This window comes from Rousettus aegyptiacus, unplaced genomic scaffold (genome assembly GCF_014176215.1).
Source record: "Rousettus aegyptiacus isolate mRouAeg1 unplaced genomic scaffold, mRouAeg1.p scaffold_m13_p_3, whole genome shotgun sequence".
Taxonomy (NCBI): domain Eukaryota; kingdom Metazoa; phylum Chordata; class Mammalia; order Chiroptera; family Pteropodidae; genus Rousettus; species Rousettus aegyptiacus.
In genome coordinates this window covers 34,216,182-34,360,360 of record NW_023416306.1, presented here as the reverse complement: position 1 = coordinate 34,360,360, position 144,179 = coordinate 34,216,182, and the positions used below count along the sequence as shown (strand labels likewise).

General features: G+C 40.3%; 1 protein-coding gene across 1 annotated transcript; it reads right to left on the bottom strand.

Moving 5' to 3' along the window:
- Positions 1 to 44,190: 44,190 nt before the first annotated feature.
- Positions 44,191 to 92,289, bottom strand: SLC28A3 (solute carrier family 28 member 3). The gene is made up of 18 exons (XM_016130510.2): positions 92,162 to 92,289; positions 73,456 to 73,548; positions 69,755 to 69,837; positions 66,375 to 66,466; positions 65,222 to 65,411; positions 64,006 to 64,150; positions 62,658 to 62,771; positions 61,958 to 62,035; positions 59,775 to 59,855; positions 58,541 to 58,621; positions 56,342 to 56,467; positions 54,638 to 54,768; positions 53,319 to 53,487; positions 52,725 to 52,922; positions 48,528 to 48,609; positions 47,716 to 47,814; positions 47,394 to 47,514; positions 44,191 to 46,533 (listed from the first exon to the last, which is right to left on the bottom strand). The coding sequence occupies exons 1-18, from the start codon at positions 92,219 to 92,221 to the stop codon at positions 46,407 to 46,409; spliced, it is 2,070 nt and encodes a 689-aa protein (XP_015985996.1). The 5' UTR covers positions 92,222 to 92,289; the 3' UTR covers positions 44,191 to 46,406.
- Positions 92,290 to 144,179: the final 51,890 nt, after the last annotated feature.

The window sequence follows — 144,179 nt, the reverse complement described above, 5'->3', positions numbered from 1 at the left end:
CCAAGATATTTTATTGCAACAAATGTTAGGAGTAAAACTCGTAACAAAGGTTGTAAACGCCAGTCCAGTGGCAGGCACACATATCATGTGAAGAGAGAGAGTTAGGGTTCTTGATGAACATGACTCCACCTTGGATCCAAGCTGTCACTGACATCATCTGAGCTCTTGCTGAACCTTGATGCCAGGGGCCAAGGCAATCAGAAATGTTTAAGACAGAATGAATTTCCATCATGTGGTTTTCTTAGCTCATGGGTGGCGAGTTTGACAAAGTGAGAAAATAAAATCATATTGTAGCTTCTAAAGATAAGTTGAAAGATATAAAAGAAAACTTATCTAAAACTAAGTTTATTTCCCAATGGAGATATTACTAGAGAGACTGAAACTTGGAGCCACAAAGCCTAGCCACACTGTGCAGTATCATGCACACCCTTATTCCTTGACTTTACATGTCTTTCTCCTTCCAGGAGACTTTCATCTCCATCACTTTCTTTGAGACATGGCCTCCTTTAGAAAATCTTCTCTTGACTTCCACTACTTGCAAGTTAACAGCCTAGCATAGTTTCGTGGATGTGGCAGAAGAAAAGAGACACTTGGGTCAGAGACAAAAGATGTTATTACTCAATAGTAGTAGCCATAATGTCAGCTTTTGTTCCCTAAGCCCCAATTCTACAAAGAGATTTAAAGAAGTCACCAGTTGATTACATTACAGGAGAGTAAGCCTGAATATTAATGAGAAGTAAATATGTCTTCCCTTTGCTCCAGAGGGAGATAATAACTCTTATCTTCCAAAAGCAATTCATTATACAAACATCCTTGAAACAATAGTTAGGAACAAAAAAAGTTGTGCCTCTGCTCAAAGATGTGCAAAAATATGAGAGACTCATGGTGAATTGTCTCCATCATAGATCCACCTGAGAGGACTGTTATAATTAAGTCAATGAGCAGTGTAGTGGTTAAAATCACAGACTACATGAGTTTAGATCTTATGAGCTAAGATTTGAATTGCATTAGCTATGTGATCTGGGTAAGTTATATATTCTGTGCCTCAGTTTCATCATTTGTAAAATGGGGACAGTAGTACCTCTTGGGTGCTTGTGAAGATTAAAATGTTAATTTCTGCAAAGTACTTTGAACAGTACCTAGAACATAGAAAATATGATGTGATTATAAAATAAAATAAGAAATAGAGATTAGAGATTAGTCAGTACATTCCCTGGTGGCCTGTGGTCAGGACCCATGTCCTTTGTGACATTCTGATCAAACTGAATGAAGTGCCTCAGCTGGGAAATGAAGTATGGGGTTCATATTAACTTGGAAAATTTGAGTGCATTTCCCTGAGGTGACAGGTATAATGAACATAATCATCATGGGAGATGCAATTTTTAAATATGTTTATGTGTCTTGAATGTTGTTTTCTGTGTGCTAAGAGATAGGTCTATCTTACAGACAAAGCTTCTCCTCTTTCCAATTAAATGTGACTTTTTGCCTCTAAACTCCTTGGCACTTTGTACTTTTCTTGTATCCTCTAGGGCAGTGTGTGTGTGTGTGTGTGTGTGTGTGTGTGTGTGTGTGTGTAAACTCTAGAAGCTTCCAAAGGGTAGGGGCCGTGCTCTGTTAAGATTGGTTTGGTGGCATTGACACGACGAATGCTAACATGGTAGATGGCACAGGCGAGGGCTTGGCCACTGTTGAAGGGTCACCCAACTGGAGAATAGTCATCCAATCTTTATAACGGTCTCTTGCCTGACCTGCAGGGCTATGATTTCCCAAAAGCCAAAACCATGCTGCTCAGCTAGTGGTAGCTCTCGGTATGGATGCACCCAAGGTGAGGAAGAGACAGCATGGGGGGACTTTTTGAAGACCAAACCGAGCAGGCTGACAGAATCTGATTAGTTTATTTGGACCCTACCTCCCCTGCTAATGTGATGTGTTTGGCAAGTCAGGGGGACAGAGTCAGTCTGTCTATGTGACCTCACACTTCAATTGAGAAATAGAAGTGACTCTCACAGTGTTCTCTGGTGAGCAGAGGGTTCTGTTCCTGAGAAAGTCAAACTTGTTATCAGCACCAAGTTTACGTTTCAGGATGCTTGCAGGTAGCAGCCATCAGCTCTGAAGGCACAATTTCCATAGAGGTCTGTCTGTTTGTCTCTGTGGCATCATAAAATGGCCATGGTCAGGACAAAAAATACAAAGGATATTTCTCCAGCCTGTTACTTATTTAAGGCAGGACTGAACAAGAATATTTCCCAGTAAATGGAGAAGCGCATCTACTTTGGGTTCCTTGTGTAATTCCAAGTGCTAGCTGAAGGGTTAAGAGGCCCAGATGTGCATGTGCCTTGAATCAGCGAGAAAGGTGATGAGTAAAGCAAGGCTCTCTGGGAGCTGCCACTTTAATCCCAGGCCTCTGAATGGCCTGCGAATTAGAAAATGTTGGTGTGAAGTCCAGGTGGCAGTTGACCCTGTGATCTCAGGCAGATGTTTTCAGCCCTGTTTTTTAGGTCTCCGTTCAGAAATGGAGAAAATATTGGAATATCATAAACCATGATGGCGACTGGCCCTGAAAGAGCTTGAGGAGGCTTCTGCAGAAAGCAAGGTCAGGAGTGAGGGTTGAGGAAGTTGATGGGCATGGAGGGGCCGTGGACCTGTGGGGAAAGGAAGCCGCAGCTATGGTGATGGAAAGCTGCAGAGCATGCAATAGATTTTCTAGGCAAGAGCCCTTCACAGAGGAGATGAGAGAAGATGTTCGGGCCCCAGGTGAGGAGACGCTGTGGTGGGAAAGATGGAAGGTACAGCAAAGGATTGGGGAAGACAAAGAGCTGGAAAGGTTTTCTCGAGGCTGAAGCTTTCTCTAAGGCTTAGTGAACATTCTTTTAGGACTCTGGAAGGATGAAAGGAGGAGGAACAAATGGAGGGCCACTTTTTATACATTTTATATGCAATTTCTTATTAAAGAAAGAATAGCGAGAAAATCAGAAGTCCTCTGATAGAAACCTGATAATCACACACACCTTTCACAAATCTGATCTGTGATGAAAATTACCAGGTTTGGGAATGTTAAGAGTAGTGCTGTGGGCATAAATATTTTTGACTTCCATCCGGATAAGTATTTCTCTTGTTGGTAAACCCTCTGTACCCTGTCCACCATGAAAGCTAAACCAGAGGTTGGAAGAGGGAAATAGGATGTGGTGTAAAGGATGTAGCACCCAGTAATGGAGGGAATTAGCTCTATGGTGAATAGGAAGAATCAAGGAAAAGAACAGGCCTTAGTCATAAGGGTCAGGGCTCCCACCAGGCTTGTGAAGTAGGATGAGGGGATGAGGTAGGGGGAAGGTAGACGCTCCTGAAAGATTTGGGGGTGTCTACTTGCGCCCTGCTAAGGAGACACTGCAGAGGCACATGTCCCTGCTGTGGAGCGGTAAGTGGTACAGAGAGGTCAGGAGGGCAGGGAAGCATTCTGGTCGTGAAAGGAAAACATGGAAAGGTAAGTTCCTTCCATGAATCCTGAGCATGGACAGGGTGAACTAACATGGTAGCAGTGGTCTCTAGGAAGTGGCCAGTAGTGGTCAGATCTGGAACATGTCTTAGAGGTAGAGATGGTAGAGATGTCTTTAGAAATAGGAGGGTAGGGACAAGAGGATTTGCTACTGTGAGGTGTGAGAGGAAGAGAGGAGTCAATGATGATGGCACAGCTTTCGGCCTTGATCAACCATGGCGATTCACTGGGACTAGTAAGATTTGGGGAAAGGATCTAGAGTTTGGTTTAAGAATAGAATTAGATATCCCGATGGAAACATCATATAGGCAGTTGGATAAAGGAATCTGGAATTCAGAGAAAAAGTGGGTGACGAAAATACAAAATTGGGAGTCACTAGCATGTAGATGGTATATAAACCCAGGAATTGGATGATATCACTTGGGCTTGGGTATAGGGAGAGAAGAAAAGTGTTTGAGGTCTGAGTCCCAGGGCCCTCCACCATTAGAGGTCAGGAAGAGGAGGAGGATCCAGTAAAAGAGAGCAGCCCCCCTGATGTTTTCTTAAACAGAAGTCAGCAGAAGCCCCCTTTTTACTGCTGGTATTTGTAATCAGGGCTAATGTCTACTGCATAGATTAAACCAACTTTAGCCTTTTTGGATCTGAGAATTCGAAGAGACACTAGCCATCACGTGGTCCTATGTTTCCCACGCTGTCGGTCATGTCGGTTGGGGATGGTCAGGAAGTCAGTGTATTGTATCCTCACTATTTAAAAAAAAGTGAACTGGAATAGAAGACTCAAGTGCACCAAATGGGACTAATTCTAATCCTTGGTCTGTGACACCACGTATTGGCATCGATATATAAATAGCACTCCTTTATTTTATCTATCATTTAATATTTTAATCTAAAAAATAACATGAAAGTCACTCACAACTAAGAACTAGTAAGAATGTTCCCAATAATCTTAACTGCTCCCAGGTAACTATGCTCTTAATTTTGTGTTTATCTTGCCCCTTTTTTCCTTTTTTTGTTCTGTCTTCTCTCTCTTTCTATGCAGAATAAATGTATTATTTAGATCTGCTTTTTAAAACTTTTTATTTTGGAAAATTTCAAATATATAAAAAAGTAGAGAAGATAGTATAATAAACCCCACGTACCCATCTCTCAGCTTCAACAATAATCAATTCATAGCCAATCTTGTTTAATCTCTACTCCTGTTACCCCATTTTGAAGCAAATTCCAGATAGCATATCATTTATTTATAAATATTTCAGCATAAGACTTAAAAAACACAAAAACATCATACTAAAAATAATAAGTTTTAAAATATAATTAAATATCCCATCATTTCCATTGCTCCAATTGTCTCAAGAATGATCACATTTATGAAAAAAATTAAAAATTTGAACTCTGACCTACTAATTAAAGACATCAAGAAATTATTGTTATTGCATCTTTGATTTAATATTATGGTTGGTTTTTTGGTTACTTTTTAAAAATTTTTTATTTTTGAAGTATAATATTGGTATATATACATCTATTCAGCATATGTTATATGTCTATACTGAAATATTTATGGTTGAGATGATATGATGTCTGGAATATGCTCTGAAATAATATAGGAGTGATGGTGAGTGGGCGGTATTTAGATGAGATTAGTTGTGAAGTGATTATTACTGATGCTGAGTGGTATATTAAACTTCTATGTAAACTTTTGTATATGTTTGAAATTTTCCATAGGAAAAAACAAGTTAATGCGAAGAATACAATAGTGAAATAAACATTCAGGTGCACAACTCTTTATGCACATATGAGAGTTTCTTCAGGGTATAAACTTGGAAGAGCAGCTTCCCCTCTACTGGACAGTGCCATGTTGCTCCCCAGAGTCAACGGCGGCCTTTGACAGAGACCAGGCCGCAACTCAGATTGCCTCATTTTGAAGACAATGAGTCCCATCTCTCTGTTGGTCTTTTTCGCACCTTCGTGGTTCTCTGTGTTGGCCTTTTTTGTACCTTTGTGGTGTGACTCTGTCAGGAGTGAGGAGGAGGAATGTGTTGATCAGTGTCCTTACTCCTGAGGGTGACAGAAGTGCGATAGGATGCAGCTGGATCAGATTAGCAATTTCTGGAACGTGAATACTTGCCTAAGTCCGCCTACTGTTCGTTTTCCTACCTTTCAGCCTTTGTTTTGGGTGTAAGACTCACCCAGTTTACAAAAATCTACATACATCCATTGTTTTTTTTTTTTTTTACAAAAGATATACACATTTATAATAGAAATTTAAGACATTGCAAATTAATAAAAGGGAGAAAATAGAAGTCAGCCTAAATTGCCATAACTGTCAGTATTTGTTGTTTACTCTTTGTCTTTTTTCCCTGTTAGTCCTGTACATTCCATTGAAATGTGCTTTCTTCATTTAAGATCTTTCTTCGTATGACTAAACATTCTTTTACAATGTAGTTTTTGATGGTGGCTTAATATTTTGTTGTCTGGAAATGACTTAATTCGTTTAAATAATTCCCAATTTTTCGACACTTAGACTGTTTCTAATATTTCCTTATTTTTTTCTACTTTTACTCATTTTTCTATCATGTCCATTTTTAAGGAGCAGTCAGCACTTTGACTTGTCTCCAAATAGAACCAGCCCACTGTGAATTATCAGACGTGAACCTTTCATGGGGAAACACACACCACACACTACACAGTGGAGACTTGGGATTATTATTCATTTGATATTTGCGTTTTCTATCCTCCATTCTTCTTTCCGGATAGCAACCTCTTCTCTCTTCTTTTTCCTCCTTGGATGCAGTTTCCAAATATCCCTCATGAAGTCCTGAGTTCAGAGTTATTTATCTCTGCACATTTTCTCAGCAAGTCAAAAAGTTCTGCAGTCAGCAGAACTAACTATCCAGACAGCAATTCATGGAGCATCTATTTTCACTGAAATATGTCCCTTGAACGTTTCACCAACTGATTTATCAAAATGTTATACAATCTATAACTAGTTCCTTGAGATAAAATTTAGGAGTGGAATGGCTATATCTGAGAGCATAAAAAATGTTAAGAGTTTGATGACTGTTAGGAATAAGATGTGTTGATTTGTTTTCTGCCAGTGCTCCTGAGCAAATGTATGTTTGACTGCAGTGATTAACAAGCTGAGATTTGTAGTTTCATTTCATGGGTTCATCTGTCACTCTGTTTCCCATCAACTTTCTCACTAGCAGCACATCAGAGTTCAGTCGGGAGAACAGAAGCACTGTGAGTGGTGTGGATAAAGAGATTTGTTATAGGGATTAAGCTTTATACAATTGAAGAGCTAAGGGAGTCAAGTTCTGGAAGGAGATTAGTTGGAGGATCAGAGAAAAAATTTCCACCAGAGACCACAGAGGGGAGCTATCTAGAGATTGGCCTGAGGTTGTTGTAGGTCAGTTGAGGGGAAAAAAAGCTGGTTGAGAAGCAGAGGAAAATAGACAAGTGAAGTGTATAAAGACAAATTGTATCTATGTTTCACTGTATCCAACTCCAGTGATGGTGGTGACCTGTAGTAGTTGGTGCTTTTAGCTGTGGAGCTGTCCATGTGCGTGGTCCAGAACTAGGAGGTGAAGGTGGTGATCCCATGGGAGCTAAAGGAACTGAATATCTTGTTGCTGCCCCAGGCTAACAAGATGAGCCAGTAGATCAGCAATGTGTGTGGCCTGCACCAGCCACTGAGACCTGTACTGAACTTCCTAGCATAATGACTCTCTTTTAATTTGTGGCTTCCAAATCTCATGCGAATTTCTCTTGTGTATGATCTTAGCTTGGAACCGTATGAAGACAGAGCTTTTGGGAAGCATAGTTCCAGCTTAGCTAAATTGACACAGAGTAAAACCATCACAAGTAGTGCCTGAAGTACTCGGTGCTGGGATAGAAAGGTGAATCCTAGTGAATCTGGTAAGTATTTATTATTGTCCAGGGAAGTTTAGAGATGGGCTGGCATAAGGGGTAGCAAATTTAAAACATTTTGCTGATGGGTTTTTCTGTAAGATGAACATTTTCCAGAAGTGAAAACAATATCTGCATTGACAACAAAATCCTGCAGAGAAATTTTACACTTTTGAGTCCAGCAAAGGAATTACTGAACCAAATAGTCTCAGATCTGTTGACAGAGGTTTTGAAGAGTCGGGCATAGAAAGACCATATGTTTGTATCATTTCCCTGAAACAGACTTAGCAAGTACCCTGAGTTTGTATAATGGATATGAAAATATTTCCTATCAATAACCAGGAGGCACTGATAATGGAGTTGATGCTAATCTGTTGTATCAGGAAGAATTTATACAGTTACAGAACTTGAACTTGTCTATAGCAGCTAGTCCCCTTCACCACCTAGAGAACTTGCATTTTATTGCTGTCATAGGATATTTATCATACATTCCAAACATAGGCAACAAAAAGTCTGCTTTGTAATGTTAAATAATTAAAAATTGTAGTCAATCACAAAACATTTCTGCTTTGGAAGTTATTTCCAGGGGTAAACATAAAAATTTACTAAATTATCCTATTCTATGGCATGTGTTTATTTATTTTTTTTCAGTTTTGTTTGACAATGGTGGCAGCATGAAAGGCAGAGTGATAGGAGGGAGTGAGGACAACACAGAACCAGAATAGTACAGATGATGGAATCTAAATGACTTCATCTTTGTGTCCTTGTTCTTATTGCACAGTTTAGCTCCCACTAACTTACTGATACTTCTCGTATTGGTAAAGATAGATATTCCTGCCTATACCACTGCCCAACTCTTTGATGTTTTTCCAAGTGCCGTTTTGGTCAATAGTGCTGAGTTTTATCATGGGAGTCCATGAGGAAAATCCCCCAGAGAGGTCAGACATTATTGGTACAGCTCTGGAAATATCTTTTTTATTCTCATGGTAAGAGATGACACTGGCAGATTATCACCACTGCTATTATGTGAGGCGTACTGGCCAGAGTTCTGCAGAAAATGACCCTAAGATAAGATTCAAGGATGCCTTCCAAAACCACACCACCAAACTGAGCCACAAAGGGAGCTGCTTGCTGCTTCCAAAATGGAAAGCTCTGATTCTGGAAGCTGCCCTATAGCTGTAGCCTACTTCTTCAGCTTTTCCAACAATTCTATTAGCCCTCTACATCCTTAACAATCCCTTTGTGTTTAAACTAATTACAGTGGATGCTCCTGTCTACAATAAGGGCCATGACTAATACAGCAATTGGCACTAGAATTTAGATAGAGGAGCTTTTTCATCCATCCATCCATCCATCCATCCATCCATCCATCCATCCATTTATTCAATCAGTAGTAACTATGTAACAGTTGGGTTTTTCAACCTTAAGAATTAACTGGTCATAACTCTATTTCCTTTCCTCTCTGCTTTCAAACAAGTTAGTCCTAGTCTGAATTTGTTACTGAATTTGTTGTTGAGTCTTCCTGAAAGGTACAAAAAGCAGCCAATACTTGCCAACATGCTCGCTCGCTCTCTCTCTCTCTCTTTTTTCTCTCTTTTTATTTATTTTTATTACTATTATTTTTTTAACTAAAGCTACAACCCTGGTTGGCACCTTTCACTAAACTCCCAAGAGCAGAGAGAAAGTGAGCATCCGGGGTTATCTGCATCTGTCTCTTGTCTAGGCCAGAACTTTTTAGACAATTAAATCTTTTCTCCTTTGGGCAAAAAACGGTGTCTGAATATTGTTTGGTATTGACTGATAGGGAATAAAATTGCATGACCTGTCTCCAGAGCCAGCTTCACGGTTAGAAGGGCCTGGAACACATATAATTCAGGTACTTTCTTGAAAAAAAGTAGTACAAAATTACAAATACAAAATTAGTTATGAATGATAAAGCTTAGCATTAGAAATCACAGCAAACTACAAGTTTCAAAAACCAGACATTTCAGAAACTTTATAAAGTGCAATAAACAATGTAATAGACTATTAACAATGTATCTGACAAATTTCTAGAGTACCGTTTTCCCCTATGTTTTTGGCTAGATAAAAACAGACAAACAAAAACCAAACAAAAAAACAAACAAACAAACATAAAAGACATGTAGCAAAATAAGGGACACAAAAGTCACCAAATTCATCAAAACAAAGCAACCGCGGGTCACAAGCTTGCTCCACTGTCGGTACGAACCGCGTTTTCCTTTACAGCACCATCCATCTTTCCGTCTCTTGTTCCCTGTGTTAGAGGGTCCTGATTCTCCTGGTCACTTTTTCCTTTTCTATATTAATTTTCATCCACATTAGCTATTGTGATTCTTCTCTCCCTATTATTATAATTTTGGCCATCGAAGATTTTAGTTACTGTTATCTTCTAATAGCAAGAGATTTTTTTGACTCTTTCAAACTCTAATTCATTTTCATTTTTTGACTTTCATTATTGGCTTTGACAGGATATTTCCTTCTCATCATATTTATCTTCATGTGATCAGTAATTCTGAACACAATATATAAAATTATCCAAAAGTTAGTTCTATATGAGCACTTCAGATGCATTTTGAAATTGCCACCAAGTTGAATTTTGTTATATAGTCATGTAATCACATTACACTTAAATGCATCTATTAATCTATCGATGAATGTGTATTGTTTTGTCACTTGAGTACTGTTTTTTTCCAAGCTATTCCTAACCATCGATGGTACTTTTATGTGCCTTCTCATCAGACACTGTCAGGCTTTGTTAGAATAGGATGCATCTAGTGTGCCAAGATGTAATCTGTAATAAAATACGGAAACTTACACAACAACCTTACTACTGTTTGTACCCTATACACATAGGAATTCTGATAATCCCATTTTGCATAGTTTCCAGCAAACATGAAAAATGTTGCATGTAGGTGTGTTATTACATTAGCTGCACTGAGTAGTATTCCTAATAAGAAGAATTGTGTCCAGGGGTTCTTTGCTTATAATATTACATAATGATTGGAATTTTCCAAAGACTGACTTCTGGCTGCCTGCATTTCAGTCCTTGTTTTCAGCCATTATCCCTATCCTTGCAGTGGCAAGTACTGTGGGGCCCTTTTATTTCCTGATATTGCCTCTGGCCTAGGGTCTTCATGTCACGATGTTTGGTGTTGGCACAGTAGGCAGCAGGAAACCATCTCTACAGAGGGATGGTTAAACTACACACAGATGTAACTGCGAAATGTGTAAATATGTCCCAAGCTAAATCCAAGCTGCACGTACCACAAACTGGAGTACATTGGGATCCCAAATACCCGTGGCCACTCCTAAACCACTTTACATGAAAGAAAGTGTGATGGAGGAAAAGTCAGAATGAAAAGAGACCGTAGAATTATGAATTGATGTTAAAAAGTTCATTTCTTCAAACTTTACAAAACACATGATTATGTGAACCCACCGGTAGAGCTCTTGCCAGGGCCTTGGAAGGGCCTGGGTGCTGAGGGCCCCTAGAGCTTAAGTTTCCTTGGCTTCTTGGTAAACATTTTCTGCCAGTTTCCGTCTTTAGTGTTCTGGAATTTCAGTCCTGTTGGATTTAAAAGAATTAAGGGTTTGGTACAGCTTATCTCAGAGAAAGGAAGTACTTGCAAGTTTGTCAGACCCTAACCTAAAATGGGGGGCTGACACTTTCTGAGGTTCATTATTCCCATCAATGAATGTGATCATTCTTTCCAACTTCAAACCTCTATCTTCTTACCGTTGATCTGGCCTCATTTCCAACACAAGAGGAAAGAATGTCGAGACTGTTAAGGGTCTGAGATTTTATTCTACTTGAAAGTTAACAAGTCAGCCTGCCACAGTTTTGTGAATAGTGAAGACACAAGACTCCTGGACCAGAGACAAAGGACATCATTACTAACAGCACAGAAAACAGCATGAGCAGAATATTGTCTACAAGTCCCATGGAGGTGACACAGATGAACTCATACGGATGTTTGCGCATGCAGTGTTTGCATTGTAGGAGAGGAGTTCTGAGTTTAGGGAACACAAATCTTTCATAATGGGCAGTAAGCATGCCTCCCCTTTGCTCCAGAGGAAGGCACTATCTCTATTTTCCAAGACTGTTCACTAGACAATCATCTTTGAAAAGATATTTCAGAACAAAAGTTGACCAATGTCTTGATCACAAGATGTGCAGAACAATTAGAGGCCAATGGAGAATCACTTTCCTACACAGTCAAAAGCCCTTTGTTAGAGAGGGGCAGAGCCTAAGTGGTTCTATATAAAACAATTATTTCCTTGTTGGCTGAAATTAGTCAACTGATTGCCTAAGGAAGATCTACAATGGAGGCATGAAAGATGCCCTTTCTTAATATTATTGTAGATGTTGGAAATATGATGCCCGGATATTTAGTGTTCTTTTAATCCTATATGATCCTGCTGTCTCCGAAGTGATTGGTTCTTTTTTACCTTTGGGTTGGTGAAGTCCATAAGCCGATTACATGCTTCATGAAGTAGAACTAAATTTTACTTGTTTTTGTCTTGTGTTTTTTAAAAAGAGTGCTGGGATCAAGTCTCAATTCTGCCACTGACTTGCGAAATGACTCTGAATAAATCATTTAATTTTCATCATCTAGAGGAAACTGGCTTAAATGATTGCTAAGCCTCCTTCTAAATCTTAAATTTTTTGATACCTTTGCTCATGGATTTGCATTTACTGTGTTTTCCTTGTATTTTGATTTTATCACCATCAACAATAAGAATCAAAATACTTTCCTATTTAAAGACCCCCAATGGCTGCTTAAAATGAAATGACGAACGAGATGTATTTTCTGTCCCTAGGGGATACCTGAATGTTCTGGTTATCTATTGCTGTATAACAAACTGCCCTAAAACTTTGTGGTTTAAAACAATTATTTTGCTCATACCTCTGTAATTTGAGCAGGTCTCAGCTGGGATAGCTCCCCGCTGTTCCATGTGGCACCAGCTGGGCATGATCAACTGGGGCTGGAGGGCTTATTTCGAAGGTGGCTCACTCACATATGACCAGCAGGTTATTGCTGGCTGCTGTTTGAGGGTTCATTCTCTCTCCACCAGGGTCTCTCTGCAGGCAACTTGGGCATTCTCACAATGTGGTAGATTCCAAGAGTGAACATCCAGAGAGAACTGCAGGAGGGCTGTGTGGCCTGTTATAATGTTGCTTCAGAAGTCTCCTGGACCAGAGACAAAGGACATCATTACTCACAGAATGTCATTTTTGTCCAAGTGACAGCCCATCCAGTTTTACCTGAGAAGGGAACACAGGCTCAATGCCAGTGGAAGGAGTATTACAATTGCATTCTATTGGAAAATGAAAATCTATGGAAATAACAAAAAGATCAGCAGCTGCCATAGTTTCATGGAGAAGGAGGGAATGACTAGGTGGAGCGCAGGGGATTTTTAGGGTAGTGAAACTTCTGTGTGATACTGTACTAGCGGATACATGTCATTGCGAATTTGTCAAAACCCACAGAAGTATACAACACAAAGAGTGAACCCTAATGTAAACCATTGACTTAAGTTAATAATGGAGTAACTGTAACAAATGTACATGTTAATGCAAGATGTTAGCGATAGGGGAACCTGTGTGTGTGATAGGAGAGGGGAGGGAAGAGAAAGAGGGAATACGGGAAACAGCTATACTTTCTGTGCAATTTTTCTATGAATCTAAAACTGCTCTAGAAAATAAAGTCTATATTTAAAAAAAATCACACCGTAAGCATTGTAAGAAGAGTAAGCAGAATGGGAGATATCGTTGTGGCCACCTTTAGAAAACTCGATCTGGCTCACTGAGGGTACTCTATCTGCAAGGCCATATATTTTCTGGACAAAAGAAGCCCCAGAATTTGTCCTCGTGCTGCTGCCCAAGGACTGAAGGAAAAATGGCTGTGCTCCACAGGGTCGAGGTTTTCCCACTTTCCAACTTCTATCTAAAGACCAAAGCTGCAGCCCTCAGAGGTGGTGAATAAGTGCATACTCAGAGTTCTCTTTCTGGAATAGTTTTCATAGGAATTCAGAAAACTGGATATTTATCCAGGGATTTCTATGGGACAGCTGTAGCTGAAGAAAGAGTACTACCTCTGAAATCTGAGTCCTGGACTGGGACTCCAGCTCCATCACTGCTAGTTGGGTGACCTTGAGGAAATTCCTTGAAATCTTTGGATCTCAGTTTCTCCAACTATAAAATGTAGATGATTTTAATAATACTAGGAAATAATGATGCAGCACTTGCTATGTACCAGATACTGTTTTCGGCACTTTAAGTTTACTTAATCATTTAGTAATATGTTATCTATGATGGTTGTTGAGTGGATTAACCCTAAGCTGACTTCCTTACTGCTCCTCCTTTTTTGTATGTTGAAACAAAAATTTCCACTTCCAGCAGCTATTGCCCAGCAGATACCGAAATGGAGCCCCGTGTGTCATCACAGCTGGTTCTGACCAGCGGAAGCTGGTAAATGACTGTGAGGCTTCATTGGCCTGGGGGACACCAGACCCTTACTGGAGCTAAGCAAAGACTTCCTGACCAAGGAACAATGGGGCTGTTTTAACCAACAGCGTACAGACATATGGACTCCATCAGCCCTCTGGAGAGTTCTCAATCCTTAATTAGCATAACTACCATGAAACCTCCTTTATTACACTGACTTTCCCTCCTCTGTGAGTTCCTCAGTTAATTTACTAAGAAGATGTTTCCTTGCTTAGAAACCATCCCAACCCCAACTGGTAGTCTTTGTTTTATTCTTTGACCTGTAGGAAGTCAATTAATAGGTGCGTTTTTATTAAATTTAAGTGCTATTTACATATGGGTTTCCCTCTTGGGTGGGTAAGGTGAGGGATGATGTCTGTAGGTGCAGACAGTTGCCTGCTCTGTGCCTCAGCATGCTGTGACCACCCTCCCTGTGCAGAAGAAGCAGAGCTGTGCAGTTGACCACCAGATGGGCAACCAGTTTGCTTGGAACTTGTACAATTTGGGGGTGCCTATTTAAGGAAAAGGATAAAAAATATTTTTAGCAAATTTTTATTTCCAAACAACAAATATTAATTTAAAGTGAGAAAACAGAACTCAACAAATTACAAATTTAAAACAAGTGAGAAATTATAGTTTCCTAATTGGAAGGCATATGAGGGACTACTTTTTATAGTATGAGCCTCTAAAGGAGCTTGGGTGAGTGCAGAGTCCCGAAGCTTAAGCTTTATTAGCTTCGTGATAAATCTCACTCTGATGACAATATATGGACCTTTCAACCCCCCTTCCCAGAAGCTCAATGCTCCCACTTTCTTTCGGCTTCCAGGAAGGAAGATAAAGTTTTGCAAACTGGGAGTGGGGAATCGCTTCTATACGTAGACGGGTCATTGGTTAGATACCTGGGCCTTCCTTTGTGAATTGGTCCCATCCTTGGAAATTAATGAACTTCTCTGAGTTTTGCTTTCTTTATAAAATGTAACCAGAGAACTGGTAGACTTGCCACCTGTAACTCTGTAAGAGGGATCAAGTGATGTGAGTGAAGCAGTTTTATGTTCATCTCGTAGACCCAAGTCTGTGAAAACTCATGTGATTGTTGGTGTTGAGTAGGCTCTACCCTAAGGAAACGTGATCTACAATTCTCTCTGAAAAGTAAAGTAACTAACAGGTAATTTAAGATATGAAAATGTACACTATGTGCCTACAGACAAGTAATTATAGGTGGCCTAAAAATGATAGTAAATAGTATTTCTTCATGGTGGATAGGAGCCTTTTTGATGGCTATTTTCCGGATGCTTACAGAAGTGTACCTTGACAGTTAGTTTTGCATCTCTCTCGTCTGCATTCCCATTGGCTAGCATTTTAATGGGCACATAGTAGGCTCCATAAATGTTTGATGAATAAACACATGCATTACAGAAGAATCCTATTTTATACAAGTGGTATCTAAAAATTGTACTTACGGCACATCTACACCGACCTTATTTTCTGTTCTCCTTCCTCCCTTCCTTAAATATAAACAATTTTTTCCTATTCTAGGTCCTGTTCCTGGGGACCATCAAATGCCTCCTCACTGGCAATTATGCCCCTTTATTAAAGAAAATCAAACAAAGGCTTGGTATTTCCAGGACTGGAAAAGCAGGCTGGCCTCCATGTAGGGTTGGATTTCAAGGCCTAAAAATGAAGGAGCTCAAGTCCTGAAAGGTGCTGAGCCTGCCTTCTTAGGTGGCAGGACTTGGAACTGTTCTGGAGTGTGCTGGGTCTGGATGCCGGTTAGAAGAAGCTTCACGAGCCCACCTGTTCAGAAAGCCCATTCCTTGCAGAACCATGAGGGTGGCCAAATGGCAGACCACTTGCTCTCTGCAAGGAGCAAGGACAGTGAGGAAACTAGATGCCCAGAGATTCTCCACCACCTCTGAGTTCTGTAAGCCCCTGATGAATGGAGGGAAGGGACGTGTTATTATAAAAGGGACAGACATTGTACTTTCCACCAGGTCAGGAGGGTAGGTGCCTGAGAGGGACTGCATTTGAGTTAGGCAATAAAAGACACGTGATGCCGTTCACACCCCACCCTCATGGAGCACAGAGTTGACAAGTGAGCACTTTCTACTGAGGAAAGAGTGAAGCTAGGGAATATATACTACAGAATTATTGTAACCAAGGTTTTTAAATCATTAACATTATGAAGGCTGAGGCATGAGGAAATACTCCATTCTTGTTCTAACTAGACTGAGAACTTAAACTTTATTGAACTTTCCAGCTCTATGTCAATGCCTGGTTATACATCTGGACCTCTAGGTAACCCTCTAACTATCCCCTGAAGGACTCACATATCCAAGCCACCTAATTACTCCCTGAAGGATTCACATATACATCTACCGGACATACATTACCCAGACCACCTGCTATCCGTCATCTTGATTGCCAGACATATGACTGATAAAGATCCTGGACCCATCCTAGGGCTAAGAATGCAGGACTGATTATTCTCAAGAATGTACATTTTATTATAAAAACTTTTAAAGTATCTGTCTTCTTTGGAACACTTTTGGATTTTTGCCTAGCTGTGTTTCCAGTTTGCAGACATCAAGACCCTTGAATAAATCTCTATCATTTATTTCTAGAAAAAGCCTCCAGACTCTGAGTTTGTCCAACACTACTTAATCAGGAGAGACTAGTTGGAAGCTGCCTTGTAGTTTGGCAAACTACAGCTTAGAGAGGTGGTGGAGGAGCCCAGTTGGTGGAGAGTTGGGTCATCAGGCCTGAGCATCACACTCTTTGGGGGTGCAAAGGGCAATAAGGATGAAGGTAGAGTGTGGGAAGAGAGTGAAGCCCTTGGGAAGACATTTGAATTTCATCTACACTGGGAGGACTCAGGGGAAGGTGCTGATCAATACCTGTCAGAAAGTGGTTGTTGTGGAAGACAATTTCAGGAGCTGAGTATGGCCCCCAGGAAGCACCAGTTTATTCCAGGGTCTGTTATTATAACATATGCCAGAAAACATCTGTTGTTGTTTTATGCCATGGGAGTTGGTACTGCTTAATTCCGGCACTTCCAGGGACTTTAGGGGTTCTTTAGAGCCTGCACTCATCCTGGGATCCTATGGGTTATCACTGAAGACCTCTTGGGAAAATTTTTGTCTGAAGGTACTAAAGGATCTTCCAGCTCAGTCAACCATTTTTTTCAGACCTTTATACCAAGGTACTCTAGGATTAGTATTGTACCAGAATTTCTTGGACATTTTAAGCCCCATTCTTCTATTCCAGGTACTCTCATGGCCTCGGAAAACACCCCAGCTTCCAGGGCCATTCTCAAAATCTCCACTACACTTGGGCTGAGAGACTGTGTGGTGATTTGGGGAACAAATCAGAATGACCCAGAAGTCTGCATTCTACTTTTTTAAAATTAAATTTATTGGGCGACATTGGTTAATAAAATTATGTGGGTTTCAAGTGTACAGTTTAATAATACATCATCCTGTTGTATTGTGTGTTCACCACCCAAAGTCAGATCTTCCATCACCATTAGTTTGACCCCCTTGCATCCTGTTTTCGAAGAGGAATTTTTTGTACCCCTTTGAGGGTACTCCTCGATGCTGGGAATTCTATAACAGACAGACATCTCTTCTCTTTGTTTTGAGAACAGAAGATTTCTTGCCTTTGTGTATGCTGTGGGATGTCCCGCAATCAGGCTGGCTTTGTCACAGCACTTTGCAGCTGCGATTCATGTGACATTTTACTTCAAGAAATGACATTTCTTTAAGACCCTGCTATAAATTGAGATGAGATGATAATGTGTTTTTAGAGTACTTAAAGAGAGTGAGAGACTCAAGTGAGGTCATGAGTGTTAAATGTTACATGGAGCTGTTGACAGGCTGCATTAAGATTTTTTGGCATTTAAGTAAATTACGAGTGAGGGAAGAGGGTTCCATCAAGTCACCTTCTGACACAAAACTCCCTGCAGTCCTGTGATAATAGCCATGCATAGGGACTAGAAAAGGAGAAGGATGCATTTGTGGGGCTTCTTGGTTGCTTTTCTTAGATTCATGCATGGGGAGCAGTTGTGAAAGAAAGGGAGTTTTGCCGTCACTTCACTCTCTTTTCTTTCCTTTCCTTCTTGGAATTGTACTGCGGATAGGAGGCAGCCCAGTGTTTCTTTCCACTTTATGTTACAACATTTACCATCACACTGAGCAGTCTCTAGGAAATGAAGGATTTCCATTCCTTAGCCCATGTCCTGTCATTTTGAATAACACTGTTGAGAGTCCCATATGACAAAACACGTGAAAGAAATTCATTTGGAATGTGTTATGTTGGGTTTGAGTCGCTTAGAAAAACTAAATATTCCTGTATGATACAGGAACATTTATTTTCCTTTCTGTTCCTCTTTTTAAAAGAAATTAACTTTCCCTTTTTTCAATTCTTTCCTTTCTAATTAAATTTTTGTTTTTATCAAAATCGTATCTGAATCTAGTTTTAAAACTCAAATACATTACCAAAGTTCTAAAAAAGCATCTCTCTCTCTTAAACATTTTTTTCTAATTAGAAAAGAGGTGTATTTTAACTGAAGAAAATTTAGGAAAATACAAAAAAGGACTAAAGGAAAAAATTTAAGCTTACCATGCCTTGCAACACCCAAACGATAATTTTGCCTCTAATTCTAAACACAGGAAACATCAAAGCCATAGGCTACATGTATATGGCCAAATAATTGGTTTGCATGACATACTTATATTAAATAAAAGATTTTTAATGACTGTATATATTTTAAACTTTTTAAATATCTTGTCATAAAATATGTTGTGTATATGTGCAAAAAGGACTAAAAAATTGATCATATTTTGTTATGTTAAAAAATAAAAAAATTAAATATCTCATCATATTCCATGGCATATCATATATGCAAAAATCATTAAGATGTCAAATTTCTGGAAATCCAGAAAGGTCAGGATACATATATCAGGGCCTTTTGCCATACTTTTTATTCATCATTTTTTTCTTTGTATATACTTGAAAAATACTAATAAAATTTGATTATAGATGATTATTTTAAAAGTTTAAAATTAATTAATATATAAATTAAAAAATTAGGTGATAGTAAAATTTTATATCCCTTTTCACCCCTGTATCCCACTTCCCAAAGGCAAGTACTTAAAAATATTTTTAACAGTTTCTTTTAAATTTTGCTGCCATTTAAAGAATATGCTTATACTGCCATTTTTTGATATATTAATTTTAGACATTTTCCCTGTCTCCCTGTTTGGCTAATGAGGATTTAGATTTCTTATACTGTGTCACTTGCATGCCCTTCAGCACACACATTTTACCCCTTCTTATTTTAGTTTGTATCAAAATTTTTTAAAAATAAAATCAATAATCAGTGTTTACATTATTACGTCTTAGCTACAGAGCCAAATAGTGTGGTATGATTAGATCCCACCAGATCTGTCACACATTGATCAATTTCATTTTCCAGATTGTCAAAAATAACAGATAATGTATCAAGCGGTTCCTCTCCCTTGCAGACTTCCTTCTTGAACCCGCCATTCTTCACCTCCAAACTGGACTATCTGTGCTTGCTATCATCTGGTGAGTGGACATCTTGGACCTATACTTTGCAACATCCTCAGTTTTTCTGTTCCATTTTCTTGATTGAAGCCCCTTTTTTTTTTCCTGGATCCTTTGTCTTACTTCTTAGTTTCATTCCTTCTTTCTCCATTATTGACTAGCTGTGAGATTTTGCGTAAATTACCGAACTTCTCTGAGCCCAGTTTCCTCCTTGGAAAAATGGGAATAATAGTACCCACCTCACAAGAGTGTGGTGAGGAGGAAACCAATTAATATATGTAAAGTACTTCCAAGTGCCTGGTGCAGAAAGTGCCGTATAGGTATCCCCTAATATTTTGTTAGGATACATCCTCCGTTAACATTTTTAAAAAGGATGCATGGGAACTAAGTTTTTGAGAACCTATCTAAAATACCACCTCCTTCATTTTCCTTGATTTATCATGGAAAGAGTTCTAGGTTGAGGATAATTTTTATTTAGAATCTTGAAAGCATTGTTGTATCTTTGATCTTCAAGATGATGCTATTCTGAGGGCCAGGAGTCTGAGGGCCAGGCTTTCTACAGGAGTCATTTATTTTTTTTCTCTTAATGTTTGGTTTTGAAATTTAATTTTCATGATTTTTTTTCATTCATTATGTAGAGAATTTTCAGTCTAAAATGTATTACCATTATTGCCATGATTATTCATATCCTCCACTTTTTCCATTCTCTTTTTAGAACTTCTGTTTGTTGGATATTGGACTTGCTGAGTTGATTCTCTAGAACACTTATCTTTCCCCTCTGACTGACCATGTTTTTGTCTTTCTTTTTGATTCTCTCTGAGTTATTTTTCTGACTCCGTCTTCTAACATTTCTGATGAGTTTTATTTTTTGTTTTGGTCTTATCAGCAGCTGGGTGTTGCAAAAAACAGTCACAGAGTGGCCTGAGGCATCACTTCCCCCTTAGACTACTTATGTACTTATGGCTTGCTTGTTTATGATCTAAATAATCTGTGCAAGCTTTGCCTAGTTTCATTTCTTCTGTCACCATTTTTTTGTTTTGTTTTTGCCTTTAAGCTGCAATTACATGAATACTGAGACTCATGTTTGTTTTACATAATAATTGTGCAGAATTAATTTAAATGCTAAGATCTAGAAGAATTTGCCCCTTGAGGGAGGCCCATTGAAAGAAAATATGTTAAGATATGTGTAGGAGGGTGTGAATACCTGTGGAGAAACTGTCCTGTTCCTTCCAGGTTTATTTATAATTACTGAGGAGTCAGCCCTAGCTGAGTAGGAGATGTGCTCGGCATCCAGCAGCTACACAGGCTTTCCGAGGTGGGTTTCAGAATAACTTATGTTTCCGCCCCTTTCATTTACAAAAATGGCTAAAGAGGGGGGATGACAAGGGGCAGCAGGATTATTGGGATAGTAATATCCCTCTTCTAACCCTCCAGGGGAAAGGAGAGGGTAGTTGACATGTTCCCCTCAGAAGAAGAGGAGCAAAAATTGCTCCTGGGGTTTGTGAGTGACTCTGGAACCTGGGCAAAGGGTCCCAGTTGCTCCTGGGATTGCTGAGGGCTCAAGAAGCAAATATTCGTAAAGAACTGTGGGATTGGAGGTGGTGGGTAGAGCCCTCAGTTCACCCACCCAGTACCCAGGAGAGCATAGCAGAGCAGGTGGGGGGTTCCATTGCAGAGGATGAGGAGGTTAGGTGAGGCACTCGGTCATGCGGGAAGATGTGTCCCGCTAAAGGGATATAATGCCTACCACTGGCGGGTATGTAGAGGGGTGAGGAGAAGCAGTGCTGCCATGCCCTGAACCCCATGAGTGGGCACTGCCTAGTGGCCCTTGTTGCTTAAACAAGAGCACAGTGCACAGAAGTCTTCATTGTGGGACCAACCAGCCAATAGACAGCACCAGTGTTCCACGGCCACCTCTACACAGAGAGGTAACAATGGCCAGCAAAAAGAGGACTGTACCCTCCAGATGTGCACGCATACCGTTAGAAGCAGCACTGGAACAGAGAGAGGCATGAGAAGGTGGGTCTGGCATTCCCTTCTCCACCTCGAGCACCTTCAAACAAACCCATGCCCTGAGACTTTGAACTGACCACTAATAATTATACTTCCTGAATTTCACTGAGTGTTAGATTGTTTAAACTGGAGGTGATGTTATCAATACTTGATACTGAGTTTAACTGATTATTGAGCTATGTCCAGCCTTCTTCATGTGGAATGGAGAGCCCGACAAAAAGCAGTAAAGCCAGCTTCATGCTCATTCTTCCTGAAGTGAGACTGTTCAACCAAACCTGTTGTGCAGAGGAGAGAACACCTGAAGGAAAATTCGGCAAGCTGTCAACAGTGGCTGTCTATAGGGTTTCCGCGTGCAGAATAATGGGAGACATAAATTTTCTACATTGTGGGTGATTATGATGATTTATTTTTACAATTAGGGTGCCATTATTATAATTATAAAGATAACAACAACAAAGTATAATCTAAAAACCGAGAAGCCGATTAGCTTACTGCCGGTCAATTTGATGTGGCCTATGGAGGTGGGCGTGCTGGTCAGCCATGCTTGTTGATGGAGCCATTGCTCGTCAGGACGACTGGGAAAGGACAGTGGGACAAGACACGTGGGCCAATGCCAGCCCGTTATCACCATTAGCAGACAGATGGGAGGCTCCACTTGACTGAAGATGAGTGAGCAGCTTTATCTTCACGTATCACACATGAGTATGGCAAAAATTTAATGGATTGTTCAAACAAGACATTTTGAGAATGCGTGGGAACACCAGTAACAATTCTGCTGGGACATCAGCGTAAGCCAGGACTTCCCTGGCAAACAGGGCACGTGGTAACCCAAGCACAGGACACTCACACGATCTCGAGCGTATACCACGTGATGGTGTTCTGGCAGAGGAGCTCACCTCAGGGCTGGACCTCCATGATCCAGATAGGGTCAGGGCGCCCAAAAATGATCCATATTAGTGAATTTTGGTGATTAGAAAGGCCCTGGACCTAGACCAGTGCTTTCTGATTGACATGCAAGGCAAACCACTTATGTAATTTAACATTTTTCTAGTAGGCACATTAAAAAAGTAAAAAAGAAACTGGTGGAATTCTTCTTGATAATTGTATTACATCCAACATATTTATGTGGTAAGCAGAATAATGACCTCCAAAGATGTCCTAATTTTTACGACCTGTGGCATGTTATCCTACATGACAAAAGGGACGTTACAGATGTGATTAAATTAAAGGCCTAGAGATAATTCTGGATTATTCTGGACTATCTGGGCCCTATCTAATCACATTGCTACAGAAAGCTTTTTGGCTGTGATCAGTGGGAGATATGGCTGCAGAAGAATGGCCAGACTGATGGAATGTTGCTGGCTTTGAAGATTGAGGAACGGGCTACGAGGCAAGGAATGCAGGTGGCCTCTGGTGGCTGGAAGAGCAAGGAAATAGATTCTCCCCTAGAGCCTCCAGAAAGACATGCGGTCCTGCGGACGCCTTGATGTCAGTTCAGCGAGATTCATTTTGGACTTTCTGACCTCCAGGACTGTAAGATAATAAATATGTGTTGTTTTAAGCCACTAAATTAGTAATAATTTGTTACACTAGCAATAAGAAGCCAATAAAATCCAACACATTCTCATTTCAATATTTAATCATATAAAAATTAACAAGGTATTTTACATTCTTTATTTCATGCTGAGTCTTCAAAGTCTCACATGTATTTTACACTTAAAGCACAGCTCGGATCTCAGTGCGGGCTAGCCCCATTTCAGGTGTTCAGTAGCCACACATGGCAAGTGGCTACCATACCAAAAAGCAGAGTTCTGGACTCTTTGTTCCAGGATTCTGAAATCTGAGGTCCCCAGGTTGATTTATCTCAGCTTAAAGCATCTGCAGAGCATCCCTCTAGGGCAGCCCTATTTCTAGCTCTCTATTTCCAGCCAGTGGCAGTTTGCAAATGTGTGAGTTCGTGTGGGTTGCCTCCATGAGCATTTAGGCTGTGCCTGTGGGCGGTGGGGGCAGAGCTAGAAGCCTTAGCAGATATCCCAGATGCCCAGGAGTGTAGGGGGGAAGGAACAGTTTTTGTAGGTCCTAATTGTCCTCCCAGGAACCAGCCTGCAAACTGATCTGCCAAAGATCCCTCATTGCTGACCCCAGTCCTGCCAGCCTTGGCCAGCAGTTTTTTCCAGGTCTCCACAGAGGCCGGTGTTGACTTGTAGAGGGTCCACATTCCATTTTTCTCAATTAATTAAAAAAAAATTCTAGCTTTATTGCGATATAATTGACATATAACTTGTGTAAGTTTAAGGCATGCAATGATTTGACAGACGTATATATTGTGGAATATGTATCATAATGAGGTTAGTTAGCACATTCTTCCTCTCACACAATTACTATTTTGTTGTTATTGTTGTTATGGTGAGAACATTAAAGCTTTACTATCACAGCAACTTTGAAGCATAAAATACAATATTGTTAACTACATCCCATATTCTGGTTCGATCTGCTTTCACTTGCATCTGCACTGGAGTGGACCGAGGATCTCTGTGGTGACAGTTCCTGAATGGGACAGAAAGGGGAAAACAACACAATGATGTTTCACTCAGGCAGGGCAGGAAACATCTTTACTGTATCTTCACTGGATTCGATTTTCACTGAGGAGTTGCGTTTTCTGCCAGCTTTTCATTTAGGTCGTGGGGAAACATCAGAGCGTAGTTGAAACTCTGGCAGCCAGAGATGGTTGCTAGGAAGCTAGAATTGAGGATATGTCATTGCACATTCATACAAAGGGGGACATGAACCCTCAGATGGCTCTTCATGGCCTCTACTAAAACCTGATCCACAATTATCAGGTCACACAAGGTAAGTGCCAGCCTGGCTGTAGGACTCGGAAGTTAATACATTTAATTTGTTGGCATATTCTTTCTGCCAGGAGCAAATTTAGTGGAGAGCAGTAGGTGCTGTATTTCTAACTCCTTGGAGAATGGCCCTTTATAATAGTTGACGTGCAAAAGTTCAGATGGGACATATTGCACTTCGCACTGCTGTCATAAAGCAAACAGAAAAAACCCTTCTCCCTTCCCCCTTCTGTGAAAAAACTACACATTAGTCTCACCTCTGATTAGATCTGATTAGATCTGGAGGAATGACCCATCGCCTGGGCAAGTGATCCTTATACTCACCTGCTTCTCCTGGGTCCCTGCTTCTGATTGTAATTCATTTTTCTCTGACACATGTTGTTTTGTATTTCTGATTAGACTAAGGTGAAAAATAGGGCGGCAGCTAATTTATTGATACAATTTGCTCATGTAATCTATGCTGTTGGAGATTCTGAAGTGCATTCGGAGGCATTATCCTTCTAATTATGGATTTTCACAAGCTCCTTTGATGTGTAGATGAACAGTCAGCCTCTGAACGGGGGCGGGGGAGGGGGGTAGGCTGGGGGTGGGAACCTCTATCTAAGGGGTTATAGTGTGGTGGAGGTGAAACTATTATGCCTGCAGAAAGACTGGTACATTTAAACAGTTGTGATCTAGCTTTTTCCTGAGCAGATATCAGGGAAGCTACAAAACGCTTGCAAGTCTACAAAGTGCTCTACACATAAATAAAACCTATTCATTAAATCGGGTATAGGAAATTTGTCCAGGGAAAGTCTAGTCTTAATAATACTGTGTTCTTATTTTTCAGCCTGCCAGCAGAGTATAGCTCAGGCTCCCCTAAATTTTGCCTCTGTGTGTGTGAGCACAACTGGAGAGGTAGTAAGTAGTGTTCTCAAGAGGAGAAAAATGTGAGAGCATGGAGCTTTCTCATGCTACATTTTTTCTCATCTTTCCATCTCAAGGCACATCTACAGACTCTGTGGTGGTAAAATCAACAGATAAAAGCTCTTTTCTAACATTAGTGGGTTGCTGCAAGGCAAGTTGTGAGCTTACACTGGACTCCTTATTCTAAGGAATAATGTCTGAGGCATTTTCCTGGACGGCGGAGTTGAGGGATCCTTACAGAGAAAAGCTCAGTGGACTTTCTTCCCACCTTCCTGGGCAAATACACAGGGCCACCATGTCACCTCATGCTTGCGATAGCTTAAGGCTACTTGCAATTCTGCTCACGGTCCATCCCTTTGCCAGGTGTACCCCTAAGTGCATACTTGGGACTATGGCATTGTACTTGGCATTCAAAGCCCTCCAGGAATGGCTGCAACTCTCTTCTATAAACTCATTTGGTTCTATGCCCCCTGTGTTGCAAGCCGATTAAATGACTCCCTTTCCCCAACTCAGCCCCATGCTCCCCAGCCCTGTGTCATTGTTCATATCTGCCATGTTTCAGGATGCCTCTCTTTTCTACCTCCATGTGCCCACATACCACACACTCTTTCAGGTTGAATGCATATATCACCTCTCCACAAAGTCATGCCCCATTTCCTTTCACCTCAATCTTACCTCCTCTAAACAATGTTCCTTCCTCTCTCATGACAAATCTCTTCTTCTCTTTCAGTAATTATTGACGTTCATGTCTCATATCTCCAGCTAGACTGTAAGTTTCTTGAGGGTAGGAGTCCATGTGAAATTCATCTGCCCCTTGAGTGACATCCTTCACAGAACAGGTCACTATTTGTTGAATAAATGAATGAACACAGCATTAATCAGAAGCCATTGAGATGAACACTCTTGGAGGTCACTCATTTGTCAAAGTGAGTTCAGGGATCCTTTACTTGGGGTAGAGACAAGAGGTTGTTGAAAATGTGGATTCATGGATCCTACTAAGATCTATCCAGTCAGAAATAGATATTAGTAGAGTCTGGGGGAGGCGAGGCCTGGGAATCTGTGTTTTAAATAAAATCTCTGAGAAGTCTGATGTTTGAGAGCCTTTAGGGACTTATAAGATATGTCAACCCAGATGGAGTTAGGTCCCCTAGGATAAGGATCTAGAGTGTGATGGCTGGGGGGCTGAGCAATTCTAGTCCACTGATGTGTCTGAGAGGGCATTTGAATCAGCACTGAAGCTGGGAAAGGCAAGCTGTGGTGAATTTTGGTTATGATTTGTAGGGAGCCTGTCCTCTAATGCAGAGAATCCTGCTAAGTCAGGGAGAAGAATATATCCTGGGCAGACAGTTTAATGTGTGTGTGCCCATCAGCCGAAGTGCTGTCAAGGATTGGCTCCATCTCAGAAGGAGAACCGTGGCAGAAAATTCAAAAGGTCACTGGTTTAATGAACAGATTTGAGTGTTTACTTATTAGTAAAGAAAATTTATCTTAAGCTAGTGAAGCAACTGCAGAAAATCATCCAGTCTTTAGACCTCAAGGTAGGAAAGAACCTCAACTGGGATGCAAAAGAAAACACATAGCGTCCAAGTGAATATTTTAAATGCTTATAAAACTTTAACGGAAAATGGATTTCTGTAGACGTTAGTTACTATGGCCAGTGGGTAACTACGAAAATAATCTATTCTTCCCTACTGCTTTTTCCAGGTGATTTTAACTGAGCATAAAACCCATCAAGAAAAAGAAAAAGAAAAAGGAGCATCCCTAGCTACATAGGGAGAAAAGCAGATAAAAAGAAAGGCACTTCACCCTTTACATTAAAAGCTTTTTCCCAAGGAAAAGTAGGGTGGTGGTCACGGGTGTCAAAAAAGGTAAAGAGGCACAAGTACTTTAAAAACGATGTGTTACTGGGCTGCTGCTAATATTTAGAGAGACGGAATTATATGAGTTGAGTTGGAGAGAAAATGGCTGAAGATTCTATTTTCAGCTTTTCAACAGGCCAGAGGCAGCTAATGAGGGTTGTCGGCAGGGTGGCAGGCAAGACACCAGCTGCACTGGTTGTACAAGCTTCTTGTGCTAAAAGCAGTTACTAGAGGAGCCTTTCCTGAGTTGAAGCAGTAGGTAGAGCAGCCTGTAGGATCCATTTTCCTAAATACTGTGCTCTTCTTTTTTCTTTACATTTTCAACTTGGTGTCCATTAGGAGGAAATTTACCTGGTTGGACCGGTTAGCCAGAGTTACTGAGTTTCTATTTGGCCTAAGGCTGTGTATCTACCAGCCATGGAAAGAACTCCCTTTTAGCTTCCAGCACTGAGGAGTCTACTGCAGTCCGATGTCCACCGAGCGGTTCCAGGAGTCTTCTCAGTCTTTTTTTCTATATGGTAGAAAGATGGAATGGCTTATTGGAGCTGCCCTAAGAGTGTCACTTTAACTAGACTCTAAATCTGTCCATGTGTGCTCCAGGCCAAATCTTGGCTCTGTGTGTGCGTGCGTGCGTGCGTGCGTGCGTGCGTGTATGTGTGTGCATGCTACTCTGGGCATGTGGTATTTCTCTCTTTCTCACAACCTGGGCCAATTTGCCTTATCCAGGTTAATTGCACATCTTTGTTATCAGTCTGGAAATGAGGCCATCCTGGCAGTCTCAGACAGAGAGCCACCTTGGCTCTGAGTTATTGCACAAATATTTTGCTCAGGGGCACAGAAGCAAACATTTTCAGAAGCATCTTTTTTTCTGAGCTTTTCCAGTTGTACTTGCTTATAGAATTGACAAGTTCTGTTTTTTCCCCCCTGCTGTGTTAAATATTGTGCCACTCTTATCTTGAAAAAAGCAAGCAATACGACATGTACCATACATGGCTAACAAGAACACTAGATCACCTCTGGGTCCCTGTCCCTTGTTCCCACTGCTGGTGGGCGCCTGATGGTACAAGTGCACAAGAGGGCCCCATTCAATGTCCCTTTTATAGAAGTGAATTCGGAAACTATAGTTCAACAAGCAACCTCCCTGTATGGAGTCATTGCCCTCAGGATGGAGAGTGAGACTAAAATAGGTAGGTGGGCAGGTGGGATCAGGCCTCTGCTGTTGCTTATTTGCTGTGGCAAAACCCAGCCCATGGGTTTGCAGCCGAAGCAGGTGCTTAGATCAGGCCCCTCTGGAGAGGATTAAATTCACTTCTTGTTTCTGAAGAACTTGCACTTGTGAGCCTGGCATTGTCACTTTGACTGATGAGTGTTAAAAGAGGAACCAGAATCCTGGATGATCTCCTGTGAACAGCTCTTCAGGAAAAACAGTTACAACACCCAGCACTCACTTCACCACTTGTTTAGTCTCACCCAAGTCCCTGAGACTGGTGAGTTTACACCAGGCTTCATTAATGTCTGTCAATTACTTTGGAATGTGGAGAGCACATTAGATCCTTTGGATCTAATTTCCAATGTACAGAGAACATGGTGATGGAGAAATAAGTTGAATGACAAACAGCCTAAAGAAGCAACAAGGAAAATAAATCCAGGGGAATCCAGAGGAGAGGACTTCAACCCAACAATTGGCCTGCTCTCTTCAGGGACCCAGTGCTGTGCAATTAAGATGTCTTTATTTTGAAATCAGAAACACACATGTTCAATAGACTAGTGGTTATCAGGGGGTAGGGAGGAGAGGAGAGGGGGGAGTTAGGCAGGGAAAAAATTAATTAAAATCATTTCTTCAATAAAAATTAAAAATAAAAAATAAGTAAAAATAAATTTAAAAATTTCTCTATGGGTTTGAATGTTACGTCAACAACGTAGGGACTATTCTATTTAATTTTCTTTGTGAAAATTAATAAACAAAAACTTCATTTAAAATAAAACTAGGCACTAGAAGAGAGAAAAAAAGAAACACACGTTAGTAATACCTGAAGGTTTTTCCTGGCATCCTTCATGAAGGTGAATTTTTTCCACTAGATGAACCATATGGTCCAATTTATAATCCACAGGGGAAATCGTCCCAATGACTATAAGCAACTTGGTTTTATCCAAAAATGTTATTATCTGCCTTGATCACCCAATTTTCCCCCAGAAGTTGATTCTGCAAGTTTTCTAGAAACAACCACACCCTCACATGTACGAGGTTTATTCTGGGGTAGAGATTTGGCAGAACAGGCTAACGCTCTGAAGGCAAATCCAAAGAAGAGTTAATATTTGAGCTGCTGCAGTGTCTCTGACACAAATATGCAGCTTCCCCAAGTGCCTGTTTTGGAGGACACGGGGCTCATTTAGGAAGCTCTGGATGTGTTTCTTTTAACATCAGATACATTACTTTATCATCACACCTTGTGAGACAGGGCTCGGGGTCTCCAGAGTCCAGGGAAGGGCATGTTGTTCCTTCTGTCTGAATTTTATTCAATTTCATATCCTGGTTGAGTGGCTGTGACCTGGCAAGTTCCTTCTCAGGTTCTGGAGAGTCTTAGCCCTGTGTCATCTGGGATTTTTAAAATTTTTTATTTTAGGGGCTTTACTATTGTAGTAATCATGATGCTTCTCCAATAGGTTTTGTCCTAACTGCTATTGAGGTTCTTTTTATAGGTCACATAAAATTCTTATTGTTAATGAAGATGTTTTGAGAGGGTCCACCTATGGTCTATGATCATTGAACATGACTCACCAATGAGTTAATTAAATGGAGAGTGGTCTTACATCATATTGATTTTCTTTTTGCCAGTCATTTGCATGACTCTCATTTTCAGGTTGTAATTTCGGTGTAATCAAAACCGCACTGCTTAAAATTATGTAATGACTTACATTCACCTCAGGTACTACTGCTCATTTACTCCAGCCTACCAAAATTGGTTTAATCTTCTTCAGTGTTATTGTTAGGAAGGTGGGTAAACAGCATTGGCTATTAATGCTCATGCACCTGCTGATTAGGTAGTTTTATGGATGTTTTTGGGTTTACTTATCTGATGTTTGCTAAAATGGTCAGGTGGGCTCTGCCTTGGAGTCAGGGACCTATATTTTGCTTTTCTGACTACACAGTGGATACACAGGATTCTAGTTCACCCCTTCAGGTGAAAAGTTACAGCTGCTATGGGTCATGTCCTGTGGTGACCTGAGAAAATTACCCGAATTAGTGATTCTCAATTTTATTCTCCTCTGAAGCCACGCTAGAGGGATGATGTGAGTTTCACACACTCATAGTAGTAAGATCCATTCACCACCGACTGCTACATAATGAGAGTAAAGCTTTGAGCAAACTAGCTGCCATTCCTTCCTTGATTCACAGAACTGCTGGTTTGTATGATGCCAGCCTTCTTCCAAAACACTCTGTAGCTAGTGCCTCAAGATATCTAAGACAGATGTGCTGTTTTTTCCTTAATGGAGATGGACACTTCAATCTTTTACTTTTCATTCCATGCATAGGGCATTCGTTGAATACCCACTTGTCACACAGTACCAATCACATTTCATTCTTTATGTCTCATCCTCACCATAAAGCCAACAGGTAGGCATTATTATCCTTATTGTACACATGTAAGTGCTATTGAATTTCTAATACAGAGCCAGCCGAACAGCTAGAATCACATAGTACACTACTGGACTGGTATTCTCTTTCCTTGCTAGTGGTTTTCTGTTCTATAGGGTAAAGGAAAATCATGAGTTCCCTGACATAATTAAATAAAAGGTCAAAATTAATCCCATCTATCCTGAAAGTCAGCAACGAAAGTTCAGGTGTCAGTTCTGAAATGACTTTCTGTGTTATCTTAGGCAAGTTATTTAACTTCTGGCAATACTAGTTTCTTCCTTGGGAAAGTGAGGGCATTAAAGCAGATCATCTTCCAGTTACCATCTGACTCTAAAACACTATGAGTCTATGTAGAACTTTGTATGTCATTAGGTTATATCTAGATTATTCTATAATCCTTAAACATTCATTTTTTGTAAGGAGTAAAAGAGAGACGATAACTAAGAAAAAGGTAGGTTGGTAGGAAAATACAGGTTTTAAAATGTTTATGGTAATTGAATTATATAGAAATAATTTAGATTTGACTATTTTATAATAATATTTTTATCTTTATAAGAAAATATTGTAATAAAAGTGTTCTGGAGATTCTGGAAGGTTGCTCCTGACACCAAAAGTTTCTCAATTCCTTTATACGTTTTAAAATTGGAATTCATGCAAATAGAAGTAGTCATTTGTGTTGGTATATGTTCATGGTCATCTCAAGGTTTCTTTTTATAGGTGAAGATTGATGAGGTGCCTATTGTACTGTCTTGAGCAAGATCTGAGAATTCAGGCAGAAGAATGTCATTTGCACACTTTTTGGCACTAGTTTAGGTTTAGGGCTGATGGCAATTGGAATATTTCATTTTTGTCATCTTGGGCCCTGGTCTCTGATTTGATCCAGTGTGAAGTTGGGGCTTGAGCAAAGATTTGTTCCACAGTGGGATTTGGACTTGAGCGCACTTGCTGGTGGCATCCTGCCACCTTGTGGCCAGCCTGTGGACTTCAGCATTGTGCACTGTCCCCTAAGTACGCAGGCTACCCTAGGCTGAGGCCCAGTTGAGAAGCAATATGTGACAGACATTTCTAGGCTTTGAGATTCCAAGTACGATTCTGTGCGTTCTGTTCATTAGAGTCCTGATGATCATCAAATGTTTGCATTGTGCCCTAGCCTGGACCCAAAGAAGAGTCAGTAATCCTTTCATTCTTTAATAAGAATGCTCCCATAACTGATGAGATGGCAGAAATAGAGAAAAATTAAGTGCTGAGACTGTCTGATCTTGGTTCTGCTCCTGAATGGGTTCTTGCTTCAGGTAAGCCCCAGATCTGGAATTGAGAGGCCAGGTTCTTCTTGGTTCTGCAGATAAAACTGTTCGTTTTGGGGATGACCAACTTACACTTCTGTCCTTAACTAATAAGTTACAGCGTTCTACCAGGGTTGCTACATGTCTGTTACTGCATATCACAACAGCTGTCCGGAAGTTACTATTTTTATCTTCATTTTATAGAATTACTGAGGTTCAGAGACATTAAATAACCTGGTCCAAGGTCACCCAGGTGGTGTGTGATAGAACTGAGACCCAAAACTAAGTAATGAGAGTCCCCACTAAGAACCCTTGTGCCCTGTGTCTGTGAAATGAAGTAATAACACCTACTTTATTACATACAAAGAAGATATAAGGTCAAAGGTGATGATAATGAAATGAAAGGTTTTTTGTTGTTGTTGTTGTTATGAAAGAGATCTACCCAGATGTTGGTTGATGTTTTTAAAAATTATCATTATTACGATGATTATGCATGCTGTTGAGATTATTGCTAATGGCAAGTGAAGCTTTTCTATTTCCTAAATGGAAGAGAAAAATGACTTCATGGAGAGAAATATCCAGATTGATTTAAAAGTTATTTGTAGTTGTTATTATTCATGTTCTATAACCTTTTTCCAATTTGCTGTGCAGTTTCAAATGAAGTTGATTCTAATTAGAGATTCCATTTGTGGGAAATGAATTTGTTTGTGAATTCAATATATAAATGAAAAGGTAGCTTTTGACCATTGGGGGTAACAACTAGACCAGTATGATAAAGTTTTGAGATTTTGGCCTGTAGCTAGGTGAATTGGATAGTTCATTTAATTAAAGGAAGAGAAAAAAAGATCTTCAGTCATTCTAAAGGATAAAGAAGATTTCATTTTGTGTTCTGTGTTGGTGGGACTTAAGAAACTTGGAGTGACTGGGTGGTATGCAGATACACACTCACCTCTCTACTTTACCAAGGTAATGCAGTATTTTCATCATGAAAATAAGTAATGCTTAGGTAAAACCAAACAAACAAAAAGCAACGTACCTGTCTTTAGTCAAAGCCAATGTTGGATTACAGGGAAGTATATCTGAACAAAACCTAGCCATAAAGTATAAAGGGACCATATTGAAGGCATAGTATATAATTATTTGGTTTAGGTAGTACGTATTTACCATTCATTTCCCACGCACTGCTCTCACAAATCATTCTTTAAACAGGATAAATCCAGAAAGAGACCCAGGTTTGACTAGCAAGTCTTTGGAGGGTAAGATCCTGCTTGATATGCAGTAGAATCAATGAGGCAGGCATGAGGACTACCAGTAAGCCTCACATTAGAGATTTTGAGAACATATTTCTTTGTGGCTTCGGGGATTACTGCTTTGCTGCCCCTGGTAAAGGAATGGTGTGTTAGAAACCATTTGGGTTTATTTTATGAGATATAAATTGCTGACAGTCACCACTTTATAGTCACAGTTGGAACATATGACCCATAAAGTAAATATTTACATTTTTGTTCCATGTGTTTTATGGGTAAGTGCTTTACATAGCTGAATTTTACTTGTTATTTATCTGTATTATATATTTGGAGATATGCAGGAACTAGATGTAGAAAAATCTGACACTGAGTTCCTCCCCTACACACCACACACACACACATACAAGTTTTGAAGGAGAAAATAAGTAATAAAAATAAAGGTTGACCAGAGTATGTGGAAAGGAGGACATATCAGTTCTGCTCATTTCTCATTAATGGTGTTGCTTGTGGTAGCAACTTGGATATATATTGAGCTGGCTTTTTAAACCACCTTCTTATCCTCCTAAGTTCTACCTAGCTAGTATTTGTGGGGGATGGGAGAGGAAACATTCAATCTAGTATATTACATAAACTGGTACACAGGGCAATTTCAACTTATCTACACTTTGATTCTCCCGGCCTATATTGAAGATCGTTGTGAAACACATCGTTTATTTTGTAAGGAAGTTGTTGCAGTCATTGTTGAATTGTATTACATGATGGATATCCTCTTTATAAAGACTCAGGATAAATTAATTTGTCCATAACCTCAGGAACAGTTGTATTTTTCCTGGCCAATTCAAAAAAATAAACCTATGACACTGAGAATTGTGTCCTTAAGAGATTAATCACTAGAAAGCTTGAAACTAAATTTGCAACTCATGCATGGCAAATATAAAAACTTTATGTATGTATTTTTGTGTTTACTTCTGACTCTTAGTATGTTTCTCTTTTTTTCTCATTTATATTAGTAGCAAGGATTAGGTTCGGCTCTGAGGAATGGAAAACCTAAAATACTAGTGGCTCAAACAAGATGAAAGCTTCATTTTCCCTGAGGTAAAATTCTGGGTAGGTGGTCCAAGTTCAGCATGGCAACTCCATGATCGTCAGGAACCCAGATTTCGAATGTATTGCTCTGGCATCCTCAACACACACCTTCCAATTCATGGTACAATGTGGCTGTGGCTGCTCTCGCCATCAAGTCTGCATCCAGTCAGCAGGAAGGAGAATAGGAGAGAAAAGGAATACAAACCAATCCTTCTTTTTAAATATACTTACTAGAAGTTGCACAAACAACTTTCATTTATGTCCCATTGATCATAGCTTAATCACATGGTTCACCTAGCTGTAAAGACAACTGGGAAATGGGGGTAGCCAAAGTTTAGCTAAAGATGAGGCATATTGGTACTGAGAAGGAAAGGGAGATGGGAAACAAGTAGCAGACTGTAGTACATCTATTTGTAATTTAGATTGTTTAATGGATCTTTGTGAATAACTTTAAAGTCTCTCCATACTGAGGAACGGGTAGTTTCAAGTAAATGAGATTTTGCCATGAGATTTTCAAGTTATTTTGCTACAGTGGAGCAGTATTTTTCAAACTTTAGTGTGCCGAAGACCTTAGGAACATTGTTTAAACTAGAGTTACCTGGGCCCTGTCCACAGAGATTCTAATTCCATCGTTTAGGCACATCATTTTGACAAGTACCGGACTAGAAGATGCCGATTGCCCAAAGTCATACATTTCTAAACGGAGTTCGTTATACTTCCCTTCAAAAAAGAACATGAACAAGTCATTTAAAAAAATACAGAATTTACTTTAAATACTAAATTGTCTAAATTTCTGAAGGATCCAGCAGTTTTTCTCACCCTCGCAATCTATTTTGTGAAGCGTGGCCCTCAGACCAAATGAGCACAATTAAATTCTTGCCCAAATGTTAATGATTTGATGAGAAGCTTTTATCACTCTCTTGTAGCTCTGGGCACCTGAAATGCCAGGCACCAATGGGCATTGGGAAAACATCCTTAGGTCCCTCCTCACCATGGACACTGATCCCTGTCTGTCAGTTTCCAGGTTGGTCACTCTACAGAGTCCTTGTGTCATAGCAACAGGAGAAAGCTGCAGTTGACTTTGTCTGCCCAAATGCCCTTGAAACAGGGCTTTCAGTCCCAAGCCCTGATTTCTTTTCTGCAGTTTCCCGATGTGAAGCTCTTTGGACTCTGGGAGTTGGGGCCTTGAGAGAAACTTGGTGGGAGGAGGGATTCTGGGACATAAGCGATATTAGTGGCAGGTGTGTGTAAATCGGAGCTGTCAGCTGGACCAGCAGGAAATAAGAAGTATAAATCTTAGGGGAAGGGAGTGAATCACATTCACAAAGACAGCTTGAAATTTAGGCCAGGAGGTGAATTATAAGTTCTTCACCCTACAGGAACTATCTAGACACAAGGAAAATTAATCATCTTTTGCTTTTGAGTGTTTGTGGGGGGTTATGGTAAAATTAAGACTTGAGGGAAAGAGGGATGGTAGCCTTGAGTTTTCTCGACATTTTAACTATAAAAAAATTTTAAACATACAGCAAACTTGAAAGAATTTTATAGTGAAACATAGTACTTGGATTCTACTATTAACATTTTATTGTACCTACTTTATTTCATTTATTCATCTTTATATATCTTTCTATTCCTCCATCAATATATCTTATTTTTTTGGATAGCTTTGATGTTAATATTCTGATTGTTGTTTTCTTCTTTCTTTCCAATGCTGGCACTTATTACCCCCTTTTATTTGTCCTCATCCACCCGTAACCATCATCTTCAATGATTACAATAATGAACATGATGTTAGTAACAACACTAATTACCATTTATTGAACTTACACTATATGACAAGATAACGCTAGCCACTTTTCTTAATTAATATTTCCTTATTTGTCTGAATGAGGAGGTAAAATTATCCCTTTTTTAATGATAAGGAAATGTAGTCTTAGAGATGAGTGACTAAACTAGGATTCAAATCTGGTCTCATCTGACATTTTGCCTTGGCAAGCCAGTTTCAATGAGGAGCAGAGAACAACCCTTTAAATTTCCTTTCAAACTGGATTAGTGAAAAAATTCACTAAAATCATCTCAAACGTATCATCAAGATAATTGATAATATAATTTCTTCATGTAAAGAAGTCTTTAGTTCAGATATAATGGAAAGGTTAATCTTTTAATGATCATTATCTGTGAACCCTCTGGGTATCTGCATTTCTTTGCACAAGAGTGAAGTAGGCGATACTTCTCTTTATCATCATTGCTGAAATTCACTGATTCTTTTTTATGGGCCAAGCATTCCACACTAAGTTAATTCTTAAGGCTAATTTTCTGAGGGTAGATACTATAATCTTCATTTTAGAAATCACGGGGGGTGGGAAAAGATCTTTTCCTTCGCCCTCTTAGGTTCTGTGACTAGGGCCCACAGATTAAACTAACAGAAGGTAGATTAACAAGAGAAACAGTTTATATCACTTATATGTGGAGGCTTCACAAGAAAAAGAAGTGAAAACTCAAAGAAGTGTTTAGACTTCTTATATACTATTTTCATATACTATTTTCACAAAGAGTAATAAGTTATAAAATAACTAGAAAAAGGAAAGGGAGTAAATAATGGGAAGTAAATTGGCAGTAAATTGTGATTCAAGGGGCAGTAAATTGTGGGAGGGTGACTATATGGGGGAAACTAATGGAAGAACAGAGTTATTTAGTAAGATTTATTATACAGACCCAAGTTGGTGCCTTCTTCATTGATAAGAGTTGCTTCCAGTGATTGAGTTGTCCTCTTGCTCCTTGTACAAATGGAAATTTTTGCTCTGCTTTTAGAGAGAAAGAAGGAAGGCAGAGAGTTAATTGCTTTCAGCTCAGAACAATTCTTATAACAATGTGTCATCTTTTGGGGTAGCTTACTTTGATCCCCTTCAAGATCAAAGAATTGATCCTCACTGGAGCAGACAGATCGGTGGAACTGAACAGAAAATTCATGTATATGCCAATATGTGGAGCTTTGGTTTGTAATATAAGTGGCATCTCAAGTAAATGGGGAAAATTGAAACTACCAGTGTTCAATAAATGATGTTGGGAAAACTTCTACAGGGCAAAAATGCAGCACTAAAAAGTGAAAATACAAATGATAATATGTGGGAAATATTTGCAATTTATATCAGAGACAAAGAGTTACACTCCCTAATAGGTAAATAGCACCTACAAATATCTGAGGAAAAGATAACTTACCCAATAGAGAAAATGGATGAAAGATAAGAATAGACTATTTCTAGAAGAAATGTAAATGGTTCTTAAATATTCAAAAACGATACTCAACCTCATTAAACAAGAAAAATGTAAATTAAAACAACACCGAGATGCCATTTTCTTTGCATTTTGCAAAAATCCAAAAGTTAATAAAATACTGCTCTCTGTGTGTTTGGCTGGTGAGAATATCAGTCTAATCTCCTCGGAGAGAAATTTGTCAATATCTTTCAAAATTATAAATGTACATGCCCCAAGTTTTAACAATTTCATTTCTAGAAATTTCTCCTACAAGTATACTCACATGTGTGAAATGACAAATGTAGAGGGTATTTACCGCAGCTTTTTTTTTTTTTTTTACAGTACGTGATATAACAAGTAGAAGACTACGAAATAAATTATAGTAAATCCATATGACATGTACAAAAGAATGACATCTTTGTGTAGTGAGTTTGAAAGAGCCCTAGAATCTATCATGAAGTGAAAAAGGGCTGGGTACAGAACAGTGTGTACAGTGTGCTGCCACTTGTGAATCAGGGTACAGGGAGCTGACCTCCTCTCCCTGCAAAGGAGAACACGTGCTGCTCTCTCGGGCAGCGTGAGGAGATACGACAAGATCAAGCTCTAGATCTTGCTTTGGATGGTGAAGTTGCTGGCCCTCCCTTAACTAGGCGAACAGGCCCAGGTGCAGAGGGACTCATATAATGCTGGCTCCTCCCCTGCTGTCTGCATGTACTATATCCAACTGCACTGGTGGGAACCATATTTTTTTATTCTTTGTGGACTAAGACTTCTTTCCTTTTAGACAGGGTCTAAGAATAGTCAGGAGTTAGCATTCCAACTTACTTTTGTTCTGTTTATGCCTGACAAGTCTGTGTTGGCAGTATAAAAGCCCACTGTGGGGGTGGGGCGGAATGGAGAAACCACTTTGAGTTCCAGTTTTAGAACTAGAACATTCATCTTTAACCAGATGACGACAACCTGGTATGTCACTTACCAAGGGTTTTTACAAAGTGGATGTCGGTGGCTACTGCACAAGCCCAGGCTTGCTATCACGTTTCAACTACCTTCTCAGTTGCCAGTGGAATCTATAATTTCTACTGAAAGTATGTTGTTTATTCAAAGATCATTTGGCTTTGCCTTGAGGCTTAGCATAAGATAGGAAGCATTGGTTGGGAAATAAATTTCTATGTGTCTCTAGAATTTTTTAATGTCTTGCAAGGAACTAACTATGAATTTGTGCAAAGATTCGACAACAAGACTGTTTACTGCAGATGTGTTAATAACCATGAAAACTGGGAAACATCCATAATGGCCAATCATAGGAGGTAGGTAAAATTATAGTAGTTATATAATGGAATGCTTCGCGGCCATTTGAAAATGATGATGTAGGAAAATATTTAACGACATGCAAAAGTGTTCATTATCTATTAAGGGGAAAAAGCTGGCCTCAAAATGTATCACAATAATGATCACTGAATGGCTATACCTTACGGGTTATCAGTGCTTGTTGTATTTTTGTCATGGGATATGGGTAAAGTTTTTATTTCTCCTGAAGATTATGAATATTTTTCTACAACAAATATGATTGATTACTTTTGCAAGAAAGCATCTTATGAAAGCTTTTATGAGAAGAGGTAGAAACAAAAATGCCTTGAGTGCTTTTCCCAACCCAGTTGCAGCAGGCTAGCATAGGGGGTGACCTCCAACCGGAATCTCTGCCATGTCCTCCCAGGTCCATGTGGGCTTTGGCCAGATGCCGGGGGAACTATCTGGATCTTATTATTGATGTCTGGAAAGTAGCTGTGCTGTCCATCTGAGCAGAGGCACTTGTAAAAACCTATAACCTGAATAAAATTCCCATCAGGCATATTCCTGATATTACTGGTAGAAGGGAGGAGAGAGCATTTAAGAAATTCATTTTATCTTCAGGTCATCTAGAAGACAATTTTAGATGAAATTTTGATTGAATTGTTTCTGAATACTTCAGTAGCTTTTGAGAAAGAACTTTTTTGAGTGTCCAGCTGCAGCCTCCTATGAGCACATGGTGCTCATTTGAGAACACCAGGGTTTGTTGCTACGGAAACAGTAGTTAAGTCAGACTAACATGAGGACCTCTCCTGAGGCCCCAAGAACATACTGTTTCCTTCTATTTGGTTTCATTTGGCTTAAGTAGATGCAGAAACTCTTACTTTCTGGGTTACCTGTTTTTCATGGCCAGACATTGATGAATACATGGTCAAAGAGAGCAAATAATTCTCAGCTGTTTGAGATGTCCCTCTCATTCAGGGCGGGTTGACTTTTGATGGGTGAATCCTAATAAGAATTAATCTTCGTTTCACGCAAATACTTTTAAGAACTGGCCATCCCTTCCCCAAAATGGGATTAAATTTATTATGGCTCCTAAAGAACAAAATTTTCAGCTGATGGATGCTTCTGTACCTTGCAAGCTGCCGGAGCCAAAGTCTGTCATGGTACCATCAGCGCTCACCTCGCGTGTGTGCCAGGTTTTCCTACAGTATTTTCAAACTTCAAAGCATTTTCTAACATTTCTTGTATTTTTAAAAATTCATGTTCCTGCACTATAGCCCTATGAGGTCAAATGCTAATGTAACTCTTACTTTTATTGGAGCCTTAGAAAAGCCAAGTGATTTTTCTCAAAGCACAGTAAGTACAGTGAAAGTGCCATTATGTAGTGTATAGGAGCAGGCTAATCAACATTCTTTTCAACCAAGAGTGACCTTATGGTGCTCTAGCTTCCTTGTTACTGCTTTTTGAAGCTCAGTCACACTGATCTTCCAGTTTGTGGCCTGAGGGCAACAATTTTGAAAATCCTTGGGAAAAACAACATGTAAAGTAAAGAGACTCAGAAACATTATGAGGGAGAGAAAGGGTAATAAAAGCAAACCCCCATGCAGGTAAACCATGCCTTCTTCACCTTCTAGTTTATAATTCCTAAGCTTAAAATATTCTGAAACACCTAAGCAATGTATGGCAAATAGAAGTTTCTTTTAAAAGTAAATATGCCGCAAAAAACTGAAAACAACCTAAATGTCCATCAAGAGTAGAATGGACACAGAAATGGTGAAATAGTCATACAAGGAAATAATAATCACCAATATGAACAGAAGGACCCACTGGATAAAACTTACATACATCATGGTGAATGAGAAAAGCCAAAGTCAAAAGAAAATGCGCTATATGATTCCACTTACATAAGTTCTATCTGAACCACTTATCTGAACTAATCTGTAGGGGAAAGAAATCGATCAGACTAACCTGGTAGAATATGGGGGTGAGATTTCCTGGGAGGGCACCAGGGAACTTTCTAAAGTGAAGAAAATGTGCTCCATCTCTATTGGGGTGATTGTCGCATGGGTATATACATTTGTCAAAACTCGTCCAAGTCTACACTTAAAATCTGTGTATTTACCGTATGTAAATTATACCTCAGTGAAGAAAAAGTGTATTTTCTAGCTTTTCTCTGTGTGGCATTCTTCTAACTGCTGTACAGATTTAACTTACTTAATTTTCACAAAAACATGGGAGAGGTGATATGTTTATTTGTACTATATAGATGAGAAAACAAAGTGCTTACAAAAATATCTATGGGAATGGAGCTAGTGTCTGAGCCCAGGAGTTGAACTCTGGCTCCAGAATCAAACTCCCAGGCCTGCCAGAAGCAGCAACTGGCTAGTCGTTTTCCATTTCCTGTAAGAGCTTTTCCAAGTATCACAGCAGAACAATTGCTCATGTAAGCAGAAAGAATCTGGTTACTTAAATATGCCTGTTTATGTTGGGAGTTGGGATCCATTTAGCTTCCATGTAAACAACATTTCTAAATTGCAGACTGGCCTTGCAGATTATCAGGAAGGCCAGTCTCCTGAACATTGTTTGCTAATCACTGTACGACAACACAGCTAATGTAAGACAAGCAAAATTATGTGCCTGACATTGCCAAGAAATGTAAGGTGAAAGTGATTCAGGCATTAGGCTTAAAAGGAGACAATCCACTCCAGTTTGATAGTTATAACGTATTGTATTATCTATAGAGAACGATTATCAGTGACGCCAAAGTGTTAAGTGTGGCCAAATACAGGAGAATGAGATCGAGGTGACAGAAAATTTCTAGTTTCTCAATTATATACTTGCATATCATTTGCAATTTTTATGAGTATGCATTTTTTGATGAGATTTTTAACAGTGACCCAATTAACTGTTTCTGCTTATGTGACGGTTAGCCATTTTACAATATTCATTCATTCGTTGATTTATTCACTGAACAAACACCATATGTCTACTCGATGCCAGATACTAGATACTGAAGACACAGGATTTAGCAGTCTCGTGGTCAGTCATGCAGGCAAACAATTATGGAATGAGGTAGGTACTGTACAGTTGAAGGGATTTTGATTAGATCAGGAAATACTGCCCCAACTCTGCTTTTAGCCATGGGTTTAGTGGCTTTATATGACTGGGGGTGGGGGTGGCATGAGAAGAGTTAAAGCATTTCTGAATGGCCTAGGGATCTACAGTCCTCTTCTTTATGAATATTACCAGAAGCATGCCCAGTACATGGAAGAGACAGGGCTGATTCTACATGTCGACATGACTTTGTAAAGATAGCAGTTTTTTTCTCATTCTGGTTTCTCATGGTAAAATGGTTGTCTGTCAGTTGCCGGAGGGCTAAAATTCAAAGCTGTCATTTGGGTGCTTTTCTCTGTTCCATGGCTAAAGGCCATATCCTCCTCAATGTTAGTCACTGTCTTCCCATTTTGAAAAAAGGCCTAAGGGGTAAGAGGGGTTGACTTGGCGCAGATTCGTTGTTGATTTTCTAGAGTCTTTGGAAATGAAAATACCAAGTAGCCCAGAAATGACCAGGTTTGAAATTATTCATTCTACATCCAGGGGGAAGTCCTATTGCCTTTTTAATATAAAAGAAATCATAATTATTATCATAAGCTTGTGCTGTCTTTAGATCTAGAAAAAGAATTGGTAGGCGTATACTTTCTTTTATGCTTGAGCTTAAGATAAAGTTGTTTTTTTAAAAAATTAATTAACAGGTTGTAAAAAGTAGCTATTTTCAGGACTGTATGGTTCATTAGCACCACATGGTGCACCTGTACCAGACACCTCGTCCTTAAGTCCTGTGTTCCTGCCTGTTTAAAATATGAATAATCGCCTCCCCTTCCCCTGCTCCAGTACATTCAGGGTAGTTTAATCCTTCCTGACACACTATGTCCTTCAATACCTTCTTTATAAGCATGCCTGATTTCAGGATTGTTCTGTAATTGGGAGTCAGCTTCACTGGGCAAGTGCACATCTTAAACCCTTCACAGTGGCCTACCAGCCCAATTAAACTACATAAATATAAAAGCAATTAGTTGAGAGCATTTGCAAAATACATGCATGTTAGGAATTTGTGTAGTTACAGAGACCTTGCCACTCAGATCTAATTGCTTGAATGTGCTGATTTTACCAATGAAAAAAAATCAAAGAAAATTTTCCATATTCCATGACTCAGTCTATTCTTGGCTAAGACCCTGAGGCCTCTATAGGGTGAAAGAATTTATTTATAACCAGTTTCTGTACTGGGGAAGGAAATTTCTACACCCCTCCCCCCCTTGCAAACTGATGGAAACCAACAAGGAGAATAAGCAGTAAAGTGAACTTCCATCTTCATTGAAATTAAGACACATACGTATCTAGACTCATAATAGTGTGTTTATAAAAGGGCTTTCAGGTTAGTTAAAACTGTACCAACATGAAGCTACGCTTAAAAAGAAGGCTGAGGGCTTCAAATTTCATGGGCAGACTAGACATAATTCAGAATTCTTCAAAATAGATGTCACAGCCTTCACTTAAAACAACATCAGGGTGCAGAGGCTGACAGCAACACGCTGTGACCTCAGACAACTGAGCAAACATGTAAAAAACATAGATACACCATCTTGGAAGACTATAGGTGGTAGGGGAAGGATAAATTGGGGGGAACAAATAGCCCTTCAGGTTCTATATCTGCTAAAGAAGAGTGAAGACGTCACCACGCAACAAAAACCTCTACTAAGTGATTTCACTGGGAGCATGTAGCGCATTGTCTCATTACGTAGAATGAGACATACACACATATGCCACACAGATAATAACAAGGAAGGGAAGGATAGAGATAGAACAATATATAGTGACTTACAGAAATTTCCAAGGGATACTGCTAAGTGAAAAGAAGTTGAAGGTGATATGTAAATAGACTTATTCTATTTGTATAGAAACAATAAACCTCTCACATTCTTTTATGTTTGCATGTGGTAGTAACAATAGCAATTTCAGGGGTGTGATACCGGAAAGAGCTGGAGTCAACCGCGTGAGGAGAAAGGGGTGTGTGTGTGTACGCGTGTGTGTGTACATGGTTGCCGACTTACCACGGTTTACTTATGACCTTTTTACTTTACCATGATGTCAAAGCGGTACACTCAGTAGAAATGCTACGTTAAATTTTGAATTTAATCTTTTTTCTGGTCTAGTGGTAAGATACTCTTTCGTGACACTGGGCAGTGGCAGTGAGCCACGTGATCTCAAGAGTAAACAACTGATACTATATAGTGTACTATGTTGCCAGTGATTTTTGGATATTGTATTTTGTGTTTTTACATCCATGTCTACAAAATGCCTATCTGTGTCTCCTCCTGATGAGAAAAAGATGAAGGCAAATACTCTTTAAATGAAACTCAAGATAATTACCAGCTGTAGGCTAATGTAAGTGTTCTGAGCACGTTTAAGGTAGGCTAGGCTAAGTTATGATGTTTGGTAGGTTAAGTATATTAAATGCATTTTCAACTTATAATATTTTCAACTTATGATGAGTTTATTAGGATGTACCCCCTTTGTAATACCATCATTTTTAAATTATAAATTGATACTTTTTATAATTTGAAAAAGAAATATACTTAAAAAATGGCAGTAGTTGTTTTCCTTGAATAAAAGAGCTCAGACAAGAGCTAAGAGCTACAAACATCCAAAAAATAGTAATGGAAACAGACAGAATTGACTTTATCAGAGGGAAACACTAGAAACAGCAAAGAGATTCTTTTAGATTCTTAAAAATAAAACAGAATAGAAAAATGCAAAGAATTAAAAAGAGAAAAAAGAAAAAGAAGACTCATAGCAGACAAAGAACCTATGAATAATTGGCATCTCTGACACAAGGCTTTTATGAAGGCCAACACAAGAACATAAAGAATAGAAGGAAAAGACACATAAATATGTTTTCGTAAAATAAAGTCTATATATTAAAGAGGCACATTGAGTTCCAAGAAACTTTTGATACAAATGACCAATAACTAGAAGTATCCTGGTATGTTATACATTTAGCTTGCTCCTTCACCACCACCACCATCACCACACACACACACACGTGAACTATTTACACATAGATTTTTAAAAATTCCTCTTGCACATGCACAAAAAGGAAAATATAAATTTAAGGTATTTCAAAACCCTTTTCCCATTCTTCCATGCGAATCACAATTTGTGTTTGTGCTTTCTCAACAAACTGGCCTTTATGGTATGAAGAGCTTTGGTGTTGAGCATTTCATTAAAGAGCACCCCACTATTGTCTCTGGAATTTTCTTCTGAGACACATTAAGTCTCAGAACCCATTAAGGATGCCAGTTTGATGACGACGCTTTCCTGGTTGGTGGAAGTATCAATGGAAGGTTTTCGGATCTCTACCAGGACTTCCTTTTTCTTCCTCAAGTGGTTCTTACATGGCTTTTTGACTTAAGTGTAGTGTCTGTTTCCAGTCCTGTAACTAGGAATGTAACCAAATTTGCACATGAATAGGCTTACAGTTATGCCCTATAACTGGTTGACTCCTTGAAGGGAGACATGGATATTATGCATCCACGTGGTCTATCATATTATTTATTCAAAATATTCACTATCGCTCCCTTGACAGGGTAGTTCGTCCATGGCCATTGACATTAGGTTTGCCACATGATTAGCTTTGGATAATGGAATATAGTAGAAGTGAAAGGTGCCACTTCCTAGCAGAAGTTTTAAGATACATCATGTGATCCCCACCTTTCTTTTCTCTCTCTCATAAGACAAACATGCCCCATATAGGGCCTGCTCCTTTAGCCTGCGTCCTGGAAATGAAGACAACGTGAAGTATGGCCAAAATTGACCCTCAATAAACATATGTGAGTGAAAAATGAACTTGTAAGCCACTGAGAGTTTTGGCTTATTTGTTACTGCAGCACAGTTTAACTTAAGTTGACTGGTATAACTGTCCAAGCACACAGGATTTAAAACCGAGTTTTGGGATAGTCTATGTACTCTCCTTAAGGACTCTTGATTCTTCAGGACTTCCTCAGGGTAGGCAATGAGGGAGTTCTTCACGTGAGAGTCAAGTTTAGGCTATTTCAGGTCAGCCAGGGTGAATGCAGAATGACTTCACCTAAGATGTTTTTAAAACAAGCCACTCTGGACCACTTAGAGATTTGCACTAAGTGGCTATGGCTGAGTCATGGCACAGTTGTTGTGAGCTGTCATTTATACCCGTATTCTGGTTAAATGCCCTGAAATTCTAAGGTTAGAAAACATTTTTGGGACACCATAGTAGTTCTCAGTGGGGAAGGGGCTGGGTTGGAAAGGAAGATTCTGTCAATCTGAAATGTTCAGTTCTATTTTTCTTCTTTCCAATTAAAGCCGATTTCATGATGGAAATATCAATCCGAGGAGAATAGCTTTTTTCTTCTTCTTCTTCTCCCCAACACAGGAAAATCAGCACCTATACTTAGAGTTCTGTTGGAGAAGTGGCTGAACTTAGAATACATCAGGGACCCAACTGCAGTTCAGTGTTGATGGACTCAACAACTGGCAGCAGTTTTTCAAAGAATGCAAGCTGTGGTTTCCTCCTGGGATGACCTGGCCGGGACCGTTGACAACAGTGCTAGTGGAAAGTAGAATTACACAGTTAGTTGAGCCTTAGAAGATAGAAACAGTAGATGAGAAGATGACACATTAAAAATTAGCATAAGGTGGGAAGATGATCTACCATCTCACATTCTGGTTAGAGAGAGTTAAGGACAGAGGTACCAGAGAATTAGTTTTGACCCTCAAATCCTATTTGGCTGTAAGGACTTCTTCTAGTTTCTCCAGAATAAGGAAAAGATCGAATCAGCCCTGTAGAACACTTGTACATTAAGAAGGGCAGGTCGAGTGGGGATATTCATTATGTGACTGACTCTGTAGAGTCAACAGAAACTGTACAGGGTGCGGGCGGCTGGCACGGATCACTGGTGGCCCCTTATCCACCACAGCCCATCACCATGTTGCCAGGACAGTCTGCATTGCTCGATCCCCTTGTAAGGGAGGTAGTACCTAGTAACAAATATGGGGTACTAGCTAAGGGCATGGACTCTATGCGCAGAAAGAACCAAATTTTCTTATGCCTTTCTGTCTTGATTGCGTGTGCACTCATTTTGCTTCAGTAAGTGACATAGCCTCTTCAAGCCCTGATTTTATCTAATGTTTAACAAAGCAAGAGTGTCTAACTTATACGGTGGTTGCAAAGTTTAAGTGAGCTAATTCATACACAGCGCCTAATACACAGCTGGGGACATGTTAAATGCTTGAGCAACACTGGCTAGTGTTATGACTCCTGGTTTTAGTGAAAAAAGTAAAAATGAAAGATGGTTAGAAATGCACACACATTCTTGTATTTAAATAAAGTAAGTGTTACGAAATTATAAAAATAAGTGGTTGGAGGCTTTAATGGATATAAAGAAGTTATAATGAAGAATACAATACCTGTTCAATAGACTCTGGCAACAAGATACTACATTGGTTGTATTTCTAGGTAAACTGGAGTTGAAGGCATTCTCTAAAATGTGATGGCAGTTGATTTCTATAGGGGTGCCAGACAGTAGGCCTGGAAGTAGAACAGAGTACCAGTGATTTTATTAATTAACAAAGAGCTTCTCCACCATATTCCACACATTTTACTTTATAATGTACTTAATGGCAGCTCTGTCTCAGCTTTCTGCAGCAGTAGTTTGCTGTGTGTGCAGGCTGGATGCACTGCCCCACTGAAAGCTGCCGTCCTATGGACACAAAGGACAGGATACAGTACCTGCGATGCAGGCTGTCAGGAAGCAGGCTACGGTCCCTGAAATCAGTGCTCTCACTGCCCCTGAAGTGATGTCACTCTTTCTGGAAGGAGCCATGGATGCTGGGAAACATGGAAGCAAGCATAAGAGATTAATATTGAGGCTATTGATTAATTCCAAATTCCTAGCCTCTGAGAGTTATTCTGGGGTTGAAGTGTCAGCTAAGCTGACTTAAAAACAAAACAAAACAACAAAACAAAAAAACTTAGCTGGGAAGTTCAAGGTTCAAGATCTTAGTGATGAGCTCCATATCCAGAGAAGTTCTCTGGTATGTGGGGAAAGAAAGAAGTATGTCTGCACAAAGAAACAAGTCCTCAGTTTTATCCAAAAAGCTCCTAGTATGTTGGGGATATGAAAAGGCAAATGGGTTGCAAGGAAGGATTGCCAATATTTACAACTCGTAACAATCTACTTTCTATGCCCATGGCAGACATAACAATTTAATCATAGCATTTTTCTACTAAACTTCCACTGGACCTCAGAATCCTTCTGCAGATGGCTATTATAAATCTCCTGAAATTGGCATGCAAAGTGAAACCTGTGTGTCATCTCTGGGTGAAGAACCTGTCCATTTGAGCAAATTCTTCCTCAGGTTAGCTCGAGTATACACAGAAAACCCTCACTGCAGAGCAGGGATAAAAAAAAAATCGACCCTAAAGGATTTACTGCTGTTGCAGGGCCCCTTTTACCCCTCTGACATGAATAATATTAGAGCAAAGTGAAGATCTGAAGCATGTTTACATCACATCTGTTGTTGAATATCCTTTTCACTTACTGAGTGCGCCGATCACTATTCCTAGGGAACTGATATTGGCAAAGCCACAGAGAGCATAAGTGGCAATTGTCTCAGAACGGATCTGTAAATAAGCAAAAACACACAGTCATATACACGGGGTGATCCAGCTTATAAATCTGACATCCTAACTAGGCTTCCTACTGTGACTATGGAATTAATGTTGACAAATAAATGTGCAATGCATGGTGCCCAACATTCGTTGCTTCCTGGGCTCTTTTTCCCATCTCCCCTTGAATTTCAAGGGAGGGATAGGAGCTGTGTGGACTCAGAGATTCCCTGAATTGAGATTGGTTGTCTTGGCCTCTACAAATTGCTACTTTCTACACAATGATAACTTCTAATATTCAGTAGGAACTGGCCACCTGTTACAATGTGCCAGGCACAGTACTAGCTGCTGAAGATACAATATTGGTCCCAGAAAATAGTCACATTACATTTATTTGATGAAAGACGCTCGGAATGTATGAAGAACTGTTATAACTCAGTAGTAAGAAGATAAGCACCCAATAAGAAACAGATAAAGAGATTTTGCAAAAGATATGTGAATGACTAACCAGCATATGAGAAGATGTTCATCATTAGTCATCAGGGAAATGAAAATTAAAACAATGAGATACCACTACACATCCACTAAAATGGCTAAAGAGATGGACCATAGCAAGTGTTGGCAAGGATGTGGAGCAATTAATGGTGTACATTGTGATGAGAAAGTAAGCTGACACAGCTTGTTTATAAAATACAAACATACTTGGCAGTTTCTTATCAAATTAACATACACTGCCTGTATGATCCAGCAACCACCCTCCTAGGAATTTTCCCAAGAGAAATAAAAACAAATGCCCACAGGAAAACTAGATGTGAATATTTATAGTAGCTTTATTCATAATAGCCCCAAGCTGGAAATAACTCAAATGTCCTTCAACAGGCAAATGGATATTGTTATAACCATAAAATAGAATATTGCTCTGTAATAAAAAGGAAAATAACTAATATATGCAATAACATGAATGCTAAGTGAATCCATTTATACAAAATTCTAGAACAAGAAAAAGTAATCTACAGTGAAAGATAGATCATTTGCTGCCTGGATCTGGGGAGGGGTTTGTTGGCTACAATGAGACTTGAGGGAAATTTTCTAGGAGTGATGGAAATGTTCTATATCTTGATTGTGGTCGTTGTTACACAGGTGACGCATTTGCCAAAACTCGTGTGCACCCAAAATAGGCCTTTTTGTATGAAATCATACTTCAGTAAAAAGGATATAATTTAAAAGGAATTATCCCAGGAAAAAAGAAGCTCACAGTTATCACAGTAGTTCCTCTCAGTCTGGCTGTGGTATATGCTAGCCTTTCTTTGTTCCTCAGCTCTGACTATCCCATAGGAATATTAGATTGCCACTTAGAAGAGAATTAATAGTCCTTCTCACAAGGCAGGGAGACAATGGAAGGTGAACTTGTAAAACCATGAATATGGCCCTTCACATATATTCTAATAGTCAAGAGGCGCTGCTCAGGCCAGATAATTCTTTCTCTGCTTGAGGGAGTGACTATAGGAGGCTCAGAGGATTCAGTGGACTTTGTTTTTCACCATAAGCATATCCAATCCGGTAAAGCACCCACACAATTGAGGCAATAATTTTCTTCTCAAAATCCTGCAAAATCTATGTTTTGGTTCAAAGAACAAACCAGGTCAATGCTACATTCAAAGTAGTGGTGCCTTTTTTCACTAACTGGAATTTTTAGAGCTCCCATTCAAGACTCAAGTGGTTGTGGTAAGTTTTTATTGATTATAAGACCCCTCTCCTTTTTCATGGTTTCTGAGAGCCCTTTTGTTGATTTTCAGTCAGTGTGCATATAGCAGGCAGGAAAAGTATTTCAAGTATTCGAGCAGTCCACTGTTTCTGAAAAAGCTCGTTCTCGTCCCCTGCTCTCTCTAGTGTGTTTCATTTAGTTCAATTGGCTTCAAATCAGGCAAGCCTATTAAGAGACTGTGAGGAGGGAGATGGCATAAAGCACTTGAGATTCCTTTTTCCCCTTTCTGGGGAGCTGTGGAGAGGGGACACACAGATGTGGCCATGTAGGGTTTTATAGTAAGAGGAAAAGATGGCTGGGATGATTCCACTTGGCCTTTTCCCATAAATGTGTAAAATTACATGATGGAAAGGCCAGCACTGCACTAGGAAATTCATAATACATTCTACGGCTCTCCTTGCACTCGAGCAAAGGTGCCGTACGTACAAGGACAATGATTGTAGCACTACCTCCAATAGCAAAAATTGGTAGTAGTGTCGTCAACAACTGGTTAAAATAAATTACGGTGTGCTCATAAAATAGAGCACTGTGTCGCAGACACTGACATGGCAAGGCATCTGTCATTAAGTGCAAAGAGCAAGGTTAAGAACGGTGAGCATAACGTGGTACAGGGAGAGGGGCTGAGTGGCAGAGGAATAAGGAGGATGACTTACTTTTCCCTCTACATCTTTTTATGCCTTTTGAATTCTGTACCTTGCTATGTGTTACTTGTAAACAGAGTTATTATCATTAAGGAAGAGCACATGATGGAGCAATAAAGAGCTCATCCTGGGTACGTAGGTACAACTTCTCTTAGATGGAAGTCAGCAGTAGGCATAATTCAATGGATCACACTGGAGTTTTGCCTCTGTACCCAGATTGCACACTCCAGTAATGTGGTACCTTTTCTAGAGATGGTTGGGACACCATCACCCCTTCTTGGTTGGTAAATAAGAAACTGCATGGACTCATCCCCATTTTGTTGACTGGAAATAAGAAATCTGGAAAAATAAAAATACTTTTCCTACTGTGACTCAACACTAGCAGAATCCATTGAGCTTGTATTTCCAAATGTCCTCTGTGTGACTGTCTCTGGTTGGACTCATCCCCAATCCAAATCATCTCAACTGTTCTCATCTTCATCCTCTTAATAACCTGCTCACAAAACTGCTTAGCACTGCCGGAACTGTGAGCTTGCTTTGCTCACTAACAAAACCACTTTTCTCCTGGCAGCTGGCAGTGGGGATGGAAAACATTTCACTTAATCTAGCCTATTGTTTACTTTTGGCAGAGAAGTAAGGTGGTTAGTGGTGGCATCCAAACAATGAGGACATGGGCCACTGTGCAGTCAGTTGGAGAATGAACATTTGAGAAACAGGAGACCTACTGAGCCACTGTTCATATCAGAGATGTGATTCAAAATGCCCTGATCATAAAATACAAATCAGTACTCCCCTAGAGTATGCTGTCATATCTGTGTAATATATAGGAGTAAATCTGCATGTTTGGCCTTTGGGAGGCTGGGAGAGATGGTGGTGGTGTTCGGAGGTGGTCATTCTCAGTTAGAACCTTAGGTAGCATGCTTTTCCTCCCCTTTCCTTTTAAAGCCAAATATGTACCTAGGACATTAATTCCAAATGGATTGTTTCAATGAATAATGGTGGTGGTCAGAAATGTTCACCATTTCCCTAAGAGTTTCCATGTGTGACAATTCTATTCTTTAGGAAAGTAAAAGTTGGAGACTCAATTGAAAACATAGCTTAAGTAATGGCCTCATCTGAGTTCCTTTATTCTATCCAGGCCAAGTAGACAGGAGCATCTCCTTGCAGCCTATTGACCCGAAATCCTGCCATAGTTAGAGGATGCTCGTCTCAGAGGTTCAGACCACAGACTCTGAGCTTCTTCTTTTCTCTCACCCACTTGAAAAGTTGTCACTGTGTCTCACTATTTCTTTAGGATATCCAGGCACTATGTTGCATGTAGGAGGTTTCTCAGAGTTCATAGAATTCTTTAAGTTGGAAAAAAGAAGTCTTCATGATCATTAAACTATGAGCCTCATTAGAGTAGAGGCCTTATCACTTGTTCAATACCATGGTCTCAGTATCTAAGTATGCTGTACACAGAAAGTATTTAATAAATATTTGTAGATAGAGTGATTGATTCCAGTCCAGGAATCACACACATGTACAATAATTAATTCAAAATAACTGAAAATTATGAGGTGCTATGTACCTCAAAAAACCTCAGGGTTTTTGGTCTGTTTTGTTTTCTTGTATATCTGAAGTGCCTCGCATGGTACCTGACACACAGAGGCACCAGTAACTGTCTGATAAATGTATATATATATATGATGAAAAATGTACTGAAAATCAAAATATTGACTCACCGACATATATTGCTGCACGCCATTTACAAATTTGGGTCCAGCTTCTTTCCTTAAATTGATCAATTTTGAGAGTTGCTCATAAGCCACAAATTCATTGAAGAATGTCTTATAACCTATGAGTTTAGCAACCATAAAACTGTCTTGCAAGTCCACGCCCATCATGAAGGAAAAGGGCATGAAGATGTAGGAGCATATTAGCTAAAAAAGAAATAAAAAACGGATACTTTATGAGTAGTGATTAGCTTCTGCCTCACCCTCACAACAAGATTGTTCCTGCCCCTCTGTGTCTCCTTTAGGCATAGAAATCCCTTCACGTACCCTTGCCCACCTTTATCCATTAGGAGTCAAGGCTGAAATTAGGTCATTTGAAGTAATCTGAAATCTTGGGTTGGGTCAGGAGAGAATGACTGAATGTTGAGGGGAGGAGGAAGGGGGGAGGTGGAAAAGGGGGCGGGAAGGCGGGGAATACATGATAAGCGTGTACACTGGGTAAGAGTACATTACAGGCAGTTAGGGAAGGCTGTTCACAAACCTTTCATTTTTAAACAAAGATAGGTGGAAACAAAATGGAGGAGAAACATGGTAAAATTATACCTCAAAACTCAGTTGTGGGTAGTCAAGCATGTTTCCGAACCAGGACAGGGCTGAGTTCATAAAAGATAATAACGCAATGAAGGCAATCAGGTTTACAGCGATATTTGCCACCAGGGAGATGGATGAGGACGCTCCCTGTGTTGCAGCTTCTAGGAGATTCCTCGAATCACTTTATCAAAAAACAGTAATCCCAGAATTACCAAAGAGTTGCCGGTGGATGGACACCATTTCCATCTTAATCAGAACTCATTCGGATGGAGAAACCAACTCTCAGGCTCATGCCTGAGTCAAAATTCTCACCTGAATTCCATGAAATCATGATGGCATTTGTAATTGTTGAGTGTAGATGATGGGTGTCTGTTATACAACTCTTTTAATATGGTCATTTATAATTTAAAAATTGGGAAAAGATGAAAATAGGTTTTAAAAATTACACTTAACTAAAAGTAGGTACAAGGGAATATTTATAAAATATTCATGATTTAAGAACTAATAATTCAGGGTCTGAATATCCATCACCTCATTTAAGAAATGGAATGTCACCATCACCTTTGAGTCCCATTCTCCTGCCCCTCGTACACTCTTTCTTAATCTCAATCTCTTCTTTCTAATCTCAGAAATAACTGGCTCCCTTGAAATTTGCTTATTATTCCCTTTCTTTTCACGTTTCCTACTTGTCTGTATCCCTAAATAATGTGTAGCTTTACACATTTGCTAACTTTATAAATGGAATCACACGTATTCAATACATTCTTTGACAACTTGCTTTTCACTCATGGCTATGACTTTACATACTTATGAACAAAGGATGAATCTCAAAAATATGTAGGCTGATTAATATTTTTATTTCCTGAAATACTTTTAAACAGCCTAAATTTCTTAATTTTTTTCCACGTTTTTTTTTTTCTTTGGCACAGGGCCAAAGAAAATGAACTGATGAGGGGTTAAGGATATTTATATCACACTATCTCTTCCCTATTATATAAGAAAATTCTAGAAATGATTAGCCTATGGCTTTCCAATGATCTTAAACCGAAGCTCAATGAACACTATACTATGTTTAAAGTAAAATTTCTACATTGAATAGTCAAGGAAAGGTATCGACATCCAGGTACTTAGAAAAATTTTCCTTAAGTGTTGAAACAAGATTTTGGGGACAAAGTTTCAATAGTCACTGAGCAATTAAATTCAGTTTACTGCCATAATTCACTGTGCTGATTATCAAATATTTGCTGCACTTTGGATTTGGACCACCGTGCACCATGCCTCACCACCCCCAGCTTGTGTAGTCATTAAGGTGGTGCGCAGTTTCCACTCACCCATTTTCCATTTTCATGGCATTCTTGAGGGTTATTTTAGGTGTTTCTGTCTCAGGCCAAAAGAGTTTAGCGACAGCCAGGGATGCGGGTGCTGACATAACTGACGCAGTTAACAAGTGGGTGGATGAAACCTGTGATTTCAGGAGAAAATGCCAATTTAGGTATAGCTTTTCCGTTATACTCAAAACGAATGACCCACAAGTCTTTCAAGAGAAAAGATGGCCAGGGACTGATTCTGTGCCAGAAATGGAGGCTTGGAAAAGCTCAGTTAGCCAAGTTAGCATCACCTTGAGAGTCAGAGGGAGAAGGGAGGAATTCGTGTGAATCATATCCTTGGGGAGAAGCACAAAAATAAAGTCAAGTCATTTCAGAAGAAAATTAATTCTATGCTGTAGAAATTTTCAAAGAAGACTCCTCCACCTTTTGATTGTCCTTTTGAATGTTTAAATAGTCCCTAAAGCCCATATTTCATTATGTCATCAATTTAGATAAGAGATATCTGGGGTGCAGGCATAAAACCAACCCTCTCCATCTTCCTTTTGCTCTCTGGAAATCCTTTGTGTCTTTAGACAATATGTATTTATCCAGAGTCCCTTTAATCTGTAAGCTATTTCTGTTTTCTTCGCTGCTGGTCCACTTAAACTCTTTCCCCATCCCTTCCTACACCCTATTGTTTCTCCATCCTTGTCCCTATATTTTCAGAATTCCAGAATCAGCACCTCTCCCTACTTCTATCTGGAGCTGGTCCAACTGCTATTTGTGATGTCCCCTTGGCCCGTTTCTTTCTCCCTTTTCCTACTCATTGGCTCTCCGAGGCCTGGATGAAGTCCTGGAATGAAACTTGCCTATGTCGTAAGAATTCCTAATCACCTGGGTCGCTTCTATCCTATTTCTCCACTAGGGATTGCTTCTATGTGTGGCTTGTAAGCTCTATGCTTGGGGCATGTGCACTAGCTATTATAATGTTCTCCAGCCCCATACCATAGGCCACCAGCTCTCTAACTGGGATGCACACTGGAATCTGGAGATATAAAATATATATCTCCTGGGTCTCATCCCAGGAGATTCTGGTTTAATTACTCTGGGATATGGGCCTGGGCATAAGGGTTTCTAGAAGCTCCAGGGTGATTCTAATGTGCAGTAAGGTTTGGAAACCACTGCTGTAGGCTGGAGGTCAGAAAGTATTTACTGTTAAGGGCCAGGGAATAAATATTTTTGACCTGTGGGGCCACAACTATTCAACTCTGTAGCATAATAGCTGCTATAGAGAAACGAATGGGAGTAGCTGGTTTCCAAACAAACTTCAATTACAAAAAAAAAAAGAGAGTGATCTAGATTTGGCCCATGGGCCACAGTCTACTGACCCCTGGTCTAGATTACCTTTACTAATGTCAGTAATAGTTTTATTTATTTATTTTTAGACAATTTAAATTTTCAGCCAAACATGATTTTATTCTGTTATGGTTGGATATAATTCACCTTTAGGTGGCAGGGATCTGAATGAAGCCCCAAAGCTCCTTGGGGTCACTCCACTCAAAGGCCAAAGGAACTGTGACCAACTATATAGAAAAAAGGACACTCTTTTGGCCTCCTTACCCAGCAGCAATGGAAAAGGGAAAAAAAAGAAAAAGAAATAAAAAGAAATAACAAAAGCAAAGAAAGAAGAGATTTTACTTTCCATAAATTAACCCCAAACATTCTTACCCCAAAAGAAATGTATGCGCCTAAGACACTTCCAGCAATAGTAGAGAACCCAGCGGTCATGATCGCGTGAAGTTCGGACCTGGTAATGTACGGTAAATAAGGTCGGACCAGCAGTGGAGACTCGGACTGCAACAGAGAGCAACGAGATTAAATGTTCCCTTTTAACTTTGGGGAGTTTTTGTCAATCTACTCAAATTTCCATTCTCTAAAAGCAATATTTCTAAGAGTGTATGTACCTCAGACCAGCTCCATCAGCATCACATGGGAACTCCTTAGCCATGCAAATTCTCAGACTGACTGAATTCGAAACTCTGGGAGTAGGGCAAGCAATCATTTGTTTGTTTTTAACAAGCCTTCCAGATGGTTCTGATGCATGCTAAAGTTTGAGGATCCATGCCATTGATGTCTGAGTCGTTTAAACTCTAGGTCACTGTGCTTATGGTATAGAGCCATGTGTAAAGTTTGCAAGGCTTGCAAGGCTAAATGGCCCTGACCTATCCTAGGATTGAATTCTGGTGGCTGTGCGCGCTTTCATAAGGTAGGAACATCACTGGCCAAGTAACTCCACCCAGTGGCCTGGCCTTGCGAATTGTGATTCCCAAGCCTCTGTGACTTTCCACTTTCCAGCTTCATTTGACAGACCCTAAACCACTTTGCTGACACCACAGGGAAATAGATACACAAGTATACACACACACACACACACGCATGCACGCGCGTGTGTATGTATATATATATGTATATATACATACACACGCACACACATATGTAGATACTAGCAATAACAAGGACAGGGCCCACAAACCCTTTCCTCATTGAGAATCAAGAGACCCCTCCCTTCCCCTTGGGTGGAAAAGACTTTGAGTGGGTGTAGTTGTAAACGCTTGAGGCCCATTAAGGAGGGCAGGCTGACTGCCTGTAGAGTGGGGCTCTCCATAAATAATAGCTGTATTTTTAGCATGTTAAGTATCAAATTGAGCACCATAGAAGCATGTGTGCAATTTTACAATTTTCCCCTCATTATTTTTAATTGTTTTGTAAAATTGAATGTGTTGAGCTTCAATTTATGGACTAAATAGGAACTCAGTACATGAGCCCTCTCACCCTGCAGGTAGGAGTAATCAACTCAAGATGGTGTTCTAATTAGTCCTGAGAGACTTTATGACTATAATTACAATAATTTTAACTCCTACAGAAGGAAGTATGGGCCCTGCTTGAAGGACTATGCTCTAGGCTAGAAGCTGGGCTTACCAATAAGAAGGCTCAGCCTGCTTGGGGCAGTTGTAAGCCTAGGATCCTGGGGCCATGTGTTTTTCTGGGTGACTTGGTTTTAGCTTCAAATCCAATTTCCTTCAGCAGCCATATTAGCAAGCATTCACACTTGGTTTCCACGTATGTGATGCCATTCTGCCTGAAGCTACATATCCTGAGTGATGTGGGTGATCATTACCACTTCTTACTCATCTACACTTTAGGAATGCTGCTGTTTTGAGGGATATCCCTTGGCTTTTTTTTTTTTTTCTACTTAAATGAACTTAAGGCAAAAGAGCATTTATCTGTGTGATGGGTCAGGGAAGTGAAAGTGCTTTTTTGCTCATCAGGTTCAGCAAAGACAAAACTGTTGCCCAGTTCAGACAGATGAGAATGAGCTCAAGTATTTGTACAGCTGTATGGTTGTTGGTCAAAAGCCTTTCTTGGTCTCTTTCATTACCACGAGCATCATACTGTAGAATGCGAGGCTGCCTGTGTATGTTTGCAGCTGCAATATAAATGGTGAACTCCATTTGAGTGGACAAACTGCGAGCCTCTGAAAGGTGAGCCAGAGACCTCGACAGTTCAATAAATTCAGAAAAGAGTTGTTAAGAACTTATAAATAAGAAGCCCAATGCTTCGATAAAATGAATCAATCATTTTTCCTCTCCATAAACTTTCAAGAACCCAAATCCTATGTCAGTGCACCTAGACTCTTGGAAGAGATTTCTCTCTCTCTTTTTCTCTATCTCTCTCTTGCTCTCTCTCATTCTCACTTTTTCTCTCTCTCTGGATTCTGGATGTTGTCAATACTGAGAGTTCCTTTTTTGACACCATTTCCCTACACTAAAAGAAGTAACACAAGTCAATTTTTTAAAAATTCCACTTTCTAAAAAGAATATCTCCTTCAGCAGGTGTTTTGTTTTATTTTTTGATATTACAACTTACCTGTCCAACGAATATATTGCCAGCAGCAACCACAGATTCAACAGGAGATGACCCCATAGTAACTAGCATTATCCATCCAACCTAAACATGAAAAGTCAATGAAGAACTATTTGTAGACACAAAACTTCAAAGCATGGATAAAAATCTTTAAACTGGAGGAGAATGCTGTGGCCTTCAACAGTCGTTGGCAGGTAGCGATGGTGTTACATGTGAATATATCATATCTAGTCCAAAGAGCAGGCAGATCAAATCCTTCTATTTGAGTGGTGTGAATCATTGTATATACTTTGAACAAATGACTTTCGATTGAAATATTGTAAACAGGTATGCAGGCTTTACTGAATCCCAGGCATCGTTTTAAGCCCTTGACTTGCATTTTTTTCTCTTGTCATTCTGCTTACACATGAGCACAGTAATTCTGAATGTTTAAATCGACAGTCAGAAAATGATGGGCCTTGGCACTCTTGCTGAAATTCTGAATTCTGCTGGGATCCTGGTGCGCTCGCGCGCTCTCTCTCTCTCTCTCTCTCTCTCTCTCTCTCTCTCTCTTTCTCTCTCTCTCCCCATTTTATTTATTTACGAGAATCAAAAGAGGGGTCATGGCTATGCCCAGGAACTGTATGCACTGCATTGTTCTTGTATGCATTCAAACTATCTTATAACTTTCCTAGTTTTCTGATTTAACATATGAGTGTAGGACTGATTCATATGTTGCTGGGGCAGCAGGAATGAGATTAACTTTTCAGACCTTTTTTCTTTTTTCTATTTGTATCCATAAAACTCTCCCAGGAATGAAAAGCAGCTTCCCCTTTTTCCCTTCTTGCTTTGATCCTCAAGCAACTCCTAGACCAGGAGGGCCCACCTTTGTGACCTCCTGAGGTTAAGCAGTGACTCTGCATTAGGTACCAGGTGAACAACCAAGCTGAAGGAACAATGCTGCTTTCCCTGGCAGGGGTCTGACCTTTTGGAGTCAAGTCTTCAGCTAAAGAAGTGATTGGTAAGATTTCTTGAAGATATCTAGTGGGTTGCAAGTCAAAGCCCTGTTAGAAGTCCCTGAGATTTAAAAAAAAAAAAAAATCCCTTTGCAGACACATGTAATAACTTAGGTGGTAGTGGTGGATCTTGGTACAAAGAGAAAAGTACTTTGGAAAAACCTGGATAAAAGGCTTTTAAAACCTTGTCCTTGAAATAATCAACTCTACACATGTCACCCAATCCCTTCCGGTTCCGGTACCTTTCTGATGACCCACTGCATCAATCCAAGGTAGTAGAGCATGGACATTACAGTGCTGAAGAAAACCACGATTGGCAGGACCTGGGGGTGGGGTGGGCATGACAGGGATCACCGTTAACAGTTGGTCCCAGCAGCATTAGTAGGTTTCAGATCAGTCTCCTTTCTGCCTCCTTTTCTCCCTCTGAGACATCATAAAAATACTGGAAACGTCACTTGAACTAAACAATACTTTTACTGGGCAGCTTCCCCATTTCCAGTCTCACTCTATTTTGTTCTGCATAGCTTATTTCATAGGAAACTTGACATTTTTTTTCCCTTGCTGCTATGAACTTCCCTTACTTTAGTTTCTCAGAGAAGGGATGAAGTTTAGGGGGAATTCGTAATAATTGGATGAGCGAACTGAAGGCTGCTGGCAGATATTCTTGTTCTTATATGAAACAGACATGGGCGTCGCCACTCATTAGCAGAGTGACCTGGGTGGAGATTAAGCGCGCGTGACCTCAGATCCTTATTCACAGTGTCTATACAGATCAGATACAGCATGGTAGGTGCTTACACACAGTGCCTCCCATAGAGTAAGTACTCATTTGTTTAGTTTTTAAAGTGATAATTATTTTACTTAATAGAATTTTGAATCACTAAAATAATCAAACTTCGGAAACTAGTTTACCTCTGGTTTAACCAAATGGTATTTTTCTAGATCCTATTTTCCGGATGCTTTTTGGGTGCCTTCAGTGCAGCCTGTGTCTCCGAGGAGCAGTTTCTACCCGGCAGAGCTTACGCAGGGCTGTAGTCTGCATCCCTCTGCACCCCTCCCCCTCTGCACCCCTTCCCCTCTGTTCTCTAGCTCAATGGCTAGGGACAAGCTGCCAGCAGAGGCACAGAATGACCGAGGAGAAGATCTAATTTAGAAAAACCTATTAATTATATATATATATATATATATATATGTATATATTAAAGGACATTCTGTGCCGTTATTGAGAGCTTGCTCACTTATCTGCTTTTATTGGCTTGAATGGGCAGACAGAGCCTTCGTGAAATCTTCAGAAAGCTAGAGGGGCTCAACTCTCCCATGTTCCCCCAGGGATTTTTCTGTGGGCAAAATGATGGAGGTGGCTTCTCGAGGGGACAAGGTCTGAAGACACTTGGACAGTCTGGGCAGCAAGTTACTCCTTCCTCGTGGCTTTATTTTTTTCCAGTTCTGAATCAGTCATGATATGAGCATATTTCAATCTCAATTTATAAACATTTGATCTCTTAGAGAAGGCATAGCTATCAGCACCAAAGCATCAAATCAACAATTCAAAATTATCTGCAGTTTTAAAAAAGATTCACCATTAACAGTTGGCCTAACTGAAGCTGAGGTAATTTGGAAGTAAATTTGGAGTACTTAAGTGAGAGAATAATTTAGAAGTGTAGGAACAATAGCACACCACAAAAAAAGACAGCTGGAAAAAAAAAAAGCCACATGCATCTTTTTGACTCATCAACAGGTATTTATAGGAATTTCTCAGAGGAAGGTGAGCTTCCTGGGGCTTGTCAGAGCTTTGAGAGGGAACTTATTAGGCTTGGGCATGGGGCCAGATTGCCTTTATCCTGTAGAATAACATCTCTCCTAGGATTGAGAGAAGGCCCAGCTTCTTTGCTTGCCTAGGCAAAGATGGGAAAGATTTAGCATGGGTATAGCTCTGGAAGAACAGAGTTTTGATGAGGGTGACCATCTGTCCTGGTTTGCCTGGGACTGAGGAGTTCCCTGAGTGCAGAGCTGTCACTAATCCTGGATCTAGAAGCCATTAGTGGCCATATGCCTACTGTTCTTTACCTCTCAACCATTTCCTATCTTTAAAATAAAACAAAATCACAACAAAATCTTTTCCTTGAAATCTTGGATATTATTACCCCATATGATTTTCATAAGTATCTTAAGAAATGCTACAAGCTCCCCCACAAAAGGATTTGAATATTTCTGACTTCCTCTATATGGCTCCTTTAATGGCAAAGTATCAAAATAAAATGTTTGTAGTCCACTGACTTAAGATATAATTGTAAATGAAAAGAGCGGTAATGTGTAATGTACCTATGACATGCTTGACAGGCATGTACCTGGTTTCTGGTCAGTTACTGAGACTGATAAGTTACTGAAAAGAAAGTGACTTTATATAAAAGGAGTTTGGCTTTACCTTAAATGCAAAGAAGTGGTCTGTGTATTTTTCACCAAAGACAAATATAGCACCATCGTTGGTATACTCTAAGAAAATCTGAGTTGAAGAGAGGGAAAGAGCAGATCATTAAAACCGCTGAAGCAATGGTTACAATCTACAGTACTACCAGGCTCTGCAGAGGGTAGGGGCCCAGCACATTTGTTAAATAGACTTGGAAAGTTAATTTTCTCAATGTTCCCCCTCTACTTCATGGCTTGGTATGTGTATTTTTGAATTATACCTGCATACAGATTTCCTCTCATTTTTGACATTCAGTCTGACTCTAGGATGCTCTAGAATGAGCCAGGTGTGGGTATTTGTTCCGGCATGCCACAGATGGCACATAGGTGGCACTCATCACCATTAGATGCAAAGAAAGCCTGTTTCACTCTTTGTGGAACCATCTTAAAAGTGTGATGCCCCTTGGGCAGAATGAAGGGGTAACCAGGATAGGGAGTCATATAGTGGATGATATGGGTAAGTGACAACCATAGCATTAAAAAACTAGACAGATTAACATACTCTACATAAACAAAATTATTTGTCTAACTCATGCTACAGAATTAAAATTTGGGTAAACTAATTCAGACAAGTAAACCTATTTCTGACATGTCTTGAGGACTATATCTAAGTGGTAAAAGCACCGTAAAAGCAAGGTGTTCATCTGAACCCACCTTACCTGAACTTGTTTGCCCAACCAATCAAAAGCCTTAAATCCAGCCTCAGTCCTTAGTATTAGGAGCCCAAGAAGAAACTGCAATCCAATTCCCCAAAAGATAGGCCTCCAGTAAACCTAGACAGAATGATGAAGAGACAAATCTTATTAGAAAATGAATGCTGAACTCAGCATCAATGCCCGGAGGATCACTGTTTCCTTGGAAACATCTCACATGTGGCCTATGACCCACCTTCTTTGGGAGGCTAAAGCAGTCTAGGGCAGAGACTCTCTTGATAGAATCACACCCACACATTCCCTCTTTCTAATTCTGAGTTTGAAGACATCAGTCCCAGGAGAGTATGTAACCATTATATCATGACAAAATAATTTGGACGTAAGAGTAGTCTTAGAAGGGCTGCTAAAGGAGGAAGGATCTGGTTTTCCTAGTTGTGCTGTTGGTATTAGGTACATGCCATTATTTCTCCTGTCTGGAAAATGGAAAGGCAGAACATGATTTCTCTGTGTGCCCACGGTTTGTTGATCTGACAATTTGTAAGCGAATTAAGTGAAATTGCATCCTGTCGAGGGGCTCTCATTTCACTGTAAAAGGAACCAATTAACTCTAATGTAGACCCGGAGAGTTAGCAGTAATGGACAATCATCTGCTTTTGTTTTTGGTGCAGAGATGAGTGGCCTGCAAAGAACTATGGGATAGGAGACATAGAACACAGTGGAGATGTTCACCAGAATAGGACAAAGGTTTTGGGTCATATCGGGTAACTTTTTCTCCTTGGGTCACCCTTTCAACTACTAAAGTTTTCCAGAGTTTGCCATTATGAGTCACACTCAAAAGCTTCAATGTCTGAGAATCCACGCTCATTTAGTGGGTTACGATGGAGGGAATGAGGATGAGAATTGAATTCCATTTGAACAAAACTGTTTAAAACAAAGTTGTGTAGTAAAATAGCCTAAATTTCAAATGGAAATTTGATAAACTGAAGAATCCAGTGGTAGAATGCTAGATTATTTGCTGGTCTGGGGAAATCTGGATCAAAATGGATGATTTTTCTCTGAATGTATGTTTCACAGGGAAGAGGGGTGGGTGGGTGGGGTACATGAATAGAAATGGACTTGACAGGAGAGAACATCTCACTGGTTGTGTAACTGGAAAATTACTGAGAATGAAAAATGAGAGAGTAATTGTACTATGAAAATTGCTGAGGAAGGGAGCCCTAGTCACTTAAAATATCATAGCAAGGTAAGACGAATATTGAATAACAGTTAAATTCTTTCAAATTCCTTATTTTGAGCAATTTACACATAAAAAAAAAGAAGGAAAACACCCAGTAAAGATTAATTTCATACTTACTTTGGTTGGGTACTTGGAAAATAGAAATAGCAGGATAATGTACATGACAACCCCGCCAAAAGACACCAGCTGCTGTTGGCCCAGTTTGGCGGTGTCGAAGATCAGCCAGAAAATGATCCCCAGGATCAGTGAGCTCCAAATCACCCTAAGAAAACAGAAGGCATTGGCATCATTTCCTGTGCTAACTTCAAAATCTTATAAGGCTTAAACCACCAAACAAAAAATATTAACGAGAGTAACATACCCTTGCACCAGGAAATTGTGCTTCTAGAAATTGCAAATGACCCTCTTTGGTTGTGGCTACAAAGGCAAATAGCCAAAAAATTAACAACTCTTAAGCTCTTTGCTGGTGCAAGGAAAAATAAAGGGGTTAGAGAGGAAAAAGGATGTTTGGAGAGGGAAGTCTGGTGATTTCTTTGTGAGATCTACTGGGAATCATCACCTCTGCTTTGAGAGATGGGTGAGTTGTTACCTTCTTCCTTTTAAGGGAGAACTTGAAATTGTTTTTGTTTTTTTGTTTGTTTATTTTTGTTTTTGTTTTTGTTTTTGCATTTGGAGGACCTCACTTGGGCCTCAGAGAACTAAGTTGGACTTTAAACTTGGTTCTGACTCCCTGGGGAACATGGCAGACATGACAAGGCTGACTTGTGGGTTGGATGACAGAGCCAGAAAGGGTGCTGTGTTAGGATTGCAATATCCTGGTTATTAGGCTGAGGACGTGTGAGGTTTCCTGGTAGATCCCATGTGGGCCATGCTGGGGAAAACTGGTCCTGGGTCCCTCCACCTGGAGAGAGAGGAGGTCCTACAGACAGAGTCTGAGGGAAAACCCTTGAGTGGTCACCTGTGGGACATAGAATCCTATAGGAAAAAGTTGGCTTTAATAAGTCACAGGTCCCTTCTCCCACTGAGGCCACAGCAGGAAGCCTCCTCCCCAAGTCGGAACTATCACATGTTTTGGACATTTTATTATTTAGTAGCACTTGAAATTAAGGCAGTTTGTAGGAACATTTGCACACATCTCAAATGAGTCATTGCTCTATTTAAGTCTTGATTTTCCGTTTGTAAAACGAAGACATTTTAACAGATTATCCTCTAGGTTGTTTCTAGTTACAATATCTCATAAGTGAGGAAGCAATTTCAGAACAAATTTTTTGGAACAGTGTTGGAAAAAACTAATATCCCTCTCAAATGCAATAAGAGAACCAACTGCATTTACCACTTCAGCCAGAACCAATGGCGGTCCAGAAGCCTTCTGCCAGGAGATAGGAACTCATCAATTCTGTGTTCATATTTGTCCATTAAGTGATCCCAGACCACAAAGAAGCTGGCAGCCACGGTGATCACGAAAAGAGGAAGAGCTCGGTGAAAGTCCAGCACACAGGCTGCAATCACCATCGCCAGGTAACCTGTCCAGAAAGCAAAGGCAGACAGCGAACATCACCAACACCACCTGGAGACCAGCTTCCAGCACCGACCTGGCTCAGCCGAGGGCAGGTTCAGTTAACAAACCATAGAATGGAGGAATGCTCTTGATATTCTTAATATGACTGTTGGCTCCTCTGATTATAAGAACTGTATTTTGGGGATTTTTGGTTTTCTTCAAAGCAAGTTCCTAATAATCTCACCATAAATGCTAGGAGGACAGGGTGCTAGGTCTTTTTTCTTAGAGAACCTTCTGAATTCTTGACTCTTGATGCTTGATCATTGGGCCTCTCACTTAGTACTAACCACCTTTTTCTGGTATCCAGACCCAGCAAGCAGGTGAGAGTCTATCAGATAAAGCCCAGGAGCTAAAGCAAGCACTGGCAAAAAGGTACTGATTCTCCTGGCTTCCAGCTCAGATGTGGGGAGTCAAAAGTTATGTGCAGATTTTTGACTGTGTGCTGGGGGTTGGAGGACAACCCTAATCAAGGGTCAACTGTAGACAGTATGGTTATGCCCTCAGGCCAGAGAAATGGGCTACACGACTCTAGGCAACTCCCAGCACTGTATCCACATAAAGTATTAAGTGCTTGTATTTCCCCCTGCAGTTAGATTCCTACCCTGTGATTACTGCCATGTTTTCCGGTCACCTGATTTGCATTAACCAATTCTCAAATTCTCCTCATAATAACAAAGGCCTTGAGCATGGGTAACCTGAAAAATTAGCTGCTGGCTGCATAAACCAGACAGGGAGACAGCCTGTATAGGTACCTCAACCTAAGACCTGTAACTCAGTGCCTTCTTGATCTACTTCTCTGTCTCTCTGGATGATTCAGTGTGGTCCAAGGGAAGGGAAAGATTTATTTTCTTTCCATGGGAAGCTCAGCATAATATTTGGGGGACCCTTGAAGAGAGACATTGATATCCCATATCCTTTTGTTATTTACCTGCTAATAAGATGCCCCAGATGATGTGTCGAAAGACGGTCTTATGTTTTCTACAAAAATCACACACCGTAACATACTTCCTTGCCAGATACCTATCACAACACAAAAGCAAAATGACAGGCAGAAGTAAACGCCAAAAATGTGAAATAAACTGGCATGCTATGGCTAGATGAAGCTTTGTAAATAAAGCAAGCAAATGAACAAATTCACGAAGTATGTGTTCTACAAAATTGAAATGGAAGACATTTCATTTTAGACTAAACTCAGCCATGGCTTAGATCGACCTCTGTTGAATGGATGTGCAAGCCCTCAATGGACTACGAGGGCCTCTGTGAGCTTTTAAGCCACAGTTATTAAAGGCTGATTAAAAAGAAAATCCATGGCTAAAGAAGCTGTGGTACATATATACAATGGAATATTACTCGGCCATAAGAAGAGATGAAATACTGCCATTTGTGACAACATGGATGGAACTCGAGATAATTACGCTAAGTGAAATAAGCCAGGCAGAAAAAGTTGAAAATTACATGAAATCATTTATATGTGGGATATAAACCTAAAAGCAACAAATGAGCAGGACAATCAAACAGACTCATGGACATGGACTATAGACTAGTAGTTACCAGAGGACTGTAGATTAGTGGTTACTAGTGGGGTTGGGGAGGAGGGAGAGGTAGACAGAATAAAGGGGTCAAATATAGGGGGGTAGGGGGAGGGCAAAGTGGGTAAAAGGGAGCAAATATATGGTAGCTGAAAGAAACTGGACTTTGGGCAGTAAGCACACAATAGAATATACAGATGTCAAATTAAATGTACACCTGAAAATTATATAATTGCATTAACCAATGTTACCCCAATAAACTTAATTTTAAAAAAATCCAATGAACTCTCATCCCTCTGGTTCTACAAAGTTTGAGTAAGTTGGTGGTTCGCTGTCCTTGCTGACCATACTTCTTAGTGGGAAGCTGACAAACTTTGCTAGGTATTTAAAATGTAAAGTAGGATTTCGTGGATTTGAGAGCCGCTAACCAGTGGGTTGGAATATAGCTTTCTCAGAAAATTCTGTAATTGTTGGTGTGTCTTTGTTTCTGTCCAAGGATTTGTTGTGAGGCCGGTGGGTAGCGTGTGAGTAATGTGTGCATGTGAGCTCTTCCGGAGAAGATCATGTCCACCAGTGAGTGAGACTGGAGAGGCCATAAGGCTGGGCCCATGACTGTTCTTTACGTCTCCTAGGATGCTCGTGGTCCCTTCACACCTGCTCTGGAACCTGGCTTCCCTGCAGGTGCCTCTTTTTCCAATGCCACATCTAAGAGAGGCCCCTCCTTCTCCCACTTGAGGCTGGGTAGAAGGAATTTACCTGCACATTTAACCACTGCCACTTCCAGGCCACGGGATAGGATTTCTAAAACAAATATTTCTCGTCCAGTATAGAAGATTCCTAATCTCCAGGACCTTAAGGGACTTGGCCTCCAGCTGGGTCCTCCCTCCCGTAGTAATGCCTTCAGTTCCTTTCCTCCTAGCAGTCATGCCCATGTGTCCAAGACTCAGCCCCTTTCAAGTTTCAGGGTATAAGCACTTTCTTGCTTCTATAAAGCCTTGCCTCTCCTCAGACAGAGGCATTCCTCTGCACTTGCTCCCGCTGTCTTTTTTTCTTATATTTTATTATAAGGCCTTGACTGGCTAACTTCTGAAGAATAGATCTCTGTGAGCCCTGTAGCACTGGCACCTTGGACATTAAGGGTGCATGGCAGGCACTTGCTGAATTACTACACAACTGAAATGGGAGTGTATATTGCTTTTCTGGAACAGTATTTTGCAGCTGTGGGTTGGGACTCTTTAGTAAGTTGTGGAGGATAACCATCACTGAAAGAAAGAATAGGACATGTCAGAGTGTATCACGTAGAGTATTGCACGTAGTGATGACAGTTATTATTTCATGAAACTTTTGTCATTATATATGTGTATGAATGTGTGTATTGAGAATTAGAACACCGTTCTAGAAGATTTTGAGGGAATATGAGTGAAGTAAGGACTAAGTTTTTCATGGTCTAATTTGGAAACAGAGGATGTTGCATTTTCCTTGGCACTAAATAGTAGCAGTGGCGGAGGGCAACATTTGATAGGGCACATCCATTTACCTTAGGTCAGATTTATCAGATTGTTTACTTGCAGAGAATGTGTGTAGTCCATTACAGCAATCTGACACTGCATAAAGTAAAGTAGCTAGAAATAGACACTTCTGCTATTTGGTTATCTAGCCTGAGCCACTCCTAACCTCCTCATGGCTTCTTCAGTTCCATTAACGTTAGTGAAACCTGAGTACCTCTGACCACCCGGGAGAGTCTCTCAGCCCCCAGGGTCAGAGATTCGTGAAGTAGAAGGAAGGATGGCACTCAGCTCAGGTTTCCGAGGTGGTAACTATTCTTGATGATATATATGTGACAAGGTTTTTTCAAAACCGATTCTGACCATTTCCACAGATATCCTCTGGTACATAAAAATCACGTTCTTCAGGAGACTTAGAAATTAAAATTAAATTTTAAATGGGAATTTAGAAAATTGACAAACTTTTCATGTTACAATAAGCACCAGACAATCCTGGATAAGCATGGGTACCCAACCTCCAGGCTGTGGACTGGTATTGGTCCATGGCCTATTAGGAACTGGGCCACATAGCAGGAGAGCGGTGGGCGACTGAGTGAAGCTTCATCTGTATTTGTAGCCGCTCCCCAGCACGAGCATCACCGCCTCAGCTCCACCTCAGATTATCAGGCACTAGATTCTCATAAGAGCACCGGTCCCTGGTGCCAAAAAGATTGGGGACTACTGTGGACAAGGAATCAGAAGCCAAAATTGTAAATTAGCTTTATTCCTCCCTAGTTGACTAACCTTGAGTAAGTCACTTCTCTGGGCTTCCTTTTCCTGGTCCAAAAAAATAAAGATAATACAATTTGCCTTCTTACCTCGTGGGGTGATAAAGACTTGGAATACCTTCAGGATACCACAAGGTAAAAGTAAGTTCATTGGGATCTAAAATGGATCATGTTTTGAGAAACCAAATGCTTACTGATTGACACCGAGAAGATGAATTAACTACTTTCATATGGACTGGAACACTTAGTTGGTAATTTACACCTGTAATTAAAGACTAGCCTAGATGTTGGGTTCCCAGGACATCAGCAGTTAGAATTTACCATGTTGATTAGCTTAGAGCTCCATTAATTTTTTTGAAAATGGTGTTGGAGGTAGTGGGGAATGGATATTGGTGGTGGTGACCATCCCGAATAAATAATAAGAAATGTTAAAAATTAGGTGAGAATAAAACAAAGCAGGAAAACCATTTCGTTTAGGAAGGAGGCAGGTGTGGCTTGAGCCTGTACCCTTTTTGATGTGTCTCTTGATCTCCGTCCTCATTGTCTTTGTTTCTTGGAGAATCCTGCTCAACCGTGACCTGCGCTTCACTCTGGAAATCAAACATTGGAACAGAGATGGAATAATAAGAATCCTGGGCATATTGGACCCTGATTTCCTTTGCTCAGAATTTTGGCAAACAACTTTCAAAAGTTATTATGCAAGAATATACCTCTTATTATCTACTTGCGCAGACCTTTTCCGCCTTATCACAAAAAATCCAGGATCACACTTATCTCTCCCTTTTCTTCCAAAGTAGCTGTTCATATTTTCTCCTTTTCTTTAGGGAACAGGCTCATATCTCAGCTTTTTTGCTTCCGTCTCTACCGTAATCATTCAACCCCAGTTCTGTTTTCAGGCAAGTGCTAAATGAAGTTAACACCAGAGCCTGCATAAATCTCCCTTTCGACTCTGCCTACCTTGGTTTCTGAAGGACTGAGACTGAGGCTGGTTTTATGTTCCTGGCAGCCCAAGGCTTGGTCTGCAGATGTTAACACTAGCTCAGCATCTTCAAGAGCTGATAAATGTCCCCTTGGGAACTGGGTCTTTCTATCAGTAGAGCTACAGGGAAGTATTTCCCTTTCTCAGATAGCCCTTGCTCTAATTAAGTGAAGTATATAGCTGAGCCATCTTTTATGGGCAATCTTTCTAGGTATTGTTTGAGCTCTTAAATATCCATAACCCATCTTGAGAACAGGATAACATAGAGGATTTTCTCCCTCCATTCTGCAATAATGTCTTAAATCGGTCCAGCTATTATAAGCAATAGTGAGGGAAGGTGGGGAGGAAGTATGCAGATATGGAGCAAATTTGAACATGCTCTAAGAGGTATAAGGCCAAATCTCAGCTTTTGTTTTCTATCATATCCCACATGGCCATCGATTCTTTCTAACCAAACTCATAGAAAGAAGACATTAGCATGTCTCTGAGCTGAAAATTCCGTAAAGATTGTATAGTCCTTCGATGCCAAACTCTACTCCGACTCAGCCTACTTTTATTTTTGGGGGGCTGGACCCTGGGAACAAAGAAGGAGAGAAGATAATTGTAAGAGAGACCAGATGAGTCCAAGCCACAGGTGCTGAGCACAAGGCTACGTAGAGACGAGCCTTGTGCGTTTTTTTTTTTTTTTCATCTAACCCCTAGCTTAGCCAATAAAGTGTGGTAAATACTCAATTTAAATGATCATAATTATTGTTTTACAGTGAAATTGCCCCAAGTTACCTACTATCTATGGACTGTCTAGCATTACTCTTGTTTTCTTCCCCCTCCTCCAAACTGTTCCCACCTTTAAAACAAACGAAAACGACGGCACAATTTTCTTGATCCCATAGTCGTGGGATACCTACCCTCCTTCCCTTCACAGCCAAACCACTTGAAGGAGTTGCCTTTGCGTTTAGTGACCACCACCCCCTGCTTGTTCACCCCACTGTGAGCGGGCTTCTACTGAGGTGCCTTCTGCCAAGGTCACCCAAAGACCAAACCCAACAGCTACTCTTCGTATTCCTGTTTATAATAGTAAAGTATCTAGTTTTTGCTTTTGATTTTTTTGTGTGAAACAATTTTTTTTAAAAAAAGACTTTTTTCAAGCAGTTTTAGTTTCATAGAAAATTGAGGGGAAGGAACACAGATTTCTCATTTACCTCTGTTCCCTCCACCACCCCGCCCCCAGACTCCCTATTATTGACTTCTCCCACCAGAGTGGTACATTTGTTATCGTCGATGAACCTACAAAGTCCATAGTTTACATTAGGGTTCACTCTTGGTGCTGACAAGAGAAAAATTCTGAGACATCCTAAATTAAATTCAGCAGGCTGGAGGGTGGGAAGAAGAGACAAAAAGTTAATTAGTTAACAGAGCCAAGGGTAGAAATCAGCAAAAGACTATCCACATTCCTGAATGCATGTTGAAATCTAAATCAACTTCTGAGCAGTTATTTCAGTTCCTATCTAGAGAGAAGAGCTGACCACCAGACACCACTGCATCCAGCATACTCGCGGACTTTCTGGACTGTTGCCCACGATCAATCCAAAAGCAGCAAATATGTCTTCCTTACTCACTATGCACCTATGCCAGAACTTTATCTGCTTCACCTCCTCCTGCCTTCCTTGTCTATAGCCAGTGTAAATTCTTTCAAAACAACTTACATATTTCTTCCCCAAACTCATTGTATAGAAGAGCCTCGTCAACCCCAGGACGGTGGACGTATTACCTTCTCCATTTATCTACTCTGGTTGTTTGGACTGCATGCCCCAGGGCCTGGTCTTTTTCTGGCTAGTGTTTGGCCAAATACACCTTTTACTTCAGAAAATCTTTTGTCCATGAAGGTTTTTGTTTAATGATATTTTGCAATCTGTGGGTCCGGACAGGTGTTTAATAACATATATCAACCATTACAGTATCACACAGAGTATTTTCACTGCCCTTAAAGTCTATTCATCCCTCCCCTCCCTAGACCCCACCGTGGGGACCACCGGGCTTTTTACTGTCTCCGTAGTTTTGCCTTTTCCTGAATTTTCGTGTAGTTGGAACTATACAGTGTGTGGCCATTTCAGATTGCTCCTTTAACTCAGTAATATTCATTTCATGCTCCCCACCCCGGTTTTTTCACGGCGTGACAGCCCTTTTGTTTTCAGAGCTAGAGAGTACTTCACTGTCAGGAGGCACCACGGTTCACTGCACCACCTGCCTGCTGCAGGGCACCTTCGTTGCTTCCAAGTTTCAAGTTTCGGCAATTCTGAATAAAGCTGCTATAAATATTCATGTGCAGGTTTTATGTAGATAGAAGTATTGTTTTCTCTTTTGTTGTTGAATAGTATTTAGTGGAATGGACATTTTTTCCATATGTTAAATGAAATAGACAGTAAATATATGTACAGCAGAATCCCAATATAACACGTACATAGGGATGTATATTTGCCTTAAAGGGCCTTATTACAAAATTAGTTAGGCACTGATTTTTTTTTTTTCTGAAATTATGGGTCTTTTTTTTTTTGTCTTCCAAATTTTGCTGCAATAATTTCCCAGAATTTCTACTTCAAACAAGTTATTCTTTTTATCATAAGAATAACTCCCCCCAATAAATGGCTCTAGTAGGCACCCAGAATTACTAAAAAAAAATAAATAAATAAAAATAAAAAAGATGATCTACATAGAAAATTTACTTGCTTTTTAACAGCGGGAGGCTTTCTTCAAGTGAGAACCTACCCAGAATTCAATATATAAAAGAAATAAAAGTGTCATTGCGACAGAGTGCTTCGCCTGCTGTGTAACTTAGGTGTCACTGAGGGACCTAGCGGGTGATGGACACCGTTTTAGAACCGTCTCTTAGAACTTGTCTTATCTGCCTCATTTACCTTAAAATTGACATGCTTTTGTTTAAGCCAGTGCTTTCTGCCTTGGAATGGAGCTTGAAATCTGTAATAGTGAAGTGTCAGAGAAAGCCTGGGAACTTTCTCCGTCAAAGAACTCTGAGGGCAGGAGTATAAACACAAAACCTCTGTTTGGGCATGTGTGTTTTCTTTATGACTTCGCCTTACAGAGTCTGATAATCACTTAACTCATTCCTCTGAGTGCCAGCGGCCCACCTTGCTTTCTGTCCCTGTAGCTGTCAGGAGCTTGTTTCACAGTGGTTACCATGGTGATAGACTCACTAAAGGCTCTCTAGCCATACCTGCTTAGCGTTTACGTGTTCTCTGTTTTGCACAACTCTACTCCTTAGTGAGTCGTTTCCTGATGTGTTCTGGTATTCGTGGACGTCTTCACTCTGAAAACAAAACACAGGTTGCACAAATAAAATCTCAGAATCAAAAAATGAATGTTCTTTCAATGAGTGATACTTAGAAGACTTGAGGGGTAGGCTGGCAAAGATGAGGTGTTTAGGTGATTTAGCTGATTAAAGAAAGAACCAGTGAATCTTGGCTTATAAAGAAACATAGGCAACTTTCATTTTATTCTGATAGAAAAGATTAGTGTAGTTCAATTTGAGGAAGAGAGAAAGAGAAACAATTGCCCTTGTCTAGGCCATATGACTCTCTGATAAGCAGAGCTGAGGCCGGGGTGCAGGTTTCCAATTTCCCTTCCATCATGTCACATGGGCTTTCAACTTACAAAATAAAACAAGATGTAGTAAATGATAGGCCAGAAAATTTTATTCTTAGACATTGGATTTATGAGATGTTACAATGTGTTTTATTTGATTTAAAGCAATCTCTGGTAGTAATGAGAAAAAGAAAAAATGTCTTCTTTTGTGAGGCCCTTTTCATTTTACTTTAAGGAACTGAGTAGGCTTTGCTCTTATAGAGGTCTCTTGATCCCTTAGCACTGTTTCCAGAGGCGACAAACACCTGACTCATTTCTCTTTCACCTTTTTTGGGGGGCGGGGGCGGGGGCAGACTTTCTCTCATCTCATCTCAATTTACTTTTTTACATGGTACTTCAAGCAAGGCAACCAATAGATAAACGGTGTCAGGTAGGTGCCTTTATCTTTTCAGGAAATGTCATCTACTAGCCCTGTTGGCTGTGACCTTGTTTTTGAAAAAAGAGCAAGTGTATGACTTTGATTTTAACTTTAGATCCTTGGCTGGCCCCAAGGATTTAGAAAAAATTGCAATTCTAACTTGTGTTGCATTTTTCCATTTATTGAAACACAAGGCTGTACAAACATGAAGAAAGCCTAACTTCCAGCACACACATGATTTATGCATAAAACTTGTTGCCAAACTGCCCTTTTGCGTTACAGTTGTTTATACATTACTGGAGCACTGTTCCTTGCACTTAGCAGACACCGAAAATTATTTGTTGAATTAATGAATCACAGGGATTTTCATGTTGCAGTAACTGGTACAGCAATATTGCACCTCTGGGTATATTGTATCACAATGTAGTGTTTCGGGGTGAGGGTGGGGTGGAGCAATACATATTATGGAAAGATGACAAAGTTGATGATTTCTGGAGCTGGATGATGAGCACTTAAGGACTCATTTTATTATTCTTACTTTCATGGATGCTGAACATTTCCTTAATAAAATGTTAAAAATAAAACCCAGCAAGGGTTGGTGGAGAAACAGGATCCAGGTAACTGAGGGGGCTGGTCCTCAGGGTCCCTAATTACGTGTGTGAAACTAGATAGGTTGCTGCTCTCTGAGCCTCAGTCCACCCATCAATACAACAGTTCCTTCCTTCCTTCCTTCCTTCCTTCCTTCCTTCCTTCCTTCCTTCCTTCCTTCCTTCCTTCCATCTTATTACCCGCATTTTATTTTATTTAAATTAATATTTATTTTTTTTAGTTATGGTTGACATTCAATATTCGTTTCAGGAATACTGCATGGTGATTAGACTATACAGCACAGTTTTAATTTGGTTTGCTTATGGTCTCTCTTCCAGAATCCTGATATTCTCTGGTTTTAAGAAGAGCTTCAGCTTCTTGATGCTGATTATTCCTGCCACCTGGTGGCAGAATCTGAAACTTCCTTGAGAAACACAAGGATGGAGCCTGCCTTTTTAAAGTTAATGAAAGAGGAAGGGGTGGATGTGTGTGGTGGAGCAGGGTGTGGAGTGAGCATGAATGATTACAAAGACACCTCTGAAAGGATTTTGTAACATGTAATGGGATGGGTTTACACCCACTAGTGTCCGCACCTTGGCTTTTTAACATTTTCAGGAAGAACAATGCTCCCCCCATTTAAGGATTTCCAGCAGAGATAGTGGGAGTGTTACGGGTGTTGATTGGTACCTGAAAATAACTCTTAAGACACATGTTTCTCTGCTTTTTTTTTTTCAAATTGGAGGGGTGGGACTATAATAAGCAGCCCATAATTACTTCTTAGCCCATATCCTCCCCGCCCCCCATCTATTTAGCAATTCAGATCACTAGATACCTTATTATTCCACTGAATTCCTACAATCATGACTGTGTCCTAAGTGCAAACCTGTTACTCCACTGAATGAGTAACACCACTGTGGGTGTTGTGAATGAATATTTCTAAACAGTTTACAGCATATCCTTTTAATTTCTCAAGTTAGCATTAGTTGCTGGACATACTAAGTGATAATCCTACATGGAGCCCCCTCTGAAGGGCCGGGAGTACATCGTCCCCAGTGTTTGTTTCTTATCTGTCTCCCTGGTCTTACATTTTCCATGCTGCTCAAGCAAGTACAGATTCACAATGGGTATTACAGAAAGACTGGGGCCTTTTATTAATTTCTTCTTTTCATTCAGTTTCTAAACTATATAACTTCTAGAACATAGAAAATTACTGGAATCACTCCTTCCCATCAACTTGTGGTATCCCTTTCCATAGAATTTTACCTGTACACATAGCCACCCAAAATAAAGGCTACATTTCCTGGATTCTCATTAAACTGGATTCTGGCTGATGCAATATAAATAGAAGTGATGTCCTGAGTGGGGTGGCTTGGGGAGGGTCCATAAGAGCTGGCTGGCTGGTACTCTTTGTCACTTTGATCCTCTTCTTTGTGTGAATGGTTCCACGTGGGCCATTAACTTAAGGGCCCCATCCTGGTGGTCTCAGAATGGTGATCTGGTGTGTGCATGTTGGGTGTGTGTGTGTGTGTGTGTGTGTGTGTGCACGTGTGTGTGCGTGTGTGTGTGTGTGGTCTTGAGTCCCTGAAAACTTGGGGCGGCACTCCTACTCCAGCTCTGTACTACCCACTACCTGACTTACACCTGCAGGAAACAAACTTCTTCTTTGTTCCTTTTGGCTTTTGCTTTCATTTGCACCTGGGTTGACTTACTAGGTTAAATCCTTTAAAAGTTTTGTATTTGATAGTAAGAGGCCTGTGAAGTAGATACTGTGATACTCCTTTTTACAGACCAGGAAACCAAGGCAAAAATAAGTAAATCACTTGACTTGGGTTGCACAACCAGAAATAGCTGAGATGGGATCTTAACCCAGACATTCCAACCTCAGGCCTTATCATACCCGTAGAGCTTGGCCCTTGGGCCAAGACCTTTTGGCCTTGGGAATATCTGAAAACATAGTATAGTCCACCTACAAATTCCCTTTCAATTAAGAAAGCTCGATTTGAGCTCTAGACATAAAGGACAAGAGTAGAAATGATAGAGGTGGTAAAAGACTCCAGAAATGCTTGTGGCCACTTTTACGCTATATCTAGGCTCTGGAGGTCATTTCTCAAGCCAGAATTTTTCAAGTCCCACCTAATAGATTGCTTTTAAGTAGACTATCCTTTAAATAACACGAGTAAGCAATTTTGCATTTGTGGACATGTCATGTCTTCATGATTAGATTGACATTTTTCTCCCAACCCTGTCTGTGCCGTTCACTTGGTCTCTCCCTCCTTCTGTGGCCCTGATTTCATGTGACTTCTATTTCTCAGTTTTTTTGTGGCCAAGTTTTCTCTGCGGCAGTCTCAGCATCAATGTGACAAGAGAGCTCTTCTTCTGCCTTCTCTATAGAAAGTGTTCTGGCCCCACTTGCTCTGACTGTATGACCGGCCTTCCTGAGGGGACACAGCTATACTTGAGGCTTGAGGCAAGAATGGAAACCTTCACCCCAAGGAAGCTTTCATTCTGATCTTTGGTAGGACATAGATCACGTGGGTTTATGAAAGATGGGAATGACCCAGCAGGCAAATATAATGTGGGCACGGACCCTGAGGAGTTTCTAGGATCTTTAACTGGTCCTAGTGCTTAACACTTCAGAGTGAGTTCTATGGAGTGTTTGATAATATACCTTGGCTGGAAGGCTTTATACCACTAGAACAGATTTAGATTGGTAGCCAAAGTTGCTTATTTTACTGTCTATCTATCTATCTATCTATCTATCTATCTATCTATCATCTATCTATCTATCTATCTATCTATCTATCTATCTATCTATCTATCAATTCTACATGCTTATACACATTTAAAGCAATCTTCTTAGAAGCAGGCAGTATAGTGCATTCTGAGGAGTGAAACTTTAAATATTACCGTGATGACAAAGTCCCAATACCTGTGACAAAAATGGGAATATAATGTCAGTGGGACTTGGGACTGTATAAATCTATGTATTTCACGCTATGGCCTCTTAAACTAAGAAGCCAAATACTTTGTCCCATGTTCTCTGCTGAATACCATGTGCCCAGGCATAGAAGTAATTGGTAACTGTTTTTGAACAAACAAAAAAGATATTCTTAGCGCTGTTGAGCTGATTATAGTAGAAGGTGAAACTGTCTCTACAACTGAGTAGAGACCAAATGGTTACAGGACTGCTTTCTCTATTTCTCTGAGGTTTTCTTATGTTCTAAACCTTAGGCGTCTAAACAAAGGTATTAGAAATACACCTCTAATTTCTGTTGCTTTTCTGAGCTTCTTAACGTGATCTAACCTTCCTGTATCCATTTCTCTGAACATGGAATGAGATTAGACTAGAGCAACTTCCTCCAGTAGTAACTAAAATTCCAAAATGCAGTCTAAAGAGATTGTAGTCTCAACATAAACCTTAGGATGGCTGCTTTTTGGAATATTGATAAATTATATTATCTATATTAATTCGTGCTGCATTGTGATAAAAAGGTTCGGTTCCATAGTCATGCCTGGATTCAAATCTGGCCTTAATTTTGAGGCCTCATACCTTGTTATATGGGAATGTTATATGGGATTGTGCTATTACCGGCCCCCTGGGACTGTGTGGTTGTTCCAGTGCCACACATAATAAGAGCTTATTGATCTTCATTTTAATTTTATGGTTTAGTTTGCTACTTGCTTGCTTGCTCTGGGGCATTTACAGTCACTTTTTTCTCCATGTAAAATTTGGCTTATAAAAGTCAACATCTGTTTTATAAGTTTGATCTTTTCAAATTGTTTGAAGTTATTCCTCCCCTCCTTTTTATTTTTTTTACTTTCGAAATCTATAAATGTCAAATATTTTAAGGCCATTTTTCTATATTGTTTGGGCCTTGCATTGAAGGACTGCATTTTCATTGGCAGTGTTTCAGAAGCCTTCGCTATTTACCTGCTGCTCCTGAGTAACCTTGTGCCTCAAGTCTTGGGTTTATGCAATGCTTACCGTTAGTTAATGGGCACTGGCTAGATGGTTCCTCCCTGAGATGTTCTTGTTTTTCTTGGCAGCCTGTGTGGGTTTGTAGACTGGGAAAGGAGCAGCAACACTGCTGTGGAAGGAAACCACCTGGTAACCTGGGCTCATTGTCGCATTTCCCTGGCACCTTTGAAGGCCCTGAAGGGAGCTTTGAATTGGGTGTAACATTCTCCCCTTGTGATCTTCGTGAGGCAGGGCAAAGAGAACCATAAGTGTAGGAATGTAAGGGAAAGAGCAAAGAGGCAGAGTTCTGTCCCTGAAGGAGTAAAACAAAAGGCTTACAATCATCAGATTAAAAAAAAAATAAATTTAAGCATGTGAGTACTCCTAAAACATGGTTTCTATGAGCCTTCTTGAAGAAACTACTAGGGGAAGAACGTCAGCCAAACAAATAGTAGATGGAGAAATTATGGTAACAGGAGTGATGATATGTTTTGAATTTATTTAATGAATTGAAATCTCTCACACATCTCCAGGGATTCTGACTCCAGAACATTGTACCCCTGACAATGCAGAAAAGATGGTCAGAACACTACTTAAAGGAGAAGGAAAAGAAAAGGTAGAAGGTAGAATCCGTAGGGCAATATCTTCACCTGTTAATTTCTGGGAGCTGAAAGAGATCATAAATAGCCATGTTTACAATAGAAGGGTAAACACTAATATATATATATATATATATATATATATATATATATATATATATATATATATATATCAAGGTGGGAGAGAAAAAAAGAAATTAGAAAAGGTGTAAAACATACTGATTTTGTATTACTCATAGTCTTAAGCTGTTTATAAAAGGAACCATTGAAACAAACAAACGAAAAATACAAGTCTTCAGAATAAACCAAACAAAAATAAAGAACATGCAAACCATACAGAAAAGATTTTTTAACGCACAATGTAAAATATGTCGAGAGGAGATAAGAATAAACGAACACGCCTCACAAATCAATCAGTGGGTTTGACTGAGTCAGACAACAAACACAACACAACCACATTCTGAATATGACTCAGAGAAGGGAAATCATGCAGGGTTATGATCTTTATTGACCAAGACTGAATACAGGACCAAAAAAGCAATTAACATGTCTGAAAAGAAGTAATGGTCAGAATATGATCTCATACTCTGAGAAGCAGTTATCTCTGTATGAATGGCAGAGATAACATAGAGATTAACATAAAGAAAACATGGGGAGAAATATATAGAAAAACATATAGAAGGAGTATGAGAGAGCCTTTAATTCAGTCTACGACAGATCAAGTGGGCAAAGGTGAGGATAATGAAGACCAAAAAAACAGTTAATAATATAAATATAATTAACATCTATTAAACTCTATAACCTAAATAGAAAATATATTGTGGCCAAGACTGCTAGTTGTCCTCAATATCTATACTTCTCTATTTCCTTTAAAAAAGAACTCTTGAATTTTAGCAGAGCCTAAGATTTCCTAGAATAGAGGTACCTTTCCTAATCTCCCTGTGGCTACAATTAAGTTCTACCAGTGGAGCTGAAGCTGTGTGCGACTTCCGGGAGCGTCCTAAAGCAAGACAGGTGGTGGGGCCTCGTGAGCTCTTTCAGGATGTTTTAAAACACGTAAAATTAAATATATAGCATTAAAAAGAAATCAATTCTATCACAATATGGTTATTAAAATATTAAATGTGTGATAGAATAGTGTATATGCATCTTCATTAACACATTAAAAAACAAGGAAAAAAACCCAACAAGGTTCAGTTAGAGATTCTGATAACTGCCTTGATTTCAATGCCATGGATACAAATTATATTTTGAGAAATTTGCAACAGATATGAATTCTTTTTACCGCTTGTATGTTTCAACTCCCCATAGTGAGGGTACTTTTGCATTGTTCACATTCATTTCAAACTAGGCATTCCATCTCCTCTTGGTCTGTGGAAAGGAATGAAATGTGTTCCTTTCCCCCTCAGGTCCCTGCGGAAGGCTTCCTGCCTTTCCCCTACTCAAATGTATCTCTTAGTTATGAAGCTACTATAAATGGAGACATCTGAGAGAATATGAATCTATTTTTTGATTTGTAATTGGATATCTTGGTTTCGCTTCTGGGGGAAATCAAATAATACCTAAAAATAAAGACCTTAGCATCTTGAAATAAACAGCAAATGAGTGATGTTTAAACATTCTTCTCAATTGTTTCCGAGTCATATAATTTTTCTAAAAGTGGTCCTTTTTTTCCCATCAGCATTCATCAGAGTTCTGGGTTATATTTAGAAGATGAAATGCAAATTAACTTCCAATGTAATTCTGGGGCCAGGCAAGATAGGCTTAAGTAAACGGGACACTAGCGGTTGCTGCACGGAATGTCCACTTGGTGGCACCACTCCACCAAAGCTATGAGATACGCTACCATGAAGGCCAATGCTGGGCCCCATTTCTGATTGTGGCAGTTATGTTGGTTTTGGAAGCAGGAACCTGACTAAAAAGTTCAAACAAGTACCAAAAGGTCAAAAACATGTATAAAATGTCTGTAACATGTGTAAAGAAATTGATGGGTGGGTAGGGGGTAGCATAAACGAATAAATATATACGAAAGCAAGTATAGTAAAATATTAATTGTAGAATGGAGGTAGTGAGTATATAGGTGTTCGCTATGAAATTTTTTCATCTTTTTTTATGTTTGAAAATTTTCACAATAAAATGTTGAAACAAATAATGTTGATAATTGATTATAAAAATTGAATAAAAGAAAAAGAATGTTAGTCCATAATGATACTCAAGAAGAGAGAGCAAGATGAAAAAAAGAAAATATTTCCAGAAGAATGAGAGGTAAAGAATATTGAAGAAATGAAAATCACTATTTTGCAGTTCACAAAGTAATAATTGATTCAGAAAAGGATCATCAATGGATGCTAAAACCATTGGGTGAAGTGCATTGGGGAACTGGATATTCACAGAGCCTCAAAGTATCATTCCCCAGATTACTTACTAATTAGAAAGAAAGAAGTGTCCCCTTATTACAAAGCAGTCTGCTCATCACCACCCTAACCCAGTCATTACCAACAGTGGAGTTAAATTTCTCCAAGTGCACTTATATATATTTCTTTTTTACATGTAGAGTTTTAAAAGTCATGTAAAAGTAGAATTGTACACTCTAAGACATCACTGACCTTCTCCTTCTGGGTTGCCTTCCAATCTTTTAGTAGCTTTGGATATTTATGTTGATAATTTGTATTAGATAATGTGTGATTATTTAAGCCTGGTTCTAATTTCCTGTTATTGTTCCTTGCCTTTTATTGCCTTACTCTGATTAATTCGAATAGAGAAAGATGCTCCCATATGAAGTTTTACTATGCATTGAAGAGGGAGAAGACCAGAGAAGTTTCAAGACACCCATGGAGAAGCTAATCCCATCCCAAGAAAATAACATGGCAATGCCCAGAATCCTTACTCTGGGCCAGGTACAGGAACAGTATACTCAGTGCTTCCCCATGAACGACTTTACTCAACCTCTCCTTCCTTCGATTCTCTCTAATATCTGTACCTTTATCAAATTTTTATTGTCCTGAAGCCAAGAATTCATAGATAAGCATTCTTTCTCCTCTCATTAAAAAACAATTTTTATCTCTACTTGCTATGGTCTGAATGTTTGCATCCCTCCAAAATTCATTTTGTTGAAATTCTAACCCCCGAAGATGATGGTTTTAGATGGTTCAGCTTTGGGAGTTGCTTAAGTCATGAGGGTGGAAATCTCATGAATAGGATTAGTGCCTTTACAAAGGAGATGCTACAGAGTCCGCTAGCCCCTTCCACCATGTAAAGACACAGTGAGAAGGCACTGGCTATAAACTAGAAAGAGGGCCCTCATGAGAATGCAACTGTGCTGGCACCTTGATTTTGGGCTTCCAGCCTCCTAAACTATGAGAAGTAAATTTCTGTTGTTTATAAGCTACTGAGTCTGTGATATTTTGTTGCAGCAGCCCTAATGGACTGGGACACTGATTCCATATCTTGCCTCATATTCACCCTTCAACCCATTGCAATACGGCTTCCATTCCTACCATGCTATGGAAATCACCCTTGCCAAAGTTATATCGATGACTTCCATTTCCCTAAATCCTTTTTACATTTTATTGGTGGACCACTCCCTCCTTAAAATACTCTTGTCCCTGAATTCTGAGATATTACATTTTGCTAGTTTCCTCCTACTACCCACACTTCTCCATTTCCTATACCATATCAGCCTTTTCATTCAACCCTTAATGTTATGTGCAGTTCTTTGGGGCTCTGACCGAGGCATTCTTATTTATTCCTGTAACATATTCACTGTGCGCCTACTATGGACTAGACACTGTGCTGGTTGCTGGGTATTGCATATATGATTCTTGTTCTTAGAGAGTTTAGAAGAAAGCTGTCAACCATAAATTATACAATTGATTAATTATAGTCATTTTAAAAACTATGAAAAAGTCCAAGATACTACTTCTCCTACGGGTTAATTAAAATAAACTTGGCTGTGTCTGAAATTCCAAGGGTGGGGTAGGGAGTGTGAGAGGGGAACTTGAAATGCTCTTTCCAGCAAAACATTTTCCTACAATTGAGAAGAAGAAAAAAAAAGAAACAAGGACATAATCCCCTCGAAACTATCACCTATGGATTAAAACTAAGATTCTTTTTAATCTTATTTCCTTCTCAGGTTTGTTTTTAGTAAACATATCTCCAGTAGCCGGAAGGGATCAAAATTTTGCCATCCTCAGAATGATTCATTCAGTACGTGGCTTTTAGCTTCAGTATTTATGCCTGGCTGTCACTCACCCTCCCCCCACCCCCAAACCACGCCCTCCCTTCCTACTAGCTGGCTTTTTTCAGAAGCTCTCTTTTGTCCTCTCTCTTCTACTTAATTCTTAAGATGAAATCGAAATCCCTTATCATTTTCAGCTAAAGCCAAGGCCAGGGACAGTACAGTCAGTTCTTGGAACATTACAAATCACCTCTTCCTCCCACCTGTGCCTTCTAAATTCTTCCTCCCCTACTTCTTCCTTCTTTTCTGACCTAAAGACCTTATGTTCTGCAGGGCAATGAGGAAGTAGACATGTGGGTCAACAGGAAGCCGAACGTTTTGTTGGCTTTGTGCACTTGTGTCCATTTCCCGTACTTGCTAGATCCAATATACCACATAACTAGACCTTTGCTCCCTACCTGCTTTATCTGCATGGGTCTGGCCCTCAAATAAACAATTTTTATTTCAAGTCTCCGTGGCTGCACAAGTTAGACCAATGCCAAGTACCCTGTGGTAAATCAGAACTGGCCTCTATTCCTGTGTGCCTTTCTTTACCACTCTTTCTGCTTATACCTCTCATGCCCTTCCATATTCACGGCCTTCACTTCTCCGCATAATGTAATATGGAAAAAATAATTTTCGACATGATAGCTTGGAGAATTATTTGTGCCCTGCTGGGTATTTTCCTTCTACCTAGCACCGAGTGGAAGCTCAATGCATTTTTGTGGAATAAATGAGTGAAAGATTGAAAGCCTGTAAAGGTTCGTTTGGAATATTTGGGAAATAGTCTCCAACCCCCAGTCAAGGTGAGATCACCTTCTTATGTGATGAATAGCACTTTGTGCACTCTGTGTTGGACTAGTTGGCACTGTTAACTAATTTTAACTAAACAGTAGCTCTCTGTTTCCAGCTCCTAGCATAATGCTTGGCACAATGTCAGAGCTCAATAAATTTTTGTTGAATCAATAAATGTCATGCTTTATGTCAAAGGATTTAGCTCTTGGAAGAAAAGCAGCAAACAGATTTGAGTTTGCAAAACCAGGAGAATGGAAGGAACATTAAGAAGTCTTCAAGTGTGTTTCCCTGTTTCTTGACTTAGCCATCTCTAGTCATCTCTGCTTTGCTCCTGAACACCATGGGTGGCTCCCTAATCATGTGACTCATAGGATTTTAATGAGAAAACTCTATCTTTATTTATTTCCAAAGAACATACGATGGGCAAAGATCGTTTCGATGGATTCTAGGGGGCGGATGAGGGCGGGGAGGAGGGCGGGAGGGAGGGAGGGAGGGAGGGAGGGAGGGAGAGGGAGGGGGGGGGGGAGGGGAGGGCGGGGAGGAGAGGGAGAGGAGGGGGGAGGAGGGAGGGACTGGGGAGTGGGGGAGGGGGAGAGAGGGGAAGGGAGCGAGCGCGAAGGAAGTAAGTCCTTCCCAAGGACGAGTGCCGCATGGACGGCGTCATTCCGTCTTTTTTTCTTTTTTTTTCGTTATTCGTTTTTTACTCTTTCCCTCTCTTCCTCCCTCCCTCCCTCTCTCCCTCTTTCTCTCTTTCTTCCTTTCTCTGTCTCTGTCTCTCTGTCTCTCTGTCTCTCTGTCTCTCTCTCTGGAACAACAATTAGATATGCCAAAGCTGAAAGTGGCTTCTGGGTCATATGTGTTAGCCATGTGGGGAGTGGAATTAGACAACTCCAAATCAGATCCTGGCTTAGAGTGAAAAGCTATGCTGTGCTATGTCTGCCTAAATCTCCAGTCTGAAGGCAGAATTCTAACCTTCTGTGGCACGATAGAAACTTGAGGTTCATGCTCACAAAAATCTGTTATAAAAGTCTAAATACTTCCACTTTTGATTTTTTTTCAGTTTGTCAAATAGCAGTTCAACTAGCATCCAAGGCTTGGCTTCTCATCAACATCAACAGGGTCTGAATGAGATGGAACAACAGTACCACCACCCTCATTTAAATTAAGGGTTTATGGAGTGGGAGTTTTATAATCAGTCATGGAAAACAAAAATGACAAAAACAAAACTAGAGCCTGGACACCAGTTTGGTTCAGACCTAATTGAGGTAAGAACATTTTTCTGAAAACCTCTGGAGCCTAATCTCTGAAGGTTGGGGACATGATTGTGGGACACATTCCCTTATGGCCCAATTGAAACTGGTGTGCCCATGGCTGATCAGGGGCTTCCAGTCATTACTTACATAACATTTGCATGACAGTCTGTGTAGGACCAGAGATGAATAACAAACCAGGCCTTACTCCATGCAATCAACATGCAGAGCCTCAAATGAAGCCTATAAGATCAAGAGGGAATCTTTTTTTGGATATTCATAGCAGAAAAAAAATAGCAGCTAATCTCCCCTTTTCTTCCTTCCTTTTCCTGTGATCGTTAGATTCCTGGATTCTTCCCCCAGTTTTAATAAAACACAACAGTGATGCCTGTAAGCCTCATAACCTTAATCTTTGCTCTACTCACAACTGATCATCAATTTATCCCAGCCTAAGTTACTTTCACTACCCTGAAACCAGAGATGTGGCCTATACTATTTATCACTTTCCATACACATACTCCCTCGTGACATGTCTGACTTTGCTATTTAAATCTAGGGTTGCTGGTGACATTAACAACATGGTGAAGTAAGGACCTCCAAAATTCCTCTCCTTATAAAAACATTAAGAACACTGGGGAACTGTCAAAATTACTTTTTCAGAAATCTGGAAATTAATCAAAGGTTTACAGCAATCCCAAGATTTTTTTTTTTTTTTATGTAAAACAACTGAATCTCAACTGGAATAGCAAGCTTTCTGGTGTTTTAATTCCCTGGTCTTATTGCACTGTCCCCAGACAGCATGATAGCCTTGAAAAACAATTCTGCAACCACAGTGAAAACCGGCCGCCTATCAGCCTATGAAGGGGGCAAAATGGGATTGGCACACTTCCAGAGTTAAATTTCCAAATGACATGCAGTTTCTTCAGAAAAATCTCACAAGGCTTATCTTTATTTGATCTTACTCAGAGCTCACCCACATTATTTCTTTGGGGACAATTGTTAATATAGGCACCTGCCTGAAGTGGTGATAATAGTTGGAGAAAATAACAAGCTAAGCAAAAATTTAAAGAAAAAAGCTGGGAACGAGTTATGTATAAGGAGCTTTGAAAAGCTCTGACATTCCTGGGAATCTAGAAGCCCAGACACCTGCCCAGGGTTGTGTCCACACCTGGGAAAGACCTGAGAGGACCAATGTTCTCATCTTTAGCAGATCTTGAGACTCAGCAGAAGCAAGAAGTGCAGGTGAACGGAAAGTTGTATGCAGGAACATAGAGTACCTCCCTGAGCACTGACGATAAGCTCCTAGCACGTACACAGTGCCCTCAACAAAGGCTGGGAGAGTTATTGGTTCCAGGCCATTAGTACCAATTTTACAGAAATACAAAAGACAGTGAGAGAATACTATGAACAACTGTATGTCAACAAATTAAAATAACCTAGATGAAATTGGAAAATCCCTAGAAACACGCAAATTACCGACACTAACTCAAAAAGAAATAGAAAATCTCAGCCCTATATCAAGTGAGCAGATTGACTTAGCAATCAAAACTTCCCAACATAGAAAAGTCCACAAAAATTTTTTTAAAAAGATGAAGGTGAAAAAAAAATTTTTAAGAAGGAGAGAAGATAAATCAGTACTTTTAATTTTATGACAAATCTCTACTTTTAATTTTATGACATAAACTTAGTAGTCAGGTCCTTTAGGGCGGGATAATCGGATTTATTTTTTGTATCCTCTAAAACCAAAAAATATGCTCTTTACTTGAATCATCAATACACATGGCAATTAAGTATTTGAAATGTAACTAGTGCAACTAAGAACCTGAATGTTGATTTTTATTTAAATTTTAACTAATTTAAATTTAAAAATGAATAGGAGAGATTCATTTAGTGGAAAACATTTAAGTGTGTTTGAAACTTGGGTGTGAACCCACTTCTTCAATTATATATTTTATGAAATCTAAATACAGATCGAGTATTTGTGATAAAAATTTAGCACTAAAATTGACACATACTCTAAGTGTAAAAACACTGGATTTTAAAGATGGAATGAAACAAAGAATGTAAAGTATCACAATAACTTACATTGATGACATGTTGAAATGATAACATGAGTAAGTAGTTCCTTTTTTTTCCTTTTTTTTTTTTTTAAGGGCATCTTTTCAGAAATGCTTGATGAGAGAAAAACAAAGTCCTTAAATCCATACCTTCTGAGATGTCATGGAAGTGACATGGGTTCTAGTCATCTGGGCTGTTTTCCTTTAGAAATAAGTAAATCTAGGTTTGATCATAAAGATTTGAGGAAAGGGTAGAAAACAAAAATGTTTCAAAAGTATTCTTCAGAAAAGCAAACTACTTTATTGCCATGTGTTTAATTCACTTGTAAGAGGGGGGAAAAAGCACCTAGGTAGCTCCAGCCAAGTTTGTCCTCAGCTTCGATATTTGTAAACCATATAACTGAGAAAGGTTTTGTGTTCGGAACACTTAAAGAACTGTCTTAAATCAATAAGAAAGAGATAAAATCCAGTAAAGAAAATGGACAAGAGACTTGAACGAATATTTCATAAAGGAGGCATCTACTGGCCAATAACATATGAAAATTACAATTAAACCTCAGTGATATAATACTATACATTTCCCAGAATCACTGAAATTAAAAAGCCAAATATTTATTGGCAAGGCTATGGAGTAACAGGAACTCACACTCTGTGGATGGGAGTGTAAATTGATAAAATCATTTAGGAAACCAGTTTGGCCTTATTAGGAAAGTTGAAAATATGTATGTATTCCCAACAGTTTAGCAATCCCATTCCTTAGGTATAAATCCAGAATAAATTCGTTGCGTATGCACCAAAGACATATACAAAAATATTCATAGTTTTGTTGTTTGTAAAAGCTCCCCAAAGCTCCAAACTTAACAACACAAATGTCCAACAGTAAATAGATAAATTATATAATATTTATGAAGACTACCATATGTCAATGAAGTTGGATGAACTCTAGTTACATACAACACCCCAGCTGAATTTTAGAATATAAAGCTGAAGCAAGGAAGCCAGTTACAAAATGATTTATCTTGTCTAATTCCATACAAACATTTTACAGGAAGCAAAGAGTTCTTCTTGTATGTTTTTTACTTACATAAAGCTCAAAAACAGGAGAAAATGGTGCTTGGGAGGTCATCATTAGACGTAAAAAGCCAAGCAGGGAAGTCATTACCATAAAGTTGGGATAGTTGCTACTCAGGCAGGGAGGGCAGGGAGGCAGTTGTGACAGAGGCTGAGGCTTCCCAGCTGAGGGACAGCAATATCCTGTTTCTTAACCTGGGTGGCACTTTACGATAAGTCGTATATTTGATGCTCTGTGTTTTTCTGCATGTTATGTTTCACAATGAAAAACATTTTTTTAAAAATAGAAAGCCCCCTGCTACAACCTCCTTCTTGCCTCCCTGGGTCTCTCTCTCTTCCCCCCTGCCCTCTCAGCCAAAGGAACATCCCTTCCACCCTCATTTTCTCTTATCTCTTATCTCTTATCTCCCACTCATAACACGAACTGCCCTTCCCCCTACCCCTCAGAGCCACCAGTAACCTTCTAGCTGGCAAGTCATATGAACTTGTCTCATTCCATGGGCCCCTCGGTCCCATGGAGCAATCTTTGTTGTTGACCTTGTAGCTCTCTTTTCCCTCAGCTTTCCCTGCCCCTTCTGTCTCCTGCTTCTTCTCCTCTTTCCCTCCCTGTGGCCGCCCTGCTTCCTCCTCTGACTTTTCTAATTTTCCCACTCCTTCAACACTGGTGCTTCCCAGCTTTCCCTCCATGTGCTCTCATCCAGACCTGTGGCCCATCTCTGTGCTAATGGTCCCCAGATGGATGATGTTTCCTTTTAGGCTCCAGGTGCAGGTATGCATAAGCTTTCTGCTTCATCTCCATCTTTATCTAGATGTTCAGAAGCACCTGAATTTCAACCAACAGGCCTCAAAACGAAATCACTCTCTTTCTTGTTCCAACCCTATTCCTGGATTTCCTGTCTAAATAAAGGTAGTCACTAGAAGTTGACATCTCGAGCTAGAAATGTTGACTCGTCACTCTCCTTAACCTGCCCCAGCAACCCAGCTACTATTATTACATGTTTGCTCTGTGTGCCAGGCCTTTGCTATAGTCTGAATGTTTTTGTCCCCCACACATTCATTTGTCGAAAATCTAACGCCCAATGCGATGGCATTAGGAGGTGGACACTTTGGGGGGTGATCACGTCATGAGGGCAGAACCCTCACGAATGGAATTCCCGCCCTTGTTAAAGAGGCCCCAGAGAGCTCCCTTATACAGCTTCTGCCACGCGAGCACACAGCAAAAAGACCACTCCAAGGAAGTGGGGCCTCACCAGACCCGGAACCTGCCGGTGCCTTCGTCTTGGACCTCAGGACTGTGAGAAATAAATTTCTATTTGTAAATTTCTGTTTTTTCTAGTCTGTGATATTTTGTTATACAACCCGAATGGTCTAAGACGGAATTGTTTATACATACACATATACATGTATATGTACATACATACATACAATCATACATACATACAGAGAGCGAGAGCGCGGGAGTGGGAGAGAGCGTGAGAGAGTGGGAGGTGCTAACCTCCAGCATTGCTTTTTTTATATCACATTATATTATACTTACAATTGCTTATTTGTTTTTGCCTGCCCTGTTCCCTGAGGACAAGAACAGTGTATTATTCCTCCTTGAATCTGACTTTCTCTCTAGTGGAGACTGTATCTAGAGGGCAGTTAATGGTTTTGCTGAGTAAATACATATCTCTGGAAATTCTTGTTGAAAAGCAAGCACTGGAAGCAATAATCTGGTCACGCTGAGTGGTGCTGGTGTGTGGTACTATGCCGAGTCTGAGACCCTCTATGCTGCACCCTGAGGCCCGGAGATACTCTATTTTGTTAGAACAGAGGGATAGAAAATAGCACCAAGGTTGGTAGGCTGAGCAGCCAGTTGCTAGGGACATGGACCTTTCTCCTTTGCAGATACCTTTGTCTTGCTGTCATATTCAATTTGACTCTATTCCATTCCATCCCTTTTATTATCTTGGACTGTGATAGCTCTTCTGCTTTATGCTTTTGTTTTATTTAAGCTTTATGGAAAGGACCAGGATACTCTAAGCTAAAATATGCCACTTTGGTATAAATCTTTTTTTGAGTTGAAGGCAATTGAGAAGAAGTGGACTCAGAAAGTGCTCTCTGCTCTTCCTCTATCTGCCCCAAGATAGGGTATAAATTTCCTTTGTGCTGGAGGCCTCCTCCCACACCAGGAAGTCTTGGACAACACTTACCACTGGAAACAGAGAGGACACAAAGGTAAGACTGCATGAACAAACCTTACTAACAGACCTCATTTTCCATATACTTCCCAGTCACTTTCCCACAATTTATTGGCCATAGAAGCCCAGACCCTCTTTACTTTGTCCAGTTACTTCTCCACAATTAATTGTTCTTTTTAAAAATGGTATGTAAACCCCTGAGTCTTACTGCTTCTCTGGGGTTTTTGCTTTTTTTTTCTATAAAGCCCAGTGCAGGTAAAATTTAAAATATTACTAAATTCGTATACTTTTTTTTTTCTGTTAATCTGTCATTTGTCACTTTAATTCACAGACCTCAGGCACTGAGTCTAAGAGGGTAGAGGAAAATTTTTTTCTTCCCCCTACCTGGATAACCTAGGGGATAAGTATCACTGTGACTATTGTGTGTAGACAACTGAACTGAGGCTCAGGGAAGTTATACTGTGTGTTGAAGAGCCGGGACAAATGTCAAAGCCCCTTTACCTTCCTTGTTCTTTTCTTTGCTAGTGCCTAAAAGTTCATTCAGTGACCCTGAATCCCAGGGAGTTGCTGGCATCTGTTCATGTAGTTTCTCATGTCTAATGAATGTCAGCTCTGGAAATAAAGCACATCTAGGAACAGCCCTGAAAAATTCCCAGCCAGACCCAGTCAGAACAACTTGGTGTTTCCCAGTGATGCAACTCCTTCTGGAGCTTTGCGGCACCCAAAGCAGCATTAATCACTCCGTGAGTTTTGGTTGATGACATGAGACTGGTTTGCATAACCCGCTGCACTGGTGCAAGCACCCAGGCTACCATCTAACAAGGGCTCTGGGACCTAGTTAAAGAAAAAGAAGTCCTTAGGTATGAACTACGTCCAGGATCTGAATTCCCTCTATTCTTTCTTTCTCACCCAGTCTGCAAGTAAAAACTGTATCCTTGCCTTGGAGCAGTGAGACAAAAGCAGAAGATAGTCTAGTTTCTGAGTGACAGGGCAAGTCAGAGGCCAAAACAGGTTTGGTTAAAAGAGACTTTTCAGGTTTGTCAACCCAAGAAGAGCTCAAGAAGAAAGAACAAGAGATTTAAAGAGTGTCATTAAAAATCTTATTGGGTTCCAATAACACGACTGCTTTAGTTAAGAAGCTTGCCAAGGAGGCCAGGAAAGGGTATAATTTCCGTCTTAAACATAGATGAAACTTCTGCTCACCTGGAAGCCAGTGTTTCTGTAGCCCTCAGCTCCAGTGGCGGTCACACTCTTCAGCTCCATGACCTCTTTGCTGCTTATGGAATTGGCTGGACTCTGAGTTCCTTTCAGATGTCTTGTCTGGAGCTCCCCTGTACCCGTGAAAAAGGAGCACAGCTTCTGCTGATGTCAGAATGCCACCTGCTGTTGTGGGAACCTTGGCACTGCTTCAGTTTGGATATTTCAAGAGGGGTGGGGTGGAGGCTTTCAATTCAGGTCCGCCTACTTCATTAATCCTTCCCATTTCTCCATGATTGCCAGCCCATGCTTGCTCAGGGGAGAAAACTCGTATACTGCACAAAACAGAAAGGACAATTTCTTTACAGCCATGAAGGAAATAATCTATTCCCCACGGGTGATGTTGGGGACTAGGAGTGCTGGACGTGGCAGGGAACGTTAGGCCTGGCTGTAACCAAGTGACCACTGTGCTGTACCGGGTACATGCTTGGTACTTATGGTGGTGGCCTTGGTTTATTTTCAGAACAAGGGAAAACTGAGCTGTGGGAAAGTTAACAATTTGCTCAGGGTCATTTGGCTAATAAAGGCACAATGAACAGTCAAATTCAGTCCTAGTGGATTCCGAAGTCTTTTCACTCCATCCCTATTGTCAGACAGGGTTGCTTTTAAAAAATCCAACTCCTAGAAATGCAAATATGTGGCAGATATGAAAGGAGATCAACAGCTCACTTAATAAAAACATTCATTGCTTTATGAAATTATTAGGTGTAGGAGTCTTCCAAAATATCAATTTCCCCTAGTACATTTAGAATAACTTATTATGTATCTATTGATTATGATAATTGTGTAGCCTATGTGGAAATGTGAAAAATGCATGCTTACGATAAGTGAAAAACTAGAATTAATAAAGTGAAAACGGCATACAGTGTACAAAAGAAGGAAAGAAGTTATCGAATATTGCTAGGGGTTATTTCTAGATTGTGGTTTTATGGGTGGTTATTTTTTTCTCCTTTTTACATTGCTGAGTTTTCGATAAAGAACACTACACGATTATTATCATATGATAGCCTACACACACAGACACACACACACACAGACACACACACACAATGGTTAAGAGCTTGTTGGAACCACTGCCTGGCCTCAAGTTCTGGCTCTATCACTTACTGTAGCAAACTACAGCTCAAGAGCTAAGACCAGCCTGCTAACTTTTTTATACAACGTGAGAATTAAGAACGGTTTTTAGATTTTTCAATGGTTGAAAAAAAATCAAAAGGATGAATAGTTTATAACACACGCAAACTATGTGAAATCCAAGTTTTAGTGCCAATAAATCAAATTCATTGGAACACAAACACACCCATTCATTTATTGTCTTTGATCATTATCACTACGCAAAGGCAGAGATTGTATGGTATCAAAGGTTAAAATGGTCCTTTACAGAAATTCTGTGCTGATCCCTGACTTAACTAGCCCTGTGATTTTGGACAAGTTACTGTGTTCTTTGGGCTTCTGATTCTTCATCTACAAAATGGGAATAATAATACCCATTTTACATTATTATCGAGATGACAAAATGTGTTAATATACTTACAAACACATGGAATAATGTCTGGAATATAGTAAATTTGTTGTCATAAAACTTATCTTTAAATGTTAAGAGAAAAAGCACAATGATCTCTAAACAGTGATTTGCCTGTGTTTTAGGTACATCTTTCTACCTGAAGCCAGGTACGTCTAGGGTCTAGCAAGTGTTATGTTGCATTTGCACAGGAAAGCATAGCAGCTCCCCACTGGACTGGGGGCCAGGTCAGTCTCTCCCCAAATCCCCACCATATTACATATTATCGTTGTGGGAAAGATGACCCCTACTTCTCACTTACTTTGTGTTCCTGGACCCCTATTCCAAATCCTTCCCATTTATCAACACCATCCATGCTTCCTTTATGCTTTAGCTCTTTATTGATTTTTTTAAATTGATTTTCTGATGAATGGAGACTTGGGGATTTTTATCAGCTCTTTCACCATAATTGCAATATGGCACAATAAGCAGTTACCATGTTACTAAACGCAAAAAGTCTGACAAAAAATGATCAAGAGAGGTTCAGAAAAATAGAAGGCAGATAATGTGGGAAACTTACACGGTAAAGTGTTGGAACAAACAAGTCGTAGCAAACAGCTAGTATAACCTTCGTGAACTCAAGACTCAACCTAGTTTAAGGTTATAGAGGAAACTTAGTCTCAGGAGGAAGAAATACCTTCATTCTGCCATTTATTGTTATCATTGCAGAAACTTGACTCAAATGCCTAACATTCTTGAAAATAGTGTTATATAATCTTTTAAGATGCAACGAACCAATGTTTTTTCCTGCCCCTCGGCTATAGACCGTAAGCTTGAAAAGAGTATGTCATTGTGCAAGCGAGAACACTGTATAGTGTTGATTGAAAGACTTAGCGACCTGCCCTTACCATTCTCCAGCTATACCTGCTAAAAGGAAAAACTGAGATCTAATTAAAGTAAATTGCACATACGACTGTGATACTAAAATGCAAACGTGATGGTTATATACAGAGAAGTTTTAACTTAAAAAATGTTGGCTTTCTGAAGCCCATAGTAATGAGCTTTTAGAACTAATGAAAATTCAGACTTTCTTTGCGGCACCAGAATTAACTTGATTTATGAGGCTATCACTTAAAATGATGGTACCTTGGTAGAAGCAATAGCTCATTTCGCCTAATTTGGAAATAGAAATTGTGATCAGAAAATGAGGTGGAAGACCCTTTGAACTTTACAAGACTATATTTTAAATCATTCCGTAGTCATGCAGAATCATTATTTATAAGGAATAGCTTGTGCCAACGTCCAAGAAATGGTCTCTTAACTCCTTTGAGTCTGAGTTGTTTTCATTGCTGTGTCCCTCAAACTCAGTTTTAAACATTGAAGCCATTGTGTGGCACCCAAACCACTGAGCTTTTTTTATTAAATGATTTCTATATCCTATCCATTCCCCAAGCACTGGCTTATAAAGACTGAGAACCCATGGGCTGAATATGTTCAAGTTCATTAAAGAAAAACAAAACAAAAACAAAAGCCCCCCAACCCTTCCAAATTTATTAAAAATATAAAAGTTAAAAAAAATTTTTAAATACATAGCAATGGATCTTGCCTTATGCATGTACTTCTATATTAAGGTCACTCTTTCTTTTGGTGATGTGTTTCCATGTTGAGAATGATGTATATGTTATAACATGATTTTTATCCACTCCTTGCTGTCCTCCTCTGAAGAGCATTTCATGTATTACAGATTAAAGTTTGTTTATCTTGAAGTAGTTTAATAAACTGAAAATGTAATCCTGGATGATTTACAAAGCTTAATCTAATTAGCCCACTCCAATTATTCAGATCATCCAAGAGAAAAAACAACAACAACAATAAAAATGTGTAATTGAAATAAAAAATACTTTGAGATTTGTTTTTCCAACAATATCATTTTTGCAGTTAAAGTTTGCTTTTCAACACTCCCACAATATAGCGGGTGCTAGGAAAGGCCAGCCTGAGCACTTATGGCAGCCAAAGACTAGCCATAGAATCTGCTGCTTGGGTAACTGTGATTAAAGATTGTTTGGCTGTATGTATTATTTTAGTTAGAATCCTGAGGAGGATGATCTTGGTGCAAAGAGAGACCAACAAAGAAATGGAAGAGAACTAGCATCTGTTGAGCACTACCTGTTAGATACTTATATTGTTTCCATTTCGTCTTCACTACAACTCTGCAAATGAAGTATTAATTTCACCATTTCACAGATGAAACACCTGAGGCTCAGGAAGACAAAGTAACTTTTCCAAGAACACAACTAACAAGAGGCAAAGCTATAATCTGAGCCACGCCTCTGAAACCTAGTCCTGTTAAGAGCTAAATTCTGAAAAGAAATAAAGCCCAGGGGAAGTGCAAATGAGTTAGTACCCAACAGTGCTTACTCTGTTAGCGGGGAAAGCAAACCGCATGCAAAGGAAATGCAAAAAGGTTAATAAAATGGAAAAACAATGAGATTGTCAGGACAAGGGAGTTTAGTCCATCTGTGTACTTTGAAATTTTCAAAATAATTGCCAGTGCTTAGTTCAGGCGGTTCTAAGAAGGCCCGAGTATTGGCCTGCCATACTGATTCCATAGGAAATGAAGCCTTACACCTGCAAGTGGCAGGGGGTCAGGGACTGTACCCATCCTGGCCTCTGTTTTCTCCTTTGTGCTTAGCATAGTGCTTGGAATAGAGTAGGTTCAAGGCTGAATAGCTTGTCCATTGACCAAAGGAAGAAAATGGAGATCCCTACATTCCCATGTATCCCAGGAATATGGGCGAGTTGCACAATAAGGTGTTTGGAAGGCCAGTTCACAGAGGTCATGATGTTCCAAGAACCATGTCTGGGAGGAGGGTGAAGTATACAAAGAGCCTGGGGTGCAAATTTGAAGGGAGCACCCACTCTCAGATGCTGACTGACCCCGAACTTGCATGACAATGAGAGTGAGAGTTTCCTTAAATTTTGCTCCCTAGGCACTTTGCCCAGCTCACTCTACTCCTGGCCCTGCTGTGAACAATCTATGGGTTTGTTCTGGGTGAGTGTAACTAGCAGTTAGGAGTGTATGCTCTGGACTCAGCCCAGCTTCTAATCCAGGCTTTGCTTTTCACTAACACTAACAAGCTGGAGCCTCAGGCAAGGTACTTATCAATAATATCTCTAAACGTCTTTTGTTAAACCCAAAACCAGGTTAATGGTTGCACCTATTTTACAATGGGCCTGCTGCAGGGTTAAATGAGGTATAGTATGAAATGTCCTCTGGCACTGTACACTCCAGATTCCAGAGGAAACCTTCCAGCAGCTTCCCCTAAAGGCAACTCAAAGTTGACTCCTAGGGCTCAGTATGTGTCAAGAAGTATGTTACCGTTATAGCTAGTCAGATAAGGTTAGCAAACAAAGGGAAGAAAAAAACATTGCTTTGGGCCTCAGTTAATTATGGTAATGACAACGTTATATGTATGAATAAAGACTTTCCAAGAAGCCCATTCTGAAGTCTGAAAAAATGAGATTTCTAGAAGTAAAAATCTTCCCCTTTACTTTGTCAGTATCTGTCTGCAATGGTCAGAAAAAGGACTGCTATGTGAGTGGACTAGAGAAAACAGTTTTCATGCTGGGTTGGGTCTGTGTATAAATTTTGCCCAGTCTTTACATATAACAGGGATGAGCAATAGTGCCGCCTGTGTTCTGGTGTGATCAGGTGAGTTACTCTTGCATGATTTAAAGGGCCATGGACCCAGCCCAAGGTCTGAATACTTTACGCATCTATTGTTTCCTAAGCACCATAGCGCTGGTCATTCTGTTGTGGGAAACTATGTCCCTTTTCATGGATGAGAAAACGGGACACGGTTCATGAGGGAATGGTGGGTGGTTTTGGATGACTATCCCAAGTAAGGCTGCTACCGGAAAAAAATATCGCAATCTCTGGAAAACAGAATACTCAAATATATTTTGTTCACTCTTTTGTGACAGTCGTGGCAAGAATCATGAATGGATGCTAAAACTAGCAACTAGAAAAATCTGATGAGAAGAAGGACATTTAATAACTCTCAGTGTCTCCCCACAAATTACATCTTAATTAAAGATAAATAATAACAGAAACTTTATACTGGGGAGACCTGGATGACACCACCTTGACCAAATGGTCACCAAGAATGGGACAAAGTGACATCATGTGCCTCCTGATACAATGCACTGAGGAGGATACAACATCACTTCTGTGGTATCTCTGCCCAAAATGCTCAACCTGAATCTAACAATGAAGAGGTTAGACCTGAACAAGGGATATTTTACAAAAAACAAAAACAAAAACAAAAACAAACTGGCCTTGTATTCTTCAAAACTGTTAAGCTCATGAAAGACAAAGAAGGCAGAGAGACCATTCCAGATTATAGGACACCAAAGATACATGACAAATAAGTGCGGCACAGCATCTGGAAGGAGGTCCATTGTTACAAGAGACAGTGTAGGGGACAATTGAGCACATTTGAATTCCGGTTGTGGTAATCTCTCAGTGTCAAGTTTCCTCATCTTGATAATTGTACTACGGTCATGTCAATGAAAAAAACCTGAATCTCCGAAAGTGTTAGGAAGATGTTTATTTAGTTCTTGCCAAGGACTATTGTCTGAAAGCGAGGCTTCAAGACACCTTTAAACAGAGCTCTAATTTCAGAAGAATGGGGGCACTTATACAAGCAGTGGTTCAAACGAGAAGTATATGTATGCCTTCGAAATTTCAATTAGAATACCTACATTTTAACGATTAAGTTTTACATACATCGAAAGGAAAGACCGGGCAGAAAAGAGAGGTTGAGTCCTAGTGCCCTCTGGAATCAGAGAGCCTGGGGCCAGGGTTTGGAAATAATGAAACTGCTGTGAAATACCTAGAGGTGAATTTTTAACAGGATGTAGAAAGAACAGGCACTGATTTCTATAGTCATTGTTCTTTAGTGTTGAAAATTAAAAGATACACACGATTATCCCCATGGTTTTGTGCCTTATTAAGAAATGTTAGGAAAGTGTGCTGTTTTCTCTTGGTTAGTGATTGAGTCAGAAAAGCCAAAACATCTTTTCTCAGTTATGTAAGAGAATATCCTTAGTTAGACGTTGGAGAATTTAGGAATAAAGGGGTATGATGTCTGCAATTTATTCCCAAATGGCTCATAAAAAAAGCAACATGAAAATGTATATGAGTGTGAGAGAGAATAAAAAAGGCAAACAAGGCAACTTGTTAATGGTGAATCTGATCAAATTATGGGACTATTTTTGCAACTTTTCTGTTAGTTTGAAATTATATAGGTTATAAAAAGAGATGTTTCCTAAATTATTCATATATGCAAGTATATAAATTTAGCCTGTCAGTTATGTATATGGATAGTGAAATGAGTAATTTATATACACATATATTTCCCTTCTACGATTTTTATTTTGCACTATAAAAAAACAACCAATAATAGTGCTTTTTTTCACATTTGTATGAGTTTTAGGAAATGACTGCAGTTTCCCCTGAAGAAATAACCTACAGATTAAGAAGAAGTAGCACCACATTAAGAAATCTGCAAATCTCAGAAGTCAACAGCTTGAAGACAACCCCTACATGGGAAAAAGCAAGGGTCATGAGAGAAAGACAAGCACACAGAAGGACTGCAAGCTGGTGGAACTGGTCATTTTTATTTTCAAGGCCACTGACCCAGAAGACATAGCAGAGGCCTCTTTCTCCTGGCCCCCACTAGCACCGCCTCAAAGGTGATTTTTTTAGTCTATGGTCTGAGGAACTCTTCAAATGACACAGAGTTGCTTTGAGGAGAGGTGCAATGAAAAAGGTTCAAATATGAAGACGCATCATGCCAAAGTCCAAGAAAGAACCCATAGTGAAAATGCAACCCAGAAAAGTCAGCATCTGGCTACTTCAACCAACTGCCTCCATTAGATCCAAGAGGTAGTCTTGAAAACATTTAAGGGGTCAAATCAGCTTACATATAAGTGTCCCTAGGAACCCTGTAGTGCTACTTTCCTGACTAGTTGGCCTCGGCTTATGCCCTGAAGCAACAGAGACAGATACCGAGATTGCCAAAGGTAAAAAAAGTAAGGTGGAAATCGCTTCCTTCAAAATAAATTGGCTTTGTAACTATCTTTGTCCCAGTCTGATGCAGGGCAAACTTTCCAGAGTTGGTGGGGGGAGAGCAAGCCCTGCACAGAGAGAAGAAGAGGGTCCTTCGGCAGAGATTGAAGAAAGAATTCAACACACATACCAAAGTTGGAGTCAAAAGGATAATACTCCACAGAGTGTGGTCTCCTCTCAGAGGCAGAGAGTGAGAGGGACCAAGAGAGACGTGGAAAGACAGTGGATAGGGGGCTTGGAATTTAGTTTATATATCATTCTTTAGTTCCTGTAAGTTATTGTTTAAAAGAATTTGTTAACCCATTTCCTTTGATATGGACATACAGTGAGGAAGGGGGAAGAGTATGTACCATGAAAATGTAAGAATATGTAGAGTGAAAGGCTTGTAGTTCCCAGTCTTTAATCCATAGGTTCCCCATGGTTTGAGCCATAGAGAATGACTCTTGGTTCCTTTTCCCCCTTCACTGATGTGGAGAATGAGCTGTTAGCAACCCTGGCAGAAATCTTTTGTTCAGAAGGTGTCCTCCTGGCCTGGCTGCAGGGCTGATTAGCACATTGCAGTCTCTGATTGTGGCTTGATTAACATTTTAATTCTCTTGCCTTCTCCCTACATTGTAACGCCTGCTTTCTCCCTTGTCACTGCAGGTGTTTATTGCCTTATTCTTCCCAGTGAAAAGGCCAGTGGAGGTGTGAGGACTGCGCTGGCAGTCCTGAAAGGACAGGGGGTCTTGGAGGGCAGAGGGCCTGGAAATCGAGGAGTTAGCCCTCACTGTGCTCCCATAGGCTTGGCCTTCCTTCCCTAGATCCTGAGAACCTACCTCCAAGGTCAGTCTGAAGTTTTTCTGCAAGCTCGGGGATCACTCACTACCCTACTGAGATAGTATTGCACAGGTATAAAACGTCGACAAGTTTAGAAAAAAAAAACCTGCAGTTGTTCTTGGAGCTGAGCTGGCTTCCGGTCCCATTTTTTGCAGGATGTAGAATGGGGCCCTGCGGCTCCTGCTGACTGCGACCGCGGAGTCGGTGGGAACCCGTGTCAGCATCGGAATTAGCGCATGCGCAACAGAAACTCCACACTCCGGGCTCAGTGTCTGCAACTGTTATGAATGAAGAGCAGGCTGCCTCCTTGGGAGGAAGGCGGGAGCTTGGGGGTCGATGTGGAAGGCAAGAGCTCAGATTTACACTGTAGGGGCTGGTCTAAGAAGCCAGTTGTGTGAGATCACACTTCCACTGCTCATGTCATCAAAGGCCTCCTTCAGGTGGAACTGCTCGGTCTTCATGACGTAAGCCTGCAGATGGTGGGCGAAGGGAGGCCCCAGCTTCCCAGTGGACCCGGAGCTTGCCTCCCTTTCGCTTCTTGAAATTGGGACCCAAAGTCAGCCACGAGGATACATTAGTAGCATAGGCGGGCTGGGCAGGCCTCAGAGGTCCTTACTGAGACATTGAGCCTGGCTGTGTTGGTGAGAACGTCGCATGTGGACGCATAATAGGCGCTTTCAGGGTTGAGAATGAAAGGACTGCAACTGGGCCGCCCTGCCCAGAAGCCGCCTAGAGGTGATGTCCAGTGCCATTTCCCACACTGGCTAATGAGGGATCTCTCAGTTTCAACCTTTTCCTGTGAAATGGGTTTTATATTCATGTAACACTCAAGATATTCTGAGTAGAAGGTCTTGTATCCCCCTTTGAGGAAGTAGGTGTTTGGGGCTGGGGCCGTAGACAGAGCCTGGCACCACCCTACATAATTGATGCCCAACTGGCCAGGTCATTCACTGCCCCATTAGTCCTATTTTACACTTTTTTAAAGTCTTTGAAACCGTACATTTTCCTACATATTCTCCCTCTCCATGTGGTTAAATACAAATTCCATATAAATTTTATTATTTCAGTTCAGAGTTGGGATAAATTTATTAACAAAAACAGCAACGATTCTGTATTGATGCGGACAGAGGTTTTTGGGATTCGTGTTTCTTCTCGCATATCCATAAAATGGTAAGATTTGCCATTATTGGGTTATGTGATATGGCTCGGAAGGATAGAGATGCCACGTTTTTGTCATCGACATTAAATTCAAAGAACTTAAAGGTGTACCCCAAATGTTGTTAAGTTGTCCTTAAAAGTTGCTTTTAGTTTAAAAGTAAATGTTTAAACCACGTGTTGAGCTCACTTATATTTTCAGTCTCACACATCTCCACCCAGCTATTTCACATACCCGTGGAAGTTTGAGATAGTGTCCAGGCTCTTAAACCAGATGGTAGACTATCTGAAAGTTGTTGTATTATTTGAGCACCTTGGGAAATATTGGTATTTAAGTCTATGTAATCTATTGCACTAGAAACAATTTGTGAACAGAAAAGGACTATCTCCTATATATGTAATGTAATAATCACAGTCAAAAACACACAAAACTGTAAAATTAAGGGCAAAACCTTAGTTTTTTTAGTTTGTTACTTGTTTGCGTTTTTAGCCTTCATTAGCATGATTCAAAACTTATCAAAACTAATCATTCCACGTAACTTCTATTCATTCACTCAAACCAGATTGTAATTACTAAAAGATAAAAAAAGAAATTCTATTTCCAGCTTCCTCTTCTGTGGATTGCATGTTCTGAGATATTGTTCACTATTGTTCTCTGTTAATACAAGAATAAGGCAGAAGGCCTGGCCCTTGCCTCATCTAGTTTCTTTCTTGTTTACAAATCTTCAGGTCTTCCATTCTCTGTTCTGGCCTCAGAGCATTTTATCTTGAACTTGGACTGGCCCCTGGACTGATTGTTTCTTATTGCTGGTTTCCCAGACCACCCAATCCTCTTGCCTGCCTGTAGAATATTGTATACCACAGAATCCTGCAGGCAACACAGTATATAGCTCTATAGGACTCTGAAGGCCTGGATCTGGGCTTCTAAATACCAGTCCCCTAAAAGGAACCAGACAGGTACACCTAGGACTTCCTGCTAGAAACAAAGAAGCTTTTAGATCTGACCGAGGTTGTATTAAAAGAAACCATCTGAAAATGTCTTCAAAAATAGCCCAAGGCGAGGCAATTTTAACATCGAATAGAACAATGTTTATAGTGGACTGAAACACACCAAATCTATGAAAATTCATGTGTCCATAATGATTCTTAAAGAAAACTCTAAAAAAATCCCCTGGTGTTTGTTGTCACTTATGGAGGTTTAGTTTCTTACTGTGAAAGTTAAGGGGAAAGTAAGCGTTTATATTATCCACTGGGAATTGTATTGCAAGGTAACCAAATAGCACCCGTAGATAAGAAACTTTATATAACCATGCCAGCAGCAAATATAAAAAGAATGATAGGATTTAAAAAGCATGACTTGAGCAAAGGTGATCAGTTGGTATTAAATCATTGGGTAGACAGTTGGTGGGGTGCTGGACATTGTGTGGAGCCAAAGTTGTCAGCTTGGATGGTGATTGCTATTATAAAACATGGGGCTTAGGTCCACAGCCTATAAAATGGGTATATTCGCTTGTCTCCATTCAAGACTGTTTTGAGTCAGGGCAATGCCAAAGCTGCTTAAGAGCTTGGGTGCAAGGCGTGAAGTAAGTATGTGCAATATGCGGCACTCTACACAGCAGGTTGAGGTTTTCCCTATGATTTTCCTTGTGCTGTTAGTCACAAAGTGAGTATGAATTCAGGATTTCTTATTCTCAGCTCTGCCTCTCTCTTTTCCTCTAAATGGGCTTGGCTGACCACAAAGGAGCCTATCAATGCTGAGAACCTGAACTCCTCAGGAGTGGGGTGGGAGAAGGATCAGGGAGTGGAAACAATGCTTAGCACAAATCTTGGCAAGAAGCGGGGCAGGGCATACCCCAGGTAGAATTGCCTGGTGAAAAGTGTTGTCCTGCTCGATGAACCATGAAGAAGCCCCAAACAGCCCAAGAGCCTCATAAGTGAGGAGCCAGACAGACTGACCCAGGCTGTCTGCCTTGAAGGCTTGGACTTTTCCCACTGTTCTGCCTGTCTTTGACGTCTCTAGCTTCCAAACAAGTATTTGCCGAGAGCCTTTTAAGAGTCAGGCACTAGTCTAAACACTGGGAAGTCATCAGAACAAAGATCCCTGACTTGATCTATGGGACTTGAAAAAAGCTGAAGATCAAGTCAAAAATTTTTCCTTGAGCTCCAGATGGAGCCCTATCAGTCCTTGCATGTCAGTTCATGCTTTATTTCAATCCCTGGTTCAAAAATGGTATTTCAGGCATAGTAAACAAGTACAGGATTTTGGGGGAGAAGGAGGTCTGGTGTTCCTGAAACATGCAGGACACAGGTAGCAATCAAGTCACCTTGTAAAAGGGACCCTTTTACCTGAAAGTGCCTGTGGCATCAGTACAAATCAGACTGGAAGAATATAAGTTAAATTTGTGACTGTAATTGCCTTTTTGGAGCAAGAATAGGAAGGATGGGTTGGTGGCCAAGGGGTCCTTGATGACAGATTATATGTCTGTGTGTACTATTTTGATTTTTTAAAAAGAAATATTATAAAGCAAATTGGATCGAATGTCAATTGTCAGTTCTGGCTGGGGGGAACATGATTGTTTATTATTTTATTCTTGGGTTTTCTGTATGGTTGGTATATAGATGATAATGAGATGGTAATGAGTAAGGACAGATTACTTGAGTTCAGTTCTAGCTCTGTCACTTATTACTTGTGTGACCCCGGGCAAGGACTCAGCTAAGCTCCTTTTTCTCATATTTTAAAGATTGGGTGAGTTTATATAGAATGCATTTAGACTTATGCTTGGCACATAGTAAGAACTATTAAAGTGTTAGCTGTTACTGTTCTTATGATTGAGAATATAGTTATAAGTCATTATAAATTAACCATCCAGAAGGATTTATGGGATTTTCTAACTGCTTAGAAATCTTGCAGTCTTGAGACTTTCTCAAAGCTGTCTTGATGTGTGGAGTGTGCTGTGGACACCCAGACCTTGAGTGAAACGTGGAAGGAAGCCCTGAAATGAGGACGCCCAGAGCATGTGCTTGAGTCCATCCCAAGAAAGAGACCTTCCATGTCGTTCTAGGAAGAATTAGTAATTTAAACACAGGAAGCATGACTTCCAAGAAGCAAGACACAGACTTTTTCACACCCTTCTATACCATACAATAAGACTTTTTCTGTTCTTTCTTTTTCCTTTTTTCTTTTTTTAAAAATATTTCCTGTTGCCCTCATCATTCATCTTTCAATTCTAACCCTTGCTACCTATGTATGCACTGGATTAGTTTCATTGCAGTTGTGAATTATTTAAACACATGCATATTTTCAAAGTCGAGGAATAGTTTTTTTTCCTTTAATTAGTTTATAAGCCAAATGCACTAATGCTATCTTTGCTGAGGGGAAATGATCTTATCTATATATTGTCTCTCACTGAAATGACTCCCCCTACAACTCACTCCCCCTCCCCTGTCCCTAACAAGTTTACTAGCTTATCATTTCACATGTAAAATAGGAAAACAACTCAAATTTTAGCTTTTAAAGAAAAAAATTATGAATCCATATATTATGACCAAATCATAATTCTTTGTAACTCACATGTCTCTGTATGTACCTTTATTTTTTTCTCCACCCACTACCCTCTCAGATCTTCTCACTCTTCCTTCAAAGTCTTCCAATCTTAAACCTGACTTTTATTTCTAAAGAGACTTTAACTGTCTAAAGAAATGTGGGTTACTGGTTATTTGTTGTTGGTGGAAGCAGTTACAGTGTGCAGGGTGCTCAATGCTAATCTGTGAATAATGAATGACCTCATATCTAATCAGACCCTTACTGAGAGAAGGGGCTGTACCCCTTAAAGCCACTTCATCATCTGCAGGTCACTTGTCTGTTCCTTGTGCCTGATCAATCTAAAGAATCCCCGCCCCTGAGTTCACCAGGGACTCCTTTCCTTGCAAATCCATAAATCCTGGGCAGTTTTTATGCCGAATCCTGGCCCTCCCTGGCCACCGGTACCTTGCATTTCTGCTACCTTTTCCTCCATTCAGGGAGGCCAGACAAAACAGATGAATATTTAACAATGCACATTTCATTTCATCCCACATTCCACTTATAGGAATCTGACTTACAGAAATACTTAAATCTGTTAAGGGTGGAAAATCTTCAAGTGAGCCAACTTCTGCTTCTGTAATCTGCTTGTTTGATGTTAACCAGGATATGGTTCTAGGCTTTATAAACTGCCTCTTTTGGGAGCTCAGGACTGATCTCCTCTAACCCTGCATGGTAGAGAGTCAGTCTAATAAAGGCTCACAATTCATCTCAATTGGCTCCGTGGGTCTTAGATTTGATCGCACCACAACAAATCCTCAGGGACACATGTGCAAAGACGTTCATTGTGCTTAATAAAAGAAAAACATTAGAACAACTCTTAGGGGGAATGGTGAACTGTGATTCATTCATATCATGAAAGAATAAGAGGAAGTTAAAAAGAATAAGGCAGGTACATCAGAACTGATGTGAAAGAATTCTGTAAAATATGTAAAAGAAAAAAAGTAGCAGAACGATATTTGAAACATACATATGAATGTATGTAAATCAAGGTTTAAAACAAGCTGTCCAAATTAAAACATCTTTTAGACTAAGCTGAAAGTTACTAATAGGTATCAGAGCCTAAGGAAAAATGACAGACTCTCATATTAAAATATTGAATTGGAAAACAATTGAAAGACTAATCTCATGTTCAGTCTCTGAGGGTGAGAAGAAGGTAAATTTCCTGAAGTGGGAAGGGACCTTGAATCTGCTAGGCCTTTGTGGCTTAAGTGGCAGAAAACAAAGCAAAGACTTGCAGGTGATCCCCTCAGGCATCTGCATTCTATTCTAAAAACTATGGGAAGGCAATGGGGGGATTTGAGCAAAGGAGAATGGATTTTGGGTAATGGCAATTCAATATAGATATGATGCCTTTAAAGATAATTTGGCTGGCATTTACTGAGATAAGATTAAGATATTTACTGAGATAAGAGAAAGCTAACGTTAGCAGTTTGGTGGGGTGGGGTGAGCTTGGCAGGGCATGGTGAGTCCTGGAAATGCTAGAGATTTTCATGGAGCTTCGAAGCAGAGAAGTGGAGAAGGAAGTTTGAGTTAGTTGCCATGTGGCCCTCGGAAGCCAAGCTGTAGATGGAAATGTGGATTGATAGCACGTGTACATGTAGGGTGAACATGAGAAAAAGGTCCAGGATTAATCCCAAGAGCTCATTTTTTATGAGGACTAAATAAGATCACATATTTTAAATGTTAGTTTCCTCCTCCTCGAGAAACACTTGTTAAATGAGCTGATTGTCAGCACTTAACTCCCAAACTGACTGACCTTTATGGATAAACATGCAAATTGGGTCACAGGGCTATTTCAGGATACCAGCCATCACACATTTGTTGAGTTACCCAAAGAAAAGCATTTTGGAAGGAAATCCTGTTCTCTGTACCCATGTGGGAGCCCCAGATAGTCTCTAAACTCACCAGTGCCTCATCTCTGAGTGTGATGGAGAGCCAGGCACCAGGCTTGCTCACCAGCCCACCTAAGAGAATGCCTTATGAGCCCCTACCATCTGGGCCTAGATAAACCTATTTGAAAAGATCCGTTGTTTCCATCCCTCACTCCACCCCACCCTGATCTGTCTTACCCTATGGTAGGCCTCAAAAGGATAGAGAATATGAACTTATTAATTTTCAACTCTGGAAAAAACATTAATCTCTAGTATTTACTAAGGGAAATTTCTGGTTTGGAAATTTGCTGAAGGGGTACATCCTAGCTATTCCAATTCTATTATACTCCTTCAATTATTACTATGGACCAAAAAAAAAAAAAAAAAGAAAGAAAGAAAAGAAAAGTTTCTGTGGAAAGTAACCTCACAGGGTGATCTGATCATAAATTCCTAACTGGACAGATCATGGCAGGTAGTCATGCAGCAGACCTATTAGTGAAAGGTTTTAAGCCAGCCCCGTCCATTGTTCTTGTGTATCTAGGTTAACACACCTTTGAAAAACCAGAAGCAATAGCCCTGCAAAGGGGTATTAACCCTCAAGAATGCATGCATGTAATCTTATTAACTATCCTGTAATCCAATCCCCACCCAGCTCTCTCCAGTCTTCCTTAGGTTCCCTCCTTAATTTCAAATGCATAAAAGAAGGTGTAAAACTGTTATTCTAGGGAGCATTTGAGATCTTGCTCTTCAGTATATGTGTCAGTTTGGCTCAACTAAACTCTTATAAAAATTCTTTTCAGGTTTGGGTGTTTCTTACGTCGAGAGTATCAATTTGCCCTTTCCAAGGGAGATCTGGCTGATTAGTAATTCATTTTTGTGTTACTGTAGCTTATTGACTAGAGAATTTCAGATGTTCTCCTCCAAGATGAGTGAAAGTGGCATACGCTAACTAGGTCCCAGAATTCGAGCTTTACCAAGTGGGAGGCGATTTGAGATGACTGTGAGAGGGGCAAGTGTGGAACCCCAGGGCTGTTTCTGTATTGTTGATGTTGAGATGTCTTCTGGATGCCCACCTGGAGGAGTTAAAGAGGCAACTGAAGATAGAAATTTAGAACTTATCCTTTAAATCCAGTGTGATTTACTTTTTTTATGCTATGGACCCCTTCTGCAGTCTGGTGAAGCCACCTGATCCCCTTCTCAGAATGATGTTTTTAAATGCCTAAAATAAAATACATAAGATTATAATATAATTAAAATATAATGAATCATTAAAATAGTAAAATATAATTAAGCTTTCAAAAATTGTGATATGGTTATATAATATGCTCATGTATTAATAACATTAAAAACAGATCTAATAGGTAGAACTGTTAAATAAATGACCTGTTAAATTAGTGACCATAATTTCAAAGTAGTTATAAAAAATATCTTTAGATATCTGGAATAACTAATGTAATATGGAGATGTTTGTCATTTCTATTAGTGACAAAGTCATAGGCACTGCAATATTAGTACACTTAAATCCCTTTATTCAAGAATGAAATATTACATTTCAGTTAGAGATTAGTGAAAATAGATAATTTCTCACCATCCAAGTTCATGGAGCCCCTGAATGGTATTTAAAGCCACAGACACAATGAAATAATCTAGTATATAGATGGAGAAGAACAAGGGTTCCTAGGGCTAATGTCTGGTATATTCTGATATTAAGTCCCGCCAGCGGGACCGGTTATTTGGTGGGAGAACCGAGGAGAACCCAACCTAAAGAAAAGAGGGGTAACACGGACGAGAGAAAAGAGTGGAGGCAAGACAGTATTCTGATCAAGCCTCCTATTTTATTTTGCAAAGCAGCTATATTTATACAGCAAGAACAAAGGGGGGCAGGCAAAAGGGACTTGTCACAATATGATTGGTCTTCAGCTGGTGCTGTGGGGAAGGGGCAGTGGAAGGAAAGAAGATGAAAGGGGGTACTGGTCATGTGCTGATAAGCAAAGATAAAAGAAGCTCTCAGAGTTATCAAACAGGATGTCTGTGGTCGGCCAATCTCTGGAATGTTGGTGTCAAGGGCTGCTGTTTGTCTTCTTTATCTTCTGTTCTTGTGAGGCCCAAGCCCAGCACGTTTTATCCTTAACCCTTAAGGGCCCGTTTAGGTTGTGGCGCCCCTAACATCTCCTCCCTTTCTGTTTTTAGAAAGGCGGGCCTTAACCGAGTGGGGGAACATTGACCTGGTTCCTCCCGTGGGCTATATATGCCCATCTATTGTTGGCTCTTGGTATCTTTTGGGGAGGAGAGGCAGAGCCGGTTTTAGATTGTGATTTGGATACCAACCTCTATGCAAACCAGGTATGTTCTCAGGGAAGGACAGAGGGGACCCTCTAGTGGGTCTTCCCTTGCAGTAGCTTTGCATCTGCACCCATCTCGATGCCCATACCTTCCCTTGGTCTATCAAAGGTGAAGGTAGACATTTCTCTGTCCCTTATGTCGTCCCCGTAGGGAGAGGGGGAGGTAAGTGTCTGGCAGTCCCCAACCTTGGGACGCCCCTGCAGCTAGGCGACAAAGGTCTGGGGTGAGTGAATTCCAAGGTGTGGTGGCCGCCAAAGAGGACGTAGAAAGGGCAACATCGCCCGCCTCGTTAATGATTTGCCATGTGTAATTAAATATTTGATGAGTATGGACGGAGGCAAAAAGTCCGCAAAGCAGGAGTAGGTACATTATTATATGCAGGTGCAAAGAGTACACGCTCCTAAGAAGAAAAGTGTAAAGAACAGTAATCCTAATCTGTGGGTAAGGGGAATATTAGAGTCAGTGCAGAGGAGGACGAGAAACAGGAGGAAGAGCAAAATTCCCGTGAGGAGGAGAGGGGCTGGAGACTATCCTCTGCAATGCATCTCCGGAGGACGAGGCGATTATCTGTAAGAGAACAGAGGGGAAGCGAGGTCTCAGGGCTGTGGATCCCTGGACGGATTATAGAGTTTTAGTAGCCGGTCAGGTAACCACCGGGCGTTTTGAGCCTGATTATCATAGATGCAAGCGTGTCCCTTTCCCCAGATAAGGACAGGGTCAGGGCCCTGCCATTTATTGGTGAGGGGATCTTTCCAAAGTGCTTGTGTATAATCAGAAGCGGTGGCCGGGTGCCAGAGACGATCACCAGCTGTTTTGCTGCAGGCGTCTAAGGTTAGGAAGTTAAGGACAAATAGGGCATGATTTATTAGGGTTTTAGGGCTGGCTCTTGTGTTATAAAGGGCAGTATTTCCGGACTGTATTTTAAAGAGCATATTTTTTAGCGTTTGATGAGCTCTCTCAACAATGCCCTGTCCTTGGGGGTTATAGGGAATACCCGTGATGTATTTTATTCCAAGCTGCGCGCAGAATTGTCGGAAGGAGGCGCTAGTGTAGCCTGGCCCATTATCAGTTTTAAAAACTTTTGGCTGGGGGATGATGGCCAAAAGAGCTATGACGTGTTGAATAACATGTTTGGTGGCCTCCCCGGTTTGGGGGTGGCATAAATGAATCCACTATAGGTGTCTATAGAGACATGGATATATTTAGGTTTTCCAAAGGGAGGGTGATGAGAAACATCCATTTGCCAGAGTTCTCCAGGAACTATCCCCCGGGGGTTTATTCCCAGGTGAGGTTCAGGTAAAAGTGTCAGACAACCCTTGCATTGACGGACAATCTGGCGGGCCTGTTCTCTGGTTATGGAAAATTTGAGGCGAAGGGTATGTGCGTTGAGGTGATGTAGAGCGTGAGCTCGTTGTGCAGCAACAAAGGGGGTGTCTTCCTGGGCGGCAGCAATCAATTGGGTGGCCTGGTCTACTATATTATTTCCCTCTGTGAGAGGCCCAGGTAAGCCTGAATGAGCGCGAATGTGTCCAATAAAAAACGGAGCATTGCGATTAATGATTAGTTTTTGTAATTTGGAAAACAAAGGGGAAGCATTTGTGGAGGGACGTATGTAGGGGACCGTTTCAAGTAGGGGTACAGAGACAGCTACATAGGCGCTGTCAGTATAAAGATTGAAAGGAACCTCGCTTAGGAGTTCAAAGACTGTAATTATTGCTGTTAGTTCAACAAGCTGTGCAGATTGGAAGGCTGTCTGTATACGGGTAACCTGTCCATTAATACTAAAGGCTGCTATGCCTGAAGAGGAGCCGTCAGAAAACACTAGCGTGGCTCCCGCAATGGGAGTGGCTTTGGTTCTCCGGGGAAAAACAATGGGGGTTTTCTGTAAGAACTGAATTAATCTATCAGCAGGATAATGATTATCAATTGTTCCTTGGAAGGAAGTGCAACTAATCGCCCAGTCATCATCGTTTTGAATTAGCCATTGTACCTGAGCTGTATTATACGGGAGGGTTATAGTGTCAGGGTCCTTTCCAAAGAGTTTTAAGGCTGACTCCCGCCGCGAGATTAACAGCCTGAGATACCTTGGAGGCAAGGGGGTCTATGGCCAGATGCATGGCTTGGGACATTTTAGAGGTGAAGGGATCAACGTCACGGCACATGCGCAACATTTCATCAAGGGTCTTATCTCGCGTCTTTCCGCGCAGCACCGCGCGGCAAGAGGCATTGGCATTTTCGTAGGCCAATTGTTTAACGAGCCTGTCATTAGAGGCTTCGCCCCCGAGGGTTCTTTCCGCCGCCTCTAGGAGTCTACTGACGAATTCACTATAATCTTCTTGTGGTCCCTGAGTGATTTTTGTAAGAGGAGTAGTCGCAGCCCCTGAAATAGGGAGTGCCCTCCAGGCCCCAAGCGCAGCGCTAGTGGTCTGGGCGAGGAGTGCAGAAGGGAACCTTCTCTGTTTAGCCTCCGCGGAGGTGGCAGGGACCGCATCGGGCCCCTCCCTGTGGAGCTTATCGTTTAAGTCACGACCTACTTTCTGCCATTTTTTAGGGTGAATTTCAGGTCCATTAACAATGAACCAAGGGCAAACCTTGTCTATAAAAAGAAAAAACTTAATAAGATCCTTTTCTTAACTCTAACTCCTCTTTCCCTAAGAGATTCTTTTAGGTCTCGAATAAAGACCGCTTCTTTAGAGAGCTTGGGGCCCTTTTGAGGGCGGGAGCCTTTCGGGGCCATTTACTATGAACCAGGGACAGACTTCATCAATGAAGAGAAAAAATTTGACTAAATCCTTCTTTTTTACTCGGATTCCTCGCTCCTTGAATGAGCATTTTAAGTCTTTTATGAATTGCGCTTCTCTGGACAAGGTTTGTCCCATCTTTTCGTTTTATTTATCTAAAAAGAAAGAGGGATAGGAACTGAGGAAGTGAACATAGGTATCAAGGCAAAAAGGAGGAGAAGGGAACTTAACTTCTCTCCCGCGTGGGCAGCCGGTTAGTACAATCCGCTAACACGGATCCCCTGGGGTGCGATGCCTACGGACGTCCCGCCGGCTGTGCCTTTGGGCATAGACAAGGCTCTTTTACAGAGGCGGCAGAGGAGGGATTATACCAGAGGTCTCGACGTGGGCAGTCGGTTGGTACAATCCGCCAACACGGCTTCTCAAGAGGCGAATCGCAGACCTACAGCTCTCTCCAGGGCGGAGGGAGAGGTCTACGACCGGGATGCCCTCTGAGTGGACGACTTCTGCCTTAAAGTCGACTGACACACTGTATTCTCCCAACTCAGAAAAAGCAGCCTCTAACCTCAGGGGTGGACGGCTTGTGCCGAGAAGCAGGCTAGAGAGAAAAGTCCCAAATCCTTTGAAAAAGAAGGAAAAGACAAGAGGACCTAGAGAAGACAGAGGGAGTTATGCTCAACTCTTTTCCCCGTTTAAAATTTGTTACTTATGATCCTAGCAGTCCGTGTTGAAACTAAACTAAGGCGGATGAACACTCACCGAAGACGGCGATCTCCGGTGAGCCGAAGACGAGGACCTTCCATGAGCGGTGAAAGGCAGTCTTCCCTGAAAACTTCTTCTCTGAAAAACTTCTCCTTAACGAGCTGCAGCCTCTGTTATTTCGTAGTCCGCCTGGGTAAGGGTTCTGCACTCGGGCCCCACGTTGGGCGCCACCTGTCCCGCCAGCGGGACCGGTTATTTGGTGGGAGAACCGAGGAGAACCCAACCTAAAGAAAAGAGGGGTAACACGGACGAGAGAAAAGAGTGGAGGCAAGACAGTATTCTGATCAAGCCTCCAATTTTATTTTGCAAAGCAGCTATATTTATACAGCAAGAACAAAGGGGGGCAGGCAAAAGGGACTTGTCACAATATAATTGATCTTCAGCTGGTGCTGTGGGGAAGGGGCAGTGGAAGGAAAGAAGATGAAAGGGGGTACTGGTCATGTGCTGATAAGCAAAGATAAAAGAAGCTCTCAGAGTTATCAAACAGGATGTCTGTGGTCGGCCAATCTCTGGAATGTTGGTGTCAAGGGCTGCTGTTTGTCTTCTTTATCTTCTGTTCTTGTGAGGCCCAAGCCCAGCACGTTTTATCCTTAACCCTTAAGGGCCCGTTTAGGTTGTGGCGCCCCTAACAGGTTCCTAGGGCTAATGTCTGGTATATTCTGATATTAAGAGATTGAGCAAAGGAGGAGGAGCTTAAAAGACACTGAGAAGGTTCAGGTAGTGTAATAAGAGAGGACCCAGGATTGGGTACCATTAAGAAGCCAAGAGAAGAAAACGTTTTTGGGGGAGGACCCAAGGGTCTGCATTGTTTATAATCTCTCTAGAGATTTACTATATACATTGTTCTGGGTTCCTCTACACTAGGCCATTCCCATTGTTCATTCATTTCTTCATTCATTTTGCATCCACATAGAAGTGATGTCATACAATCTTTCCCTGAATGTAAAAATAATGCCTTTGAGGTTCATCCATGTTCTACAAAATGCAGGATTCCCTTCTTTTTTTATGACTGAATAACATTATACCATATAAATATCTAATCAATATGTTATGTACCTGAAACTAATATACTGTTGCATGTCAACTATAATTAGAAAATTAAAATAAATTTTAAAAAATTCTCTCTGACCCCAACACCATCCCATTTCTCTATTTCAACCCAATTTCTCTGCCCCTTTTACAACTCGACTTCTTAAAAAATGTTTTTGTCTAGTATCGCTCTGCCTCCTGACTCCCCTCATTCTCCTCCTCATCCTATGTCAAACACCCCTTTCTCTGAAGCTGCTCTTCTCAAAATCCTTATGACTTCCATGTATGACTTCTCTGTATCTCTTCTCTATGTTTCGACCTCCACTTCATTTTTTCGAAGCAATTTCTTTTGGCTTCTCTGATTCATTACTCTCCTACCTCGCTATTCTTTCTCAGTCACCTATACCCTATATAAATAATAATTCTTCAACTTTGGGCTGCATCAGAATTGTGTAAGTATTGTGTTAACAAAAACAACGAAAAAAGATGACTGGCCTCACTCCAGACATTCTGAGTCAGAATGGGAGTGTGGAGTACCCATGTCCCACTATATTTTAAATAAATGGCACAAATTATTTTGGCACAGACTGAAGTTTGAAACCTAGCACCATCCAGGATTTTTAAAATTACTTTTTCATAGATTAATTTTAATAAAATCAACAAAATACTACTTTCGGAATGTGCACATTATGATAATCCCATTTCTAAAATGACATAATTGAACGTTATGATAATCTCATTTTTAAAATGAGATTATTTCTTTGATTTCAGCTGAGTTTTCAAGGACACAGGAAAGTACACATTGTAAAAAAAAAATCATAAATTCCCATGTTTCCATCATATGTCTAAAAATAGAAGCAGCAGCAACACTACATCTGGGGGCAGAAGACTCAAGTTCAAGTCCATTCTACAGATGTGATTTACCAGTTCTGGATAAGTCATTTAAGCTTTTTAGGCCTCAGCTTTGTCTCATTCACAGTATGAGGACTGTCATAATCTTTGTCTAGACATGATTTGTCTTGGCCTCCGTCCCTCCCTGCCTTAAAATGAGTTGTTTCGTAATTCCAGAGTGACTGTCGTAAGTGTACCTATTCATCAATTTCAATTCCTGGAGGAGTCAGAATCTTTATCTAAGACACTGTTTTGATAGCTATGCTTGTCTGACATAACTATTTGAATATACCGAAAGATGGATTTGATGAAAGATGAGATGCTAGACCATAGTTTTATTGCTTTGAGGCACAGACTTTTTGCAAGTCTAGATAATAAAAAATGGATAAAATGTGAACTGAAAAAAAGAAATGAGAGAAAAGCAAGATTTATGTTCATTTCTAAGTAAAAGTCTGACAAATTTCAAAAAAGTCTATGCTCATCTCCTTTTGTTCAATTGTGTGTGTGTGTGTGTGTGTGTTTGTGTGTGTGTGTATGAGAGAGAGAGAGAGAGAGAGAGAGAGAGAGAGAGAGAGAGAGAGAGAGAGAGATCTCTCCAGGATTCTGATTATGCGTGAGATATGACTGAATGGAAACAGGTGCATAAATAGTCAACCTATTTCTAAAAACAGGAAGAAAACTGCCCTGGACAGATCTGGTTGGAGTGGTTTTTTTTCCTTCCTCTCAATTTATAAAACAAACATTTCTTAGCAAGCTGCCGAAACATAGTTTATACAACTCGTTTTGACTATCTGATGAGGTCCCATATCTCTCCTTTTTTATGACCTGACTACCACCTTCTATAAAGAGTTTACCCAAGAGAGATATGATAATATTCTAGGGCTGCATTGTTCAATGTGGTATCCTTTAGCTAGATTTAAACTTAATTCAAATGAAATAAAATTTAAAATTCAGTTCCTATGGCACCTTAACCACTTTTCAAGGGTCAATAAAGCACACATGGCTTGTGGCTACTATGTTGGACCTATGCAGATATAGAACATTATTTATCATTGCAGAAAGTTCTATTGAAGAGCAGAGCTTGAGAGTAATTTTGCTCCCTGGGGAATATTTGGTAGTATCTGGAGATGTTATTGGTTGTCAAAAGAAAGGGTTGAGTGCTATTGGCATTTAGTGGGTAGAGGACATCTTACAGCACACAGGACAGTCCCCAACAAAGAAGAATTATCTGGGCCAAAATATCAATAGTGCCTAGTCAAGAAAGTGTCTTCTAGAGGTAGGATTCTGTTAGAATGCTGGTTGGTATCAGAGCACACTCTGAGTCTGTGACGGCCCATAGGGCCACTTAGGATTGAACCCAGGCCATCATTCCTAAGACTTCAGGAAACAGATCTTACTGGATTCTTTCATTCTGCTTGTGCAATGGTTGGTTGGGTAGAGTCTCTGAAATATTTGAATCCACATATCATGAGTACTATAAATTTTCTTAAATAAGAGCTCATTGTCACAGCTCTTATGCTGATTAACAAGCCTAAGCATTTTACCAGCAAAAACCCATTTGTGATATTTGTTATTCTATTCCACAAAACCTCTGGTATGGATTGTGTTCTGGATAGCCAAGAGATTTCTGGAGTAGAGCCTTTCTGATAAAAGGTGGCTGACTACTTGCCCCCAATCTCTGCTAACATGCCTCAACCTTGGCTGCCTTAGTAAAAGTGTTTTTATGTGACTTCATGTTGATCTCTTGTGCTTAACTTTCATCTTGGAAAAAACAAGCTAGAACTTAGCTTTTGCAAACTCTGCCTTCTTAAATCATAATTATTTTGCAGAGTATTGAAACATTAGTATAACACACACACACACACCCCAAACAGGTGTGTTCCTCACCTTTCTGGTACTTCCTTTCTTTCTATGATCCCACAACCCAGTGCCCCAGTTCTTCAAGCACTCAAAAGCGTCCTGCGTGTGTGATTAAGTGTTGCCTTATAATGAGTTCTGTGCCTTATTTAACTGGATCAAAAGCTAATTATGTGTAAATTACATTCTCTCCACCTCTTCTGCAGCTTCCTGCAGACCTCATGGCCTATAGACTGGCTTTGGACCTACTGGCTCTACCAAAAAGAGATGTATGACACCCTTGCCTTTGGGGCCTTTTTTCCTTTGCCTATCAAATGAAAGTGTGGGTCTGATGATCTTTTAGTTCCCTTTTAGCTGGAGCTTTCTTCAGCTCTCTACACTATTCACTTAGTAGCAACTTTCCATTGACACTGCACTCGGAAGAAGGTCGACTGATTTTGCTGTCTTCTAAAATCACTGCAGTGGATTTTGATACACGCTTTAGTATTTAGAGGTGAAGCCTTGATGTCCACAATAAGTTCTCAAGTGAATAATTACAAAAGAAAGAAAAGCAAAGGGAGCAAAATGTTAACTGGTGAATGCAGGTGAAGGGTATATGAGTTTGAATCTTAGTATTCTTCCAACTTTTATGAAGAGTGACTTTTTAAAGAAATGAAAAACAAAATGAAATGAATTCTAATTGTCAGTGTAGTTGTCCAAAGAGATGATTTTTTTTTTACTCTCTAATAAACTCAAACTCAGAAATTTCTCAACTGTCCTAAGAAACATACTCTTTCTTTGCAGAAGCTATTGACACGTGAATGAAAAGCCAGCGAAAAATGCCCTTCCATTGGCCTCAAAGAATGTCATGCTCAAACTTTTTGACTTTTCCTTTTAACAAATAAGAAATACAACATTTATCTCCTCCCCTTAGTCTCTAAAACTCGAAGATATGGACATAAGACTTTAAAAACATGTTGAATGATAGTTTTGAAAGTGATAAAACACTTGAGCATTTCAAATTATTTCTTATTTGGAAACAAACAGCAACACTTTTACTGATTTAAATATCTAAGTCATTTATTCATCCCACAATATTTATCGAGCACCAACCATGTCCTATGCACAGTTCTGGAGATAAACTAAGGAACAACAAAGATTCCTGTCCTGTTCTTACATTCTAAGAGGTACAGATGGAAAAGAAACAACAAATAGAGGAAATATGTTCATTATATTATGCTATAAAGTGATAAGTGCTATAGAAAAAAGGAAAAAATGTAACAGATTAAGGGGCTTAGGGGTACCAGGGGCAGAAGAATTGCCTGCTTCAGTGTTCGTCCACTCAGCCTCATTGTGTGTTCAGTGTTCAGCCTCCCTGAGAATGGTGCAAGCAGGAATCTGGCTGAAGAGTGTTCAGGGGACTGAGCAAAGCTATGAAAAATGCCCTAAGGCAGGAGCAGAAGGTGCCTCAGTGTCAGGAGAAAAGCCGGTTTCCCAGGGTGATGGAGCTGTGGAGATGTGGTGGGAGATGAAGTCAGAAAACTGAGAAGGGACTGGGGAGGGGCCTGCGGGGCCTGACAGGATCTGATTTACATTTTAAAAGCACTGCTCTGGCTGTCCATTGAGAGTAGACTGACTGAACCCATCTCCTCTCAGATTTGCTTCCAGGGCCACCTTCTGCTTTTGATTATGTTAAGCAAACCTAATGAATTCTAAATACTAGCTCCCTGTTGCTTGCTTATAGGTGATGTCAGATCCTTATTTTTCCTGGAGTAGCCCCGATTTATCTTTATTTTCTGCCCATGTCACCCTCAGCTTTAAACTTGACATTGCTGGTGGGTTCATGTTAGGACTGTGGTTTTCAGAAAACTTTCATTCTAATTAGTTACAGCACATCTGTTTCTTATTAAAAATGAATTTCATGCATCTTTAAATCTTTGAAAACACGACTTTCCCCCATGTTTGTTCTCTTCTACCCCATAGGCCTGATAAATGACTTAGAAGACGTGTATTCTGACAGCATAATTAAGACATACTTTTATTATATTTTCTTAACCTCTGTCACTCAAAGAGGAAGCAAGATAGAATTTATGTGGCTGGCAGAACAAGGTGGGAGTGCTTTGTTTATTATGTCAGACTGGAGGAGGATAGTAGTATTTATTGAAAAACTGGAAAGATGGTAAATGGTCTTCTACTAAGAACCCGGTTAGCATCGTGTGCCCGGGAAGGTAGGGAGCCACTGGAAGAGTCCCAGGGAGGTTCCTATTTCAAATACAAGGGATAGTTCAGAGGGAAAAGGTTACGTTAGGAAAAGAATGGTCACCATTACTCAGCACGGCCTTTGTAGACTGATCCCAGAAAGCAGCGCGCTCTTCCGACATCTTGGAATTCCCTTAACTGGTCTCTCTGTTTCCAAATCTCTACCTTCGCTTAAATTCTAAGTGTCCAATTTTGTGAAATTTATTCATCTTGAAGTCTCAAGATGTAATGAATGGGTCCTTTCAGCATACTTCTATAGCACTCCGTAATGATAGGAACAGGTCACAGTATCCAACGCCCACAGTGCCCACGCACCAGGTACTGTAGCATACTCTCTACATGTATTTTTCATTTGTTTCCTTCATTGACAATATAAGTATAGGTTTTATTCTGTTTTTTAGATGAGAAAAGGGAGACCCAGAAAGACATATTAAAGTTTATATAGAAAGACTCTCCAGCTAAGCTCCTCACCCCTGCATGAATGGTTCTGATAATGTTTTGACTTGTACTATTATTGTTTGTTTATCCAGTGGGTTACAACCTTCTTGAGGAATGGGACAAGGCCATGCTTCTCTTTATTCTCTTGATAGCTCCTTGCAGAGCCCCTTATACGTACGTAATAGGGACTTATTAACTATGTGATGGAGTCAGTGATACTCAGAATGCCTGATATTTGTATTTTGAATTCTCAAGGTTATTCATATCTTTCGGCAGAGGGAAAGGATATTTTAATAATAATCGTGACAGAATTTAACTGAAAGCAAAATTTGCCAAGAAAATCTGAAAATATTTTCAGTGTAGTTTTGAGGCTAAGCCACGTGGCGAGGGAAGAAGAAAATGCTCGTATCGGAAGGGATTCTCTTACATCTGGTTCAAAATGGAGTCCTTTGCCTTGTGAAGTCCTGTTCTTATGAGGTTGAGACCAAAATCCCCATTTATAGATAAAAATGCTTCTAAAGCTCTCAGGCCACAGCACACTGGTTGTCTGGAGAAGATGTGCTTGGTTAATGCAGCATCAGGCTGTGCTGGGCATTACTGAAACCCAGCCTGAGAAGGGCTTGCTGATCATCTTGGACTGGATCCAGAGAAGATTGGGCCATCTCTAGGAGGCCTTTGTGTTAACATTTACAAACACTTTTAACTAGCTATCTTAGCAATTAGCTAGCCATAACTCGCTCTCTTAGCAATGCCATTAAGGAGCTAATGAATAGTAAAGTGGACAGGTTTTATTTGCTCTGTGTTCCAAAGCTACAGGTTACCTTTGACAGCAGGTGAGATCCCGCAGATGAGAAAGCTTGAATTCATCAGACACAGATATGTACAGGAACTTATTACATGAAAAATCTGCATGAAAAATTTACCCGTGTTTACTATGCTTTTTTTCTGGTAACTCTCCCACAACATCTTTTGTCTTTAGCTGAAGATATTATTTAAGGTAGCACTTTGGCCATTTCCAGGAGAGTTACTTAGTTTCCCTGGGTATCTCCCATGTATCTGGGAAGTATAGATATTAGTAAACTGTTTTTGTTTTGTTTTGTTTTGTTTTGTTTCTGCTTTTCTCTTGTTAACCTGTCTTTTATTACGGAGGAGTCTCAGCCAACAACTAATAAGGATAGAGGAAAAATTATTTTTTTTCTCCAACATCACCTAACATTATTCCCTACGCTTTATCCATATTGAAGCTTATAGCTATGGTTCACTTATTTTCATTGTTGTGTTGAATTCCATTGTATCGATATATCATCATTTACTTATTCAGTCTTCTGTTGATGGACATTGAGTTGTGCCAGTTCTTTATATCATGAACAATGCTGCTAAACATATTCTTCAATATGTTTTGGTGCATGAGTGCATGAATGTAAGAATTCTTAGGGTGTATACATATTTAAGAGAGAAATTAGTCTGAATGTTCATTTTGTGAAGATAGTGCATCTTTTTACATACTTATTGGCAATTCTGAAACATGCCTATTCGTGTCTCTTCTTCCTTTTTTATTGGGCTGTTGGTTATGCTATTAATTAGTAGGAATTCTATCATCACGTGTGGCAAGCCGCCAAAATCCTATTGTAGTTTTAGAATTATTTGCCTTGTCAGGGTATTAAAGTATTAAAAATAGCTTATTAGGAGTCTTAAATGTTGGAATGCTTGAGAATTGTGGTGGAAGAAAAGTTTTCCTCAACCTTCTAGGGTCCCTGGCTGGGTCTGAAAATTAAATTCACAAAGACAGACTAACAGAAAAAAAGTGTACAAATTTTACTGAACTTTTACATGTACATCGGAGCTTTCATAAAAGAATGAAGACTTGAGGAAGTGACCAGAGCAGGAAGCTTTTATACCTTTTATCTAAAAAATAATACATTACTGAAGAATTACAGGACAAAGGGGTTTGGGCTAAGGGTAGCCTACCTAGGACTTCTCTTCCTTAACTGGGAAGTTAAGGATTAGTTTAACAAGTTTTGTTTGCAGATTCCTCTGATGCCAGCTCAGGGCTAATAACAGTCTGTCTCCATTCAAAGGAGAATTTATTTCTTGCTACTAGGCAGAAAAGGGGGAGCTTTATCTGTATTTATTGCTTCTTAATCGCCTTTGCCTCAAAATAATTTTTATATCAAAGAGACATATTTTGGGGCAATATTCTGGTTTCCTTCAGAATCATTTGGCAAGTTAAAAAAATATGTATTTGCTGACCTTGACTGCAGAGTCCAATACATTAGATCTGAGATGGGACGCGACAATGTGCATTTTTAACAATTAACTCAATTTTGACAATCCTTGGAGAAACATTGCCTCAAAGGGTGTATGGCGGAGCATTGAGGAGGTAACAGAGGAGAGACCAGTGAGAAAATTCAGAGAAAATTATTCAATGAAAGAGAGAGATTTGAGGAGCAGGCACAACATGAAGACAGTTGAATGTTGAATGTGAACAAGTCTCAATTGCAAGTATGAGAGGAAGAGAGAACATTTAAAGCAAGACCAAGAGGAATAATTCAGGAAGCTACTACATAAGAAATAAAAGTTGGCTCAACAAGAAGTAAAACCTCAATTTAGAAATATTCATTCCTTCGCTGATATAAGAAACGTCCAAACCTGGAAAGGATTTTTATGAGTTTATTTGAGCCAAACTGATGACATGTGCTGGGGAGCAAGATCGCAAATGCTCCCAAGAATAACAGTTTCACAGTTTCTTTTATACATTTGAAGGAACATAAGGAAGATTACATGGAGCAAGGCAGGGATTGGATAATAGGATAGTTAACAAGATTATGTGTTTTCTTGAAGGTTAATACCTACTTCCAGGGGTATTACTTCTGGTATTTCAAAGGTATGTTAACCTAGAGGCACAAGAACATGCACAGGTTTGGCTTAAAACCTTTCACTAAAGCAGTTACAGGCCTGGGGCGGGGATGACAACCCACCATTACCTGCCCAGTTAGGAATTTATAATCAGACCACCCTGTGAGATTGCTTACCATAGGTTCTCCCCACCCATCCACAATACATTCATTTTACTGATACTTGTTGAGCACTTACCCTGTGTTAGATGTTGAGTAAGATGCTGGGAATGCAAAGAAATTTAAAAATGGTCCCTCTCTGAAAAGAAATGGGAAAGGCAGATGTACAAAAGAAGTACTAAGTGCTAGAACAAGGGTGGAATGTACTATAAAAATAATAATTGTTGGAGTGGGGTCACCAGAGACATTTTTGCAAACACTTCCTACACCCCTGCATAGTTTTATTTAATTTATTCAGCAATCTTTATTGCATGCTTATTACAGGCCAGGTACAAGGAACAAGACATACATTTTCCACTATTGGAGAGGTAACATTTTGATAGGGATAGTTACACCATGCAATGATTAACCAATACATGAACAAGAAAAAGTAACAAGTAGTGATAAATGCTAGCTGTAAAAAAGAAATAGGAGGATAAGGCCTCTCTGAAGAGGTCATAGTGCAGCTTAGATTCAAATGAAGAGCCAGCAGTAAATATAGAGGGGTGTTGGGGGAAAGGATGAGGTGGGGATGAGTAGATGGATGGGCAGGGAGAGCATTCTAAGCAGAGAAACAGCTGGTTGCAGACACTCTAACGTGGGCCTGAGCTCGAATGGTGGGAAACAGAAAGGCTGGAGCACAGTCAGGGAGGGGAAATTGGCAATGAACTAGGAGATGAAATCAGCCAGATTCTAAAGGTGGGTTAAAGAGGTATTTTATTCAATGTGATGGGAACCTATTTGAAGATTTTAAGGTGGAGACTGGATGAGATTATATGTATATAATTAAATTTTAACTTAATTTTATTATTAGTTTCAAGTATATAGTATATTGTTTAGACATTTATATAGTTTATGAAACGATCCCCCTGGTTACTCTTCTTCTCTGGCTCTCCACAGGGCCGTTACATGACTGCTGACTGCTGATTTATATTTCTAAACAACATTCTGGCTTCTCTGTAGAGAATGGATTGGGGTTGGAAGCAGGAAGAATGCTAGTAGCCTTTTGTGACAGTCCAAGACTAGGGACTGAGTAGTCCCTGAGAAGATGATGGCAGTAGCAGCATAGGTTAGAGAAGGTAGAGGATCTGGTTGCTTTCTGGTAGAAAGCGTAAGACCTGCCATTGAAACAGTATGGGGTGTGAAGGAAGGACAAGTGTCAAGACTGAATCTGGCCCCCAAAGCTTGTTCAATTTATCTCCTAACGTCTTCTTGAATGATATGTATCCCTTCTTTTTCCATCCTGCTATCTCAGATCTTATTATCTCTGACCTCAAATCCTATTAAGAACCTTCCAACTAACTCTTCCAGGAGCATCAAGCCTGTTCTCTCCTCTGTCTATCTCCACATTGTTGACTTTTTTTTTTTTTAAATCAGTGATTTTTCTAAACAAAACTAATCACGTCACTGCCCTCCTTAAAATTATTAAGTGAGTTCCTAAATGCCCTTAGACCAAAACCTAAATTCTTTAGGGCTAGGGAAAGGGATTACTGTTAGGTACTTTTCCTACATTGAATCCTCATTTAATCCCTCTCAGAATCCCACGAGGAACTGGTTATCCCCCGCCCCCCCCATTTAATGGGTAATAAACTGATGCCAGAGGTGAAAGAATTTGCCCAAGGTCACAAGGTTACAGAGCTATTAAATAGCACAGAAACCAGTGGTTTGCAAACACAGCTGTAACAGGGGCTGTTCTGGGGGGGGGGTGGGAGAGCCCCCCAGGGTAACGGTATCTGAATATTCTGGAGAGAAGTTTTTCTTTTTTCTTTCCTTTTTTTTTTTTTTTTTAAATAGACTTTATTTTTAGAGCAGTTTTAGGTTCACAGCAATGTTAAGTGGAAGGTTCAGAGATTTCTCATACACTTACTGTCCCTACATATATATGCCCATCCTTCCCCATTATCTACATCTCCCACCAGAGTGGTACATTTGTTACACTTGATGAACTTTCAATGACACAGCATTATCATGTAGTGTCCATAGCTTATGTTAGGGTTCACTCTTGGTGCTGTACAGTCTATGGGTTTGGACAAATATATAATGACGTGCAGACATCATAGAGAGTAGTTGAGTAGTTTCACTGCCCCCCAAATCCTTTGTGCTCTTTCTGTTCATTCCTTCCTTCCTTCTAATCTTTGGCAACTACTGATCTTTTCACTGTCTCCATAGTTTTACCTTTTCTAGAATATCATATAGTTGGAATCCTATAGTATGCAGTCTTTTCAGATTGACTTCTTTCACTTAGTAATATGCATTTAAGTTTTCTCCATATCTTTTCATGGTTTGATAGCTTACTTCTTTTTACCACAAAATAATATGGATGTACGACAGTTGATTTATCCATTCATCTACTGAAGGACGTTTTGGTTGTTTCCAAGTTTTGAACGAAGCTGCTATAAACCTCCATTGTAGTCTTGTGTGGACACAAATTTTTAATTCCTTTGGTTAAATGAAGAATGGGTGTTCCTGCTGAATCAAATGTTATTTTTGTAAGAAATTCCCAGTGTTTTGCCACTTTGCTGTGGCTGAACCATTTTGCATTCCCACTAGCAGTTAGAGTTCCTGTTGCTCCACATCCTTATCAATATTTGGTGTTGTTAATGTTTCGGATTTTTGTCATTTTAATAGGTGTTTAGTGGTACCTCATTGTCTTAATTTGCATTTCTCTGGTGACGTATGATATGGGACATCTTTTCATGTGCTTATTTGCCATCTGTATATGCTCTTTGGTGAGGTATCTATAAGGTATTTGGTCTATTTTTAAAATCAAGTTGTTTTTCATCGTTGAATTTTAAGAATTATTTGAATATTTTGGATAATAGTCCTTTATCAGATGTGTCTTTCACAAATATTATATCCTAGTCTGTGGCTTATTTTTTTTCATAGAGCAGAAATATTTAATTTTAATGAACTCTAGTTTATTCATTATTTCCTCTCTACCAGCTCTTACATCATTGCTGTCATTCATTACACTTATACTTAAGCATATATATTTTATTTATATATTATTTTGGACAAACTGTTATCTGTTAGATCAATTAAGCATAAGTAAAATAAAAGTTTCCATTTTACTTTCACTTATTCCTTCTTTAATACTCTTTCCCCCCCCTTTATGTAGATCCGAGCTTTATAACCTGCATCATTTTTCTTCTCTCTAGAAAATTTCTAACATTTCAAGGTGGATTTACTGGCAACACAATTTTCGTTTGTCTGAAAAAGTATTTCTCTTTCACTTTTGAAGGATCATTTCACAGCGTTCAGAATTCTAGACTAGTAATTTTTTCTTCTCAAGATTTTGAATATTTCACTCCATTTTCTTATCGCTTGCATGGCTTGAAGAGAACTCAGCTATAAGTCTTACCACTGCTTCTCTATAGGTGAGATATTTTTCTCCCCTCTTTTTTTCTTTTGGGACTTTTATCTTTATCTTTGATTTTCTGTAGTTTGACTATGATGTGCCTGCTTGCTTGCTAGCTTGCTTGCTTTCTTCTCTCTCTCTCTCTCTCTCTCTCTCTCTCTCTCTCTCTCTCTCTCCCCTCCCTCCCTCCCTCCCTTCCTCCCTCCCTCTCTCCCTTCCTCCCTTTCTCCCTTTCTTTCCTTTCTTTCCTTTCTTTCTTACATTTATACTGCTTGGTGTTCACTGAGATTCCTGAGTCTATGATTTGGTGTCTAATATTAATTTTGGGGAAATTCTCAGTCATTATTGTTTCAAATATTTCTTCTTTTCCTTTCTCTCTTTCTTCTCCTTCTGGCATTCCTATTTGAACATGTTATACCTTTTGGTATTTATCTTATAGTTCCTGGTTATTTGGAGGTTTTTAATTGAGATGTTCTCAAGCTTGGAGATTCTTTCCTCAGCCATGTCCGGGGTACTCATAAGCCTATCAAAGGCTTTTGTCATTTCTATTACAATGTTTTTGATCTCTAACATATCTTTTTTTTTTTCTTTGAACTTAAATTCCTCGGCTAATATTGTCTGTGTGTTCTTGCATGCTGTCTACTTTATCCATTAAAGTCCTTTCCATATCAACCATAGTTGTTTATTAAGTTCCTGGTCTGATAATTCCAACATTACTGTCATATCAGAGTCCAGTTCTGGTACTTGCTGTCTCTTTATGCTGTGTTTTTTCTTGATAGCCAGACACGATCTACTGGGTAAAAGGAACCATTGTAAATGACGTTCAGTGATTTGGTAGTAAGGTGTTAAGGTGGGGGAAGAATTTTATTATCTTCTCTTGAACTGAGAACTTCACAAGTACTTCCCAGTTTTCCTCCCTTTAAGTGGGACAGAATGATTAGAATGAACTGGACTTACATTATTTTCTTTCCTCCACGTGGAAGACTAGAGGGGGCTGGAGTTGGGTATTTCCTTTCTCTAAGCCATTTAGGCTCTGGTAAATAGTTTCTCCTGAGGGCATACCTTATTAAGAACATAGGGCTCTGTCCTTTTAAAAAATGGTTCCTCTCCCTCTCCCCCTGACAAGGCCCTAGTGAGGTTGAGTTGCCAAAGGCCAAGTGTGATGGAGTGAGAATCTGGTATTCATATTAAAGCCACTCCAGCTGCCAGCATTCCTACCCCCAACCAGGTGCTATTTCCTTATCAGGATAGAGTAGTCCTGTGTAATTATATCCCCTGAGGTTGAAGGTCTGTGACTTAACCAAATTCACAAAGTGTTTCTAGATATTAGTTTTAGGTTTTAAAAACAGTTTAATCGGATCTTACTGTAGGAAAAAGTCAGGCCATAGGAACATAGGTTTAGGACAGGATTAAGCTTTGGGGGGTGTGTGGGGGGGTGTTCAAGTAGCCAATAAAGCTACAGATCATACCCTCTCAGAGTTGGCAAGGAGTCACAGGTTGTGACCAGAACTCGGTAGCCCCTGTATTCCTACATTCTTGGATCTCCAAACCCAAGGAAGTCATAATTCATTAACATTGTGCTTTTAAGAGAAACCAGGTTTTCTCAAATGTGGCACCAGTGGCATTTTGGGCTGGATAATTCTGTGTGGTGGGGCTGTCCTGTGGATTGTAAGATGTTAGCAGCATCCCTGGCCTCTCCCCACTTTGTGACAGCCAGAAATGTCTTCAGGCATTGCCATATGTCCCTTCAGAGGCAAAATCTCTCCCAGTTGAGAACCACTGCAGTAACAAAGACTCAAGATACAATAGCATCTTGTGAAGTTTTGCTTTTAATTTTGTTACTGGGAAGACTGTTTTAGCTGAAGCATCTTGGGGAGATCAGGGTAAGAAGAGGAGAACAGTGATTCTAAGTCAAGCTGGGCTGGAACATTTCTAATTTAGATGTCAGGCTCCAGAGGCCACTTTTAACCACTAGGCTCAGGAGCCTACCAGGAGAGGAAGAACTTTCTAATGGGTAAAACTGGGTGCTGTAGGGGTTGAAAAATTTTCTCTTCTTCCCTTCTAGGTTCTTTAGCTGGTCTAATAATCATGTTTCTACAAGACAGATTAACAGAAGAAAAGCAGATTTAATTTTATATGATGGGAGTCCCATAAAAACATGAGACTCAAAGGAGTAACTAAAGCAGGAAGCTCTTGTTCTTTTTAGATAAAGAAACAATAAATTTATGGAGAATTGACAAGGCAAAGTGGTTTGGGCTCGGGTAGTAAATTGGGGATGAATAAGGTTTGTTTATACACCCTTCTCAGCCCCCAAATCCCCATCTCTGCCTTCTATCCTCCTGGACAGGGAGGGAACCTTTCATGTGGTAGATTTATCTCCTGCCTTGGGGGGAACATGGGAGGGGCAAGAGCATCTTTCTTACACTGGGTGTTTTTCAAGCATCTTTAATTAAAAGTAGTAATTAATATGCCAAAGCGGCATATTTTGGGGTGGCATAAGCTGTTCCCCTATACTGCCGAGACCAGGACTGGACTCTTGCAATCAGAAAGTCAAGATAGAATTGAAGGGGTTCTTGTATTGGGTTTAAAGTCCATTTATATGTGTTTGGAGGACTCTTCAAACTCAACTCTGATAACCTGCGCCTCATAAGCGAGAGACGGAAATACAGTAGATCCTCATTATTCACAGATTCTGTATTTGCAAACTCACCTACTCACTAAAATCTATTTGTAATTCCCAAATCAGTGCTTCATCCACCTTTGTGGTCATTTGTAGATGTGTGAGGATTATAGAAAAATTGGCCGAATGTTCCCAGCTGGACAAGCCAGACGCTGCTCTGCCTTCCTGTTTCAGCTCTCCTGCTGTCAACGTGTCCTATTTAGGGCTATGTTTTGCATTTTTTTGATTTTTGTTGGTGACTTCACTACTTTGAAAGGCCCTCAAGCATAATGCTGAAATTCCATCTAGTGTTCCCGAGGGCGAAAAGGTTGTGATGCATCTTACAGAGAAAATATGTGAGATAAGCTGCCTTCGGGCGTGAGTTACAGTGCTGGTTGGCTGTATGTTCAATGCCAATGGATCAACAATATATATTAAACAAGGTGTCTTTAAACAAAAACATATCTAAAACAAAGTTATGTATTCACTGGCTAACTAAAATGTTGTGACCAGAGGTTGACTACACCGGAAGCCTATGTTTCCTGTAGAAGCAATGGTTCGATATTCACTATTTCAGTGTTCGTGGTAAATTTATAGGACATATCTACTACGAATAACAAGAATTGACTGTGTTTAGCCTTGAGCCAAAAAAATTTACATTTTTGATGGGAGTGGGAGGAGGCTTACAAAATGTGCTACACCCTGGGGCCAGTGTGCTGACAAATTCCGTACATCTTTGTGAGTGTAATGAAGTGTAGGAATAACTTTACTTTGTTACACTAGATAACTTGGGAAGTGTTTCTTTCTGGGACATCAGGAAGGTTTTATTTCATTGGACCCAGATAGTAGTAATTTTTTTACTCATTGCGTCTTTTCTTTTGCTCATACTTAGGAGGAAAATTCAACTGATTGTAGAATTCTAATGTCATTTTCCTCTTTGTGCTGGAAATATGTGTAGATTACTGGTGGACTTAGATGCTCAAGAAAATTCCCTGTGGATCTGATTTTAATTCAGTCATGCAGCGGATACAAACGGATGGGTGGCAAAAGCATCTGGAAGACACCTGGGAGTGAAGGACTACAGAAGTAGGAAGAAACACCGGATGGGCTCTTCTGGGGAACCTAGGATTGACTTCTTTGTTCATTTTTCCCTGGGTCAGGCTTGAAACTTCAAGAAAAGACCCTTCCCCCACCTTTTTTTTCCCCTTCCAGTGTCTTTAAAGCGCCCTGCCGGCTGTACTACTAGTCACAGTCTTGCTCCTTTCTAGAAGGCTGAATAATTGGCCTGTTTGAAACTTTTGCTCTGCTTTACTTGACCAAACTTTTGAGAGTTAAACTCTAGTAAGGAAAAGGGCATCTCTTTGGTGACCTGTGGATAGGAAAGGAGGTCTCTCCTGCATTCCTCATTTGTTCTGGAGATGCTGCCCCGGGCTTGTTTTCCAGTCTTGCTCCTCCACTTCCAGGTAGGATCCCTTCCCTGAGATGGTATCACCTCTAAGTCTTGTCCTGACAGGTCTCCATGATCTATCAGGGCTTTTCCTTCTCCAGCCCTGTGAAACCAGGGGCCTCCCAACCCAGAGTGAGAAAAAAGTGTTACATGTCAAGGACAAAATCACATGACGTTTAGATAACTTTGACAAAGTTCTGTGAGGATTATCTTTGACGCTGTGACTTTATCACTACCATTTTAGTAGAAATATTGAGTAGAAATGTTATTTTAGTAGATCTTCCAATCTTTCTAGCATATTCCTTGTGTGACAGAAATGGTATCCTTTATAGAAATTATTGCTCACACTACAGCCATGCCACCCTGAACATGCCCAACCCCATCTGCTCTCAGAAGCTAAGTAGGGTCGGGCCTGTTAGTAGCTGAATGGGAGACCACCTAGGAAGATGGAGTGCTGTAGGCTTAAAACATTTTTTTAAAAAGTTATCGCCCACAGAGTGGGTTAAAGGGAGTGCACACAGAAGCTGGGTAACTGATAGGCTGGCTGGGGTCCTTTATCCTTGTATTTCTAAGGAGCATACAGTTAAACTGAAATAAACAACCAACAAATTCTAGTTAGCAATATTTTTAATAGAAAAATAAAAGGGAGAGCTTCAAGGCATTGTGATTTGAAGGGCCAAAAAAAAAAAACCCCAACCCAACCCAAACCAAACCAAACCCCAAATACCAAAAACCTCCCAAATCAAAACCCCCAAGACACTAAAGCAGGCTGAGATGGGTGTGTCTGTGTGTAGGAGAATAGAGTGGCGATGGAGGAAAGAGGATTAAAATCGAATTACTTTTCCCTGACAGATACATCTGGGAAGAGTGATTCTCTTTTCCCCCTCGCCCCTGAGTTCCACAACTGCCCTATGAGAGAAGTCACTTCCTCAAGATCAAGTGGGAGGTAGGGTAGAGCTTAAAATCCCTCTTGTGCCCCATATGCTCCCATTGAGAACACATGGGTTCTTGGAGGGGGGTGTGAAAAAACATTAGCTATTACAGTGGTTTTGGGGCTCCCAAGGGGCCACAGTATATAAACACTGTAGCAGAAACGCCAGAATAATGTTTGACCAAACGTTTGAGCACCCTGTGGCCAAGCTAAGTTGACACATAAAATTAGCCGTCACAGTACAGATGATTGTAATTTCTATCTTTTTCTGAGGAGAAAGAGTGGGCAAGCAATTAGCCCAAGGTCACACAGCCTGTAGGCAGGTGCTCTTAACCATTTCCATGTCAACCTCTAAAGTGACACTACTATTCTCCTGTGCCCTCGAATCTCCCATTTTCTTTGAGGCTTTGAGCCTCTCTCCTTTCTCAGACTGCATCAGCCTCCAAACCTAACAGCCTTTCTTTCAAAGCGTCTTATTACCTTGTTACCCACCCGTCTGCCTGTCGCCTCACCACCGCTGGAGTTCTCCACCCACGGACTGGAGCCGCCTTTCTGCGCTGGGCACTCCAGGCCCTGCATGTTCTGGCCCACGTTCTGCTCTGTCTCCTCCCCGTGTCCTGCTGAGCCAGATCCATTGCCTCTGCTCCCCTTTCCTGCTTCTGACCTCTCCCTGTGGAGATGTCCTCTTCCCAGTGGGTCTACACAGATATCTCAAGCGTCCTTTGAAGTCTGGGCTGTCACGTCAGTGTACTTTCCCTCCAGTTCCTTGTCCCTGGTCTGCAAGAAGAGTGTGACCCTTGCCCTGCACCGCCTGCAAGGGACAACAGGTGCTCAGTACGGAAAGTGCTACGCCCAGCAAGGCCATCAGGGAGAAGAGTGGGGGGGGGCATGCGTGGGGTTTAGGGGAAGAAGGGCTCCAGAGAGCGAGGGACTCTGCTGGCTTCCGTGTTTAAATTTTGGGAGAAAATGTCCCTTCCTGATGGATAAACTTAAAAAGGGTGACTGCAGCCCCCGGACATCCAACTTTAGAGCATAAGTCACTTTTGCGCAGAGCAGAGCTGCCACCACCTGTCCAGGGCCCAGGGATTGGAACTGAGTGGGGGCCGGTTATGCACCCTCACGCTCTGCATGCCCAGGCTTGGTGGTCCACTTTTCTCCAGTTTTGTACCTTCCAGCTGCCCATCCCACTTATGGCAAAGCTCTGCCAGAAGCCGGGACCTGCGCCCTATTTGGGGCGGGGTCACAGGTGCAGTTAGGTGTCATTCTGGGCCCATTCAGACCTTGGGGAGGACTCAGTACGTGAAAGCACCTGTTCCCCCAGGGAAACTGGAGGCCTTCGATAACCCTGGCTCTCGCGACAGAAAATGGGCTCCTCCCAAAGCATCTTTGCCAGTTGCTTCCATAAACCCATGCCATTCAGTCACTGATCAATCAGTAGGAGCTGGAATTTAAGGCTCTCAACTATTCATTGGCAATTCAAGCAACAATACCAGGTGATGGGGCTGGAGGTCAAACCTGGGAGAAAGGGGTGCGCGTGTGCGTGTGCGCGTGCGTGCGCGCATGCATAGGCGGGAGGAAGGTCGCTTCGCATGCTGAGAGTGAGAAGGAACAGGTTCTCTCAGAGTTGCTTAGGCGCATTTGCTTCCATGTAGAGGTCAGGAAGCCGGTAGAACACTCACTGTTCCCTCCTTGGGAGGCTACCAGGTATTCTTACCACAGCAGGACTGGCTTAAGCAGAGGTTAAACTTCTCCCAAATCTCTTTGGCTGTTCCTATAGAAACGATTACTCTGACCAAGCGGAGGCTAAGAACTGCTGGGTGGTGTGCCTGCACCTTTCAGCTCATTCGTTGGGCCGTGCAGGAAGGCAGTGTGGGGTCTGCCCTGGCTCTCTCCCCCCCTCTGTTGGAGGCAGCTGGAATCTACATGATGGGTTATTCTCTCTGTTTGACTGAAGAGGCTTCAGAATGTGTTTCCGAAGTATCTTCAGAAGCAAATTACTTGGGAAGGATTACTCAGCCTGCTACAGAAAACCGGGCCTCTTACCACTAACCTGGTCTTGCTGGTGGGAAGGAGGTGTGGGGCCAGCCACAGCTGCGGAGGAAATTGCGTTACAGCTGCAGCCCAACTGATGAGAAATACAGTGTGGTGGACGAGAGGGTTCCTGCTGAAAACGAATGCTGGGAGGCTGTGGCTGATTCTGTTTTACAGGTGATGTTGCAGATGTGTATGTGCTGATTCATGAGTATTTAATGTTTAGTTTTATGAGCGTGGGAGGGTTTTTTTTGGGGAGACGTGTTGCCTGACAGATGTCATCTTATCCAACCTTCTCATTTTACTGATGGGAAAACTGAGTTTTAGAGAGAGTAGAGTAGTTTTGCAATTTCTTAGTCAGGTAGTTGCTCAGAGAGACTGAGAACCCAGAGACATCAGGTTCCCAGCCGGTACCCCCAGGAGACAGCGTGTGGTGAAGGGAGACGTGAGTGAGGGGCCGGGACGTGGGCAAGTCACTTCAGGAAACTGCACCTCAGTTTTCCCATCTTAAAAAGGGTGTCGTGCTTGAGTCTCAGCTCTTGGATATCAGCTCTGACATTCCACAATCCTAACGTCCTTTCTTGTCTATGTTCTGGCTTTTCCATTTTTATAAAACATAATTATTTGATTGATTTCTTAAAATCACATAAAGCCAACAGACTTTACTTCCATTTTTCATATTATTCAAAAAGGATAATTTCTTGGTTGATTTCAAAATAGTCCATTATATTATCAAGCCAAAAAATTAAAACTTGCCAATGAACCAATCAATTAAGAAAAAACTTCTTTTCCTCGTGAGATAGAAATATAAATATTTTGCTTGATATTCTTTGAGTTAGCATTGTGTTAAAAGCAAGGTAAAATGTGGCACATATAGTTCACCAAAATAGTAATATACACACATTATATGAAAATGCATATAGTCAATGCATGTTAGAGAGTTTCAAATGCAAGGCAGTCCTTGGGCTCTCTTATGTTTTATGGCATTATAGATTCATTATTATGCACAACATCCTTTTGTAACTTAATTCAATTATAAAGATCTTCAGAAGAGATTCTATTAGTTTCCTCGGCCACCCATTTCAGGGTTGTAACAGTTTTGTCTATTAGAAGGTCTTCTTTGTGTCTATCCAGCCTAAATTTCTCATGCTGCAGAACCATCTGGACTCTTGGGGCAGCTGAGGCTACTAATTAGGTCTGACTTGCACCATGGGCTGGTGCTCAGGAGCTGTTGAGGATCAGGGAGCATCCTTCAAATTGCAACATTTAGCAGAAGGCCTCAGATGCTGTGGAATCAGCCCATATTTCTGATAAATCATGCGAGGAAGGTCAGTATCAAGCACTTGGAAACAGGGCCCCTGGGAATAGGGAGCAGGGAGCAGTACTGGTGAGATGGCAGGCATGGTATAGACCTGCAACCAAACATTCAGCAGATCTATAGGAGCCCGGAAGACAACCGCTGTGTGACCCTGAAAGCCCCACTCCCTCTCTCAGATTTCTCACCTGTAAAACGATGAGGCTGGACTAGAGGGTTTCTAAGAGCTGTTCCACTGTTCACAGTCTAAATTGATTTTATGTGGACAAGAATGGCCATATGGCTAAAATCATGTCTTTTATCCGTTATCTGCAGATTTCTACTGCTGTATCTGTGAGAGATGGGATCTTGTCAATTCCTAGAGAAAGCAACTGTGTGTGAGATATAGAAGGTGAAAAAATCAAGGCACAGACGGGGCCTGTATTTATTCAGAGTGTCTCCAATGCACTAGGGATATAGCAGTAAACAAACACACTGCAAGCATGTCCCCATTGGCGTAGAGACAACAAGAATTGATGTGTGTGTGTGTGCTTACAGCACAACCTGCAGGCTACACCAGAAATCCTCAGTTACGCCGCTGGGGTCAAAAGTGGGGAGATTTCTTTCCATTGTAGAGCCTTTGGACCTTATGAGTTTTGTACCACGTGAATGTGTTTCTATTAATATAAATAGTGTAGTTTTAAGGAGAAGAGGGAAAGGCTGCTTCATCATGCCGTCTGTGTTTTATTAACTTGGTGAAAGCGGCACTGGGCGAGGGGCCGGCAGCCTGTAATGACACGAGGCAGCCACGTGGTGGCAGTGTTTCACTTTGATTGTCCGAAGGCCGCTCGTCTCTATTTCAATGAACTCATCTGCGCGGATTTCAGGGCCCTTCCCTCCAGATTCAACTGATGGGCCTCAAGTAAAGATGCCAAATAGGATGCTGAGTGGAAATAATGGCTGTAACAGATATCCTCTGGCTCCTCCCTGTCTTCTTTTTTATTAGAACATCTTCGAGATGATGGCCTTTTACCTCTGGGCAAGGGGGTCAGTGTTACGGAGATGGAATCAGGGAGAAGCTGGGCCGATAAGGACCTAACTTGGATGCAAGGATGCAGAAGCAAAGAACTGGGCCCACTCCACGTGACCCAGGTTGTACCCCAGATGAATGTGACATTCTATACATGACCCCATTGAACTATTCTGCCACTTCGTCCTTACTCTGGACTCTCCCTCGGGATGAGGCCTTCTGTCACCGCGTTAGTGTTTTGACAGTGTCAAACGTTGCTAAAACAGGCCCCGCTGCCAACTAAAACTTTCAAGTCTTTTCTTTCAAGGCTGCTATTGAAGCCAGGCCTTCTCCACCCTGATATGGTATGTTTGATTTTTTTCAGCCCGTATGTGGGAAATTCATGTGAATTATATTTCATCTTCTTGGTTTTAGCCCAGTTTTCTCGCTTGAGTTCTGTGTGTGTGTGTGTGTGTGTGTGTGTGTGTGTGTGCGTGTGTGTGTGTTTATATGGTAATATAATGCAAGTCATCAACATATCATTTTTCTCAGCATGGTGTTGTTGACGAATTTGGTAAGTGTGCCTTCTAGGTCTTTCCTCAAGCTGCTGGTAAATATAGTGGACAGGAAAAGAATTGAGACATAGCCATGTGACATGTTGTAAGAGGTCCCTCCCTCTCCCCAATTCATTTAACGTTCAGTTCAACAAATATTTACTAAGCTGTACATGCTAGTATTGTTCTAAATGCTGGGGATAAAGCAATGGACAAAATAAACAAACGTTCCATTTTCATGAAGCTTACATTTTAGTGAACGTCATTTTGGCTAAGAAGTCCTGCCCGCATCATATATATGCTTTTGTCCTTGTTTAATTCAACTCACACTTATTCTCAATAGTAATTTATTGAGTAGTAATGTGTTTGGGACTTCATGCATGTAATAGGTGTAAGCTGATGTAGAACGAACACACAGGCTCAGGCGTTCATGCACTAGATTGGCAAGAAGCACAATTTCACAGTCTCGGGGGGCTCACCTCTTCTTCCTGGATTATCCAGGAACCTTTGGAAACATTTTCACTCTAAAAGAAAATTTCTCTAAACTTCCATTTTCAAGTGGGGATAATTCCTAGTATTGGCCAGTCCTCTGTAGTGGCTATTTCTTGCCACGTGGGGGAGCTGCCAAACACATATTGTGCCCCCTCCATTGGACCTTGTGGTACCTGCTCCACAAGAAGTTGGTGCCCTTCAAAGGAAAGTGATTTTCCTCCTTTGGGCCTCACTCAGTCCACAGTGCTCCTCATGGGGTCTCTGGGGGCAGTTCTTAGTTCTCAGTCATTTTCCTCTGGGGCCCATGCTCCATGAGTGGCTCAGGGGACCTCTCCTAGGATCTGAAAGGACGTTGCCTCTCTTTAGTTCTGAGAGTATTTTGGTTCTGAGACCAGGGTTCAGATGTTTTTCCTTTGCGTTCCTCGAAATCTAAAAGATGTACTCTATTCACTTCTTGAGGTAATGATAATTGATCAAAGCCTTCCCAATTATTTTTTATCTAAAGTGAAAAAAAAAATCTGATAACTTCCTAAAGAAGGAGATAGGCGATAAGATGTCACTTTGGGGGGTGCTTCTGACCACTGATTGCTTCCCATGCATGTAGCACAGGGGCAGTGGTGGTGGCGGTAATGCAGGGGAGGGGTGGAGATACGGTGGTAGGGAAGAAATGTCAAAACTTGATGTATGAGTTACCATTTCTCAGAGGCCGTTGGGAATCTTCTGTGGGTTACCCTCCGGACTATACATGATCTCATTTTATTCCCAGAATAGCTTTGCAAGGTAGCATCATTTTAGCCATTTCGCAGAGGAGGAAGTAGGTTCAGAGAAGTGAAATGACAGGACCTCACTGTAAGGGAGTTCGGAAATTGGGTCAGTGGGGCTCTGATGTCTGACTTGGTGCTGCGCTCACAGACACCTGCCCTCTGTATTGACCTGGGCCTCCGAGCACCAGCGTTCAAACATAGAGAGGGGACTGCTGGAGAGCTTGGAGGCCCAATGAGTTTCTTAAGGACCAAGAGCTTCAGAAAGGACTTTCCACTTACAGACAACTGTTGCTTTGATTCCCGAAGTAGTACATTTCATCAATCCAGTGTATGTAACAAGAAGGGTCATAATGTGTCAGAGCTAAACATGACAGCCATGGTTATGTAGCTTTGTTTGTTTTACAGCGTGAAAACTGAAGTTCAAGGCACCGAAATGACAACCGGGCTGTGAAGGACCCGGTGGAGTAGCTTGGTCTCCTCACTCTCAGCCCAGGGCTTATTTTAAACTGGTTGTTGATGACTTTAGCGTAAAGGTCTTCGTTATCCTTAGAATAATGAAAATTATCGACATGTTATAATATGTAGGAATCACAGTTTTTGCCAGGACAGAGGAACAGGTCTATTTTTCTACCATTAACAGCTATAAAACTAGGCCAAATATATAAACAATTATTTGCAGGCATCGGGCTGTAGATCTCCAGAGGAGGGTAGCATGTAAGGTGAGGTCCATTTTCAGCCTGACTTTTCACTTGCGGCATTCTTCAAACTTGTAGGAAAGTGGAGCCCGAGCAGAGAGTGGCAGTCTGCTTGGGTGGAGGAAGCAAAGACAGAAGGTCAGGGCTGCTAAGTCTGTTGGAACTTGCAGGTTGGATACCAGAGAGGAGGCAGATGAAGAGAAATAGCCTCAGAAATCTGTTTCGGCATTTCCTTTGGGTTCTTTGCCAAATCTTTAGCTGCCTGCATACTGAGTGAGACTTTACAAAGTCAGCTGAGAGCAGCTTCTAGGGGACTGAGAGGTGAACGTGATTTTAGGAGTTGTGGTTGTTAAGGAGATGCTGGAGTTCTGATACAGCCCAAGTGGAGCTGGACACTTATTTGAGACTCCAGGAAGGCTCACCTCAGGAGGGAGGCCTGTGCCGTAGGAATAAGGGACATGCTGTAGGATTGTGAGAAAGGATGAAATAGACCTGCCTTAAAAAAGCCAATACCTGAAACTCAACACAATCAAAATTACCTGTTAGTAATGTCACTGCTCATCAGGACGAAAACGTCACACTTTTCTTAGAGGAATACAGCAAAATTCAGAGCCTCTACAACACATTCAAAATGTTCGGCATATATGAAAGAAGTCTAGACATGCAATTGTAAGCATATAGGCCTTCTTATAGCTTGAAACCTCAAAGATTCTCTTTGGAGGTATTTCAGTATGACTTAAATGACTAATGGAACATACAATGTCTGGGCTTGAGCAGTGGGTTTGGATTTCTGATCTAGAATCACAAATGGTTTGTTTTTGAATTGCTCTTCATGCTTTGCCTGATGTCTGCCCTGCCCATTGGTGGAGACATGTATCTCAGTGGGTAGACTGGCCTCCCTTACTGGACCTCAGCATTTTGTGGCTCAGTTGAAGGATTTTAAAACATATCTAAGAGTTTTCTCTCTTTCTTCTTTAGAAAGAATGGTCATGTTGGCCTGGGTTGTTATTTTTTTTCCAGGAGGGATTTTGGGGGATTCAGATGGGTAGTGGAGGCAACACAAGGCAGAGAATTTTAGATATTTGGGAGAATATTCTAGATTTTACTGGGCATCTGGATGACTGATAATAAAATAGGGAAGAACTGTAAAATCTGAGCAAAATCTATAAGATATCCAGAAGAAATATCTTCTAGCTTTTTGATTCATAACAAGAATTTATAAGTATTTTTCTTAGAACATTTCAACTTGTGTGGCATATTCAACTAATTAAACTTTACCTATAAAAACCGATTTTAAATCTTTTGATTGTGTGTGAAGCCAGAAAAGATATGAAGAAAAATTTTTTTGCGCTTTCTATTTTGAATTATAGTTAGTTGATTAGTTAGCATTTTTAGTAAAAACAGTCTTTAGTACATAGTTTTTCTTTCCCTAAAAAGATAAAGTTGCTTTCTAATCAGGAAAGGAAGCAGAAGAAGGTTTCTATTGGAGACCCTTTTATTCTGATTTCTATTGAACTTGGGAAGATTTATGGTTCTTAGAATAAGCACATTTATTCAATGAGGGAATAAAATCAACATTATTAATTATTTTAAGAGAGACAGCATTTCGAATCACGAAACCTCTAATTCATGAGTCTCAATCTTTCTCCTTGTTTCTAATGGCTGATAGCTCATCCTGCAGAATTATGCCTCTGTGCCCTTGGAGTGTTCTGTAATTAATTAATAATTTATGCTGGGAGAAGTGATATGCAGAACAGGGACGGGTGTTCGTCCCACTCTGGGATTGCTTTGGCTGCTTAAAAAGTCAGGGAGGTTTTCCCGGTGAAAGAGACTTATAGAGATGTTGGGCCAGAGAGTGAAGGTCAAAGGCTCGAAGTGGTGGACACATGTGGGCCTCTTCTTTCTTCTTCTCATAGCTATTGTAAGGCAAGGTCTCTCACCAGTGGATCAGATGGTATTTTGCAGATTCTGACCACCCGTCTTTGGATTGTGTGAACTCCGAAACATTTTATAATTCGAATCTTTGAGAAAAGGCCTTCATCTGGGCATAGGAGAATTAGCATGCAGTTGAGAAAGAGATTTTAAACACATGAGCAGGACTGATTAGCTTTTCTTCTGATTCTTGGGCCACTTCCATTTTAGTTTCAGTAAATGAGGAATTTTTTAATGAGTTATGTGATATTTGCTGAAGGTTGTGATTTTGGCAAATGCTAAATAGAAAAAAAAAAAATTTTTTTTCTCCTCCCCTGCCTTCTCCTACCCATCTTCTTACTTGGACAGTGTTCTCAAATCGTTTGCCAAAACCAGTGACACAACTGCCTTCTTCAGACGGGCACCTGACAAACTGGCCCAGATTTCCACCGCCACCAGCCAGCTTTGTGTTGAGTCTTCTTTGCAGACACGCCAGCTTCTCAAATGCCAGCCTCTCCAAAAGGGCATTGCTCTAGAAAGGAGAGCATGAAGCTCTAGCTGAACCAGGAGGTCACATCCTAAATCTCACAAGTGAAAGGTGGTCTTTTTTAACTACGAAAGTGGTTTCATCGCTTTCTTAAAAATTATAATGCTCATTAAAAATTTCATGCAATACAACAAATAACAATAAAGAAAGTAACAACCAAAATTCAAGTCTCCCAGACCTCCAAATACCACCATCTATGTGCAGATGTCACAGAACTTTCTGTTGATGTCTAGAAAGTAAGTACTTTCACCTTTGGAGGCCTGTCACTACAGCCGAATTCTGCCATTGTAGCAGGGAAGCAGCCATAGACAACATGCAAATGACCAGATATGACTGTGTTCCAATAAAACTTTATTTAGGGCCAGACCTGGCCTGCATTTTATAGTTTGCTAACCCCTGATAAAGGGTAACTCTCATTTCTATTAGGTATACACCATTTCTCAAAACTTTTTTATTCTTTCTCACATGCGTCTTTGTGAATATAACCATAGAGGAAGAAAGAGAGAACGAATGTTACATAAATGAAAGAACTTTCATAAAAATAAAACTTATTTTTTAAAAAAAATTTCAATGCAATTTAACAGAAGAATTGAAAGGAGACTGCAGGAATTGTTGGACTTCAGACACATGTTTCTTCACCACAGGTAACAGTTCCTAAAATAGTTCCTCTGAAATTAAGGGGAAGAAAGATGATGAAAAGGTTGGGGATCCTTGTGATTTTTAAAGTTCAGTTTTCAATTTTGGATGGAACTGTTGACTTCCTACTCTGATGGATGAGAAAATGTACATTCTTCCACTTCTCCTGCCTCCTCTGAATTCACATTACTCATTTGATTGTTTTTAAATTGTGGAGGCTGACGATTTACATTCTATTTTGTAACCAGAATTATCTCTTTTGAACTTTTAAATAGTTGGACTGTCCCCACTAATGCCCAGCACTAATTTTTAAAGCAAAGTTTCTCCATTTCTTTTAAAAATTTTGATTCCTTTCTTACTGAATTGGATTTATTGCCTAGTAATTTTTTCAAGAAGGAGATATAGTAGTTTCATTCCCTAATTCACCTCTTAGCTTCATACTTCATGTCTAGTTGTAACATTCCTGGGTCATACTTTCTATCAAAGGTTGTATAATTTTAGAATCACAGCTTCTTCGTTCATCTTTCGACTAGTTGGGTGTTGTGGTGAAGGGTCCCACTCTCCCCTCCCCTCAGCGATGTGCGCATGCCACATTTCTTCTGTTCTTTCCTGTTGGAGAATGTCCATCTTTTGTTCCTGCTGGAGGATTACTTGGCTACGTCATCACACTTGGAGTCATCTCTCTTTGCCTGAGAATCCTGTAGACATTGCTCCTTTGCCTTCTGGCATGGGTGTTGTTTTTGGGAAGCCTGAGCACAGCTCGTTTTCATTCCTTACAGGTATTTCCCTCTTCCCATAGCCCAATGACTGAAGAAATCTTTATTGTTGGAATTAATATCGTCTCGAGAACATATCACAGTATTAATCATTTATATTAGTTTTGTATTTTTTTTTCTTCAAGTTTAGTTCTTCCTTTAGGTTATGATAATTTTCTTCTATTTTGTTTTTTACTATCTTTTGTGTTTTATTATTTATGGAGTTCTTTATCTTGTTATATTGTCTTTGTTTCTGTATATCCTCTCAATTACTTTTTATATCTTTGCGTTCAGTAGCTATTGAAGGAAACCAGACTATGTCACTCCAAAATATGCCTATTTGACAAAAAAATTATTTTGAGCTGAAGGCAATTAAGAAGAAGCAAATGCATAAAAAACTCCCCCTTTTCTGCCTAGAGGCAGGAAATAAATTCTCCTTTAACTGGAGACAGACTCTTATCAGCCCAGAGGAATTTGCAAACAAACCTAGTTAAGGGAGAGAAGTACTCTCTAGCCTTAGGTGGACTACCCCTAGCCCAAACCCCTTTGTCTTGTCAATTCTTCACAAAGGTATTGTTTCTTTGTCTATAAGGTACAAAAGCTTCCTATTCTGGTCACTTCCTCTTGTCTTCATTCTCTTATGAAGGCTCCCATGTACATGTAAAAGTTCAGTAAAATTTGTATATTTTTCTTCTGTTAGTCTGTCTTTGTCAGTTTAATTTTCAGACCTAGATAGAGACCCTTCTTCTCCTCCTCACCATTTCTACTTGTTATTATTATTTTTATTAATTATTTTTTAAATTCTTTAACGTCACCACATATTTGACCCCTTTAACCTCATCTACCTCCCTCCTCCCTCCCCTCCATTTATTATTTCTATAATGATGATGCTTTGATCCCTATTTTGTTTCTTTAGTTCCACAATTTCCCTTTCATTTCACTCCATTACTTTTTCATTTGACTTAGAATTATTGCTTTATTAAATACACGTTTTTCTTAAATTCTTTTGTAGCAAGAAGCACTCACAGGGATTTGTCTCCTCTTCCTTGGATTATATTTTCTTTCTTTCTTTCTGATTATAGCCTTTATCTGCCTCTCCTTCTCCCCTTCTTCCTTCTCTCTCTCTCTCTCTCTCTCTCTCTCTCTCTCTCTCTCTCTCTTCTCTCTCTCTCTCTCTCACTTTTCCTTGTGCTTTAGTGTTTGCTTAGCTGGTATGCCATTTCTTTTCGCCTTGATCTGTCTTGGCGTAAACAGTTCTGCCCTCTCTCTAGTCAATATAATGTATCATGAATTCTCTCCAACTCACTACTTTCTCTAAGACCTATTTGTCTTTCTCTGTGACTTGGAGTCTGAAGACTGAATGCTGCTTTCTGTGCACTCTTGTTACATATATGGAACCAGAACCTGTGGCATTGGAGGGGTGTGGCTGGGGCAGTGCAGGAACGTTCTGGTGGGTTGTACAAAGCCTTTCTTGGACCCCTCAGCTTGCCTTACACCAGAGTTTACTGTGTCTAGGCCTCTTCTTCTCCCAAAGCGCATGGAAGCACCAGGCTTTAGCAATCCCTAATTTATCCCTAGTAAGTTTTTTCTTTCTTCTGACCTCTTGTAGTGGCAGATAAATGCTTCTCCTCTTTAGGATTTCTTCCCTCCATTTTTCCAGGGCAACTGTACATACCTACTTAAAATGCTTCTTTCCAAATTGACAAGTATAAGGGTGCATTGAGGATTTTGTCTAATCTACTCATTTTCTTCCCTTGGTTGGCTTTGAAGAGATGGAGATTAAGTTGGGAGCCTATAATAGCTTTGTTTTCCTTGTGTAACAAACAACCTCAAAAGTTCAGTTGCTTATGAAAAATATTTATTTTTATGATCAGGAATCTGCAAGTAAGTTTGGTTTGTCTAATCTAAGGTAGGTTTGGCTGTGCTTGACTGGACTTCAAGCTCCCAGCCTGTTTCAGAGATGTTCCACATCTTCACTTTGAGGACCAAGATGCTGCTACTGGTGGGATCACAACTGCTTAAAGAAACAAGCTGAGTCACAAACACATATAAAGCCTCTGTTTGCCTCGTGGCTGCTAACTCATACTATGCACCCAAACAAGCCACGATGCCAAATCTAACTCTAGTGGCTGACCAGCAGCATCATATGGTGAAGGACAAGCATGTAAAAGACTATAAATAAAAAGAAGTAAAGAAATGGGAATCTTTTTCCAACTGACCTCAGAGACTTCCTATCTTTTGAGAATTTTTTGTTTCTTTCATATGCTTCCACTTTTTAAACTTAGGGCAGAAAACTTTTTATTTTAAGGAATTATTATTATTATTTTTTGATTTTCTATTTTCTTTAATTAAGAATTAGAGAAGGATGATCCAGCTGCAGTCTGACATCTTTACCCAGAAGTCCCTTTGTAGCCTCTTAGAGGTTATCTCAGTTTATTTAGAAAGTAACTTGTTTTTAATGACAATA

Excerpts from the sequence above, each read along its gene's own strand:
- SLC28A3 (XM_016130510.2), bottom strand. The coding sequence starts at position 92,221 with ATGGAGCTGAAGAGTGTGACCGCCACTGGAGCTGAGGGCTACAGAAAC. Across the intron at positions 69,838-73,455 it reads AACACGTAAACGCTAAGCAG|AGTGAAGCGCAGGTCACGGT; the intron begins GTATGGCTAGAG and ends TTTGATTTCCAG. Across the intron at positions 62,772-64,005 it reads TTTCCAAGTACCCAACCAAA|GTTTACTGGAGGCCTATCTT; the intron begins GTAAGTATGAAA and ends CATTCTGTCTAG.